We start from the raw sequence: 144,179 nt of genomic DNA on the forward strand, positions 1-144,179 counted from the left end.
GGTTAGTGTTACAAGGCAGATCAGTCAATCACCCATACTGTTACCCCTGCAACTACTGAAAAGGTTGCTGCCCTTCTTCAGGAACAATACGTTTGTCTGGCCTCTCAACAGATACCCATCCGTTGTAGTTGCACCTACAGTACGGCTATCTGTATCGCTGAGGCACGCAAGCCTCCCCACCAATGGCAAGGTCCATGGTTCACAGAGGAGGGGGGGGGGGGGGGAGGGGGGGGCGGGAGACACAGTTATGTAAGAACATTTATACCACCCTTCAAACTTTTTTCTAGATAGGGGCGTTACATTTATACTCCACACGGCAGACATGATTCCAAAACGAAACTCAGCAACAGTGTAACTTACAAAACCTTATAAGAACTCGAACTTCCAAAATAACTGCAGAAAGACTTCTATAAAACAGCGGCTAGTAGTACCGCATGGCACCACGGAGAGTGCTGAATAACTTGCCACTGCCTCTTGATTTAAGGGGTGATCCACCAGTTTACTATGCTAATGCAAATAGCTCTGATATTGTTGTCACTACGTCTCTGAAAGGCAGATGAATATCAGAAACTGGATGTGTTTCTAAAATAGCAAGTTCAGGTATAAATATTTTTACCAATAACCTCACATTAACAAAAAAATTAATACAAGCTTAATTTCGAGACATGTGTACATACAGTGTAAAATTACATCAATAACAGCAAATGGAAGGATATCATCGTAAATACTTCCATTTTTATCTTCTTAGCGCCCATCGTCTATGGCAAAGCAGTAGCTAGGTTCAAATGGCTCTGAGCACTATAGGACTTAACTTCTGAGGTCATCAGTCCCCTAGGACTTAGAACTACTTAAACCTAACTAACCTAACGACATCACAAACATCCATGCCCGAGGCAGGATTCGAACCTGCGACCGTAGCGGTCGCCCGGTTCCAGACTGTAGCGCCTAGAACCGCTCAGTAGCTAGGACTATGACTTCTGGACAAATTGAAGAGGCTCCTCCAATATTGTTGCCCACACTGCAACAATTCATTATTTTGAACCCTCGTGGGTTATCGGATCACGTGCACAGACTTCATCTATGAGCTTACTGCAGGCGTACATGTAGGGCAACTACACTGAAGCGCCAGAGAAACTGGTATAGGCATACGTATTCAAATGCAGAGATATGTAAACAGGCAGAACATGGCGCTGCGGTCAGAACGGCTATGTAAGACAACGAGTGTCTGGCACAGTTGTTAGAACGGTTACTGCTGCTACAATGGCAGGTTATGAAGACTGAACAGAGTTTGAACATGGTTTTTATAGTCGGCGCACGGGAGATAGGACACGGCATGTACGGGGTAGCAACGAAGTGGTGATTTTCCCGTATGACCATTTCACGAGTGTATCGTGAATATCAGGGATCTGGTAAAACATCAAATCTCCGACTTCGCTGCGGCCGAAAAAAGATCTTGCAAGAACGGGCAAACGATGACTAAAGAGATTCGTTCACAGTGACAGAAGCCCAACCCTTCTGCAAATCACTGCAGATTTCAGTGCTGGGCCATCAGCAAGTGTCAGCATGTGAACCATTCAACAAAACATCGTCGACATGGGCTTTCAGAGCCGAAGGCCTACTCATATACACTTCATGATGGCACGACACAAAGCTTTACCCCTCGCCTGGGCCCGTCAACACCAACATTGGACTGTTGATGACTAGAAACATGTTACCTGGCCAAATGAGTCTCGTTTCAAATTTTATCGAGCGGATGGACGTGTACGGATATGGAGACATCCTCATGAAACCATGGACCATGTATGCCAGCTGTTCGAGCTGGTGGAAGCTCTGTAACGGTAAGGGACGTTTGCAGTTAGAGTGATACTGGAGCCCTGACACGTCTAGATACGACTGTGACAGGTGACACGTATGTAAGCATCCTGTCTCATCACCTGTATCCATTCATGTCCATGGCGAATTCCGATGGCCTTAGGCAATTCCAGGAGGACAATGCGAAAGCTCACGCGTCCAGAATTGCTACAGACTGGCTCCAGAACACTCTTCTGAGTTTAAACACTTCCACTGGCCACCTAGGTAGCATATCATATTATATTATTGAGCCTTTGCAACGTGCTGTTCAGAAGAGATCTCCACCTTTCGTACTCTTAGGATTTATGGACAGCCCTGCAGGATTCGTGACGTCAGTATCCCCCAGCACTACTTCAAACATTATTTGAGTCCAAACCACATCATGCTGCGGCACTTCTGTGTGTTCACGGTGGCCCTATGTGATATTAGACAGGTGTACCAGTTTCTTTGGTTCTTCAATGTATAAGGAGAAGTCAAATGAAAATGAGACAGATGGAGAATAGTAGGCAAACTATTTATTTCAGAAACAGTCACCATAACTGTTAATACATTTATCCCACAGTGAGCCCAGAGCCTTCATAACAACACATTTGGTGTTTTGTACTGTTCTGGTATAACCACAAGCGCCGGAACGAAGATGCGGAACGCAAAACCACAGTAGGCGCTGAGGAAACGTCAGCCAATTGTGCGCGGAACTGGACCGCGCCGCGCCAAGAGCGACACCTGGAAGAAGTGAATACAAGCACCGTTCCTGCTAGCCTCAGATCAGCCCAGTCTTCAACGGACATTTGTGCTACGCTATCAGATTGTCGTGATCCGTATCAAGTGCTTACTTGGACTTTGTGTATAGCAAGAACTTTACTGTTTTCATGTCGCATCTCGCTAGCGACATTTGCTGTAATTAAAGTTAAGTTTTGTCAATTTGCTTTCTAGAAATAAAACTACTAATGTTATTTGTTTGAATTGTTGTATAGCATTCCGGGAACGCAGCATCCTTTAGGCACCCTATAAGCGACGAGTGGGCAAGATCTCCCATGTACGGAACCACGAGTGTACCCATATTTCTTCATGACTGCAAAAATATGGAAATCACATGGGGAGAGGCATTGGGATTGTACGGACAATGTATAAGGAAGGACTTCCCTGTAAAACTTCTGCAGCATAGTTGAAACAGCCTTGGCAGCAAGTGGGCGGCCATTATCCTGCAACAGAATGATGTCGTCCATCAACTTTCCTCAGGTGTGTTTGGACTTCACAGTACCCTTCAGTTTTTGCAAGTGTCCATGAATATAGGACTCTGTGAACAGCTTTAATTCTTTCATTATTACTCTGTCAACCACGAAGCATTCCTGTGATCGACCTAGATATGGTGATGAGGGCTGCAGACACACTTGCTGGTATATGACATTGCAAGTTTGTATTTAAATAGTGTGTGTGTGTACACTCACATTCGGGAGTCCGCGTGCGGCTATCCTGATTTAGGTTTTCCGTGATTATTTCCCTAAATCGCTTCAGGCAAATGCTTGGATGGTTCCTGTGAAAGGGCCAATTTCCTTGCCTTCCTTCCCTAATGCTCCGTCTCTAATGACCTCGTTGTTGACAGGACGTTAAATACTAATATACTCCTCATACGAGGGTTGGAACTTAAATAGTGGCAACTATTTATTCACAACCAATGCGAAAGAGTTACATGTTTGCACCTGTTACTGTCCTTCAAAGTAGTCACCAGCATTGTGTAGTACCTGTTGCCAGCGATGTGGAATGCGTAGTATACTGTTACCAGACCTTGTTCTGTTGATGGTGCGAATGGAGCGGTCTAAAGTTATGGTGATTCTCGCATATGACTGTAATGGGGTTATCCTAACGCATTACATTCCTCCACGGCAGACCGTCAATGCACAGTATTACTGTTCATTTTTGGAGCATCACCTGCCACCAGCTTTGCGAAAGAAGCGGCGACATTTTCTGCGCAACCCACCCACCATTTTGCACCAAAATGCGCAGGCACATACAGCACAAGCTGTGGCTGCTCTGTTTGGTCGATGGGACTGGGAAGTACTGTACTATCCACCATACTCCCCGTACTTATATCCTTGTGACTTTGATTTGATTCCGAAGTTGAAGGAACCACTTCGTGGCATTCGTTTCAGAACTGTTCCAGAGATTCGACAGGAAGTAGACTGCTCCATTCACACCATCAGCAGAAGAGGCACTGCTAACAGTATTCTACGCCTTCCAGATCGCTGGCAACGGGATCTACACAATATTGGTGACTACTTTGAAAGACAGTAAGAAATGCAAACATGTAACTCTTTTGTATTGGTTGTGTGTAAATAGTTGCCACTATTTAAGTTACAACCCTCATATATTGGTATAATATAATGAATTCCTTTTATATTACAGGTGACAGTAAGGGCTGACGAGACTTTAAACCTCCTCACAGATATAATAGGTTTCCTGTAGGCAGGTTGCTGGTCTAGGATGGCAATGAAGATTGCGCTCACATGTACCACTGTTCATACTGGAAAACGTAATTTTATTATTGTGACAAAATAAAAAACCTATAGCCTTATGGATGGCTGCAGGTGTTTTATTTTTTCACAATCATAAACAGCTTTCCTCCCAGAGACCTCCTGCCAAAAGGATGGACATATAAAAACTAAATATTACTATGGTTATCTAATGTTTTTCTGGTTTTCCCAGAATTTTTGAATAATGTTGGTCTTCACTTATTATGACCAAACCAAGTCAGTTGGAGGCAGGTGACTAAGCCAAATATTTCGATGTCAGGCTCAGATATTGCTATTACATTCCAACAGCAATACAGCAATCGCTGACGTGAATTTCAACATTCTTTTATAAATATCAGAGGCATGATTTGCCTCCTATCTTTTGTAACCACTTCTCCATTAGCCTTCCAGCTTGCAGCACTGTAGCGTATGAGCACCTGTGCATGTATATTTAAGCAGTTGCAAATAATAATTGTTATGTATGTCTTTGATATGTTTCATTTTAAAAGCACTTCTGGAAAACCTTCTCACTAGTGATAACAAATTTTCTATTTTTCAGTGTAAATGAAGTTTGATAGATATCAGTTTGCTGATAGGTCAATTTACTTGTGAACCACGCACATTTGCACACCTCAGAAAAGTCTAACCTTTGGAACTTTGGAACAAAGTCTGATCTAAACTATTCTATGTAATGCAAGAATATTTGTTGCACCATGTTTAATACAAACATGGACCAAAATAATCAAACGTATCCACTCACCAACAACAATTTGGTCGCCAGTTACCAGCACACCAGGTAACAAAAGCAATCACAATAGACCATTCATAGTAAAAACTGTAAATCATCATCACTACTTGAGTCAGTTCTGATTTTCATACTTGACCCCTGTTATGGTCACTGTGACTCAACTGATATATGAATAATTAAGTTGAGGAAGAATGACACATCAGCAAATTTTTCTCAGGTTTAACTCTCCTCTTTTTATGGAGTGAATTACACTGGTCATACCCCAGAAAGACCTTTTTTAATAGAACCATCATTATCTGTAAAAACTGATTGTGTATGTCCTATTGTTATAACTATTCTTTATTTCTTTTCACGGAAACAATGCATGGAATAGCCTATGATAAGCATACAAGTATATAATATACATCAAAGAAGAAAATAAAAATACTAATTGTGTGACAATGAAAAAGGAAAAATTTTGATATTGAAACACAAATACAACAGCAGAAAAATTTTTGATGTCTACATGTCATCATAAAATGACATGTAAGGAAGGCATCATCTATTAATTTGCTTAAGCATAGTGTGTTCCTCCTCCTCTTTTCTGAGTGGAGAGTACTCCTATAGAATTTAGCTTTTGCCTTACATTTTTATAGTATTTTCGACTTCACAATATTCAATTGAAAGAAAAAGAAAAATGAATAAGTTGAGCCAGCAGAACTGGGATATTCAGAAATTTAATGAAATATATTTGCACCGAGTCAATTACGACAACAATCAAATAACGTTATCAAACAGTCAATTGATGAATCCAGACTAAAAATGAAGTGAATTAAAAAGCTATGACATGACATCTAAAAAATTTGGAAGAAGAAGTAAAAACATATTTCATGGTGTAGTGTATACTATTGTAAATTTATTAATAATTAAAGTCTTTGCAGTAGAATCAAGAATATGAAAGGTAGAAACTAATCATAGTGAAATCAAACCAGCTCAAAGATGAAATCAGCAATGATAGAAAACAGAACAAAATTCCTTTAAAAAATATTCAGACAGAAATTCAAACTGTTGACAAGAATTAAAATTTAAAGATTTCTGATACTGGAACAAATGTTAATACAGAACTGGCAGATTAGAAAGCAATTTATAAGAGTAGGTAAAAGTTGTCAATTAAAAAGTAGATGCAAATGAAATGGTCAGTAGAAGTAATGTGTCAAACTAAGAAAGTACTATTTTTTATTTACTAAGAAATTTGATGACCTTAATAATGATGCAGTAATTAGAACCTTGCTAATAACATTAGCACTATGTGGTGCAACTTCCCAGCAAAAAAACTTTTCAGGTGAGAGTTGTTTGTATCCAGTTGACTTTTTACAACAATGTGAACACAATTTTGTAGCTAATATGAGTGATGGCATGAAAATAAAATTTGTTAAAAAATTTGAAAAGATGGGCTAATAAAAAATTTTCTGTGGACACATCCAATTCAAAATCTGAAAAAAATCTTAAACGAGTTTTGCCCAGAAACTGAGCAGGCCAGAATAAAAAGTGAATTTTTGAAGTACCACATTACAAGGACACAGCAGCATGAAACAATTTTGCAACAATGAAATTAAAAAGTTACACTCTTAAACAAACTGTTTGACAAGATACAAATGCTTCTAAAAGGAGGTTACCAGCTCAAATACAATTGGGCTTAGTGTATGGGCCAAATGAAACTGTAGATCAATTTTTAAAATGTGCAGACAAACTAGATAGAATTATGTCAAGATGCGAGGACACCACAACAACAATCACAGTTATGTACAAAGGGAAAGTGATCAAAACTGGGGAAATACTAAGTGTCAAAAAGGGGGTGGGGGGGAGGGTATAATGATTACAACAGTAGCAATTTTCACTCACAGAAGAACAAAACACCAACATAATCATTATATCATCATAGTAGTAGTAGTATGTGCAGTAATTTTCATCCAAGGGGAGACTACAGTAATTGGAATAGAGGCTCTGACAACTGAAATAGAAGCTGGTATGGACACAACAAGGCAACTGTTCAGGAACTAAAAAACTAGCTTGCTTCCATTCTTGGTAGACAAAGTAGTGACCAATGAATTGTATAATAAATGGATCAACGATAGCAACAATGCAGAGCACAAATATTCATGTGAGGTAATTATTTTAAAGATGTGTACTAACCTGCCTGTTGGGGAAGAATGATATCTATCAGTCAAACTGAAGGATGCAGGTAAGATGAATGAATACACATATGTTAGTGAAGAAGTAGTTAACTTAGTAGAATTTTATGTTGGGTCAAAACTTGGCTCTTGTTAGAAGATGAGCAGTTGACTGATTTGTATGATGATTTAGTAACTGAAAAGCTGATTAAGGAACCAGGTAAGCAAGATGTGAACACTGTCTTAACTGAAAATTATTTGAATGTAATTGGGAGTACAATCACTGTTGAATAGTAGGAAAAGGAGATTTTGATGATTTTTGTGATAGTAAGAAGATTAATGATTATGGTGAATGTTGAAGAGATGTATATCATATCTTTTAAGGAGGAATTAGACAAACTGGGTCTTTTTGTACTGGTATGTCTTCCGATAGTACCTGTGGAGAGCAAATGATCTTTGTTTCCTGCTTTCGACCATCATTAAAACTGGACAAGGAAAGTTAAGAAATGTTTATATGTTCACATAATCGGAAATTAAATAGCATTATAATTTGACAGATTAGCATAGTGTATTTTGCTATAATATATGTTATACACATGACAATACTTTAATATGGAGAGTCTAAAAAATGGAGAATTTTCTTTATGTACATTTTGCAGCCATATCAAACTGTGTCTGGGAATACGATCTTTATTGCATTATGCTACCTGCTGATTTAACTTCATATTGTTTTCAAGTGAGCACCTTGTAATGCTTTGTTCATGGAAGTGCTGGACAGCATTGTTTGCCAATTCTGTCATCCTTCAGTGCAGAGGACTCAGATTTCTAATGACTGAGTTGGGAAAATCATGCACAAAAGGTGGAGTGGGAGGGATGGGGGTGCCTTCTATAATTTCCCTCTAGTCACTAGCTCCCTGTCCTATAATATGGCAGTGGAATTAGTTATAGTTCTACGAAACTTAGCATGGTTAAATTAAAAAGCAGAGTACCTCATCGTAATGCCTGGCGATGTTTAATGCACCAGGTACCTGTAGCACTGTTATCATGACAAAGCAACTGTTTCAGCCACTACATATGGTCATGTTCAGACCACAAAATAGTTCCTGGAGTGACTCTTCACACTTGCCTAATCACAACTTTCCACACTGCATTTAGTTTTCTTTTTTTCTCTTTTTTTACATTTGTTCATTCTCAGCAATAATTCTGAGCTTAGTAGCCATTACATTCTATCTAAAACTAACTATATGAGTTAGCTGGAAACAGTCAGGAAAAGAAATAATTAAATAATTGTGTGTCAGCTACCGTCAGTTACTGTGCAGACAGCTTAATGTGTGAGTTTCAGAATACTTCTAACTTTAGAAAGGGATAAGTGGGATATGCACTTTGTATAGACCTGCCAATTAAAATCAAAGTATCAGACGTATATCATCATCTAATTATAGAATTCCATAAACTATCTTTATGTAGGACAGACGGCATTACACCTTACAAACTCAGGCACAAAATGACTTGTGAGCAGTAATAATAACAGAAACAACATTTTATGAAGAAAGTAACATATGGTATGATGTGGACACATGAGAGGATTAAGACATCAGCACTTCAGGTATCAATGCAGTGTGTCACACAGAGGGTTCAGTCACTTTTAATTTGGAAGAGCAGAGGAAAAATATAAAATATTTTGAGGATATCAGAAAGAATAGAAGTGTTACTTGTGGTGTCACCGCCAGACACCACTCTTGCTAGGTGGTAGCTTTAAATCGGCCGCGGTCCATTAGTACATGTCAGACCCGTGTCGCCACTGTCAGGGATCGCAGACCGAGCACCACCACAAGGCAGCTCTCGAGAGACTGACTAGCACTCGCCCCAATTGTACGGATGACGTAGCTAGCGATGCACACTGACGAAGCCTCGCTCATTTGCAGAGCAGATAGTTAGAATAGCCTTCAGCTGAGTCAATGGCTACGACCTAGCAAGGCGCCATTAGTAACATTGCATGTATCTAAAGAGTCTCACTTGTATCGCCACAATCTCCAGATGTACCAAAAGGATGGATTAAAGTTAAGTATTCCAGAAGCTACATACTTTTCTTTATAGCATTCATTACGTATCCTGTTCCAGACCTCACGCCATCCTGCTTTAGCTTAGCGCGTGCCTTTCGGCTTCCTCTCATTGCGTCTAGGCTGTCTTGTCTAGACACAACATTTTTGGCGACGAGTCCAAAAAGGGTCTTGTTCTTTCTACTTGCTTCCATTTACTTGTGTCATGGCTTCGCCAGATGTACTGTCCGAATTTTATCGCTTGCAGAATCAGCAGACGCAGGCGTTATTGGATGCCCTTGGACAGCTCGTCCAGGGTCAACGTGCACTGCAACATGATGCGGCCGCCGCCGCTTCATCGCTACCGCAGCCACAACATGCAGTTGCACCACCATTCCGTAATTTTCAAGCAGACGTGGAAACATGGACGGAGTGGTCACGCCAGTTTGGATTTCATCTCGCCGCCTACAGAATTCAAGGTAACGAGCGGCAGCCTCATTTATTGGCATGTGTAGGGGTGCAAACGTACCGTGTGATAGTGAAATTATTTCCGCGACGCGACGTAGCAACTCTGTCCTACGAAGAAATTTTGTCTGCTTTAGACGCCTATTTCAAGGAAACAGTTAATGTAGTTGCAAAAAGGTATACTTTCTTTCGTACAAAACGTATGGCCCGTCAAACTAATAGGGAGTGGGTTGCAACATTGCAAGGCCTTACAAGGGATTGTGCTTTTGAGTGTGAATGTGGACTCCCTTATTCAGATACTATGGTACGTGATGCAATTGCACAGAACGTTTCTGATGTTTGCATACGGGAACAGATTTTGAAACCAGTTAATCCCTCCCTTCAGCAAGTGATAGACATATTAGATAGACAAGACACACTTGACTTTGCTCACGAATCATTTGCAACTTCGCCAGCCGTGTGTAACATTAACCGGCCCGCCGGGCGCGCTGCACGGCCCGGTAAACTGCCCTCGCACACGTCCGCGCAGCTGCCGCCACGCTCTAACCCAGGTGTGCCGTGCCAGCACACAAATGCAGTGAAATCATGCCCGCGGTGTGCTACTAGACATTCGCGTGAAAATTGCCCATCATGCCAAGCTATTTGTTTTTACTGTAATAAGAAAGGACATGTTCAAAGTGTTTGTCAGAAAAAGCTCAGGTCAGACACTCACAACCATTCCAGGCCCTTTGCTTCGCGCCGGAATCGAACCAAGGACACTCAGGCTCGTGGACCTTCACCCATGGACATTCATGTAGTTAATTCCACTTCATCCAGTGCCACTGTCTCTAACAGTGACTGTGTTCATCCCGCACAAAGTGTGCGTCGACGTCGCCGGAAACCACATCAATTAGCAAGTGATGCTGTACCTGTCTCAGTTCAAATTGCACGTGACAGTCGCTCTTTTCGTCAGCAGGACAATAAACTTTTTGTAGATTTGGACTTTAATGGCAAGGTCATACCATTCCAGCTCGATACCGGAGCTGCAGTTTCATTGCTCAATCACGACACGTACAAACAACTGGACAAACCTCCGTTGCATGCCGCAAATGTTCAGTTAAATTGTTATTCAGGTCAGAATATCCCTGTGTTAGGACAGTGCACTCTTCTTGCAACATACAAGGGACAAACAAAACTTGTGTCATTTTACGTTCTTCGTTCTTCTTCTGCAGTGAAGTTGTTTGGTTTAGATTTATTTCAATTGTTTAACATGTCTATAGTAAATCAGGTCCTATCAGTGAATCGGACTGTGCCTTCAGACAGTGTTTCTCGTCTGTGTGAAGAATTTGCCGACATTTTTGCACCGGGCTTAGGTTGCGCTCAGAACTATGAAGCACGTTTGGAACTGAAAGTTAACGCGCAACCGAAATTTTTCAGAGCGCGCAATGTTCCTCACGCATTGCGTGATGAGGTCGCAAGAACATTACACGATTTAGAATCACAAGGTGTAATTGAACGTGTGCAAGCTTCTCTCTGGGCCTCACCCTTAGTAATTTTCCCAAAACCTTCCGGAGAACTGAGACTTTGTGTGGACTTGAAGGCAACAGTGAATCCACAACTCGTGATTGCAACTTATCCCTTACCCCGCCCGGAAGATCTTTTTGATAAACTGTGCCCGGGTAAATACTTTCCGAAGTTGGACCTAGCAGATGCGTACTTGCAAATCCCAGTGGACGCCGAATCCCAGCACGTCTTGGTGGTTAACACGCATCTTGGTTTGTACCGATTCAAAAGACTGCCATTCGGGTGTGCATCCGCCCCTGCATTGTTTCAGCAATATTTACAAACTGTTTGTGCGTCGGTCCCTACTGCTGCGAACTATCTGGACGATATTGTGATCTCCGGAAAGACGGCAGACGAGCATTTAGCACACCTACGAACATTATTTCAGGTATTGCGACAAAATGGTCTTCGCTTGCGGAAGGACAAATGTGTGTTTTTTGCTCGTGACTTACCATACCTGGGAAATGTAATCAATGCCCAAGGCATACATCCGAGTCCAGAGCACCTCCGTGCCATACAAGACTTGCCTTTGCCGCAGAATTTGAAGCAGCTACAGAGTGTGTTGGGTAAAATTAACTATTATCATCGCTTTCTGCGCAATGCCTCTTCCATTTCAGCTCCGCTTCATAGCTTACGCCGTAAGGGTGTTCCGTTCGTCTGGACGACGGAATGCGAACGAGCCTTTCGCCAGTTGAAATCGGCGTTGCTCTCAAATACTTGCCTTACGCCGTTCGATCCCCAGAAACCCCTTTTGTTGATGGTAGATGCATCGGATTTCGGGATCAGTGCTGTGCTTGCGCACAAAGTTGGGTCGCATGATCGCCCTATTGCCTTTGCGTCCAAATTGCTCTCGTCTGTGCAAAGAAATTATTCACAGATAGAGAAAGAAGCTTTGGCTCTCGTGTTTGGTGTTACTAAGTTCCATGATTTCTTGTATGGTCGTCACTTTACCATCATCACAGACCACAAACCTTTGGCGTCGCTTTTTCATCCAAACAAGCCTGTACCTCCGCGTACAGCGCAGAAATTCATTCGCTGATCTATTTTCCTCTCGCAGTACCGCTACGATATCTTGTATCGGTCCACTGCTAAGCACGGAAACGCCGATGCGTTGTCCCGTTTGCCTGTTGCTGAGGATAGAGCATTCGATTCTTCCGAACTTGCTTGCACATTCATTGATTCGGAAACCGATGAAGTGGTCGAATCGTTTCCAATTGATTTTCGTCGTGTAGCTACAGCCACAGCTGCTGACCCGGTCCTTGCTACCGTTTTGCGTTTTGTTGCTATGCAATGGCCTTTGTCAAAGTCTCAGATCGAGGATCCGTTGGTTCGCCGATTTTTTGCTCACAAGGAGAGACTTTTTGTTCGACGTGGTGTTTTGTTGTTGTGTTCTGATAATGATCAGTCCAGAGTCGTGGTCCCACGTTCGTTACAGTCCACTGTTTTACGGCTTCTTCACTAAGGACATTGGGGTATAGTGCGAACGAAACAACTTTCTCGTCAGCACTGTACTTGGTTCGGAATCGATGCTGCGATTACGAATATGTGTTCTTCTTGCATGGCGTGTGCCGAACAACAATCCACACTGCCGCGGAAAGTCTTTGCATGGCCAAAAGCCACTTCCCCTTGGCAACGCTTGCACATTGATTTTGCTGGTCCATTCTGGAATGCTCGATGGTTGGTTCTGGTAGATGCGTTCAGTAATTTTCCTTTTGTTGTCCGGATGTCTTCCACGACGTCAACTGCCACCATCCAAGCGTTGTCTGCTATCTTTTGCATTGAAGATCTTCCGCAGACTATTGTTTCCGACAATGGCCCACAATTCATGTCTGCAGAATTTCAGTCTTTCTGCAAGGCCAATGGTATTCAACATCTGACATCCGCGCCGTTTTCGCCTCAGTCAAACGGTGCCGCTGAACGATTGGTCGCTCGCCGGCTGAGTTGCTCCACGGTCGTCCTCACTGAACCTTGATGTCTTTGCTGCATCCGCCGCATCAGGTTCCTGTGCAGCGGCAGACTTCTGCATTTGCTCAAGGCGACGTTGTATTCTATCGCAACTATCGAGGTTCACGGCGTTGGCTCGCAGGGCGCATTCTTCGCTGCCTCGGCCGCGCGATGTATTTGGTTTTGGGGGCCTCTGGTGAGGTGCGTCGGCATCTCAATCAGCTGTGCCTCTGTCGTCGCACGGGTTCTGCCGCTCCCCGTCTGCTTTCAGCGATGGTGCCGTCCGGTCAGCGCCCTGGAGACCCATCTACTGGCTCGCCTCATCCCCAGGTGTTTCCGACGATGCCTTCCATTTTGCCCCATGGCGACGCGACGCCTCCGCCTCCGCCTCCACCGCTGCCGCCTGTCCTCCCGCCGGCGCCGCCCACAGTGGACGCTTCGCTGCAGCCACCACGCGCCTCCCTGGGTCACGCGCCACCGATCGCTTCCCGTGACCAGCCGTCCTCCGCCATGGAACTCTTGCCCGCTCCGGACCATATGGCGTCTTCGCGCGTCGGGTACCCCGACGCAATGGACGTCGACCCTTCGGCCCCTCCTGTCTCTTTACGGGCGCATACACCACATGTTGACGTGAACCCTGGACTAGGTTTTCAGGCGTTTCCTAGCTCCCCTCGGACCGAATGGCCGGGTGCGGGTGGCACAGCCTCACCTGTTGTTAGGCTCCCCACCTCATCGCATACGTCAACATGGGGTCCTCCCCACGGCGGGCAGAAGCCTTATAACACGACAGTTTGCTGATTTGCGGGGGAGGAATGTGGTGTCACCGCCAGACACCACTCTTGCTAGGTGGTAGTACTTAAATCGGCCGCGGTCCATTAGTGCATGTCGGACCTGTGTCGCCACTGTCATGGATCGCAGACCGAGCGCCACCACAAGGCAGGTCTCGAGAGACTGACTAGCACTCGCCCCAGTTGTACGGACGACGTAGCTAGCGATGCACACTGACGAAGCCTCGCTCATTTGCAGAGCAGATAGTTAGAATAGCCTTCAGATGAGTCAATGGCTACGACCTAGCAAGGCGCCATTAGTAACATTGCATGTATCTAAGGAGTCTCACTTGTATCGCCACAATCTCCAGATGTACCAAAAGGATGGATTAAAGTTAAGTATTCCAGAAGCTACATTACGTATCCTGTTCCAGACCTCACGCCATCCTGCTTTAGCTTAGCGCGTGCCTTTTGGCTTCCTCTCATTGTGTCTAGGCTGTCTTGTCTAGACACAACATTACTCAAGTTCCCAGATACCATTTATTGCTATTAACATGAACCTATTTTCAGTAATTAAACAAGAACAGGATGTCAAAGAAAAAGAAAATAACACCAGTAGAGACAGATGGACCACATATTACAATAAAGGTAAGTGACTAAATTTTTAACTTAAAAGATGATTCCAAGAAGACATAAGCACACTTTGTGCTTCATAAAACAAAACTTTTTCCAATTATTGAGTCTTTTTACAGAACTGTTTTTCCAGTTTTGGCATTCTCTTCTGGTAGCTTGTTTTCACACTTTATTCTCACTTTTATTTCTTTCATTCTTCTTCAGTATTCTTATTATGTTGGAAAAGTAAATTCACCAATCATTTATGATAGTGTGGCTAAAAACATGAATGAATCGGTCATAGAAACACCAATACATCATAACACTACCATTGCCATCAAAATATTCTCACTAAGAAATATGCTTGGCTGACATTGCCTTTCTCTGATGCCACATGTCATGGAAAATGTTTAATGGTGTTTTCTATTCTGCTTAAGTTTCATCACTTGTTGACTTCACTCTTCTCATTTGATCATAATCTGAGACTCTGTGTGGTCTATTTGCAGCATTTGACTAACCATGTTTGATTCTAAATAAAATATTTTAACTGCAAACAACTAAAAAACCTAATGTAAATCACTAAAAGGTACCTGAAGATGAGCCTCCAGGGCTCGAAATGCATAGTGCAGTAAATAAACGCAACTTGTGACTGAAGGCAGTTCGTTCTTCATTTTACGAAAGTAAAACAGTCGCGGACGAAACACTGAAAAACAATGGATAAAATTAATGTAAAATATTTTAGGTGTTTGAGTTATTTTCAAACAATAGATTAGGTTGTAGACATACTGTAGCTAAGCTTGTTTTCTCTCATATAATATTGTTAGCAATCTCTAATTCAGGTACCAAACAAATGTAATACATTCAATGATGTATCATTAAAACCAATGATTGTCACATGGTTAAGAGCATAAAATAAATTCAGATCACTGCTGTCCTGAGTTTCATTTCATTCTTACAGAAGAACATGGGAGACATGCAAAGTCAAAAAACCACTGTTTTAGCATTGTGTCATTAGTAACTGCACTTTGCAAATAACTTGTCATAGTGAGTGAATGGAATTTTCCTGTCCTTACATATATGGTACAATGATAAGTAACAACAGGCAACATTTTAAAACCCAGGATTGATTATATGCTTCTAACATTCCCATATTCTTCAACCAGTAGGTTAAGCAAAATCTATGATGACCACACCTTCGTAAAGAAATAGAATGAGAAAAAGTGAAAGAAAGGGGGGGGGGGGGGGGGGGGGGGGTACGGTTAGGAGCTGTGAATATCCTAAGAATCACTGCAACACAGGTGAAGAAATTACCAAAAGTCATTCTATGGGAACAAAAGTCAGGAGCTATGTTTATCTCATTACTGAAATACAAAGGAGTGAAGAAAATATCCAAAGAGAAATTATCAGATTCTGAAGAAACATGGTTTTTGAAAGAATTACTGCAGAGAACAAAATTAAAGCTCTGTGCACAGGTAATTTTAAATATACATTTTCAGTAGATATATATTTTCAGTTTTAGGTGTTTCTGAATGCAGATAGCATCTTATAAAATTCTGAAAGTTACTTAAGAGTGGAAGTAAGTCTTGTGCAACAATTGGCTATTTTGGTGAGCTCAAAATTGCTTCAGTGGCCGACTGTTGTCATAGTTTGGTTACTGCCCTGGCACTAAGTGCTAAGGAATGTGCTAAGAATGGTTTTGCATTACACTCAAATGGAATTTTATACTGCAAAAATAAGCTATGATTCAGGCAATAATGACATTATGATGTTTAACTTTATACCATCATGTGCTACGACATTTTCATTCATTTGATATATTAACACTTCAGCTTCCCTAAAAAGCATATCCATGTACAGTTGAAAGCTACATTGAAGGTGGGATAAAACTGAGCAATGTGTAATATTAACCAATTCATTATTATTATTAGTTCTTTTGTTTATAAACATTACAAACATATTATACACTGATTATAGGCTTTGAAGAAAAAAATTTTCCTATTTTAGTGTCTACTGAAGAAAAATTGAATGGAAGGCATCCACTTAAGAAATAATAGAGGTTGCAGAAGGGGGAGGCCTAAACAACAGGAATCAAGGGAGTTTCAGATTTATTTAATATTTACTTACTTTTTGTTTGTTCTGTCTGGTTTGCAAGCCTCACAGTTGTTCAGCAACTCAAAGTTAGCAGTAACAGTGACTGTTACATCCTGAGATATATAATATATTAGACAAATGAGCTTTTTCCTGTGGATTCACCCGTGTATTCACTCAGCTCACACTGAGCACACCTCCTCCTTCCTCTCAGCATCCACCCCATCCACCCACCTATATCTCCTCCTCCCCATCCTCTCTCTCCCTTCGTCTCCTGCTCCCCATATCTTTGCCCATTTCTTTCATACTCCACCTGTGACCATATGCTTCTCCCCCTAAGTCTCCAACCCCTCTTTGTTTTCCAACTGTTCGCCACTCCTCTTCATCTTACACCTACCTCATCCATCTCTCCTTCCTCCTCCACCCTGTCTGTCCATTTCCTCCTCCCCCTGTGTCCATCCCTCCTCTATCCATCTCAACCTGTCCTTAGCCATGCTCATTGGCACATATAGTGCCTGCAATACTGTTCAGCACAGCAGGCCGACACTATTCCCTCAGGGGCCCATAATGCGGGGCACCCATCAAACCAAGAAGTCAAAAACCGCTTCTGACACCTGACATGTAGGCTGCCCTACAAAGCAGGTAAGTTTGGTAGGCCGATACTGTTCCCACGAAACTTTCCTTTTATCTCTCTCTCTCTCTCTCTCTCTCTCTCTCTCTCTCTCTCTCTCTCACTCACACACACACACACACACACACACACACACACACACACACACTTTTCGACAAATGTTAGAACATCAAGGGGCACATACGTTTTTGTTTGGTTAATGTTTTCAGCAATGGTATCAACTGAGATATTGAGGTAAGTACGGTTTTCTTAATAGAACCATATACTTTTATAACTGTATTCAAAATCTCTTGAGAAGACAATTACAGTGATACAGCATTTGTTAATGTTGATGTTGAAGCCTGTCGTGAAAAAATTTCGGAAATGTTCTAGAATGTGAAAGCATGATGGCCAGAAATGACATTTGCAGTGTGAACACTGCCAAGTAGGCATCTTTGACCAAGCTGCATACTTGGATACTGTAAAGTAGGTCTACATTATGAGAACAAAAGCTTTATTTCCCCTTGAACCTACTTATGACGTAGATGCAGGTTCACTAATGAATACTATATGTGGAAATATGAGATACGCTAGACTCCAGCATATCACAAAGGGCTTAGGAAAACTGTTTCACATTTGAGTATCCTCCCAGATTTACATGATCTGAAACAGAGAAATCAACTGTTCATTCTTCAAAAATAAAGATGTCTTATATGCTGCAAAAAGCAACTACTGTATTAAATATCTAACTGTTAGAAGGAAGACATGACTTTATTTTCCTGTATGTTGCTGTGTGCTTCTTAACAGTAAAATAAATGCTGTCAAATAATTGTCTATACCTACACTGCTCTATATTATATCATATGGTATACATTCATTGAAATAAATATGTTATTAAAAATAATTTGATGACCACCTGTATTCTGCAAAATAAATAACTGTTTAACAAAACATGATTTCATGCTGAATGTAAGCACATAATGACAGTGTTACCAGCTATGTGCAATATACACTGTTGACTTATTTGACACTGCAGTTTTGTACATATGTAAGTAAAATGAACAATTTACTAACAATGATTTGGTAACAATAAATTTCTTCTTCCAAAAAAATCATTTTGTCCTTTAGGCATGTGTTCAAACTGTTGACCATGGACTGAAAGGCACATTTGCAATCACCGTTCAAAACAATTATGAACAGATGTAATTACAGTGGATAGTATGGTAGAGCATGCAATAGTGATTGAATGACATATCATCTGGAGTAATTAGGGCTTCATCATAGACTGCATCTTTCAGTGCTTCCCCATGAGAGAAATCGAGAGCAGTCAAATTGTGGGGCCTCACAGGTATTTTAACAACAGAATTTTGTCCTGTTCAACATCCAGGAAATTTCTCATTCAGTATTTGTGTTGCAACATACAGCGAATAAGCTGGAAAACTATCATGTTTTAACCACATACACTGTCTAATATCCAGTGGTATCTCTTCTATAAGAACCAGCAGAATGTTTATCAAAAATGTGTGTACAAATGTCCATTTCGAACTCCTGAGATGACATAAGGTCGCACAATGTAATTTTCTATTATGTCACACCATACGTTTATGCTCCAAGGCCATTTATGATGCAGCTGATGAGGCCAATGTGGATTTTTGGCTGCCCAGTAGTGCACATTATGCAATTTTACATTAGTGGTGATATTAAACATTGCTTCATCGGTAAAGAACACATGTTTCAAAAATGTAGGTTCATCTCTCAGCTGCTGAAGGGCAAACCAACAAAATTCTGTACAATATTCAAAATCACAGTCGTTGAGTGCCGGATGTAGTGGCAGATGATAGGGAAGGAAATTCTGTCACTGAAGGATGAAAATGACACTAGTATGTCTAATTCCACATTTGTTGGTCAATTCTCATACCACTATGTGGATTCATCAGTGCCATAGCTAGAACAGCTTCTTTGTGCTCTTTGGCAGTTGCAGTCTTTGTTCTTGTCCTCTTTTGATGTTCAAGCAGCCTGACCACACTAGCATCTTAATGTGTGCCATTGCCTGACAAGTTGGACACTGGAGATCCAAATAGATAGTACCATACTGCTGTGCTGTTTGCATGGCATTCCTTTAACATTCATCAAATAAAAGTAGCATACCAAACTTTTCTTCATTGGTGTACATGTCAGCACACGATGAATGTTGAAGCAGAAATGAGTGGCCTCCAGTCCAGACAAGTAAGTAGGCAAATGTTTTGACATTCTGACACAGCATAGCATGAGAGTTCCGCTTGGTGGTGTTTGCATCACTAACGCCAATTCCAATTACCATGCTCTCCAATTTTAGGACATTTCCTGGTGGTTGTTCTTTTTTCTGGCAGGTTTCAACATCAACAAATGCTGTGTAAATGTATTTGTCTTCAAGAGCTATCAAATGCTGTTATAAAAATGTATGGTTCCATTTTTAAAAAAAAATGTGCTTACTTTAATATCTCAGTTGATAACAGTGCTAAAAACACTAACCAAACAAAAACACACATGTCCCTCAGCGTTCTAACATTTGCTGAAAACAGTGTTTTGATGTGTGTAACTGTTCACGAAATAAACATGACTCTCACTGTTTATCTATATAAAATCTAAATTAAAAGGAAGGAATAAAATGTATATTTGTTTGTCATTTTAGTTATAATGCACCAATTTAGGCCATTAAAAAGTCCATTGTTACCCCACAATACTTTTTTTTACTAAGTGTGGATGAAGGTGTAAATTTACTTATCCTTATTTAGCAGCCAAATATTTTGTAAAATTCCATATTATACATTTTAATTTGTGAAGTTACCTCCACTACATAATTACCATATTTAAACCTGCAATGTGCAATCCACTTTACCTATTGTGTTTGTTCCAAACAACTATTACTTAGATTGATAGAAACTTCCACAATAACACACCATTTTTAATTGCACTGTTGATCCATGCATGTACGAGTCTCAGCTAATCACTGTCACCATATCTCATTTGCAGAGCATGTATTGAATTGTTCCTTGAAGGTTGATTGTTATTTTAAGTCTCCTATAAATTAGTGCCATGGTGAAACTTCTGCAAAGAGAATTGCATTCATTTCATGCAGCACTTAGGTTCATCAATGTCATCTTTTAGTGTGTATTAACAGCCTTCCAATAGTCCAAAGTAATATCCTTTCATTACTTTCTACGTGCTGTAGCGTATATTACCCCTGAAAACACGTCACTGGTTTACACAAGCAAAAATATGTAATTCAGTGTGTAATATTTATCATTTTTGTTTTTATTTTTAGAGCAAATTTGTAAACAGCATCTAGTAGACAACCACTGCCTTTCAGTATCAAATCTGATGACCGTAGAGTTCAGTTTTTTCATGTGAATGGAGTGTAATGATAATATTCCAGAACTTCAACAAAACTAAGCATTGTATTAGCACAGGTGATTAGTATAGAAATAAAACATCAAATAAGATGATATTTGTCATTTCACTGTCTCTGAAGAAGCTTTGATCAACTGTTTACTTCACTTCAGTAATACTCCTCTGTCCAACAGGCTTTATTACAAGTAGAGGAACCTGGGAAGTAAGGAATTTTAGTAAGATTACTGTGAACTATGCATTTCTCTATAGATTTTTAAATTAAAAAAAGAAAAGGTGAGAAATAATAAATAAATACATATGTACATGAGAGAACCCACCTCGACAATTGGCGGCTGTGATAAAACAAACACAACAGCATTAGCAACATGTTCTGGTTGCAGATGTGGTAGCTGTGAGTAGACCTTTTCTTTATCTACATGCTTCATGTTATCCATGATCTCAGTTTTTACTAACCCAGGGCATATTGACTGCAATGAATGAGAAGTATTCAATAAAACTGTTATTGAAAATTGCTTAACAGATGACAGGAAAACTAGCATCCACATCACCCATTCAGTCACACTCATGGACTGACTTTGAAACACTGAGCAGATAGACATTACTCTACAAGCATTACATTTTAATAAAGATCTTTAATGCCACTGAAATAAATATAATCCCAGCTAATCTCTGACAAGTTATTTGAGGATTATGTGAGGATGAGGGGTAAGAAAGTGTGGGGGGTGTGATTGGGTGGGGGTCAGACACACACACACACACACACACACACACACACACACATACACACACACACTGTTTGCTAGATTTGCCTCTGATAGATGGTTAGGTCATCAAATGAACACTTAATGTTCATTTGATTACCCAGACTAATCTATGGGATTGCAATACATTAGAGTTGCTTTTCGCTAATGAATAGGATAGACCCTGTTGAAAACCACGGCCTGCCTATGATGGGGCCTCTGAAAGCAAAAGGTTGACAACTATGTACAGATTGTTTTATGAAGCTGTCTTATGGGCCCAGCTCACCACACAGACCAATAGAGGCCTGACTTCATTCCATAATTCCACTTTGCCGTGCCAAGTGACAACATCACTATGTGCCACATACAGTCATTGTGATTACCAGACTGATATGTAGATCTTTTGTTCCAAGTCCACTTACATTTCTACACTCTACTAAAACAGCAGGAAAAGCCGTTCTGAAAACCAACCAGCATTTTGTTAGTACTTTCTTTTTGCAAATATGTGAAGCTACTTTTGAATACATTACATTTTCAAGAATTTTGGATGATGATGATGATGATTAGAGTTTTAGGGCGCACAACAACAAGGTTATCAGCGCCCAAGAATTTTGGAGAAAGCTGTCAGAAGTGAGACTGGGCAGCAGTTGTTGGCATCAGACCTATACTCCTTTTTATGCAATGGTGTATCAATGGCACACTTCATTCTATTGGGAAAAATGCCCTGTTCCAGTGAGGTGTTACATATATGTCTGAGAATCCTACTTATCTCTTGGAAACAAGCTTTTAGTACTTAGTTGGAGATTCCATCAGTTCCACATGAGCCTTTCCATTTGAGTGAGTTTATTATTTTCTCAACTCCAGGAGATGAAGAACTTCAATTTTATCAAATTGCATAGATATTCCCTCTTCAATACATAGCTTTGCCTTTCACATCTTGATCCTATTTTCTCCACAACATTTAAAAAATGATTATTTAAAATATTTTCAAGCTCTGACTTTTTGTTAATAAACTTTTCATTCAGCTGATTGTCATAAAATCTTCCTGTGTTCTTGGTTGCCCTGTTTAAACAATATTTCAAGTTGGTTTAATTTTATAATCAGAGCTTCTAATCTCAGACATAATATTCGTGCTTCTAAATTTTTAATAACATTCTTTAATACAGTACAGTAGTTTTCATTATATTTGACTATTTCTGGGTCATTACTCTTTCTTGCTGTTATGCCCTTTTCCCTTTACCAGTTACTGGAATACTCACAAACGTATGATGAAATAAGTCATATTTTAAATTAGCATCAGGTTTCTGGTACACATCTCATCTCATCTCATCTCTCCTTAATCTACATACTACAACAGTAAATTGTTTTTATGCATAGTCCCTATATAGAACATTGTTCTCCAAACTAAATTTAGAAAAAGTTGTGTAGATAATAATGCCAGACAATAATATGTAACTCTAGTTAGTAAGGCTCTGACTTATCCACAGGACTGGAACAAAAATAACTTTTTTTGTGATAAGTTAATGTTTGATCAAAATAAATAAATAAATAACTGCTGCAAGCTTTTCCTAAAATACGCAATCATTAAATCGTTAACTGAACATACCATTCGGTAGAACTGTTTTGCATTACTGTATGGAGCTATGTCATGTACTGTAACTAGCTGTGCATCATGATCAGAATGACCTTTCATAAGTGGATGAATGTTTATTTGACTAAATATTTTCTCAGACCAAGGTAAATTATCTATCAGTATGCTGCTCTCCTGTACTGTCTGAGTAGGAAAATCATTAACAAATATCAATTTTTGTTTGCTATGGTTTTAGGGCACAAAACTGCTATGGTCATCAGCGCCCAGTCTGTGACTTAGGAAAAGCTAAAAAAACGAAACCGGAAACCAGCAGCAATGGGAGCACAACTCAAAAAGTGGGGAAACCAAAAACAGAAAGAAAACCCAAAAAACCACTATAGAAGGGCGGTTGTTTGCCCCCAAAAAGAGCTTCAGATTACTGACATCATCTCACTGGCACTAATGAACTCAAGAACGTGATCAGCTGATCGTGTGTCATCTGCTAAAATGGAAGATATATCAGGTGACGGCTGTAGACGGGCGCGTAATGGAGTAAAATAGGAGCACTCAAGTAAAAGGTGTCTCACCATCCACAGTTGAGAACAGTGGGAACAGAGTGGGGGAGGATCGCCGCTTAAAAGATGCCCATGGCTAAAAAGACAGTGCCCTATCCGGAGTCTAGTTAAAATTACCTCCTCCCGACGATGAGTTCAGGAGGAAGAGGTCCAAGCACAGGGAAGAGCTTTCACGTCCCACAATTTATTATTGGGAAGTGTCGACCAATGTGCATGCCATAGAAGAGCAACATGATGACATAAAACACTCTGTAGATCGGTGATGGGAATCATGCGAATAGCTGGCCGAAGAAGAGAGACTGCAGCCTTGGCTGCTATATCGGCCACCTCATTTCCACAGATACCAACATTCCTGGGATCCAGAGGAACACCACAGAGACACCCCCCAAGTGGAGCAAGTGGAGGCAGTCCTGAATCCGGTGGACCAGAGGGTGGACAGGGTAGAGAGCTTGAAGACTGAGGAGAGAGCTGAGAGAGTCTGAGCAGATAACATACTGTATCCACTGATGGCGACGGATGTATTGGACAGCCTGGAGAACAGCGTAAAGCTCCGCAGTATAAACGGAACACTGGTCGGGAAGCCGAAATCGATTTGGGGTGTCGCCAACAATATAGGCACTCCCAACACCAAATGATGTTGTTGAGCCATCAGTGTAAATAAATGTGGTGGCCTTCATTTGTGCACAGAGAGCAGCAAATGCCCAACAATAAACAAGAGAAGGGGTACCATCCTTGGGAAACTGAGAAAGGTTATGGAGCAGGCAGGTCCAGGGCTGGAGCTAAGGTGGTGCTGTACCCCAAGTTGTCAAGAAAGTTTTAGGAAAGTGGAAGGAAAGAGAATAGAGCAGTTGACAGAAGCGGACTCCTGGTGGTAGTAGGGAGGAAGGGCGACCAGCATACCCTAAATCCAAGGAGGCGTCGAAAAAAATGTCATGGGCCGGATTTGCAGGCATGGAAGACAGATGGCTAGCATAACAACTCAGGACAGATCGCCAGTTGGACAGCGGAGGTTCAGCAGTCTCAGCATAAAGGCTTTCCAGAGGGCTGGTGTAAAAAGCTCCAGACACTAAACATAATCCACAGTGGTGGATAAAGTCGAGACGCCAAAGAATAGACGGCCGAACAGAGGAGTAAACTATGCTTCCATAGTCCAATTTCGAGTGCACTAAGGCATGATAGAGACGGAGAAGGACTACTCAGTCCACATCTCAGGAGGTGCCATTCAGGACATGGAGGATGTTGAGGGATCGCAGACAGCGACCCAGAAGATAAGAAATGTGGTAGGACCAGCACAGCTTTCTGTCAAACATAAGACCCAAGAATTTAGCGACGTCTGTGAACAGAAGGTTGACAGGGCTTAGATGTACGGAAGGTGGAAGAAACTCCGTACGACGCCAAAAATTAACACAAATGGTCTTACCGGGAGAAAAGCGGAAGCCGGTTTCGATGCTCCAAGAGTGGAGGCGATAGAGACATCCTTGAAGACATCATTCAAGAAGGCTGGTCCATTGAGAGCTGTAGTAGATCGCAAAATCGTCCACAAAGAGGGAACCCGAGACATCAGGAAGGAGACAATCCATAATTGGATTTATTCAGATTCAGATTCAGATTCTTTATTAGTCATTCAGCATTGTTACATGCAATAGACTTCGTCAGTTCACTTAACCTATTAATTTTACAAAATAAATTTTTACATATTTAAGTTGATATTGCGCATATCTAAAAATTCTTCTAATGAATAGAATGGATTAGTTAACAAGAAGTTATGAACATTATCTTTAAATAATTTGTCAGGCTTGATTGACCCATTTTTAGACAATTTGTTATATATTTTAATTGCCATATACTTATGACTATTGTTAGTTTTAGCTAATCTATTTTGTGGCAACAGCAGAGAAGTACACGTTCTTGTATAGTAGCCATGCCTTTCATTTGTTACACTTAAGTTAGGTAGTTCAGCAAGTATGTAGTTAACACTGTCAAGAATATATAAGTTAATTACTGTTAAAATTCTATATTTAATGAACAATGGTTTACAATGTGTTCTATTATCTACCTTAGCCATTACTCTGATTGCTTTCTTCTGGATCACCATAATTTCATTTATTTTTCTGCTGTTTCCCCAGAGTATTAACCCATACCTTAAAACAGATTGAAAAAAGGCGAAGTACGCTGTCCTTACGTACTCAAATGTCACACAACACATCAGTCTCTTCAACAAATATATAACTCTTGACAACCTAACCACTATGTGATCAACATGAGAGTTCCATGTTAGACTGTTGTCAAGTACAATACCTAAAAACTTTGCCTTTTGTTTTTCTATTTTTGTAGTCTTTGATAGACTGAACCACATATTCTGGGTCTTTTCCTCATTTAATAGCAGACCATTGGCATTAAACCATGATGTTGCGTTTTCTTTTGCCAATTTCATATCACTTACAAGGTTATCAAGTACATGGTTTACAGATAGAAAAGTTGTGTCATCTGCATACATATATGTCTTTACATCTATATTTCCTGGTAAGTCATTTATGTGTACAAGGAAAAGAAGTGGTCCCAATTTAGATCCCTGTGGCACTCCATGTTGAACCTCGAGTATGTTTGACAGATGACTTCCTGAACTCACCACCTGGTTCCTTTTATTGAGGTATGATTTGATGAGTTTTAAACTTTTATCACATATTCCATAGTACTCAAGTTTAGAGAGCAGAAGTGAGTGGTCAACACAGTCAAAAGCTTTGCTCAGATCACATAAGGTTACCTGTGCGTGCGCATGGTCCTCAAATGCTGCTAGAATGTCTCTGACTAAGAGCTCTATGGCATGTATAGCTGAACTTCCTTTTCTGTAACCAAACTGTGATGCACTTAACATACCATTTAGTTCTAGGTACTCATACATCTGCTTATATATTATGCCTTCAAACACTTTTCCTAGTACTGGAATTAGTGAAATTGGTCTGTAGTTTGCAGGATCTGATTTGACACCCTTCTTAAAGACTGGAGTTACCTTGGATAGCTTGAGAGGATCAGGAAAAAACCCTTCTATGAGACCCAGGTTTATAGCATATGTTAATGGTGCTGCAATGTAATGTATGATTTCTTTCAATAGATTGTTTGACATATTAAAAATATCTGTACTGTATGAATTTTTCATTTCTTTGACTATTTTAAGAACTTCATGTTGGCATACCTCTTTGAAGTGTTTCAATGATGATCTGGCCCTATTATGATTTAGGTTTGCTCTCTTCAGATAATCTATACATGTTACATTGGGTTTACTGATCAGCTTTTTGATATCATCAGCACAGCTTACAAAATATTTATTGAATGTATCTGCTGGTATTGGGACTGTCTTGTCGAAGTTTCTGACTTCACCTTTAATAGTATTAATTACTGACCAGGCTGTTTTGCATTGGTTTTTACTATTTCTTATGAAATTTGTGTTGTATCTTAGTTTCGCCAATTGCAACTCTTTCTTATACTGTTTCTTAGTGATTTTTTCGAGGTCCTTAATTTCATTAAAATTGTTTACTTTGGCAAGGCGCTTCAACAGCAGTAGCTTATTTTTTAGATTCTCCAGTTCTTTGGTGTACCAAAATTTACCCTTTCTTGTTTTATGGTATTTCTTTTGAACAAGATGGGCTTTTAAAATATCTGTTAAGTAATTGTGGAATGTTTCATAAACTGTTTGGGCACTGGAATCACAGTTTTGAAATAATTTGTCCCAGTTTGTTATGTTCAGCTGGTGTGTTAGTTTTATGAGATTGTGTTTTGTTAATATTAAGGTATTAGATTTTGTTAACTTTTGTGCAGCCTTGCTCTCATCCCCTTTTATAAAATGTCTTAACTCTACCGTTAACATGGAGTGGTCTGAGAAAACAAATTCATTTACCTTGGTGGAGTACATATCACGAGCACAGTTGACAAAAGCATTATCCAAGCACGCTTGTAGTCTTGTTGGTTCTGAATTTACATGATGGAAGTTGTGCTGCCTTAGCATATTCAGTAACTTATTTACACTGGGTTTGTTACATGTTACATCAAAGCTTGAATTAAAGTCTCCCCCAATTACAGTTACATACTGTTTCCATTTCGTTATGTAGCAGAGTACACTGTCTAAATTATCTAAAAAAGTTTTATCATCTGAGTCAGGGGAATGGTAGATACATACTATGATAATTTTCATCATATCACATATGATCCCAGTAATTTCAAAGTGTTTCTCTACACATGCCCAACTAAGATCTAGTTCTCTACACTCTATTTCATTTGAAACATAGATAACAGTACCACCATTGCGGTACTGACATCTGCAAAAACTGTTTCCATATTTATAACCTTCTGGTACATAGTATTGTATTTGTTCCGGTTTAAGCCAATGTTCTGATAGACATAAGAAAGAATACTTATTCTGTGGCAATGACTCCTCCAGAATTTCAACTTTATTTTCAAGACCCTGAATGTTTAAAAATAGGATGTTGTTGTGACTTATCTGTGAATTAGCAGGCTGGTTTTTCACATTTTTATTTTCTTCTTGGCTTGAAACCATAAAAAATTATCACTGAATGACACAGATGTATTTTTCCTTTGGCTCCTCCTTAAGCATTGCTGTGTTGCTGCTCCAGTCGTTGTTGGTTCTGCTGCTGCTGCTGCTTCTGCTGATAATGATGGTGCTCCTGCTGTTTCACTTATTTCTGGTGTTTGTTGTTCTATAACTGCTGTGCCTTTCTGTGAATTGTTAACATTTGGAGTGTTCACTTGCATTAATAAAATTTCACATTTGTCTTGGAGGGGTGTAGCTTCACTGACATCAGATTTCACATTGGATTCTACAGGATACACACACTTCCTGTCCATGAGAGGTATGACTTTTCTATCATCACACTGCACATTTGAGATTTTATTTACAAGTTCTAAAATTTTTGTTACTATTACGTTTTTTCCAAGTACATTTAGATGGGAACCATGTGCTGTGTGAAATCTTTTCCCTAAATTGCTGATGTTCACAAATGTTACATTTTCAAACCGCTTGCAAATATTTTGCATCTCTTTATTTGCAGTTTCAATTTCTTTGTTTACACAGGACCATTCCATCAAGTCGTAACGGTGTGGCACTGAAAAAACAATAACATTTGTTCCTCTCAGCTCATACAGTTTTCTTTTTAGCGAGATTAAGAGATCGTTTTTTTCGTTCCTAGCTATATCATTTGATCCCGCCAGGAAGATGGAAAAGTCCTTTTTGCTCAATGAGGAAATTTTTTCTTGACTCATTGACGTAGCAGCACTGAATTTTGCTCCTGGTTTTATTGTACAGTTAAAACTAAAATTCTGACTACTTGTACGCCGAAATTCAGCGGCTGTATTTCGTCCTTGGCTGTCAGCATACAGTTCAATTTTACCGGTACTTACTGTTCCGAGATTGCCTGTTTCCTGCCTACCTTTGCAGTAAGCGAAGTCTTGTTTGGTACTATTTATTGTGTCTTGTTTGCTAACACATGTCGATATTGTCTCAGTAGAGCAGCTTAGCGGTAGAAGATTTTTCGTGAGCACTTTTGCATATGATCTTTTACTTAACTGCTGCTGAAATATTCCATGTTTTACCTTATTCACAAAGTCGTTTGGTTTTCCACATGGTACACTCGCACTGTTAACTTCACTTTCACAATCCGTAGTCGAAAGTGCTTGAAAGTAATTTTCGTTCACTATATTTATGTTTCTTTCGCCGTTTTCTGTATCTTGTATTATCTGTTTGCGTCTTTTGTACTTCACTTCCGTCCAATTCTCCGACATATTCGTACTTTCATGGCGCGAGTTTTTCATGTTCCGTTCACTTTTTTCTTCTTTAAGTTTCTTGATATCCATCTTCAAGGAACTGATAATAAATTGTAAACTAGCCACCCGTTCGCTAAGCTTTGTAATTTCATCCTTACAACTGTCACAATTTTTCTTTTTCACGGCAAAATTCACACTTTTTCTCGGACAAGCACAACGAATTTTTACACTAGCCGCCATGTTGACAATATGGCAATGGTAAACAGTACAACACTTAGCATGGAGCCCTTGGGAGAAGGTACGGGAGAGAGTAGTGTTGTTCACCCACACTTTAAATGTGCACTCTTCCATAAATTCATGAAGAAAAAGGGGCAGCCGACCTCGAAACCCCCAAAAGAACAGTGTGCGGAAGATGACTGTCCTCCAACAGGTATCGTATGCTCTCTCCAGATCGAAAAATATCGCTACTGTTTAGCGTTTATGGAGGAAATTGTTCATGACATAAGTGGAGAGAGCAACAAGATGGTCAACTGCAGAAAGATGCTTTCGGAAACCACACTGGGCAGGTGTTAAAAGACTGCGGGACTCCAGCCACCAGGCTAAACGGCAGTTCACCATACGCTCCAAAACCTTACATACACTACTGGTGAGAGAAATGGGGCAATAGCTAGAGGGGAGATGTTTGTCCTTTCCAGGTTTTGGAACGGGAACAATGATAGCTTCCCACCATCGAGTGGGAAATGTACTGTTGGTCCAAATTCGATTATAAAGGCGAAGGAGGTAACGCAGACTATGGTATGATAAATGCAGCAACATTTGTATGTGTATACCATCCGGTCCTGGGGCAGAAGAGCGAGAAGAAGAGAGTGCATGTTGGAGTTCCCACATGGAGAAAACAGTATTGTAGCTTTCGCGATTTTGAGAGGAGATGGCAAGAGGTTGCACTTCCGCTGCACGTTTCTTTGGGAGAAACATTGGCGGGTAATTTGAGAGCTCGAAATATCAGCAAAGTGTTGACCCAATGAGTTAGAAATCGCGACGGGGTCCACTAATGTATCATGCGCGATGGTGAGCACAGAGATCGGGGAGAAACTAGGCGCTCCACATAACCGCCGAATCCGACTCCAAACTTCTGAGGAGGAAGTAAAGGTGTTAAATGAGCTAGTAAAGAAGTCCCAGCTTGCCTTCTTGCTATTGCGGATGACATGACGGCATCACGCATGGAACTGCTTATAGCGGATACAGTTGGCCAAAGTTTGATGGTGTCGTAAAACGTGAAGAGCACATTGCTGCTCACGTATTGCATCGCAGCATGCCTCGTTCCACCAAGTAACTGGGGGGCACTGGGGCAATTCGGAGGTGCAAGGTATTGAACGTTCTGCAGCTGTAAGAATAACTTCTGTAATATGAGTGACCTCATCATCAACACTAGGAAAGTGGCGGCCATCGAATGTCGCGAGAGACGAAAAAAGTGTCCAATCGACTTGGGCAAACTTCCAGCATCTTGGGCACATATATGGCAGTTGTGGCTGCAATCAAAGGACACTCGAGTATATATCAGCAAGAGCAAACCATTCAAAGCGCCAAGCTAGCGGAAAAGTACTGACCAAAAGGTCCAAAAGAGAGAAATTTGTCGTGGAGGCAGACAAAAATGTAGGATCCCCAGTGTTGAGGCAAACAAGATCTGCTTGGGGGAAGTCGTCTATCAATAGTGAGCTGCTCGGACAAGGATGCGCAGATCCTCAAAGCTGGTGGTGGGCATTGATGTCCCCAACCGGCAAATAGGGGGGGTGGAAGCTGACCAAGAAGATGAAGGAGATCAGCTCGTGCCATTGGTGTGGACGATGGAATGTAGACAGCGCAAAGAGAGAAGGTGTATCCAGAAAGGGAAAGACGGACAGCGACAGCTTGGAAGGAAGTGTTTAAGGGGATCGGGTGATAATGGAGAGTATCATGGAGAAGAATCACGAGTCCTCCATGTGCTGGAGTGCCTTCAACAGAGGGGAGATCAAATCGGACTGACTGAAAATGGGGGGGAAAACAAAGCGATCATGGGGATGCAGCTTTGTTTCCTGAAGGCAGAAGATGACCGGCACGTAGGATCATAACAGGATCGACAATTCATCCTGATTGGCTCGAATTCCACGGATATTCCAATGGATAATGGACATAGGGTGGACAGAAAATGAAAGAATCTCAACAAGGTTGCCCTCAACTCAATGACTACCCAGAGCTTGCGACCGACAGTGTGGAATGGCATTCAGTCGAAGGCAGAAGATCCTGATCCATAGGTTGTTCGGGAGCAGCTCCTGCCACCAGCAATCAGCCGGTTGATCGGCTGCCAGCAGTGCGCCTCAGCGACACAGAAGACGGCTGAGGGCGGTTACAACCTGGCGGTGCTGTACATGAGACACGCCGTGGCAGAAAAGGAGAGGAACTGGGTTGCTTATTAGCCTTTTTGAAAACAGAATGTTGAGGTGAAGGAGGAACCGATGGTTGTGAAGTTGGGGTACGTAAAAAATCTTCACGAGTAGGCTCTTTTTTGGAAGTCTGGGTGTGAGATTTTGGGGCTCAAGATTTAGGAGAACCCGATGAAGGGTGAGCCATAGAGCGAGCAGGTGAGAGTGGGTAGGTTGAACGGGCGATCTTTGCACTGGCCAATCTGATGACTGTGGCACTAAAGGTGAGATCACAAGTCTGACTGGCTGCCTCCTTTGTTGGCCGAGGAGAGGCAAGGACAGTGCTGTATTTACCTATGTGAGGCACAGTGGGCTTTCGACTGACGAATAACTTTCAAGCAAAGGTCGAGACCTTTTCCTTCACTCTGATTTCCTCAATGAGCCGTTCATCTTTAAAAATGGGGCAATCTCTAGAGGAAGCAGCATGGTCACCCATACAGTTAATGCAACGAGGGGATGGAGGTGGACAAGCACCCTCATGGGCATCCTTGCCACATGTAACGCATTTGGCCGGATTGGAACAGGACTGGCTGGTATGATTGAACCGCTGACACCAATAGCAACCCGTAGGATTTGCGACATAAGGGTGAACGGAAATTATCTACTAGCTGCTTTTATGTTCGATGGGAGTTGAACTCTGTCAAATGTCAAGAAGACAGTGTGGGCTGGAACGACGTTCATGTCAACCCTTTTCATGATTCGAACAGCCTTGACGCCCTGGTCAAACAAGTAGTTTTCAATTTCCTGGTCGGACAATCTGTTGAGGGAGCGTGTATAAATTACCCCACGTAATGAACTTAAATTGCGGTGCGCTTCCACCCAGACAGGGAAGGTGTGTAGCAGTGAAGTACGCACGAATTTTTGTGCCTGGAAGGCACTGACTGTTTCTAACAACAAGATGCCATTTCATATTCTGGAACAAGACTTTACAGGACCTGCAATTGCAGCGACACCTTTCTGAATAATGAAAGGGTTCACCATGGAGAAGTCGTGACCTTTGTCAGACTGAGAAACAACAAGGAACTGTGGCAACGATGGAAGAACTGTCTGTGGCTGAGACTCATTGAACTTATGCTTGTGAGCAGACATAGTAGATGATGAGGAAACCATTGCGGAAGTATCCCCCATGATTACCAGCGTCTCCGATGGTGCACTCCTTCCTTGTGGGGGCCCTCTCTGAGGCCACTCTCACCTTAGGTGATTGTTCACACCTCAGGCCACACCTCCCAAGAAACCAATCAGCACTTTCAGAAGGTATCAGCTCGGGTAATCACCCCTCCCTTCCCCTGGCCATTACCAGGGGGTACGTACGTGTCCTACCTGTCTACCCGGGGCGGGGAATTACGCGTTACCCCGTCACCGGCTATGCATGGGAGTGCATGGGTCGGCCTTCAGAGGTCTCAAACACCGCAGCGGAGAAAAGGGTAAAGAGAAGAGGAAAGGAAAAGAGAAGGACAAAGGAAGGACAAAGACTTGCCAGCAGAGAAAGCGAAGAATGTGTTACATTTTCAAGCGTCCATCTCCAGACGTAGTCACAAAACATACTCCCAGAGGGGGAGAAAGGGAAGGAAAGAGGTGGAGGGAGGGGGGCGAAGATGGGGGATGGGGAAGGATGTGGAAAAGGAAGCTATGCAGCATGGGAAGGAAGGAGGGCCACATTAGCTCGGCATCCTGTGCTCGCTACGCATGTATTCACAAAAGAGTTGTGGACCCCCTGGGGGGAAATATCATATTGAATGAATAGAGCAATACTTCAAGATCATTGACGCCAACAGTAGCTTTCAGGAAATCTACACTGAAAAGACCACAAATAATAATTTGCTACCCTCTGCCTGACAGAGAGCACAACAGCAAGGAATCCAAGTAATTGAGAAATAGTTGAAAATTTCACAATTGGGATCTAGACACAGTTACAATTATAAAATTATCATTATTTAGTTTAAGCTCAGAGGCACGTGCTTCTATATGTTGCTCTACACAATTTTTCAGTTTCGAAATTTTTCACCTTATCACAACTTTTAACATACTTGGCAACTTGCACAAATAGGTTACCGGTATAAATTTAAAACAATTCACTAACATTTTTATAACTAAATGTGTAGCATGCAAATGGCATTTTTCTTTTGAACTATGGTAATTTATATACAGCTGCTGTGAAAATGATGAGCACAAAACTTTGTTACAGTTATGTTTTGTGTACTATGCAAGGTAAAATTTTAACATTTAAATATTATGTTTTATTCTGTGTGTGATTTTTCAGTGTCCAAAATTTAATACTCAATGTTTTTCTATAATGGTTGACCATTTAACTATAAAAGAAAGTTTGGAACTGAATACTGTACCGTAACTCTGATTCCAGAGTTTCTTTCAACTAAATCCTTTAATAAGCCCTCTGTCAGTACCTGAACTGCATGTTTGCTTGCACCATACATGCTAAAATTTGAGGCTCTTGGGGGATAAATGCCAGAAATACTGAAAAAAAGAAACAGGAATCACAGCAACTTAAGAAACTGGTAATGTATTTAAAATTCATGGCAGTCATGTATTAATTATTTCACACTCAATTTAATCAATTTAATGAAGGGTCCGAATTTCAATAAAATTTTCACAGTCTGAGTAGACTTTACTTGGTATCAAATTGAAGCAATTTTTTAACAAAATCCAGTGAACAGCAATTTTTGCTCATTCTTGCAGACTAGGAAGTCACAGGATTGTATATTTAACCATATTCTTTCTGATAATTGTTTTTAAATAATGCTGCTACCATATGACTGCATTAATTTTTATTTTATTGTTATACGCTCCAGATTTCAGCCTTAGGCCATTTTCTAATACAAAAGCTGGAATAAACAATAGAAGCATAAATCACTAAAGCAAGAAACAGCACAAACATGAACTTATTTACATGTCAAAAGACATCAGACTGGTATGAAATACAAGTCCTAGTAGAAAAAGCATATCTAGTCATGCAGACCAGTGAGAACATCTGTAAAGGACCTAAATATATTACAGACTTTCATTTCTAGACTGTACAGCACAGGTCTTATATGAAACTGCTAACCAATATACAAGCAGTCGCCACACTATTGTGTCTGAATAACAGCTGACATGGAAAATCCAGGGTGAAATGTAACAATATTATGAAAAGGAAAGTTGCTGCTCTCCATATAATGGAGATTCTGAGGTGCAGATAGGCACAACAAAAAGACTGTTCCAAATAAAGCTTTCAGCCCATAAGGCCTCCATCAAAAGTAGCTGTGTGTGTGTGTGTGTGTGTGTGTGTGTGTGGTCAATTTTTGATGAAGGCCTTAAGGGCCGAAAGCTTTATTTAGAACTGTCTTTTGTTGTGACTCAGCAGCTCCATTATAAGGTGAGTGTCAACTTTCCTTTTCATAATATTGCAACACCTGACATGGACCCACAAAAAATTCTTCCAAAGATCACCTGAGACATATCACAGTCCGCATAATGCAATCTGTGGTGTGTTAGGGGACAAGGTAGCTGAACTGTTCATTTTGCTTACATTGGTACATAACGTAATTTACATTTTGTGACATGGAGGTTATGGTGTCCCATAACATTTCCATGGGAAGGGCCATGGCACATCGTTACACTCTTAAAAGCATGAAGGACTGCTGCATGAAGGCATTATAAAAATAGTACAATGATCAGAGATAAGGCACTACCTGGATGTGCAGCCTGAACAGCGAGCGGGCATGTACAGTTGCTTCTGGAGTGCACTATTTTATGCTACATCTAGCTCAAGTTGCTCTGGAGGGGCCACCATAAAATATACAAGCAGACCTCTTCAAGAATGTCAATAACAGTAAAAACATGAAAGATACCAGTTGATTTTGGCAGAAAGTTATTGTTACGTGATTGTGAACTGTAATCATTGAAGCACTTTGGAAAAGGAGCTATAGAACTTGACAAGAAGTCAAGCTGAATGTGTTTAGCTGGCCAGCAAATCACCACCACCACCACTATTATTGGAAACTGTTAATCCAGTGTTAACATATTGTACATTCAACCAGCTAAGAGTAAGCAGTGTTACATCTGGTGTCAAGTACAGTGAAGCATAGCAGCACCAGGGAGCATGACAAATGCTGCATATGACGACCGTTATAATGAATGATAGCAGAAGAAGGGAATTTTCAAGAATTTGAACAGTTTCAAGTGGGGAGATGGTAAGAGAATGTACCATAGTGAAGTTTAGGAGACATTGATAATCAAAAGGAAGACACAAACAAAGTGTACAGTGAAGAGAGCTGGAATTCAAAAGGTCTGGTATAGGAAGGCACCTGGAGATGTGACAAAAATGTTGAAAAGCAATACCTTAGGGTGGAAAAGAACAGATAGATGCCCAAACCATATTTTTCAGTGTGATGGGAAAAGGAGCTGAAGGGTGTATGTCCCATCAAGTTTGTATACAAGGGGGAAAGAGTAACAATCCCTGAAAATACTGTACAGTGGAGAATGCTTAGTGGTGGGCAAATGTTTGATTTGAAATGAGTTTTCCTTCAGACTGAAGAAAGTATGATGTAACAGTAGTAAGGGAATTATGACACCTTTTTTTGAGATTCACTGTGTCAACTGTACTGTGTTCTGAGGTTTGGTCCTAAAAAGTAAGGTTTCAGTTCTGGAACATTTCTAAATCTGCCTTATTCGAGGTACAATGTGACATTTATTGAAACATAGTATTCTTATATGAGAAGTATAAATACCATTTTGAATCTTATTGGTTTTGGAACCCAGAGTTCCCTTTGACCAACAGATTGTAATTAAAAAGAAAAAAGTGGGTATGATGAATTTTCAACTTAAATAAATTTGAGAATGTTAAGGAGATACTTAAAACAAATGCAGAGTATTATTAAGGATTAGAGAGAAGTTCAATAGTGAATTCATAGTAGTATAGTATCTAAGACAAATGTATGATTGACTGATGTAAAGAAGTATAAGGGTTGTTAATGCAATATCCTCTATTTGCAATTGGTGAGTGTGTGATGACCCATAACGTTTCCATGGGAAAGGCCACGGCACACCATTATGTTTTTCAAACTATGAAGCATAGCCACATGAACAAAATACAGAAAGAAAATACTATAATAGCTTTGATTGATGTTGGAAAAATGGTACACTGACAAGATGTGTCTCTTTGTAGAGAGTCAAGTGAGATAAGGTGAAACCTGGGCGTCCAGTCAGAGCAGTGGGCAAGCATTTGCTTTTGCTGAAGGAGTGCACTATTCCATGCTGCCATAGCTGAAGGAGGTGTGGAAGGGCCACCACAGAATACACAAGCAGACCTTTCCAATAATGTCAATAATAGTAAAGACACGAAAGAGACTGGGTGAATTTGGGAGAAGGTCCAGACTAGAAGCTTTTGTTATATGCTTGTGAACTGCAATTGTTGTTGCACTCGCACTTAGGAAAAAAGTTACTGAGCACAGCAAGAAGTCAAGTTGGAACTGACTAGCAGGTCCAGCTCATAACTATTATTACAGGTAACCATTACTAACATACCTCACATTCAACTAGCTAAAGTGAAGGTGGCACTACACCTTGTGTCAAGTATGGTGAAACACACCAGCACTAGAGAACATAATAAATGCCACAAGATCCACTATTAAAATTCACATGTAAACATTGCGAAGTGTCTTATCATAATATTCTCATATTTTTAACAACATAGAATTTTTTGAAACTTCCTGGCAGATTAAAACTGTGTGCCCGACCAAGACTCGAACTCGGAACCTTTGCCTTTCGCGGGCAAGTGCTCTAACAGCTGAGCTACCGAAGCACGACTCTTTGTAATAAGTTCTTTATGTAAAATAGGGCAGGCTATGTAGGTGAGTAGTAATATGTATTGTTACAAACTGCAACAGCAGTATGCAAATGCTCCCCAAATTCCCTCACACCAGCACAATTAGCCAAGGAAACCACAATGCAAGGGTGATAAAATGGTGGGGAGTGGGAAGGAACATGGATGCAGCTGAGGAGCCAACAGAATATGAGACATTATTCAAAGTCAATAGGGGCAGTGTGGTGTGGGTGGCAAGGGAGGGGGAAATTGAGAGGAGGGGTAGTTTGAAGAAGTGGGTGCCCAAAAGAGGGTGGGGTGGCAAAATTCATAAGGTTACTGGACTCAGATCCATACTATCTGACAAATACAAATAAAACTTCTGTAAAGTCCATGTTATGGAACTTAATGAAGTATTAATAAAATATGTGTAACCCTTTCTATAACATGCATTTAAAACTGCTTGAGAATGTGCTTAACACATCCACCACAGTTCACACGCCCATTAAGAAAATGTTACAATTCCGGAAGAAAAATGTACAACAAAGTATTTTCTGAAGAGTAAAACAATATCTCTCCAGTTATTCCAAAAACAATTCTTAGAAGTTCAGTGGTTAAATCAGTAGGTCAAATTTTTTTTAATGGTGACATATGAGACTAGCTGTAGGACAGAATAATACTAGATAATTTTTGTGGAAGTTGCATCTATAATTTCAGAGCATATATATACAGGGTGTCTCATTTAGCTTGACCACCCTAAATAACTATTTGTCCAGTTGCAAATTACAAAATGTTTCAATCAGTTCTTCTTTAGCCATCACGGCGACATCAATCAGCACTATTGCCTTCGCTGTAGCTTTGTATTTTCCAAAGATATGAACAGCGGTATGACTTTTTTAAATAGCACCCTGCATTTTTTATTCGGTAATTCATTTCCTCTCCTAAAGACCTATTCAAAAATGTATCAAAGTGTACCATTCACTGAAACACAACATTATTAATTACATAACACAACATTGACTTTGAGCCCAGTATTACAAACTCTTCCACTTGCTGGAGTTGTCAGAAAACAAATGAAAACCAAGTAAAAACATTACCAAAATTGACTTTTACTCTCCTGTTCCATTGCCCAGGAGAAGAACATTCAAAGATGCTCAAAGTGGTGACCCTGGACACCAATACACTGGTGCACTCGTTGAATGAAAGAATTATTTACTGTTTCCATTGTTGCCTGCTGAAGAGAATTACAAGCAAGCACAATATGATCCTGCATGTCCTCTGGAGTTGTTGGAATATCGCAATAGACAACGTCTTTAATGCATCCCCAAAGAAAAAAGTCCAGAGGATTTAAATCAGGAGACCTAGCAGGCCAAGTAACTGTTCCTCCTTGATCAATCCATCTGGCAGGATACCTTTAGTTCAGTACACATCATGCATGCAAGGTATTATGTGCTGGACATCCATCGTGTTGATACCATACAAGCATTCTCATTCGTGGTGGCACTTCATCCAGAAAAGGAGGAAGAATTCATCCGAGGAAGTTGGCATACGCTGTGCCATATAGACTACCATTGATGAAATAAGGGCCGATAATTTTAGTACCAAGCATCCCACACCACATGTTAACTCTCCATTGATGCTGATGTTCCACCTGTCTAAGCCATTATGGGTTGTCGCTGGAGCAATAATGCATGTTCCGTGTATTTACCTGTCCTTTTTTTGATAAGGAACATTCATCATTAAATTGAACATTGGAGAAGAAGTTTGGATTGGCGAGGATTTGCTGCTGTGCTCACTGACAGAACTGTACACGATTCTGGAAATCATTCCCATGCAACTCTTGACGTAGATGTACATGGTAAGGATGGAACCGATGACATGTAAGAATACGATGTACACTGGTTTTAGAAATGCAAATCTCGTGTTTAAGCTGTCATGTGCTCACACGTGGATTCATAGCAACAGAAGAGAGAACAGTAACTTCGGCAGCTTCGTCTGTGCGAGTGCTATGACGATTGCATTGTCGTGGGTTGAAATTTTCCATTTCCTGAAGCATCGCAACAAGATGAGAAAACATCCATTGGGAAGGTGGGTTCTTGTCAGGATATTGCTCTTTGTACAGTTCCACTGCCTGTGTAGCATTTTGCTAACCTTCAACAACAACAACAACAACAATAAAAGAAACATTATGTCGATGCAGTTTGTAGGAAGGACAGCCTTTACTGTATGCCTACTCTAGACAATAGTATTTAAAAGGACTAAACTACTCTTCTAAATGTACCTGTACATAAGGAAACGGAATTGAAATTACTGTTCTGCTAACTTACATTCCCTATAGATGAGTAGTATTTCTACCTTCTCTTTGTTGGTGTACATTCTACTCGCACAACTATTCAATTGATGATGGTTGATGGAATGACGGGTGTGCATTCTACTTATGTTTACATTTGTCCTCTCAATGTCGGCACCTGGATGTGTTCCATTACCCCGAGTACCTGCACTAAGCACTGTGAGTGTCAACGTCAATGTTGTGTTATGTAATTAATAATGTTGTGTTTCAATGAATGGTACACTGTGATACATTTTTGAATAGGTGTTTAGGAGAGGAAGTGAATTACTTAAAGACTTTTGATTGGTGAATGGTGGAGGGGAGGATTTGAATGAGAAAGGTGTAGGTGGGAAAGAAATGGATAGTTTGAGTAGTTTGGTAATTGGGGAGAGGGAGGGTGCAGGGGTAATCAATTATCAAATATTTATAAATATTTGAAACACATTTACATGTATTCCAGACACTTTTACATAACTGCTATAAATACATGGGATAATCAAGAGTTTGTAAAAGGACTGGAGAACATAGTCACACTTTGAAGACATATACATTTAAGTAACCATTAGAAGTATATGCACCCATGTCTACATCTGCAGCTATTTAACATATCAGGTAACAACAATACCAGAGAAGGAAAGTTGCTACTCGCCATATAACAGAGATGCTGAGTTGTGATATGCACAACAAAAAGATTCACACACAGAGAATCTCTGCTCTCTTAGACCAACAACTTCAACCTATTTCCTGGAACTTACCCTCCTATATAAAAGATACCAACCATTTCCTCGACCGACTCTCCACAGTTTCTGTCCCTTTACCACACGGTGCCCTGCTCGTCACTATTGATTCCACCTCCCTGTACACTAACATTCCTAATGCCCATGACCTTACTACTATCGAACACTACCTTTCCAGGCACCCTATGGATTCCAGACCAACAACCTTCTTTCTAGTCTCCATGACCAACTATATCCCCACCCACAATTACTTCTCCTTTGAAGGCATTACCTACAAACAAACCCGCGGTAAGGCTATGGGCACCTGCATGGCACCATCCTATGCTGACCTATTCATGGGCCATCTAGAGGAAGCCTTCCTAAAAACCCAGAATCCTAAAACCCTCACCTGGTTCAGATTCATTGAGGACTTCTTTGCTATCTGAATTGAAGGTGAGGACACCTTATTCACATTCCTCCAGAAACTCAACAACTTCTCCCCCATTTGCTTCACCTGGGCCTACTCAACCCAACAAGCCACCTTCCTAGATGTTGACCTTCACCTCAGAGATGGCTACATCAGTACCTCCATCTATATCAAACCTACTAACCACCAGCAATACCTCCATTTCGACAGCTGCCACCCAATCCATACCAAGAAGTCCCTTCCATACAGCCTAGCCATTCATGGTCGTCGCATCCACAGTGATGAGCAGTCCCTCTCAAAATATACCTGACCTAATTATCCTCCCATCCTTGTACAAAAACAAATCTCCCGTACCTTATCTTTCCAGTCTCCCACCACCTCCCAATTTCCCACATTCCAGCTACAGAGGAGCATTCCCCTATAATTCAGCACCATCCAGGACTGGAGCAACTGAATTACATTCTCCACCAGGGTTTCAAATACCTCTCGCCATGCCCTGAAATGAGAAATGCCCTGCCCACTATCCTTCCCACCCCTCCTACCGTGGTATTCTGCCGTCAACCAAACCCACACAATATACTCATCCATCCTTACACAACCCCTGCTCCCAATCCCTTACCTCATGGCTCATACTACTGTAATAAACCTAGATGCAAGACCTGTCCCATACATCCTCCTACCACCCCCTACTCCAGTCCGGTCACTAACATCATCTATCCCATCAAAGGCAGGGCTACCTGTCAAACCATTCATGTGATTTACAAGCTAAGCTGCAACCACTGTGCTGCATTCTATGTAGGCATGACAACCAACAAGCTGTCTGTCCACATGAATGGCCACTGACAAACTGTGGCCAAAAAACAAGTGGGCCACCCTGTTGCTGAACACGCTGCCAAACATGATATCCCTCATCTCAATGACCGCTTCACAGCCTGTACCATATGGATCATTCCCACCAACACCAGCTTTTCTGAATTGTGCAGATGGGAATTTTCCCTCCAATACATCCTATGTTCCCATAATCACCCTGGCCTCAACCTTCGTCAGTCACTGTCCTCACCCATCCAACCCCCTCCCTGTTCCCATTCCAGCACTACACAGCTGTCATTTCACCGCCACACCCAGTCTTAATTTCTTTCTTTTTATTTCTTTCTTTTCCATTACCCCCTCCCCCTCCACAATTTCTCTACTGTCCTCTGTCTAAGCTGCAACACTTCACTATCGGCCACTCCCACCATACTATCCCTCCCCTTCCGGGCCCCAGCCTCCTCCTTACCTCCACCCTGTTGCCACTCCCATCATGCACTGGTGCTGCTGTTTGCAGTGTGGTTTCAGTGCTCTGAGACTGCATATGTGTGTGCAAGTTGTGTTTATGTTAGTGTGTGTCAGCAGAAGACACACAAACACATGCACACACTAAGGCCTTAATGGCCAAACGCTTTAATTGTGTGAATCTTTTTGTTGTGCCTATCATGACTCAGCATCTCCACTATAAGGTGAGTAGCAACTTTCCTTCTCTGGTATTGTTATATTCTATCCCGGATTTTCCATTGTTTGATATCAGGCAATAAAACACATAAGATGTAAAAGATATTAGGTAAAAGCCACTGATGCAAGCTTCAGACGTAAAAGAATATTTTGGGGTGGGGGTGGGCACAAAGATAACCAATGCTATTAAGAATAACAGAAAGTAATTTAACATTTTGTATAAAACTACTATATCTACATTTGTGATGGTTATATTTATTCACATGTAAAAATAAAAATAAAGAAAGATTAGTGTAAAACAGTAGTTGTTATTCTAAAAACAATATATAAACAGTTCATTGGCTGAAACAAAAGGATATACTTTAAACTGGTAACATATGAAATATGCTGTGTAATGGAACAATTACGGATTAATTCCGATGGCTGTTACATGATGTCTACAAAAACAGAGCTTAATTGTGTACAATAATTTTAAATTTTTTTAAAGTTTAAAGAATATTTTTAAAAAGTGTGAATTTGCAGGGGTGGGGAGGATGAGGATTAATAGAAATTTACAGAAACAAAACGAAGCAGTAAAAAACGGAAGGGGATGGCAGAAGCTGTATAGTGGGAAAAGGAGGTGGTTAGTTTCAGGAAGCAGATGATCTGGGGAGGGGTGGGAGGGGGACTGGAGGGGGTAATGAAACATTCACCAAATATTTGGAAACACATTTACATTTTCCAAGCAGCTTTGAGAAACCACTAGAAATATATGGGGGTCATCTGATGTCTGTACAACTACTGGTGAGTGTAATTATATTTTTGATAACACATTTAAGTAATCATGAGAATTACGTTCACCATATCTACATCTGCAACTCTTGAACGTGTTGGGAAATAAGCCTCTGTGAAGTGGTTGAGGAAAATAATAAGTGTAATTGAATGACACGAAAGAGGAAGGGCGGGGGGGGGGGGGGGGGGGGGAGAAGGGGAAGGGCCAATATGACCAATGCTAATACAAATACTGGAAGGCAGTTATTCTTAGTAGCACTGGTTATATTGCTTCCCTCCCCCCTCCCTCCTCCCCCCCCCCCCCCCCCCCAATTCCTACACAACACTTCATGATGTTTACACGTGAACTGTAACAGCGGAATTCCATGTCATGTACTGCAAACAAGTATTTATCAATGTATGCAAAAATAATGGAATTATCACGCAAAAGAAGTAGTTCATCTACCTCGTTTCCTAACACACCACACATTGCTTGTGCAGAGTGTGATGTGCCTCAGATGATATTTGGAAGATCATATCAATTGTGTCCATGTCAGTTGTTGTTCAGATACAATATTGTAGCACATACCTGTTTATTGGTCATCAGTTCACATAATAGCTGTGCTACAGGGTCCACAAACGAAAGACTGTCACATATTTAGGGATTTTAGAGATGTTCTCACTTTTACTAATGGCAGGCTTGGCCTATATGTCCAGATATACTTTCTTGACAAGGGCTTTTATCTCATACCCATCTGAAGTCTTTTGACATATAAATAAGGCAAAGAATCATGGTATTTGTACACCATTTTTCATGTTTGCCTATTTCTTGCTTTTGTGATTTATGCTTCTATTGTTTATTCCAGATTTTGTACTTGAAAATGGTCTAAGGCTAAAATCTGGATTGTATAAAAATAAAATAAAAATTATTACAGTCAAATGGTGGCAGCATTATTCAATAAACTTACCAGGACTGTGGCTCCAGCCAAAATAAAAATTGTCAATGTATGTACTTTGTTTCAACTGAAGTTTTACAAACATAGGGGACATGAATTTCTGGTGCAAGATCAAATTTATTGCTTGCTCTCCTACTGTATCCTGCATACATCACTATGTCTAACTGAATGACAGAACAGTGGCTTCATTATTACATTTTGTTTACAGTTCTGAAGCAAGAACAATGATTACAGTAACTTAAGCCACTATAATCCCACATGCTCAATTAAGAAAAAAAAATCCTCATCCTGTCACAAGTGATACAGCTTCTTTATCACCCTCTGCCATTAATATGTCATTGTATACCAGCCATTTGTCCTGCAATTTTTGTAAGTTCTCATCACACCATTGTTTTTAAGGCCAAATTTACTCAGGAACTAAGCTTATGGAGTACAATAAACTCAAATATAATAGTAAGGAATCATGTAGATCTGACATTAATGACTAAAGTTTTTACAGGGTAGATGTATGGCCATAATATATTATCTTGTGCGCATGTATTGCTATTGCATCATGAAATTTCATTTATAAATATGTTTGGGGCCATAAAGGACACCTATTTACCTGCTAATATGGATAATAAAACCATCATTAACTCCTCTCTGTAACATGCCTTGTACAGCCTCTCTTGTGCAGATGCTAAGTCCAAGAACATTAATTTCTAGAATTTTCCTCCATTCCTCTGTTGGTGCCTCTGAAAATAAACAGTATTTTAAAAGATGACTTACCTTACTTTAGAGATAACTTTAAATTTTTGTTTCACTAAAATATAAACTTATCTTTTAGTATTTATGTGCTCTTGTAAAGAAACAAGGTCCTGACTCATGAATTTGTTGCAGGTTATTAAAGAGTGTCACAGGTTACTAAGAGATTATGGGCTGAGGAACAAACATTCCACTGTGGTAGTAATTTTTTGTGTTTCTGAAGCCTGTAATATGTATATATTCCGCTGGTGAGGTTATATAAGTGGGAGAAGAGATTTTATTAAGAGCTTCAGTATTCAGAAATTTGGAAATTCATTTTTAATCATGTCAACATGAAATTCAAATTACCTTTCACAATGAAAGACCAAATTTATAATGCAGACAAAGTGTCAAGAGACCAATACAATTCAGGGTTAATAGAGATTAAAGATAGGGGGATGTCTTCAGCTATTCGTTTGTTCATTCAGAAGGTAGCCATGTGAAGAGACGACACACACATTGTCAGATAGTGAGTCATGAGATGTTCACCAAAAGTCAATGCATTAGTAGAAAAATCACTGCAAAAGAGATTTTCCCAGTAGACTGCAGAGCTTGGCCCACACCTGGGCAAAAGAGGCACATGTTCCCAAGGAGAGAATGTAGACTCATAGCACCCTCTCTTACTGTGTTTTATGTTTTATTAAGTAACGAGCCTTTGCACAGAGCAGCTTCAAAGTGTTGAGTGCAGTCTTTGAAGGATTTCACTTGGGATGTTGTAACACCCTTCAACAGATCTGAATAGCTGTTGAATGGTGCATCCCACAGTGTAGAAGCCCCACAGGGAGAACAATAGCAGTTCCAGCACTGCAGATGATTGTGTCATAGAGACATCTCCAGCAATTTCACAGATGCAATTTAACAACAGAGATGACAGCAGAGGTATATCAGTGCTAGTTGGCACTTTGGAGAGCCTAATATGGCAACTGGATTGTTATGAGGTGATGAAGTGACACCACCACAGGAAAGTGAGACAGACCGAGATAGTAAGCAGTACTTTAAACAGTATGCCCCCTTCCTGGTGATGTACTGTCCCCCTCCCCAATAGGTCGGTGGTGTGCATTGATATCCCTACACAGGACACATTGGAGGGGGGGGGGGGGGGGAGAGGACTCAGACTAAGGTGGCTGGGGGACATTTGCACTCACACTGCTATTGTTTCTCAAATGGTAGTGAGGGAAATCCACTCACTGATGAAACCGGTGTGACCCAATATACAGATCCATCCAACTTACAGAGCCCCCCTGATACTCTCTCAGGACCAGTAGAATTCCAACAGTATGCATAATAACCACACATGCTTGGAGAGTAATTATCAGTAAAATACATTTCTTGGAAAGGTACAAAGATCACATAACATGATGACATCAGTTATTGCAGTCCTGGTAGGAGATAGTAATATCCACAGTAGTTCCAGTGAATTATCACATTAAGAGCGTACTGGTTAGGCATGAAAGGACCAAGAGGATAGGTCACAAATGTGGATTACTGTGTATCGGTGGGTTTGGAACCTCTAATACAATGGGTTGAAACCCAAATGATTGAGTTAAATAATGTTAAGAGAGAAGCAAAAAGAAAAAGATTCTTCCTGGAATAACTGATTGTAAAGAGGAAGGGTTATCACAAGAAATGGAGGAGTATGTTTGGGTGTACACAATACCATAAAGAAACACGAAGGACAGTTCCAAACATTCAAGCAGATGACAGTAATATCAAGGGATGCAAAGAAAGCAAACATACAGTACAGTAGAATAATGGTTACAGTTGGGGTGGAGGGCAGGGGGCAGGGATGTGAAGGTCACAAAAGAGGGAAGTTGTCAAAAGGTTCATCTTTAATATCAGAGACATTTATATTGCTGTGAAAATTATATGAGTGATGAAATTTGAAAGGGTTGACAGAATAAGTAAAAATTCTAAAAATCATGGTGGGAGCCTTGAGATTTAATAAGGATTCCTTTTAAACTTCTGTATAAGTAGTTGTATGCCCCCACATGAATGGACAGCAGCAGCAGTAATATCTGTGTGCAAGGGAGAAGGATTAAGAGGCAATAGCAAAAACTGCTGACCATTTAGTTTTACATGTATTTTAAGTAAAATATCTGAAGGGATCATTCATACATATATGAAAAACATATAAAAAAACAAAATGCTGTGACTTACCAACCGAGAAAGCGCTGGAAGACAGACAATAAAAAACACACAAACACACACATAGATTTCAAGCTTTTGCCACCCAAGGTTGCTTCATCAGGAAAGAGTGAAGGAGAGGGAAAGACGAAAGGATGTGGGTTTTAAGGGAGAGGGTAAGGAGTCATTCCAGTCCTGGAAGCAGAAAGACTTACCTTAGGGGGAAAAGGGACAGGTATACACGAGAGTGAGCATCCCCCCCCCCCCCCCCACACACACACACACACAGACATGTGTAAATTCAAAGAGGTTGGGCAGAGATGTCAGTTGAGGCAGAAGTACAGAGGCAAAGATGTTGTTATGTTGTTGAATGACTGGTGATGTACAAGGGGCGGCAACTTGAAATTAGCGGAGGTTGAGGCTTGGTGGGTAATGGGAAGAGAGGATATATTGAAGGGCAAGTTCCCATCTCTGGAGTTCTGATAGGTCGGTGTCAGTGGGAAGTATCCAGATAACCCGGACAGTGCAACACTGTGCCAAGATGTGCTGGCTGTGCACCAAGGCAGGTTTGGCCACAGGGTGAGCCTCATTACCAACAAACACTGTCTGCCTGTGTCCGTTCATGCGAATAGACAGTTTGTTGCTGGTCATTCCCACATAGAAGGCTTCACAGTGTAGGCATGTCAGTTGGTAAATCACGTGAGTGCTTTCACATGTGGCTCTGCCTTTGATCGTGTACAACTTCCGGGTTACAGGACTGGAGTAGGTGGTGGTGGGAGGGTTCATGGGACAGGTTTTACACCGGGGGTGGTTACAAGGGTAGGAGTGTAGGGCAGGTGGTTTTCCCCCTAAGGTAAGTCTTTCCAGTCCCGGGATTGGAATGACTCCTTACCCTCTCCCTTAAAACCCATATCCTTTTGTCTTTCCCTCTCCTGCCCTCTTTCCTGATGAAGCAACCTTGGGTTGCGAAAGCTTGAAATCTGTGTGTGTGTGTGTGTGTGTGTGTGTGTGTGTGTGTGTGTGTTTTTTTATTGCGTGTATCTACCAATGCTTTCTCGGTTGGTAAGCCACAGCATCTTTGTTTTTTATATATTTTCCCCAAATGGAATGTTTCCCTCTATTATATATATGAAAGGCATTTTTACATGAAGTAGGATGGTAGTGTAGGGGCCAGCTTGGGTTCAGAGCAGGGTTTCCTTGCAAGTCACATCTAAATGGTTTTTCAACTGGATACATCTGAAGCGATTGACAGAAGATGAGAACTTGACTGCATAGCAACACATTTCTCTTAAGCTTTTGATAGGGTGAATTGTGAGGAAATAAGTGTACTTTCAATGTGCCAGCAATATGATGATTTATTGTGTATGCTGAAAAAGAACAGATACATCTTCCTTCTCCCAGTTGCTGAAGTCTGCATGTGAATGTAGCAGGAGTGGCAGTTAGATACTGCACAATGCCTTGTCATTAAAATTACCATTTCTCAACATATATCAAAAAGTAGTGTAAATGATCAGATATATAGAAAAGTAAAGGATCTTGAGTTTGAAACCTATAAGATTTTTAGTTTGCCTACAACGAAATAGAGTTTTTCCAGAATTCTGATGTCCACCAAAATACAAGAACTACAAACCCAAAATTTTAATACATGAGTATTTAACAAGGAAACAGCATGCTGACAAATTTATTTAATGATATTCAATATTTTCCCTGTCATTAAAGTGATACAAAACCAGTAAAACAGTGCAGATTATTAGCTCTTTTGGATTATCTAATAGGTTGGAAATAATAGCATTGTATTTATTACATCATACAGTGCTGAGTCAATTTTCATGTTCATAATTATAATCATTTATGGTAGCTAGAATTTTGAATTGGCACTTTCAGAGGTCTACAACAGTTCCTTTTGAAAATCTTTACCTTTTATGTCTACGAAGGTATAGAATTCAAATCAACTTCATAGTACTCAAAATAAATTTCTTCTACTAAAGAAAAATTTTAGAATAAAGATTTCCCACCGTGAGGGTTATTTAAAGTTTTGTATGACACAAAAGGCTTTTCTTCGTCTCAAGCAAAAGAACTGCTGCAAAAAAGTTGAGCACTTTCTTGGGCGTCTTCACATATGAACAATATTCAGATAAATTGTGAAGCACAATCAGCTGATGCCAGCAGTTGGTTCAGTCAGTCAATGTCAAGGTGACTACATGTTTAGCCCAAGCTAATATGCACAAAGCTATCATCACAAAAGTTATGAACACATGCCTCAGATGGCAGCTTTTGTTAAATACCATTGTTGAGAGGGCAACACTTATGTTTTGTAGCTGTTTACGGAAGTGACTTACGAGTGAACTTTTATAACTGGATGCAGTGATGTATGAATTAATACCTCTCAGATTTTGTCTAAGTCTCTGTGTGCTACTTGCATAAAATTCCATGTGGCATACAGAGTATTTGAAATTTCCACTTTTCTGCTGAGCAGATTTACTACCCAACACCACGAAGAGGGAAACAGAAAATGTGTTTCACATGAAAGAAGATGAAACACCTACAACATGAGACATGACAATACTAAGAAATGGAAACAAATGTAAATGAAGAACACTGGACTGAAGTTAGCCATAGAAGAAAGAGATGACCAACTGAGCAACATGAGACACTGAATAGTGCTGGATCAAGAGATGCAAATCTACAAGCTGCAGATAAGACACCCTGGCTCTATGTAGGACAGCTCAAACATGAGACAACACCAGACTCAATAAAGCAATTCCTTAATAAGAAAGGGATCAAAGAGAATGTGAAATGTGAAGAACTGGCAAACAACAATAACACAGTCCTTTACAGTAAGCATCCCCTTTCACAACTTAGGGTTGGCGAATACAGCTGAAATATGACCAGCAGGAATCACTGTCAGACACTTGTTTTCCCCATCCCCCCCTCCCTGAGAAAGCGGAGGGGTGTCTCTTCTATAAGACACAAGAAAACCACAAAAAAAAACGTAAAGAGATAGGAGCAATAGGAACCTTGAAGAGCCTGCTGTGGAATATAGAAGGTCTAAAAATAGCACTGAGCTCCAAGAGACTTTCTGTATAGATATGGCATAGCTGTCCTAACAAACATTTTTAATCAAAACCTGGCAACACCCAGAATTTTACTGCACTCATATCCATACAAAACAAGGCAACAGAGGAAGACCCAGTGGATGAGTAAGTGTCCTCATAAAAATGGAATTAATGCCAATAACTGCAACTATCAAAAAGGAACATACACTCCTGACAGAAACGAAACACATTACAATAATATCATCCATTGATATAATAGATGAAATAGGCCAGCTGATAACTCAGAGTAAACATAATAAACCACTAAATATTGCTGGAGAGTTAAACTGCAGAATGAATATACAAAACAACAAAGCAAAAGTAATAGTGGAAAAGTTGCAGGAAGAAGACTTTATCCTATTAAACAATCCCAACATACCTACATATACTTTCCACAATGTCACAAGCACAATAGACTTCATAAAGGGACTAACTAGGGGTAATATATCACCTCTCTGGACTGCAGACCACACACCACTTCAGAAACATATCCCTCTGGAAATAAACATCTAAGGAGCATGGCAAACCGCACAAGAAACAGAGGAAGAAACACTTTTGAGAACAATAGAGGCCAGGAAAGTGAAAGCAAAATCAGACGATATAAAACAAATCAAAATGCCAACAGACAATTTGCAGCTAGAGGAACCAACAGAAGTGATAGGAGAACTAAGACAAGCTGCCAATACCAGGTACATAAAAAAGAGCAAAAAAATGGTTCAACATGGAGTGTTACAGTCTAAGAAAAGACATACTAGAAAGTCTACCTCAAATTAAACACTGTGCAGAGAGCCCTATACTCCTCAGCCAAAAAACAAAATATTTATAAGAAAAATCTGAAAGAAGAGAAGAGAACATTCTGGTCAAAAGAAGGAAAGAAACTAGTGGAGGAGCCTCAAAAGACCCATATATTGTGCTACGCCCAGAAAATGAACTGAAACACATTGCATCGATATGAAAATATGGGAGATGCACTTCAACAACATAATGATCAAGAAAGGACTAAGAGGGAGACCAGAGGGCAAAGAGGACACAATGCCACAGACAGCCATGGAATGGGTCCCATTGGCCACAGAAGAGATCAAAGGTGCCATTAACAGCACCAAGAACAAAAAAGCTGCAGGCCCTGACAGACTTTATAGCGAATATTTAAAGACACTGCCCAAATGCTAACACTAATGTGGAAAAAATTCTACAATTAAAACATAGAAACAGTCTCCATTTCAGATTAGTGGAGATAGTCAGTTGTAAGAGTGCTACATAAAGGGAAAGGAGGCCCCAAGGACCTTAGCAAATACAGAGGCATAGACCTACAAAACTTACCTTTCAAACTGTTCACAAAAATAATAACAGAGAGAATAAAGAAAACAATCTATGAACACCTCCCCAAATGCCAAATAGGACTCAAGAAGGGAAGATCAACTCTTACTGCAATATAACTCCTGCTAAAGAGTGTGTGGGAAGCCCTTGAAGACAGAAATGTTTTATGTGGTATTTATAGACATCACAAGAGCCTTTGAATTTAAAAACAGAAAATTAATGACCAAAAAAACTAGAGGAAATACTAGGAGAAAACAATATATAGACATGAATCATAAACGCAATAATGTGATGGGATGAAATAAGGGTCTCGACAAACTCTCCCTGTCAGAGCCGATACTCCAATTAAACAGCTTACTACAGAGAGACCCACTGAGTCCTCCATTATTTAGTCTTGCAGCAAAAGAAATTGTAAGAATACCCCCATAGGGAGGGTGTAATCTCACATGCATATGCAGACGATATTGTAATAGCCACAAAGGACATTGCAAAGTTATAAGAAGTGATACACGATATGGAAGATTGGTGTGTTGAACATGGCTTCAAAATAAATGTGGAAACAGAAATGATTGTACTAAGAAATGGAGGAAGAGTACCTGCATCAGCTGAGATCTTCATATGGAAGAGGAAACTGAAGCTTCTACCAGACTTCAAGTACCTAGGGGCCACCATACGAACAACTGCTAAATGTTTCACAAAACATTTAACAGAGAAAGTAGTGCAAGCAATAATGGCAATCCATGAAATACAATACATCAGATTCCTTAGCCTAGAGACAGCAGTGGCATTATCCAGAGTCAAAATCTTCCCAATAATGACATATGGCATAGAAATTATTGGAGCACATTTTACAGTGAAAAACCTAACGACACTACAAACAGTGAATGTGCTCATATAAAGAAAGCAATAGGAGTGTCCAAAACAACACAATCCATACTTTTATACCTGCTGGTGTGGGAGCCCTTCCTTACTGAAGACCTATAGACAAACCTGATGCTACCCAATAGCAGTGCTTTGGAAAATCTACTCAAAACATTGAAGGAAAAAAGGGAAGACATTTTACAGCATGGGCACCATGATTGAACATGGACAAAGGAAAACTTAAAAATGAGACACGTGATCACCAAAATGGCAGTCCATGGTTTCCACCACATTATTTGCAACAACACATCATATCGTGAACCAAACACAATATGTGAGTGTAAACCGTGTCATCAAATACACAAACATTACCATATAGGACTCTGTACCAAAAGGACACAGTCAATAAGTGACAGTGCAAATCACAATATATAAGATTTCTAATTTTGTTTATTATTATCATTGTACTTTGAATTTGTATGGCTATTTGGCTACAATAAGCTTATATTTACTGTTGAACTAGTAGAGTCCAAGCGGCCTTTTGATGGGAATTTTTGAGATTGTATAGGAATATTTTACCAGATTTGGTTGTACCTCATTTTTCTGAAAGCATACCAGTTATTTGCCAATAGCCACTCCTCAGAAGCATATGGTACGGCTAACAAAACTGTAAGGGCTGGGTCTTCATGAAATAGTAGTGTTTGGATGACAGCACATGTACAACACAGAAACAGAAGATAACAGTAATAAAGGAGTACCACAAGGCAGTAAATTAGGGCCATTGCTGTTTCTGATTTATGTCAATGACACTGGGAGTGGGTGAAATTGAGATTAAGATGATGACAGTGTACAAGGAAGTAAGCAACTTAGAAGAATGAGAAGGACTTAGACATCATTAGAAACTGGATCCAGAGAAATGGAATGTTAGCACATGCAGAGAGAGACTACTGGCCACATTCTCAAATAGCAGAAGTGCTGTAAAACACGAGTACAAGCTAGGAGCCGACAACATCATAGTACGACAATGTCGATACCTAGGGGGGTATACTGAGTGCTGCAAAACTATACTGGGGACTATATATAGGTGAGGCAGTAAACAAGGCATGTAGGTAAATATCAGCACATGTTAAATGAGAATTATGAAGGCTGCAAGCAAGGGTACAAAGCAGAAAGTCAGTCTGTCTCTTGTAAGACCCCAGTAGGTGTATGTTTCAGGGATATGGGATCACTAGCAAACATATGTTTGAAATCATATGGAGTGAAATGGAGGGCAGCCTTGTACATGAACTGGATAAGTCTTGTCACTGAAATGATTAAAAAACTGAAAGAGGTATACATGGAGGTATTAACCAAGCATACGTGGGTGAGGTCTAACAGTGACTAGACACAAAAGATTATGGTTAATAGGATAAGGGTAAATTTAGCTTTATAGTAAGTATTGTATAATACTTAGTATATAATGCAATTATTGGATGTAAAAATGTCACTTTGGCAACAGCCACATTTGTGGGCAAATAATTATCCATCCATCTAACCCTATATTGCCTTGGTCCTGCCTGTATATGCAACACTCAAACATCAGCCCAAAATTTGTTTGCAAGCCATTTCTTTCAGGGTAGAATTAAGTTTCCTTGAGATTTCTTCAATGAACCTCAGCCTGTCAACGAAAGTTGACACTGACAGTAAATGGATTTCAGCTAATTAATTGCCTTTAGAGCTCAAACACTATGTATTCTATGTATTCAGATCAGAATTTTTACGATGCTGCCACTCACTACATAAATAAATCATGAAGAAATTTTTACCTTGTTAAATACTTGGGAGTACAATTTCATTACAAAAACTGTTTCAAGAGCCATACCACAAAATTACTGTAAGATTTAAATTAAACTATTGGTAACATCATTGTCAGCCATTATCAACATAACCAGAACCTGACATTTACTTTACCTCCATTCCACAATGTCACATTGTATACTTTACAATTACTTGCAAAGTTCTACTGGTTGTGTAGATGCATGGTACCAAGTTGTACATTACTCCCTTGCCACCCACAGCTCAGTTTCAAGGGAGATGAAACTGTATGGTCTAAAGCCACTCAGAAAAGAAAACAGGAATGGAAATTCATAGAAACTCTGCTCTCATCATGGTTTAAATATGTAAACATTTAGCATTAAATATAGACAAGTTCGGCTCTCCTCTGACAACACCCTTATTTATCTACTTTTGTTAGTTCGATAATATGAAAATGGCAAAGTTACAGTTATAAATAACCAAAAAAATTCCTTTCTTAGCTCCACATGTAGCCATACTGTATTGTAGTGGAATGGGCATAACTCAAGATTTTTCTTTTCCCTCACAAATGCTGCATAGCAAGCTGATAGCAGAGGGCATAAAATGCAGGCGAGTGTAGGAAGTATAGTTTTAAGAAGGCCAAAGGTTATTTATGTATTATTTGAAGTCTCCTGAGTGAGTGCACCAAGTTTCTGTCACTTCCAACAGATAGCGTAGCTGCCGGACAGTATCAAAATGGCGTCTGTAGGTGATGTATGTTACAAGCAATGTGCTGTTATTGAATTTCTCACTGCAGAGAAGGAAACTGAGGGGAATATTCCAACACTTGTGAAAATTTTATGGAGCATCTGCTGTCAACAGAAGTACAGACAGTTGCTGGGCACAGAGGGTGAGGTCATCAGAAGGCAATTTGGCAGTGCTCCACAATTTGCAGTGGTCGGGGAGACCATCCACACACCTGATATGTTGCAGCGAGCGGATGTTGTCATTCATGAGGACAGATGCATTACACCGAGCGAGATGGCACAGTGGTTAGACACTGGACTCACATTCGGGAGGACGATGGTTCAATCCCGCGTCCGGCCATCCTGATTTAGGTTTTCCGTGATTTCCCTAAATCGCTCCAGGCACATGCCGGGATGGTTCCTCTGAAAGGGCACGGCCGACTTCCTTCCCCATCCTTCCCCAATCCGATGAGACCGATGACCACGCTGTCTGGCGTACTTCCCCAAAACCAACCAACCAACCAGATGCATAACAACTCAGCAGCTGGTGCTGCATCTGTCAGTCAGCAAAGTAAGTTCACACAGTGAAGCACTGGCTCGCCACCAGGGTAACGACTGGTACCAACAGGACATACATGCTCTTGTTTCGCAGTGGAGGAAGACTGTAGAAGAGGATGGAGATTACATGGAAAAATAGGGTATGTAGATGAAACCCTATTCTTGTCCAATTCTCATTATGTTCAGTAAAGAATTGTTGAAGAAAAAAATGCAGTGCATTACTTTCTGAGCAACTCTCGTATATATGCAAACAGCAGAGTTAAGTGCCTGGCCCTTCTGGTTAATGAACATGTGTTTACCAGCTTTCTGAATGCTCTGTCAAAATAGTGAACCAGCAAACACACAAGCTTTTAGTACTGAATGTTTATATACCACTAGCTGAAGTATTTGAATCTTCATAAAGTAACTAGAAACTGTTTTAGTAAGATTCAACTGGAGAATCATTGTGGATAATTTAATGCTGATTTTCTGTCAGATAGTACAGGGTGAGAGCACTTAGAGTTGTTGATACCCAGCTTTGGATTAGTTTCCACAGTAAAATTCCATACAAGGCTTGAAGGAAATTGACAGTTTGCTTTTAGACCTAACAACTCTTAATGATTTCACTGTAACACCAACAGCCAATGGTTTATCTGACCATGATGGTCAAATGTTGACAATTACTGAACAGTTAGGTACAGACTATAGGAAAGCACTGTATTGCAGAATCATAAATAATGACTGTCACACTTTACAAAGAAATTAAAGGAAGAATGTTTGGTGAAATTTACAAAGGAAACAGTTTTGATGGAAAACTTAACTCTTTCTTATATTCCATAGCACTGAGTCTTGCTTTCTACTAAAATGAATTAGGACAAAGTTGAACACAAGCAACGAGAATTGGGTAACTCCTGGGATTGAAGTATCTTGTGCTAGGAAGAGGAAGCTCCACTTAATTCAGAGAACAAGCAAGTCAAGATTTGTATCTCTGTTGCCACCACTATTGTCATATCTTCCATTCATTAAAAAAAAGCAAAACTCATGTACTACACCCAAAAAATAAAGTACCCTCAGCTTCAAGAATAAAGCACAAATTATTTGGATCATTAATAAACAAGGGAAAAAAAGAAACCTAGTCATCAAAATGAAATTGAGCTGCCAGAAAATAGCTCTGGCAGAAATAGACATTTAAATCACTGGAAACCCAATTCAATTATTGATTCCTCATAGTGGCTAAGAAAACTGCACCCAGAAATAAGGAACCAAATGCATATGATTTAGATTTACATGTGCAGGCACTGCTTGCATCACTGACATGCACTAGTTGCAAATTACAATTTATAATGAGATTACAGAAGTCATTAGGTCACTAAAAGGTAGTAATTTTGCTGACTATGGCAGCATTTCTAGCAGGATATTAATATCTTGTGCCTATTTCATAGGATTACCCTCAGGCTATCTTTGTATTCAGTCAGTGACTTCATGCACATTTCTTGAAACACTTCAATATTCCATAGTGATACTCATCTACAAGACTGGCAAATCACCACTCACTACAGATTCCTTCCAGTCTTTACAGAAGGGTTTAACAAAGTGGGATATGATAGGATACCAACTTATTTAACTGAGCAGAATGTGTTAACTGGCTCTCAGTTTGCTTTTCTTAAAGGACTCCCTACACAGAAAGCAATTCAAGATCTCTCAAAAGTACTCGCAGAAAACAGGAAAAATTATCCTGTTGGTTATTCTGTGACCTTGCCAAAGCCTTTGTGTGGATCACAAAATTCTACTCAGAAAACTGAAGTCTTATGGCATTAATAGTATCCCAATTGCATGGATGGTATCATACCTCCGTAACAGAAAGCAGAGGATGTCATTCACAGACTATTTTGGGAAAGAAAATAACCTCTCAGAAGGGAGGAACATAACATGAGGAGTGCCTCAGGACTTGGTGCTGGGCTCACTAATTCTAACCTAAATAATTGACATTCCAGTGACTTTAAAGGGCCGTTCAAAAACTGTAATATTTTATAACAACACAAGCATACTAATGAAGGTTCCAAACTCAACCCTGGTGACAGTTCATATAAAGTAATGACCTTTTAGCAAAAGAAGCAGACATTAATGATCGTATGCCAAACGACACACAATGTGTAAAATTCCTTGGAGGCCTGTTGAATAAGAACAGAAAATTGAGTCATTACATAGACAAACTAATCAAGAAGCTCAGTTTTGCATGTTTATTCCCTTAAAAACGCCCCTCATTGTGTTGACCTAAAGACTGGAGTGTTGGCTTAGTGCCGGCCGCGGTGGTCTAGCGGTTCGAGGTGCTCAGTCCGGAACTGCGCGATTGCTACGGTCGCAGGTTTGAATCCTGCCTCGGGCATGGATGTGTGTGATGCCCTTAGGTTAGTTAGGTTTAAGTAGTTCTAAGTTCTAGGGGACTGATGACCACAGATGTTAAGTCCCATAGTGCTCAGAGCCATTTGAACCATTTTTTTGTTGGCTTAGTTTTTGTATTTTCACTCCTTGTTTCATGTAATTATCTTCTGGGGCAGTGCACCTAAGTGCAAAGTAGACAACCATAGATCTTGCACATGCCTTTTTAAGAATCTTTGAATTGCTACATTCACTTCCCAATACATGTAGTCCTTAATGGCTTTGGCTCCTGATAACAATGTGTTTCAACTGAACTATGATAGACACAGTCACAATACAAAACACAAACAGTTTTCCTGTAGAGTGTCTCTTAGTCCAGGGTTCAGAATGGAGTTATCTACCCTGGTGGTCAACTGTTTAATAAGTTTCTGTCTAACAAAGTAAGGAACTGAGAATCCCTTAGAAAATTAAAAAGAAGTACCTCATTAGCTACTCTTTCTAAAATTATCTGACTAACTAGATTCATGGACCGAAAGGTTCCACTAGCCACAGGACAAGTAGCAAAGTTTGTTATAAAGCCATTTGACAAGTAATAAGGTACTATATAGGGGACTCAGTATTTACAGAAATGTCAAACATAGTACTTTTTTGAAAAGCCCCGGTAAATCTAATAAAGTAAGTACTAAGCTACTAACAGCAGATAAAAAGCAACTATTTAGTAAAACTGAGGAAGCAGCATCTTTTTTTCAAACTGTCAGCGTTTGTACTAATTTACTTGATGAAATTTAAGTGTTTTTGTTTTGTTTTAGGGTGTGAAAACAACCTTAGAACATCAAGAGGTAAGGTAAGTTAAAAGCAACTATATGTTTGGCCCAATCAATGGAATAAAAGAGAGTTAAAAACAAGAACTTCCCTTTGAGAAAGGTCCATGAAATATGCCAGAGACAGCAGAGTTCCTGAACCAATGTCCTTTCCTGTATTGTTACAATGTATAAAAAGTAAAATGCAGTTGAAAGCCCATGTGTCATTCGCTAAAATGGCCGACAGCTCAGATGGCAAACACACAATGGAACACAACCATTACAAAAAGGGTATTGGATCAGGACATGGCAACCTACCAGAGGTTGATGACAATGAGCACAAAGTAGTGAGGGATCACCACAGAACAAATGGTCATGACTAAAACGACTGTGCCCAATATGCAACACAAAGGTGTTATCATTAAGATGTTTGTGAGGGTCAAGAAATTTACAGATTTGGAGTAGTGACCTTTGGAAGCGAGTGAAGTTCAAAATGAAGACAGGCCTTTACATGAAGCCAAGGTGGAACCCATTGGGAATGTGGTAGGTAGCGTGAAGTTCAGCTGCAGGAGCAGTAGCTGAAAGCAAACTCTGGGAGGAAACAGAAAAGAAGAGTGCACCCCATACTGGCAGTAAAGGGAGTCATTGAAAAAGATGGCATAAGATGGGTGTTCGGTCATGGCAGACAAACGGCATGCATATCCACTGGGGATAGTGGTAGTACAACATCATCTGCACAGAGATTCTCAACTCTGCTACTGTAGAAGGTGCCAGTCACCAAATTTATTCCACAATGGTGGATTGTGTTACGGTGGCACAAGATGGACAGACATGCACAGGAATAAACAAAACACTGGTAGTCTAATTTCAAACAGACGAAGTATCAGTACAAATGGAGGAGGATGGTCCCATCCATTCTCCGTGAAGTATCGCTTACGACACATAGGACACTGAGGGACCAGGTACAGCATGTGGCCTAGTAAGACACGTAGGATGACCAAGATAGTTTCCTATTAATTGTGAGCCCCAGGAATTTTGTAGTTTCAGTGAACAGAAGAGCAACAATCCCAAGATGTAAAGATGATGGAAGAATCCTATTGCACCTCCAGAAATTCATACAAACAGTTTTGTCAGCGCAAAAGAGAAAGGTATTGTTGATTCTCCACAAGTAAAGATGATTGAGACATCACTGAAGATGCTGTTCAAGGAGATAAGTCCATGGGGAACTGCAATAGGGCACAAAGTTGTCAATAAAAAGGGAGCTGGAGATGACTGGCAGGAAACAGTCTGTAATAGGGTTAATGTCTTAAGCAAATAGTACGACACTCAGGATGGAGCCTTTAAGCATGTCTGTTCTACTGTATAAACATGTCCAACAATGCTGAACCCACACGTACCTTGAAAACTCTTGTCTTTTAAAATTCCTGAATGAAATGTGACAGGTAGCCTCAGAATCTCCATATGTGTATAGTACAGAGGGTACCAGTCCTCCAGCAGTGTCATGGGCTTTCTCCTCATCAACAATCACAGCCATAGTGCAGTATTTCTGAAGAAAATCATTCATAATATGAGTTGACAAACTGATGAGATGGTCAACTGCCAAACGTTGTGCTTGAAATTCATACTGTGCAGTGGCTAGTAGAGTGCAAGGCTCTAGCCACCATACCAGCTGGCCATGGACCATATGTTCCATCATCTTACAAACACAGCTCATGAGAGAAACTGAGCAGTAGCAAGAAGGGAGGACTTAGGTATAGGTATGACAGTGACTTCATGCCAACATCTGAGAAATGTGCCAGCTCCCCAAATGCAATTGTACATATGAAGAAGAATTGTACATATGAAGAGAAAGGTGCTGCAACATCTTAATGTGAGCATTGTCTGGCCCAGGGTGGAAGACTGAGATGAAGTGAGAGCATGGCCAAGCTCCCCCAAAGTAAAGGTGGCACATGATTCTGAGAGAAGGATGTCACTTGAGCCTCCTCTACTCATTTTCGAGGGAGGAAGGTGGAGTGATAGTGGGTGGAGCTCAAAATCTCCACAAAATAGTTGCCCAAGGTGTTGGAGATAGCAATAATCTCCACAGTGACATCATCTGTTATGGTCAGGCCAGATATCATTCCATGGACCCTCATCCCAGAAGGTGACGGAGGTTGCCCCAAAAGATGGAAGAGGGAGTGAACCTGTTCAAAGAACTAGTAATTGAAATCCACCAAGCTTTTTTGCTATCCGAAGAATGTGACAACCTGCACATGCAACTGTTTATAATGAACACAGTTCATCACGACAGGATGGTGGTTAAAAATGGGGAGAGTACATCTCTGTGCATGAATCTTGTTGTAGTGTGCCTCAGTCCAGTTATTATTGTCCCCTGGGACACAGACTGATAAATAAACAGTGTGAGGTATGGAACATTCTGCAGTGGTAAGGTACTCTACCTGGTCATTACAACTGGGGAAACATTGTTTGTCAAAGGTCACCAAGGAAGAGAAAGCCTCCAGTTAGTCTTAGAAATCTGCCAATTGAGTTTACATGCAGGTAGGTTAGGAGTTAGCAAATTGATAGCACATGGGAAACGGTTGCTCGAGTATGTGTCAGAGAGAACAGACAACTTAAGATGATGAGCAAGCTAAACAGGGCAGAATGAGAGGGAATGGAAGTAGGTGTGGGTAAGGTCTGAAAGGAACATGGGTGCCCCAGTGTTAAGACAGATGAGGTTGAATTGATTGACGGAACCTCTCTAACAGGTTCTGGAGGAGACCCAAATGGGATGGTGGGTGTTAAAGTCTCCAAGTAGCAGAAAGGGGTGTGGAATCTGACCAATAAGCCAGAATAAGTAACTCGTAGTGACAACAAATGTCAGAGGGAGGTGGCTGCTACAAAGAGAAAAAGTGAAACAAGGAAGAAAAATGTGGACTCAACAGCTTTCAGCTGTGGATTCAATGAGATGATTTGGCTATGGACATCATCCCAGATGAACAAGACCTGACTTTCCCATGACTTTCCCATGAGATGGAATGCTGTCCTCTATGATGGGGGAGGGGGGGGGGGGGCACGGAAGTCAAAGCAGGCTGGAAGGAAATCCGTGAGAGGTCAATGCGGTCATGAGGACACAATTTTTATTTCTTGAAGGCAGAAAACAAAGAAGACACTGCAATTCCAAGAGCAGTCGTAATTCCTCCTTGTTGGCTCTAATTCCATGAACATTCCATTGGAGAAGAGTCATAATTTGGAATGGGGAGGAAAAAACAATTTAAGGACAGTCACGTCAGAGGCTGCTAAGTGCCAGCCTTCAAAGTCTCACTGCTACAGGTTGCAAAGGCTGGAGGATCCTGTTTCACTAAATCTACAGAGATGTCATTATTCTCCCTGGGTTGGCCTGTGGATTCCAGGGCAGAAAAATGGCAGGCAGTGCACACAAGTGAAATAGAGTTCAGCTAGATGAGGGTATTATGTGGTGACACTGTTGAGGAGGACCTCTGAGTCAGGAAGGAGAAGACCATTTGCCTTTGTTCAATTTCTTAGAGACTTTAAGGTTGGCAAAAGAAGATTTAACATTTATTGGCTGGAGGGATGTAAAAAGTCTTCATGGGGGTATTCCTTTCATTCCTTTCAGCCTGCTGGTTGTGTAGAAGGTGATGTCATGGTTGGGGGGGGGGGGGGGGGCAAAGATTTGGTAGCTTGTTGTGCAGCTGTAGGAGGAGACAGGGATGCTACCATGATACTGGACAAATTCACAACTGCAGTACTGAATCAGAGGTCACAAGTCTGCCTGACCATATCCTTCATGGAGCGAGGCTTAGCAAGAATGGAACTGTAAGTGTCAGATGGTAAAAAACAGGGCATTTGATTATGAAACAACTTGTGAGTGACAGGGGGTAGGGTACTTTTCCCTTCACCCAGATCTCCTGGATGGTCCACTCATCAAGATGCATGGGATACTCATAGGATGAGGCAGTATGGTCATCATTACAATTGATACAGTGGGGAGGGGGAGGCAGGCAGTTTCCCTTGTGAGCATCTCTGCCACAAGTAACACATTTGGCCATGTTTTGACATGACATGTGAGTGTGGTTACAACGTTGACATTGGTAGTAGTGCATTGGGTTTTCAATGTATAGTCAAACTGTGATGACTTCTAGCCTCCCTTAAACTTCAATGGAAGAAATACTTTATCAAATATGAGAAAAAGAGTGTGTGCAGGCACTATGTTTGGATCAACCTTTTTCACTACTGAACAGGCCACAGTGACACCCTGATCAGAGAGATAATTTTCGATTTCTCCCTCAGTCAGACTGTCAAGCAGCTGAGTGTAAATAACACCATATGAAGAATTCAGTGTATGATGAACCTTGACATAAACAGAATAGCTGTGGAGGAGCAAAGCTGTAAGCAGTTGTTGGGCTTCAAAATCACAATTGGTCTCCAGAAGCAAAGTCCCATTTTGTAACTGAAAGCAGGATTTCACAGGGCCTGTAATTGCATCAATAACTTTCTGAATAATAAACAGATTAACCATACCAAAGGACTGACCTCCTTTGGTACTTGATACTACAAGAAACAGATATGCAGCTGAGAGAGTCTTTGAACCCTTAGCCTAATTCTGTTTACATTTAGTAGACATAGACTGAGATGATGATTAGCTCATTCTGAAAAAAAATCCCCTTCACCCATCTTGGGTGATTGTCCACACCTCCCGAACTCCGGACAGAGTGGCCAATCAGCAATTGGGAAGGTAACATGCAACCACTCCTTCCTGAGCCTGGCCTGTACCAGTAGATATGTGCGAACCCTACCTGTTGGCCAGGGGCTCGAAATTATACGTTACCCAGTCACCTGCTACAAATGAAACACATGAGCCAACCTTCAGGAGGGCACAGGGAGGAAGAAGAAAAATAAAGAGACCTCAAATGCCAAAGCAGAGGAAGGAGAGGAGATGAAGAATGAATAAGGAGAAAAATGCAGACAAGGGACGGTTCCAATGCCATACTATCCAATTTTCAGAATTCATTCCCAAAGAAACCCAAGACATGGAGTGCAAAAACAATAGCAGGAGAATAGACATGCAGCATGGACAGGGAAGAGACACCGCAAAGGCTGGGAGCCCATCTTAGCCAAGCACAAACTCACTAAAGATTGGTGAGCTCCTGACAGGCATAAGTGTGAATAGCATTAAGCAGTATAGTGAGAGTTTATTATTAATATAATATACAGGTTAGCTTCTACCATGTCTTTGTCTTATTTTAATGTATAACTTAACTTGGACCACAACCTTGAATATTCTTGCTTATAAGATCTATGGAACATGATGGATAAATGAATTAATGAATGAAATAGTCCTTACTGGTTCACTTGTGTATGTAACACAATTAGTGCCAGACAGTAAAAAAAGTCTATGCCTTCAAAGAACAACTAAAGAGCGAAAGGTTGCATTTGTCATTACCAAGCAAGGCAACAGTTTCTTTCACAAATATCTGCGTTACCTCCAACACATTAAAACAGATGTCACAAACCAGAAGTGAAGATAGCTTACCTAAGATATGGCTAGTAAAAGTATACTGAACTATGTGTTTCATAATTACTATCTTAATATAAAGCTAGCTAACATTTAAGACATTCATAGTTATTACAGCCAAGATCAATATCTTTATACACATTCTCCCCACATCAACAAAATTAAAATTTAAAAATGCTTAAAACCTGTAGATCAAATATTGTTAGATGTAGATGTAAGTTTATGCACTGATGAACAGTATTACCAGTAATGTCTGAATGACCTGCTACACCAGCATTATTAATCAGAACATCAACACCTCCAACATTTTCATTTATCCATTTGAATGCATTGACAATTTGCTCTTCATTCCTCACATCGCATTGTACAGCATGCAGTTTGCCTGGAGCATCCTTCATTTCCAGTGCCTAAAAGCAATAAATAAATAAAAAATAAAAATCAGATGCTTGGCCAGTCATAAAGTCTACAAGCTTCACATTTACAGTGCAAGTATAGCGTCAGATATTTTATTGTAGAACAGAAAGAACTGCATCTTTTGATACTCAATGTCAATAAAATCTGTATATATTTAGATCATCCAAATTTTTGGAGATGTATAAACATTGTGGAAATTTACCAAATTGCATCACAATGGTCCAAAATACAGCTGTATCCACTCACACTGGGAATAGAAATTTAGTGAAAAGATAATTTCTTTAACTTTGAATAGGGATTGTGTGTGTATTAATATTTACTTGTTATATCTTGAACAATAACATTAAGTTATTATATAGTTCTGTTTATTAGGCCTTTCTTATTTATCATGAAATATGTCTGGGACTGTTTGTAGACAATGAAGCAACTTTAGTTAAATTGTCTTCAGTTTCAGCAACTAAGAAACTGAATACTTGAACTTATCTGAGTTAATATTTCTCTTTTGATGCACATAAATAAGCTATAAACTGCAACTTGAAATGAATATATTGAGGATATGCCACAGATATTTTATGGGCAAACACTGCACACAAAACTACCTTATACCATTGCCACTGCCCTATCACAAGACCATTTGCATACATTTTACATGAAGAATCAATTATTCTGAATCACTGTGTGAGGGGGGAGGGAGGAGAGTGCATTTTTTGAATACCAAGTAAAAGTAATTTTAGAAACTAATTTCTCAGATATGCTCTGACTATTTCAAAAAGAATGCTGCTCATTCAGCGAACAATGAATGGTATGTGCTTCCCCACATCACAAAAAAATGAATGTACATTATAAGCTCTAGCTGGAACCCAGTGGCCCTGTACAAAAAAGAAATGAAGGCTCAAGATTACGTCTAGAGCTTGCTGGGATACAACATTAATTATTCTCATCAGTGATTAAACAATTGGTAAAATGGAACTGACAAATACCTCTGTACAGACTGCCTGAAATTATGAAGTACAGGACATGTTAGGATCGCAAAAATCCTATGTCAAGACACTACAACCAGTAACACTGATGAGCCAATACCTTATGACCAATTGTTTAATAACATGTTTGAAAGGCAATACAGCATGGATTCTGAATTATGTTGATTCAGCAAGTCCTTGGAAGGCTTCTGGAGGTAAGTGGCATCAGATGTCAATACAGAGGTAATGAACTCCCTGTAAATTATGTGGATGTGGTTTGTAGGCATCTGAGATGCATTCCATTGGCTTCAGGTCAAGTAAATGTGGTTGCCAAGACATCAACATGAGTTCACTGTTATGCTTCCTAAACCAATTTACACAAGATTCTTGCCTTCTGACACTAACAATTATCCTGCTGGAAGAGATTATCACCATCAGGGATGAGATCAAGCATGAAGGGATACACGTGATCCACAATAATGTTCACAAGTCCACAGCTGTTTTGATGCCTTTGCTTACTATCCCAGATCCCATGGAAGTCAAGGTTAACGCTCTCCCAAAGCATGATACCACCCCCACAGCAGCCCACATCCATGCCACAGTGCCCATTCTCAGCAACAGTATTCTTGGATGACAGAAATTACCATCAACATGAGTCATCTGACCAGGCAACACATTCCCATTGATCAATGGCACAATATCAGACAGCATGCCTCTGCAACTATGATTAATGATGATGTTGGATCAGTGTGGGAACAAACAAGTTTCTGTTGCTGAGCCCTGTGTGGGACAATGTGCACTGAATGGTGTGTTCTAACACTAACACCCGTACAATCGATGTAATCTGTCACCAGATCTACCACAGATGGCCACCTAATCTGCTTTATAGGGTGGGCAAGGTTTCCATCTTGCCATTTCTGACACACTTGTTCCCAAGTGCCAGGCAATAACCATCTGTCCTTTGGCAGTATCATGTCAGTGTATATTCCGATTTGTGGCCCATATCAGCCACTAACCTGACTCACCATTTTTCTCTGCTCCATTTCTATACTTTCCTTACTGTGTCACATGCTCACACAGGTGTCATTCAGTCTTGAACCGGACAGTGGTCGTAATGCTTTGGCTCCCCAGTGTTCTTTCACCATCCGGTTCAAGAACCTTTTTCCACCTGAGCAGCATATTTGGTGCCCCACTTTTCCCTCTTAAACTTTGACCCATGTCAGTTTTTGCTACTAATTGTGATATGCACAGTGTACAGTTCTTGCACTTGGGTTCCCTTGATGCCCCTAGTGGCCACTGCTAATTGTGATATGTCCCATACAGAAATCATGTAGTTGTGGCACCTCTGCCCCAAGTGGCAGCGTGGGTTCCTTAGGCTTGAACTCACCCTGGGGATAGCATGTAAAGTGTTAATTTTAACATCTACAGTCTTCAACAGATTTGTCAGCCCTTGGATTCAGCCCATTCCCACATATGAAGTACGTTGTGGCCTTGAACCATTAGGTCCATTGATACATTTTTGCAAATGTTTCAAAAAGGCAGTCCTGGAATCTAATCTAGTCATACAGCGGGAGAGCAAACAAGACTCTTAATGTGCCTTTGTCAGAATCTGCATTTTTCCCCACAGGTAGACATCTGTTAATATGGAATGATTTAATCATCTGCATACTTTTCTTATAAATTTTTAACACAGTAGGGCTCGCACACTCGGGCATGCCGTGGAGGTTTATATTTATGTTCCTGCAGAAAATCTATTTTTCTACTGTGTTCTGATATTCATTAACATTTTGAAAGACATTAAGGCCCAAAAGATAAGGCCCAAAAGCTCACTTTCTCATAGGCCTCATACTTTTAGCATGAAAATTAATGTTTTGCTGACCTCATGATGACATAGACACTGTAGGGGTTATGTAGTGTTGGAAGTAGTTGCCTCCTACTCATTTGGGCTTAGCCAACATGGTAAACTTTTTAGAAGGTCCTCATGAGTAGTATCAGAAGCTGCCTCAGAAATTGCGCAATGTTTCAATGGACAGGTGCTTGTAATCTCCAGGTCAGACAGTTAGGAGTTGCAGTGACTGCCAGACTCCCAACACCATCCATAAAGGTAAATAACACCTGCCTCACTGAAATATTGTGCAGCTTCCATAACAGTACCTGTCATTAAGCCCAGGGACCCTTCATGCAACAGTTGTCTCCTTAATAGTGCCACATGTCAGAATTGTCAGATTTTATACTTCACTATCTGCTTGTATACTGCAAACAATGGAGACTTCATGCTGGAATATCAACAATGTAAGGAAAAGATAGATTGCTACTGACTGTAAAGATGACATGTTGAGTTATGGATGCGTGTGTGTTTCCTTTGCTGATTAAGGTTTTAGCCAAATCCTAATTTATTTATTTATTTATTTTATTTTTTTCCATAGAGTCAACAAAAACGATGACTATTGCAAACATCGGTGTTGTTTACATAATTATGAAGATGTTCTTAAAATACAGACAAGACAAATAGTTGATATAAATTAGCAAGACTATAATACAAATACACTAAGGGAATGTAATGTCACAGAAGTAGGTACACAATTAAAATATTTCTAACTTCTAATACAAACTATAAGATCATGTGTTTTCAGCTTATAATTCAGACAGAAAGTACAAACATTTCTTTGGCAGGAATAATTTGAGTTTTGTTTTAAAGATATTTCCATCATATGCACACAAGTCTTTTGGCAAAGTGTTGTTTCATTGTACCTGTCTGCAACTCAACATGCCATCTTTACAGTGGATAGCAATCTCCACATATCAAAAAAATTTTTGCCTCAAACTGGTTCCTAGAACTCCTGAAGACAGACATTGGCTGTGCATATTGTATCACAGACACAGTCCCTTCGACTGTTCAGAGATGTCACTAAACCCACCCAAAGATGTAAACAACCATGCATGAGCAGTGCCTATTAGACGGAGGGTCCGACAGCCGATCAGTTCCAGTCATTCCACCAGGAAGGAGGTACACTGCTCGTGTTGTCTGTAGTTCAACCATGCCTAACGATCAATACTGAGGTTCAATCATGTCCACATTGTTACTTTGTGCAAGGAAGGGCTCTCAGCATGGGGAGTGTCCAGGCGTTTCGCAGTGAACCAAAACGATGTTAGTCGGACATGGAGGAGTTACAGAGAAACAGGAACTGTCAATGACATGCCTCGTTCAGGCCGCCCAAGGGCTACTACTGTAGTGGATGACCACTAGCTATGGATTATGGCTCGGAGGAACCCTGACAGCAATGCCACCATGTTGAATAATGCTTTGCGTGCAGCCACAGGACGTCGTGTTATGACTTAAACTGTGCGCAATAGGTTGCATGATGAGCAACTTCACTCCCGACATCCACGGTGAGGTCCATCTTTGAAACCACAACACCATGCAGCGCGATACAGATGGGCCCAACAACAAACCGAATGGACCGCTCAGGATTGGCATCATGTTCTCTTCACTGATGAGTGTCACATACAGCTTTAACCAAGCAATCATCAGAGACGTGTTTGGAAGCAACCCGGTCAGGCTGAACGCCTTAGACACGCTGTCCAGTGAGTGCAGCAAGGTGGAAGTTCCCCGCTGTTTTGGAGTGGCATTATGTGGCGCCAACGTACACCGCTGGTGTTCATGGAATGCGCCGTAATGGCTGTATGATACATGAATGCCATCTTCAGACCGATAGCGCAACCATAACAGCAGCATATTGGTGAGGCATTCATGTTCATGGAAGACAATTCACGCCCCCATCTAGCACATCTTGTGAATGATATACTTCAGAATAATGACATCGCTTCACTAGAGTGGCCTGAATGTTCTCCAAACATGAACCCTATTGAACATGCCTGGTATATCTTCTGGTAATCATACTATGATGCCTGGTATAGATTGGAAAGGGCTGTTTATGGATGACTTAACCCACCAACCACTCTGAGGGATCTGTGCCGAATCGCCGTTGAGGAGTGGAACACTCTGGACCAACAGGGCCTTGATGAACTTGTGGGTAGTATGCCATGACAAATACAGACATGTATCAATGCAAGAGGATGTGCTGCTGGGTATTAAAGGTACCATTGTGTACAGCAATCTGGACCACCACCTCTGAAGGTCTCGCTGTATGATGGAGCAACATGCAATTTTCGCTTTTCATGAGCAATAAAAAGGGTGTAAATGATGTTTATGTTCCAATTTTCTGTACAGGTTCTGAAACTTTCGGAACCAAGGTGATCCAAAAACACTTTTTATGTGTGTATTTATTCTTTACCTTGTTCATTGTATACTTCAATACTTTTGCTTTAATTATTGACGGAATAGTCAATACTGCCTTACAGGTTGTAGGGCATTACTGCACAAAAATAGCTTCAAACATGGGTTTTGCGTTAATTTCTGTTCTCCAGTAATTGGTACCTTGCCGCAGATATGTTATTTGAGAACTTAATTATCACTGCAGACCATAAGAGAGATTATTATAGCGATGGAGACTATGACATGCTGTATACATCAACCAAACACTTAAGTTACTTACCTCATTGTTTATTTCTCCCCATCAAATTAAACTGTCACTTAAGGAAAAACTACCCCATAAATTTTAAAAGTTAAGACAACTGTTATAGTATGCGGAGCTGACAAGACCTTCATGGCTGCTTCTGATAATGCCAACAGCACTCCATGGGATTTGAGAACACTAAAATAAACTGTATTATTATTATTATTGTTATTTTACTGGTGTTTGGGCCTACTTCCAAAGCTGAAATCACAAATGCATCTCTGTGCGGTGGCACTACATTTTTATGTTGTTGTGGTCTTCAGTCCAGAGACTGGTTTGATGCAGCTCTCCATATGGAAAGCTACATTTTTATGTATGTGATTTGAATACTAGTAGGAAGAAATTTTGATCACTAGTATTTGGCTGGCAACAAAAGGAGAGATTGATTTCAGTTCCTAACCACCAGAATTTGCACAAATGTTCTGTGATAAATTCCAAACCTTTCACAAAGTGAATGCATCTGATCCTGTTTATAGCATAGTTATACATTTCTGTAATGCTGTTTAGTGAACAAAATAAGAGGTTACTGGAACAGATTTTTTTGACTGGATTTGGGACTTCCTGGCACAAAGAACTCAATTCATCAGTCTCAATGGATCAGGTTCAACAGATTTAAATTCATATTAATGAGGTAGTGGATAACATTGAAGGCCTCATGAGACTACTCATGGATTCTGTTATCTGCAGGAAGGTTGTAACGCCAGAAGATAATAGTGAGGTGTACAAAGACCTGTAGAGTATCAACAATTCGTGCAGGATACTGGTAGATGGCCCTTTGACATAAATGTAACATACTGCACATAAATAGGTGAAGAGATCCATTATTTTTCTATGACATTATTGGCAATCATCATAAACGTACAGTACCTAAGAGTAATCATCCAGAGTGACCTACCGCGCAAGGTGGTACAGTGGCTAGCACACTGGATTCACATTTGGGAGGACGACGGTTCAATCCCAGGTCCGGCCATCCATGATTTCCCTAAATCGCTCCAGGCAAATGCCAGGATGGTTCCTTCAAAAGGGCACGGCCGACTTCCTTTCCTAATCCGGTGAGACCGATGACCTCACTGTCTGGTCTCCTACCCCAAAACAACCCCCCCCCCCCCCCCCAAAGTGACCTAAGTCAGAATGGCCACATAAAACGAATAGCAGGAAAAGCAGGTGCCATGGTAATATTCACTTTAAGACCCTTAAGGCCATTTAATTCATCCATGAAAGAAGTGGCTTACAAGACTCGTTTGTCCAGTTCTTGAGCATTGTTCATGGGTCTGGAATTCTTATGAAGTAGGATTAATATGAGATTCAGAAAGAAGATCCAAGTACTATCATGTTTCTGAGATGCTCAACACAGTCCAGTGGCAGACACTGCAAGTGAGGCAATGTGTACCACAGAGAGGTTTAATGCTTGAATTTCTAGAGTGTATGTTCCATGTGAAATCTGACAAAATGTTACTTCCTACCATGTACATCTCACAACATGACCAAGCAAAGCAGTGGTGGGAGGGCTGGAACAGTGTGATCTCCACCTTACCACGAAAACTGAGGAGCTATTTGAGACTAGCAGCTCTGAGGTCTAAAAACTGACAACATCAGAGAGATTGGTGTGCTGACCAAAGGCCCGTCCATACCGCATCTGAATCACACCACTGGCAGACAAAGCCGCAGCAGCTGGTTGGTACTGAATGACTCATTAAGACCAGTTATGTGGAGATGGTAGTAGGAAAACAGCAGTTACGAAATGTACAATGAAATTAAAAACTGTCATGACACATTACTTTGTTGGCCTCTCGCCCTCAAGTAACCATGTCATGATGTTGCAACCACATCTAAACCTAAGGTTCAGCTACAGTTTGGTGTTACACCATAATCTTCATTTAAAAATTAAGATTGGTGATGGATGACAACATTACTGCTCAAACAAAATTGCAGTATCGAAATCTTTGCCAAATACATCTAAAAATTACATGGCCATAACACTATCACCTAACAGTCTATTTTGGTGGAGGAGGAGGAGGAGGCGGTGGAGAAAGAGATTAATGCAATGTCCCATCGACATTGAGGTCACCGGAGATGGAGCACAAGCTCGGATTTGGGAAGGATGGGGACTGAAATCTGCCGTGTATTTTCAAAGGAACCACGTCGGTATTTGCCTGAAATGATTTCGGGAAATCACGGAAAACCTCAGTCAGGATGGCTGGACACGGGTTTGAACCATCGTCCTCACGAATGCGAGTCCTGTGTGCTAACCACTGTGCCACCTCACTCGATGGTCTATTGTGCAGGGCACAAGCTCTCCACAGGGACACAATTGCATATTCAGTATAATGCTCTACTGACCATGTCAGCCTCAGCCTCACCTAGGGTATAGCGCATGCAGGATACCGGGACCGATGCGCAGTGACCAGTTTTCGTCCAGTTCGCAGGGCGAGTTCATTCGTTTGTTACGAAGGGGAGGCCGAGTGCTTTCCAGCTTTCGGCCGGTCAGTGATGGAAGAATCGAGACGGGCAGCGCGCACCTTGCAGTCTTTCTCAAACGATTTCACAGAAACTATTCAGCAAAAGAATTTCATTTTTGCTTTACTTATAGCTGTATATGTCAGGTTCATAATGGTGCGACTATCATTTCGTTAATGGTCAATATTAGTGTGACATTTGCGTGGAAGTAAGACACTACGCTAAATTCGGAAAAGTGTGCAATGAAAAATAGAGGTCGCTATGATTTTGAGTTTGGTGCATATTACATGATATACTGTTGTGTATGAAATAGAGGTAACGCACTGAATTTTTCGTTAGACATGGGTAGAGGTATCTATCTGTCAACAAACTCGAGAAAACTGATCTGATGTAGCACACTCACTTGCGATCGCGCCGCGCCAGCGATAAGGCCAGAGCGAAATATCCGTAACATTCCTCATATTTCATAAACAGTTTCAGATACCGAAAAGATATTTCGGCAAATGATAGCACGCAAATAGGAGGGTATTTTACCATATCGTCATTATGTAAAGCTTCATTATTCCAGTAGCTACTGACTTTTTCGGTGAAAGAATGTCATTTTTAATGGCCATCAAAAAATGGTTCAAATGTCTCGAAGCACTGTGGGACTTAACATCTGAGGTCATCAGTCCCCTAGACTTAGAACTACCTAAACCTAACTAAACTAAGGACATCACACACATCCATGCCCGAGGCAGGATTCGAACCTGCGACCGTAGCAGCAGCGCAGTTCCGGACTGAAGCGCCTAGAACCGCTTTCGCCTGGATAAAGAAGATCTTCTTGTCAGCTTTGACGTCACCTCACTCTTCACACGAGTACCGCTGGAAGACTCCCTAGCGCTGCTCGAAACACGCTTTAGTGAGGACACAATAAAGCTGTTCCGGCATGTGTTAACAAACACCTACTTCAAGTGTGGAGGCAAATTTTATGAACAAGTGGATGGTGTAGCCATGGGGTCCCCCTTAGCTCCAGGCATCGCTAATCTTTACATGGAGCACTTTGAAGACATAGCCCTGGACACCGCCCCATTGAAACCTAAAGCCTTTTACAGATATGTGGATGACACTTTTGTCGTGTGGCCACATGGCAGAGAGAACCTGCAAGACTTCCTGCGACATCTCAACAGCATACACAGCAACATACAATTCACCATGGAGGTGGAAGAAAACGGAAGCTTGCCCTTCCTTGACATTCTAATCAAGAGGCACCCTGATGGCACCTTGGGTCACGCTGTGTATAGGAAGAAGACACATACGGATTTATACCTTCATGCACAGAGTTGCCACCACCCAGCACAACGCAACTCAGTGCTTAACACACTTGTGCACAGGGCCAAGTCTATCTGTGATGATGACAGCCTACCTGCAGAGTTACAACACCTAAGGAAGACCTTCCGCAGCAACGGTTATAATGAGACGCAAATCTCGCGCGCCCTACACAAGAGCAGGAAGGTAGACACACCAGAAGAAGAAGATGAGACCAGATGCCTGGCATTTCTACCATACGCGGGACCGCCAACAGCCAAGATTGCCCGCATTCTGGAGAAACACAACATCAAGACAATTTTTCATGCCCCAAGTAAAATTAAGGACATACTTGGCTCAGTCAAAGACCACCTAGGACTGCAGACTCCGGGCGTATACACTATTGAATGTGAATGTGGTACGAAATACATCGGACAAACGCAGCGCTGCATCACGCAGAGGCGCTCGGAACACATTAGAAATGTACGCCTTGGTCAGACAGAAAAATCGGCGGTAGCAGAACATAGCATTAACGAAGGACACACCTTCCTCTTTGAGGGTACGAAGAAGCTGTGTGACGCTAAAGGATTTTGGGATTCAGTTTTCAAAGAGGCTGTAGAAATTCGGTTGAACAGCAACCTGATCAATCGAGACACTGGTTTCCAACTTAGTACAGCTTGGAATCCCGCAATAACTAAAATTAGAAGAGAACGCTCCGGCACGAAGACGGTAGCGGCCACAGACGTATTAGGAACCGGCAGGGACTCGACGCCCGGTCCGCGCCGCGAACCCTCCACCACTGGCGCGGCGGCCGATTCCGCAGGTACCTGATTGGTCGGCGCCCGGAATCAGTCACTGGTCCAGGAGCCTTTATAGGACCGCGCAACACAGCATCTCGACAAGGAATTCAGGGAAGCCCAGAAGCAGAACACGCAGATCCTCGCTGTCCTTCAGGCAACAGTCCAGCAGTCGCTCCCCTCTGCGACTTCCTCAGTAGCATCAAAACCCCATCATGGATAGACGACCAAACATCCAAGGCCTGACAATGTGCGTCTTTAACGCAGACGGCATTGTCAATCAAGAGGTCGAGTTCAGAGAACTCATGAAGGAGTTCTCCATCGACATATGCATGATGGGGGAAACCCACCTAAAACCGGGAGTAAAAGCGACAGTTCCCAACTACATTAGCTACCGTAAAGACAGGCCAACCCAAGGCGGAGGAGTGGCCATATATGTAAAAAGAGGGATCCCCCACCACCAGGTATTCTTACCAGCTACCAACAAAATCGAAGCAGTGGCGGTGGAAGTAACCACTGCCACTGGACCCCTAACAATTGTTGCAGTCTACCGACCCCCACATGACCAGATAGATGAGGGAGACATAGCTGCTCTAGGGCAAATTGAAGGCAAACTCGTAATAGGGGGAGACTTCAATGCCAAACACCCTGACTGGAATTCTAGAGTAACCTCCAGAGCAGGCGCCAAGCTGCAACAACTAGCGCGCGCCCACCACTTCGAAACATGGGGTCCAGTCGAGCCCACACATTTTCCGAAAAACGGAAGCAGGCCCGATGTGTTAGACATAGCTCTCACTAGGAGGATCGCAGGATTTGTGACCGCAAGGACAATCAACAGAATGTCCTCCGACCACAACCCAGTGATTCTAGAAGTCGATGTGGGAGAATGGGTAGCACTCCCACGGTACCAGACGTCTTACAAACGAACAGACTGGGAGCGATACCAAGAAACTGTCGCCTCTGATATCGCTCGCGCTCCGCCACCTACTGCCGAAACAGTAGATCAAGCGCTACTAGACTTGACAGGCACCATCTTGCAGGCAGCGGAAGAGGCCACCCCACCACAAAGGGATGGCCCTCCACCGCAAATACAGCTCCCGGAACACTTACTAGCTCAAATCCGTCACAAGAACAGAGTGGCAAAAGAGTGGAAGATCACCAGAAATCAGGCCACCAGGAGGCTGCTCAATCGTCTACAGAGAGAACTGAAGGTAGCGCTCAATGAGCACAGAAACCAGCAATGGCAAAACCGCCTCACAGCTCTCAAAGTAGACGATCATACACTTTGGCAAGCAACCAAACAATTCACAAAAAGACGCGCCAGGATGCCGCCACTGCACGGCGAGCGGGGATTGGTCTACAGCAATGCTGAGAAGGCCAACGCCCTCGCCGACTCCTTCGAGAAGCAGTTCCAAACGGCAGAACCCGAGGATGAAGAGCATGAAGAGGTAGTCAGTCGTCAACTGGCTGTCTTCCTCAATGCTGAGGAGGACCCAGAGGACGAACCCATACTTTTTGCCCCCGAGGACGTGGCAAGAGTAATCAGGTCCCTCCCTACAAAAAAGGCGCCAGGGCACGACAGTGTCACAAACCAGTTAGTCAAAAAACTCCCACCCACAGCGATCACACACCTCGCGAACGTCCTCAACGAGATTACTCGTTCCCGTGAGTTCCCAGCTTGCTGGAAACATGCGGAAGTGGTCGCGATACACAAACCAGGAAAAGACCCTCTATTCCCGCAGCACTACAGGCCGATTAGCCTCTTGCCAACTCTCAGCAAGATCTATGAGCGCCTCCTGCTAAAACCCATGCAAGAACATATTACCAGAGAGCAAATTCTGCCGGATTTCCAATTTGGATTCCGGCAGAACCACTCTGCCCCACAACAGGTCATGAGAATGGTTGAAGCAGCCACAGAGGGCTTCAACCACAGAGGCTACTGCGGGATAGTGCTACTAGACGTAGCCAAAGCCTTTGATTCAGTATGGCATAGAGGGCTACTCTACAAGTTGTACTCACAAGGGTTTCCAGGGAGCATAGTTCAGCTAATCAAGAGCTACCTCACGAATAGGACTTTCTCCGTCAAGGTGGAAACTGCCACCTCCACCAGAAGGCGCATTCGTGCCGGGGTGCCACAGGGATCGGTCCTGGGGCCCGTATTGTACAGCTTGTACACTGCGGACACTCCAACGGCCCCCCTGGTGCACACCGCGCAGTACGCCGATGACACAGCCTTTTACACGAGAAATGCGAACAAGGACCTGGTCATTCGTAGGCTACAAAGGGTTTTAGATGACACAGAAACCTGGGCCCGTCGCTGGCGCATCACCATCAACTCGGAGAAGACGCAGGCAATGCTGATTACCCGCAGGCTCGGAAGGCGCGAACCTCCTCAACGTCCCCCCCTCCACCTCCACCTAAATGGAACCCAACTCCCCTGGCGCAGAACCGCCAAGTACCTTGGCGTAACCTTGGACTCTCGTCTTACGTGGAAACCCCACATAGACGAGGTCCACAGGAAGGTCTGCGCCAGAATGTCCATCCTATACCCTATCCTGAACACAAACAGCTCCCTTCCCTGCCCAGTAGCAGTAAACGTTTATCAGGCCCTGATCCGGCCAGTAATGGAGTTTGCGTGCCCTGTCTGGGGATACGCGGCGAAGGAGCACCTGGACAAACTCCAGAGGCTGCAAAACCGCGCCCTCAGAAGGGCACTGCATCTACCTCTCGGATTCCCCACAGACGACCTGCACGCCGCAGCCGATATCCCACTCCTGAGAGAGCGTTTCCAGGATCTGGCAAGGGCCTTCTATGAAGGTACTTCCAGATCCGGAAATGCACTCATCCACTCCCTTGGTCGGTATGACATGTCCCGCGATAAACACAAGCGCCCTATGACGATCTTCGACGATTAAGTCGAAGAGAAAAATCCCAATACCCAATCCCTAATCCAGTTCCTTCCCATATATCACCAATCATCTTGCCTACCTCAGGCAAGTCCCAGATACACACACAACAATTCATCACATATCACAGACACCAAAAATATATAGAAAAATCACACACACATGTACACAGGGGAGTAAAAGCCAAAAGGCTATAAACTCCCCCTCACACTTCCCCAAAGAGGGGAAAGTATAAGATGAGTGCAGGAGGGCAGCATCTCGACACTTCGCTTGAAGATGATGGGTACGAAACCCTTCGAAACGTTGCGAGAAGACGACGCCTTTACTCGGCTGATCACCCGAGAAGATTTCACGAAAATGTGTAAGTCTTACTCAAAATTCGCCACTCACGACACTTCTCTGAAAGTTACAAATGGTTAATAAGACAGGCGAAAATAAACCGCTGCATTTTCGGCGGAATTTTTTTTTAGATACTAACGAAAGCAGAGGCCACGGCATTTTGCGCGCACTGGTGTTGACAGATGTGAAAATTACCGAACTATCAGTTTAATAAGTCACAGCTGCAAAATACTAACACGAATTCTTTACAGACGAATGGAAAAACTAGTAGAAGCCAACCTCGGGGAAGATCGGTTTGGATTCCGTAGAAACACTGGAACACGTGAGGCAATACTGACCTTACGACTTATCTTTGAAGAAAGATTAAGGAAAGGCAAACCTACGTTTCTAGCATTTGTAAACTTAGAGAAAGCTTTTGACAATGTTGACTGGAATACTCTCTTTCAAATTCTAAAGGTGGCAGGGGTAAAATACAGGGAGCGAAAGGCTATTTACAATTTGTACAGAAACCAGATGGCAGTTATAAGAGTCGAGGGGTATGAAAGGGAAGCAGTGGTTGGGAAGGGAGTAAGACAGGGTTGTAGCCTCTCCCCGATGTTGTTCAATCTGTATATTGAGCAAGCAGTAAAGGAAACAAAAGAAAAATTCGGAGTAGGTATTAAAATCCATGGAGAAGAAATAAAAACTTTGATGTTCGCCGATGGCATTGAAATTCTGTCAGAGACAGCAAAGGACTTGGAAGAGCAGTTGAATGGAATGGACAGTGTCTTGAAAGGAGGGTATAAGATGAACATCAACAAAAGCAAAACGAGGATAATGGAATGTAGTCGAATTAAGTCGGGTGATGCTGAGGGAATTAGATTAGGAAATGAGACACTTAAAGTAGTAAAGGAGTTTTGCTATTTGGGGAGCAAAATAACTGATGATGGTCGAAGTAGAAAGGATATAAAATGTAGAGTGGCAATGGCAAGGAAAGCGTTTCTGAAGAAAAGAAATTTGTTAACATCGAGTATAGATTTAAGTGTGAGGAAGTCATTTCTGAAAGTATTTGTATGGAGTGTAGCCATGTATGGAAGTGAAACATGGACGATAAATAGTTTGGACAAGAAAAGAATAGAAGCTTTCGTAATGTGGTGCTACAGAAGAATGCTGAAGATTAGATGGGTAGATCACATAACTAATGAGGAAGTATTGAATAGGATTGGGGAGAAGAGAAGTTTGTGGCACAACTTGACCATAAAAAGGGATCGGTTGGTAGGACATGTTCTGAGGCATCAAGGGATCACCAATTTAGTATTGGAGGGCAGCGTGGAGGGTAAAAATCGTAGAGGGAGACGAAGAGATGAATACACTAAGCAGATTCAGAAGGATGTAGGTTGCAGTAGGTACTGGGAGATGGAAAAATAATATCGCAGAGAAATGGGTTAGTGAAAGCCTTGAGGTTCGAATCCAGACAATCAGTCACACTTCAGAGAAGTGTGCAATCTTGACATTAAAACTGTGTGCCAGACCGGAAGTGGAGCCTGGAACATTACTTCTCATGGGTAATGCTCTACTGACTGTATCATCCAACCCTCAGCTTTGTTGACTGACATTAAGTTGACCAAAACCGCAACACTTTCATCGTCTGAAGAAGACTTGATGCCGCATTACACCTGCCAGATCATTTTTACTCACATCAAGTCAGATGCATGCCAAATCACTGCCATGTACCTGCGACGTCACTTGTTGGATCAATTGGCACGCCACAGCAATGGGTGCCCTGACAACAACATGTCCTGTTATGTACACGGACTTCAGAAACTAGATTAATTTTTGCAAATAAAAGCTACTGATGAGGCCGAGGCGCTCAATTTCAGTTTTTCCACGCGAATCCCCTGGTGAGACCATGGTTCAAGCCCAGGCCTGTGAGAGACCTGCAATCTAACCTAACCTAACTGCTCAGGTAAAAAAAAGTTTATTGAATTAAATGCTGAAGGCTTGGGCATTTCTACCAGTACATAATAGATTATTAGAATTTCTGAAATTTATAAAATAGGATAAGTGAGAATGATTACTGAAGTCAGATTCTCAAATGAGCTGCTATTTGGTAGCTTAGTGCTGACATAATAAATGAACGCCAGATATTCCTGATTGGGAACACACACACACACACACACACACACACACACACACAGAGCCCTATCCTCATAAAACATACTTGTTTATTCTGCTCGTGTTTATATTATCAAATTAAGTCAGTCAAATCAAACTGCTGAGAGGAGTGTTGATAGCAGACTTCGCATACATTCATCGAGTAGCCTGCTGACCTATACAAAATTCGTGTTTGGAAATAAACGAATTTTACATAATCATATCATATAAAAGTTGACAATCAATCGCTTTAGATATGATTCCTTGAAGACCTTTACTTTGCTCTACTGCACGCCATTTATTCCATGTGGCATTTGTTGTTAACAATAAACATGTATAAATCACCTGTAACTCACAGCCACAACACTACAAGCAAAAATAACCTACTTGCAAACTGTGTGCTCCTCTCTAGGTTTTGGGATATTGCACAAATTGTGACAGGTTGGCAGCAGACACGTAGAAAATTTCAAAGCCCTAGTTATTCAAAAAACCTAGTAAAATGGCACATACAACAGCGTATCAACCGGAGATGGTCGCCGCCGCCCAATTCAAACTCTGGGGAGGGGGGAGGGCGAGATACGGTTTCTGCCCCCCACCCCCCTCTCAATCCCCCTCATCCGCAAATTCACTTGAAGTTTTATTTGATCAACAGGCAGAGCCAGCGAATAAACCATGCTGCCGTTAGGTGATATGGGATCAGTATTTTTGTTGGCAGCGATTTTTGGTTTTGATTGAAGCATCTAGCACTTAACTGCATTCTGCCCTCTCCCTTCGTCCCATTTTTCAGTCTATGACTCCTAATGGGGGCCAGCCTCTGTGTGCGTAAATTCTGCATAGCACTTTCGAACAGTAGTTGAGGCTGAACGGGGCCTCAGTGCCGACTATGTCGTAAAGGCGAACTACGGAGTGGGCAGTGGGCCGACTCTGAGGGAGCTCCAGACCTAAGGCAGAAATCTTGACTGAAAAATTGGTTTTACTGTCCCTTTACGTTGTTAACAGTTATCCCCTGGACCTGCGTATATTATTATATAGGCCCTGCTGTTCAAAACAAGTATTGGCACCACCCTCATTACTTACTGTTCGGTTCCCCTAGAATCTAAGTCCACATACGTTCGCAGGTGGAGCAAAACTAGTTTAGTCTAGCGGTCACGCAGCACAACCCACGTGCTGTCCTAACGAAAATGGCAACACCGGCCAACAATGCCCGAATGGTAAATGTAATTATATTCCCTCAGTTCTCAGCGAGACTTTTTGGGGAAGGGGGAGGGGGGAGCTACGGCGCACCCGAAAGTATTTGCAATAAGATGTCAGTTATTTTCGATACAGTGGAAATGCTTTTAAGTTAACGGGGGCATCAAATCTCAGTGCAAAAGCAAGAAAACAGTGCTTGACTCTACAATGGAATACTCACAACTCGCTTGGCTATCCGTGTCAATGGCAAACCGGTCAACCCCAACGATTCAACCAAGAAAAGGCGAAATAATTAACAACGGTCGGTTAATAAGCATTCGCTACCACTACAACAAGGCAATTAGAGGTTCAATCAACAAAGATGTCGATAATCAGTATGTAACAATATAAGTCAAACTCGTGCAGAAAGGCGCAAACTACGTACATATAACATCGTATCGAGAACTAAGACTGAGTAATTCTTGTACATGGCAATAAAACTAGTATTTGGATGAATGCGTTTGAGCTAGATGCAATGTTGCAAGAAAATCTCTCCCATTGCAGTATGGCCTGAAATTAGGCATCAAGACAGTGTTCTCAGATCATCCTTTTACTCCATAGCAACAGAAAGTCCACTACTGTTGCTGGATCAGAAATGTCAGACGTATGTTCCTGTGGTGTCACCGCCAGACACCACACTTGCTAGGTGGTAGTTTTAAATCGGCCGCGGTCCATTAGTACATGTCGGACCCGCGTGTCGCCACTGTGTGATCGCAGACCGAGCGCCACCACAAGGCAGGTCTCGAGATACGGACTAGCACTCGCCCCAGTTGTACGGACGACGTAGCTAGCGACTACATGGACGAAGCATTGCTCATTAGCCGAGCCGATAGTTAGAATAGCCTTCAACTAAGTCAATGGCTACGACCTAGCAAGGCGCCATTAGTAACATTGCATGTATCTAAAAAGTCTCACTTGTATCGCCACAATCTCCAGATGTACCAAAAGGATGGATTAAAGTTAAGTATTCCAGAAGCTACGTACTTTTCTTTATAGCATTCATTACGTATCCTGTTTCAGACCTCACGCACCCTGCTTTAACTTGGTGCGTGCCTTTTCAGCTTCCTCTCATTGTGTCTAGGCTGTCTTGTGTAGACACAACAGTTCCGAAACATTACTATACAGGGTGAGTCACCTAACGTTACCGCTGGATATATTTCGTAAACCACATGAAATACTGACGAACCGATTCCATAGACCGAACGTGAGGAGAGGGGCTAGTGTAATTGTTTAATACAAACCATACAAAAATGCACGGAAGTATGTTTTTTAACACAAACCTACGTTTTTTTAAATGGAACCCCGTTACTTTTGTTAGCACATCTGAACATATAAACAAGTACGTAATCAGTGCCGTTTGTTGCATTGTAAAATGTTAATTACATCCGGAGATGTAACCTAAAGTTGACGCTTGAGTACCACTCCTCCGCTGTTCGATCGTGTGTATCAGAGAGCACCGAATTACGTAGGGATCCAAAGGGAACGATGGTGGACCTTAGGTACAGAAGAGACTGGAACAGCACATTACATCCACATGCTAACACCTTTTTATTGGTCTTTTTCACTGACGCACATGTACATTACCATGAGGGGTGAGGTACACGTACACACGTGGTTTCCGTTTTCAATTACGGAGTGGAATAGAGTGTGTCCCGACATGTCAGGCCAATAGATGTTCAATGTGTTGGCCATCATTTGCTGCACACAATTGCAATCTCTGGAGTAATGAATGTCGTACACGCCGCAGTACATCTGGTGTAATGTCGCCGCAGGCTGCCACAATACGTTGTTTCATATCCTCTGAGGTTGTAGGCACATCACGGTACACATTCTCCTTAACGTACCCCACAGAAAGATGTCCAGAGATGTAAGATCAGGAGAACGGGCTGGCCAATTTATGCGTCCTCCACGTCCTATGAAACGCCCGTCGAACATCCTGTCAAGGGTCAGCCTAGTGTTAATTGCGGAATGTGCAGGTGCACCATCATGCTGATACCACATACGTCGACGTGTTTCCAGTGGGACATTTTCGAACAACGTTGGCAGATCATTCTGTAGAAACGCGATGTATGTTGCAGTGCTCTCCGATACACACGATCGAACAGCGGAGGAGTGGTACTCAAGCGTCAACTTTAGGTTACAATATCTCCGGATGTAATTAACATTTTACAATGCAACAAACGGCACTGATTACGTACTTGTTTATATGTTCAGATGTGCTAACCAAATTAACGTGGTTCCATTTAAAAAAACGTAGGTTTGTGTTAAAAAACATATTTCCGTGCATTTTTGTATGGTTTGTATTAAACAATTACACTAGCCCCTCTCCTCACGTTCGGTCTGTGGAATCGGTTCGTCAGTATTTGATGTGGTTTACGAAATATATCCAGCGGTAACGTTAGGTGACTCACCCTGTAAAGCAAGTTCTTATGAAGTTCATAGTTCATGTACACGCACCCCTACGTTCACATTTCAGTAAGAAAATTTTAATTAATTTGACTAGTTACAAATATGCCCTACTTATGCATTATAGGAATACATAACAAATTTATGACTTGACACACGCAGCTTTGTTTAGGGGCCACATTTCTCATAAAAGACCCTGCGGTTGTAGTTAAGCAATGCACTCAAACAGTCATGGAGTTATTGCTTAGATCATGTCTTCCATGCTAAAAACAGCCCTCAGATTATTATGCCATTACAGATAATTTTATCCTGAAGTCTAATTCGCACCGATTTATCATCCAGACTCATTATCGCAATTCGTTACCCCTGGCTCATAGAAGCGGTATTATTGTTGCGGACTGTTTGTGGAAAACTCTTTCTCGCCCTGAAACACAAAAGATCTGAACCGGAATCCGAATTTTCAGCTACATGGATCATTGCTTTATATAAATGAGGCACAGCTAATCCTTTTCTGAAATTAGTTTGTTCGGAAAACGTTTCACTATTTGCACACAGAAATAAACAAAACACTGTTTTTGGATTTGCGTGGGGTTTTTCTTTTCGCTATGCAACGTTTCTCATGTGATTTCATCAAAAAATTTATACATTATTGTCGAACATTCGTGTGTGGCAGTGAAGTGGCTGCCTTTTCGTTATTAGTCATAATTTTTGTGATGTTTATAAATGAAGTAGCACAACTCATTGAACATAAGCTGAAAAATTTGCAGTGAAGAATGACCCTACTGGCTATTTCACGTTTTGTACACTTTCGGTCACGTATTGCAGCGTACCAACTGAGGCCAACGCACCAAATTAATTTTCTGTCGTAGTAGGAAAGCTGCATCTTTCCAGTTTGTATGAGTTTATGATATGCCGCACTTGATAAGTTTCTGCATACCATGCAGAGTGCAGCGTGACAAGTCACTACACATAAACAATTCCAGATACTGAAACAAGAGTTTCAGCAATTGGTCAGTTTACTTACACTGATTTAACAAGTGAAAGTTGAAAGTCAAATAAACAGAAAACCACAGTGCTTTACACGGCAGTTCATCACTGAACAAAAATGGTAGTATCATTATCTTTACAGCTGAAAATATTGTACTTACCATGTGAGTTTCCTTCTAATAAACGATAAGTCGCAATGGATTTGGTACGAATTGTGCAAGTTAGTACGTCTGATGTTAATGTTCTTCCATTTACATTGCTGTATTGCTTTAGGGTCTGATTTGCACACTCATTCGTAATCCACTACATAGATGTTCAATAATGTTTACAGTCATTCCTTTTACTTACGACACATACAGTTAGTGAGTTACAGCGTCATTTTTAAATTTCAGTGTCCAACTTCTCATTCCCTTTTTATGTGTACAATGGGTCATGACTGATATTTATATACGATTATTACTATTTTGCTATTTTAGGTGTGATACTGCACAATGTCACAAAAATATATCAAGGATTTTTTTGGAGGTGGTAGCAGCACTAAAAAATCTCAGATAGTTCGTATTAGCGTTGCCCATGACAGTGGCCAGTCTCAGTCTGATGGTAGAAATCTCTCTCTCTCTCTATTCGTTTAGTCGGTTCCGACTCTTCGTGACCCCATGAACCAAATCACGCCACTTTTTCCTGTCTTGAACTTTCTTCCGTAGACTTTTCAGGTTGGAACACATTGCTTCTGTGATGCCATCGATCCATTTCATCCTCTGACGTCCTCTTCTTCTAGTTCTTTCAATCTTCCCCAGCATTAATGTTTTTTCCAGCGAGGCATGCCTTCGCATTGTGCGTCCAAAGTAGGTCAGCTTTTGTTTTAACATTAGACCTTCCAGGGAGAAATCTGGTTTAATTTGCTCCAATATTGATCTGTTGGTTCTCTTTGCAGTCCATGGAACTCTAAGAAGTTTCCTCCAACACCACAATTCGAAGGAGTCAATTCTTCGCCGTTCAGCCTTTCTAATGGTCCAGGTCTCACATCCATACATCGCAACTGGAAAGACCATAGCCCTCACAATACGGATCTTTGTCGCTAGTGTTATATCTCTGGACCTTATAACCTTGTCAAGGTTTGACATCGCCTGTCTACCGAACAACAGGCGTCTCCGGATTTCATGGCTGCAGTCGCCGTCAGCAGAGATCTGGGAACCGAGATAACTGAATGTGGTCACTACCTCCATGGTTTCTCCTGCTATATGCCACGAATTGGTAGGTGTAGTTGCCATAATTTTCGTTTTCTTCACATTCAGCATAAGACCGACCTTTTCACTTTCGTCTTTCACCTTCAGTAAGAGTGTTCTCAATTCTTCTTCACTTTCTGCCAACAGGATCGTATCATCCGCGTACCTGAGGTTGTTTACATTTATTCCAGCTATTTTAATTCCTGTTTCGCCTTCATCTAGCCTCGCATTCCTCATAACATGTTCTGCATACAGATTGAATAAGTACGGTGACAGTATGCAGCCTTGACGGACCCCTTTTTGAATCTTTATCCATTTCGTTGTTCCATACATAGTTCTCACCGTGGCTTCTTGGTCAAGGTATAAACTCCGTATCAGATGAATGAAGTGATCTGGTACACCCATGTTTTTCAGTACGTTCCATAATTTGTTGTGATCGACGCAGTCAAAGGCTTTGACGTAGTCAATAAAGCAGAGGTACACATATTTCTGGAATTCTCTCGCTTTTTCCATAATCCACCGAATGTTAGCAATTTGATCTCTAGTTCCTCTTCCTTTCCTAAATCCAGCTTGTTCTTCTGGTAGTTCTCGATCTAGATATTGCCGAAGACTATTTTGTAAGATTTTCAACATAACTTTGCTAGCATGTGAAATAAGTGCGATTGTTCGGTAATCTGAGCATTCTTTAGAAATTTTCTTCTTTGGAATGGGGATGAATACTGATCTTTTCCAGTCTTCTGGCCACGGCTGCGTGATCCATATTTTTTGACATATTGAGTGCAGCACTTTCACTGCATCCTTTCCAGTGACTTTAAACAATTCTGCTGGTATTTCATCATGTCCACAAGTTTTGTTATCAGCCATATTTTCAAGGGCCCACTGGATTTCGCTCTCCAAAATATCTGGCTCTAGTTCTAAATTAACATTAACATCAGCAGTAGGAGCCCTGTCATGATGCAGTTCTTTCTTGTATGGGTCTTCTACATATCCTGCCCATGTTTTCTTAACATCCTCTGCTTCACTCAGATCTTTCCCATTTCTATCTTTTATCATTCCAATTTTTGCCTGGAATTTTCCTTTAATTTCTCTAATTTTCTTATAGAGATCTCTTGTCTTCCCCATTCCATTACTATCTTCAACTTCCTTGCACTGTTCATTAAAGAATATATTTTTATCTCTTCTAGCTAATTTCTGAAAATCTTTATTTAATTCAAACATCGCTGATCTATCTCCCTTGATTTTTGCTTTCCTTCGTTCTTCTGCAACTTGCAGTGCCTCAACTGATAGCCATCTAGCCTTCTTACTGTTCCGTTTCTTGGGAATGTGTTTCTCTGCGGCCTCCTTGACAGTATTAGCTACTTCTGTCCACATCTCTTGCGAGCTTTTGTCCTCCAGCTGTAATACATTAAATCTGTTTTGTACCTCTACAGCATAGTCGGAGGGTATAGAGTTAAGGTCGTATCTGCAAGTTGGGATACTTTTTGCTACATTCTGAAGTTTCAGCCGAAATTTTGCAATCAGGAGCTCATGATCTGATCCGCAGTCAGCCCCAGGTCTTGTTGTAGCTGTCTGAACCGCGCTCTTCCACCTCTGATTACAAAGTATGTAATCAATTTGGTTACGGTGTTGGCGATCTGGCGAAGTCCAGGTATATAGGCGTCGTTTTGGTAGTTGAAACAGTGTATTAGTAATTATCAATGAATCTTTTTGGCAGAATTCTAGGAGTCTCTGTCCAGTTTCATTTGTTGTACCAAGACCATATTTCCCTGTTATACCTTCTACAACTTCATTTCCCACTTTTGTATTCCAATCTCCAACTATGAAGACGATATACTTTTTTGGTGTTGACAGTAGTAATTCTTGTAAATCTCCATAGAACTGCTCAATAATTTCCTTTTCAGCATCGGTTGTTGGTGCATAAACTTGAATCACTGTGATGTTGAAGGGCTGACCTTGAAGTCTGATGGACATCATTCTATCATTTTTATATTTGCATCCCATTACAGCTTTTCTCACTTTGTCACTAACTATGAAGGCTACTCCATTACTTCTGTTGTTATCGTGCCCAGAATAATACACCATATGGCCATCCGAAGCAAATTCTCCCATGCCAGTCCACCTCATTTCTCTCATTTCATGTTAGAAATACTAGTCTAAAATACTTACAAGGAGGCACAAGCACTGATACTGCTAAATATTTTATGGTCAGCTATGAGTATCTCTTCCTATGCTAGTGCTATTATACTTTGTGCTCACCATTAACATCCAGTACTTTGCTTGTTGAAAGCTATTTTTATGTTAATGTGATATGTGGGAGATACGTCACGTTTCACGTTTTCAACCTTACCGATTTTAGTTAGAGGCGATGGACATAAAAGTTGTGGCATAGGACTGTTAAAGCATGCAACACCCCAGTCTCACATGAAAATATAATGGGCTCTACTTCAAGTATATCTGTTTTTAAAGCAAAATTTCACCCACCGGAGAAGCAGAGAAGCATACTTTTTCACGAAGTAATGGAAGATCTTGTAAATCGGAATGGTTTGTGGCTTATGCGTGGCTACATTACGAAGAAAAGAGTGGCAGTGTTTTCTGCTATAACTTCATTCAGTTCATCCACTTAATTAACAATAGAAGGCAACAAAAAGAGACGGATTTTCTTTAAAAAAAAAAAGGTTTCTGTAACTGGTAAAAAACTACAGAAAAGTTCAAGATACACGAGAAGAGTCTCTTTCGTCGAGAGTTTCTTGCAATTATTCAGCAACGTGAAAATAGCGCACCTGTGGTTGCCTAAGACACGTGACATCTGCTGACCGATCAGGAGAAAGCTAGAACCGCATTACTAGTAATTATCAGTTCACTAGGTACCTGGCTCGAACAGGAAACGCACTGAGAGGTCATGAAACGGTTTCGGGGAACCTCATGACACTTCTCGGTGAGAGGAAGAATGATGTGCCAGAACTAAAGATACGGCAGAAATATCGTGACACTTGGTCGGCGCCAGCGATACGAAACGAAGTACTGGAAATGGCTCACAGGATCCAACGAGAAATTGTGCAGCAAATAAAAAAATCCCCATTTCACGGAATTATGGCAGATTCAACAGCGCACTTGGCTGGCCAGGAGCAGTTCACTCTGTGTGCATTGTGTTGACCCCGAGACGCTCGAATAAAAGAACTTTTTCGGAGTTTATATAATCCATCGGACTCAAAGGCGCAAACGCTGGCAACTACCATTACAGACATGCTTCGAAGACTGACACAAGAAATTGAGTTTCTAGCCACCCACTATTTCGATGGTGCAGCTAAAATGTCTGGGCGGAAAAAAGGTGTTAAGGAAATCCTTCTTCAAGACCAGCCAAAGAGTTGTTACATCCACTGCAGCAATCATTGTTTGTATCTGGCACTACAGGAAGTTTCAAGAAACTGATCCATTGTGCGATATACTGGTAACTGTGAATGACGTCTCAAATATAATTCTAGAATCTGCAAAAAGGAGAAACGTGTATGCAGATGATGTGCTACTATGAGGCGAATCCAAACCCAAAATGATTCCAATGTGTCCTAACCGATGGGCTGTAAGAGTAAAATATTTGATACGTTTCAGGGAAAACTATGAGCGGGTCCAGAAAACGTTGACCGAAATGTTGAATGTACCGAGCTCAGTTAGAGACGAAAGGTCAGTCCTGCGGGGCTCTGCGAAGCGACTCGAAAAGTTTGAAACTATTTTTTTATATGACACTAACAACTGAAGTGTTTGGACTGTGTGAGGAACTGGCCAGATCCCTTCAGAATCCAAATTTTAATGCAGCTGGAGTGAAACATTCTGTAGAGGTTCTGAAAGTTGCTCTTGCAAATCTTAGGACTACAGAAGCATTTGATATGATGTTAGCGAAATCCAAAAATTATTCTAAAAAACTAAATATGAAAGACCCAAATATCTCACAGCCAAGAAAAATACCAGAGAAATTGCAACGCACAGAAACACCGTCTGTTCCCAAAGAATTGTCTTAAGAATGAAAATTTAGGAAAGATTTGTTTGAAATTCTTGATCTCCTTCTGAATGAGACTCATCGAAGGTTCAGCCAAGAGGATCTAAAGCGACTATCCCATCTTGAAGAGATACTTATTATGTCCTCCCAAACATATACTCCACCTACATGACGTTTGGAAGAATTGCTTGGAGTACATACAACAGACTTTAACCTGGACAGGCTTATGCACAGCTCGAAATGCTGTGAACCATTACGACTGATATACAACCACGTAATGTATCCTCTATTGGAAGAAAACTTATTGCTGAACCTGTTAGGGTTAAAGCACTCTTTCAGGAAGTTATTCGCCTCATCATTCTGATTTTTAGTGTTCCAATATCGTCAACATACTCTGAGAGGTCATTCAGCGCCTTGCATCAGATCAACAATGACTCAGTCGAGACTCATCCATCTACTCCTCCTCCATGTTCATCAAGACAGAGCTGCAAAAATTAATCTAATGGATGTTATGAAAGAACTTGCAGCTCAGACTGTCGAAAGGAAAACTACATTTGGAAATTGTATTTAAAAATTTTTAGTCTAAATAAAAACAAAATAAATGCCTTCTTCTTTTTCAAACAAATTACGTTTTTATTTTTTTCACTAACATGTGAAGCATAGTGTTTGTAAAACAGTACTAGTAACAAAGGGTTTCTCTCTAGCCAGTTGCTTTTGCAGTCTACAGTAAATATGAACTCCTTTTCGTAAATAGCCTCAAAACAAAGTAAGACCAGTGTCTTCAAAGATAAGTGATGTCTTTTTAAAAATTAAAGCAACGAAATCGTTTTCAATGTTTCTCTCTGTAAAACAACATAGCTCTGGGTACCTAACACACATTCCCTTACTATCGGTATGCACGTATTCTTAACGGTTTTGCTGAAAGACGAAATCAGTAAATGGGTTTGCTTGATCCCCCCCTCTCTAAAGAGGTATTTGATACCCCACTGAGCACATCATACATTTATCGAAATATCTGGAGACAGGGCTGTAAGTATAGGTTAAGAATAATATCCATGTTAGCTAGGTTGCAACTTTTCCAACATAGAGACAGCTGACAACACAGCTAATAGGGCTTTCTTTCACCCAGTATACTTACAATGAAGGAAAGGAGATAAGGGTGTAACATCCTGTCGACGACGAGATCATGAGAGACGGAACACAAACTCTTGGGGAAGGAAAGGGTCTTGCCCTTTGAAAGGAACCGTCCCAGAATTGATCTTAACCGATTTTGAAAAACAGCGGAAAACCTAAATCTGAATGGCCGAACAGTGATTTGAACAGCTCTCTCGAATGAGAATCCTGTGTCTTAAGACTTTGCCACCTGGCACAGTTGATGGGAGAAAAATTGCGGGGAGTGAGGTGGGGATCACTGTTGTAGCAAAGTGTTTGCAATCTGACAAAATCTATTTTTTCGGTATTCCATAAATGATTATCATAATGTGTTGGTAGTGTACTTCGTAGAAGTCGTCTGCAGTCTGTCACAGAGAATTATTTTGTCTATAAATGACAAAATCATTATGGGAGTCCGCAGTCATTATAACTAGTGAACATAACTGTCCATCTCGTCGTTATTTTAAGTTCTTAATTATGAGAACTGACTTACATATACCGGTAGAATATCGAGAATTTAAATACTTTCGTTTTATCCTACCTAAGCATTACCGCAATACTTGTAGAAATACTACTTCTCATTTGTTATATTCCTAATCTTACAGACTCTGATGGTGGCTGTGGCCGAAACACTTTACGGTAGCTTACGCATGCATTCCGCACGCATACACAAATTCCTCGCCCCTCCACCTCACTCACAAGTGCCTGTACGAGAGAAACGGTTTACCAGAAATTGTCGAGCTCACACACCGATGCACTCGCTGTGGCAGCCGGTTTGCTTGCGTTACGAAAACAAAAGAGGTTAGTGATACATGTAGTAAAGAGTGGATAAAGAAATCAAAATATTATTTCCTTATTAACTATTCGCAAGAGAGACCCTACAGAAATTGTTTTTCCTTCTCTTTCCATCCATGTGATGTTGCATTCTTCGATTTGTCCAAAGGTACAGTACAACCTTTCTACAGAATGTAACTTAACAGGACCACTGATAAATTAAGTCCAAGTACGGACACATGCTTGCACAAACTTCCCTACTGTTGGTGCACACGCTCAACCATGCACACGATTTAACGCTTGCACAAGCACGCATAATCTAAATTCCATCAAGCATCAAGCTGCTCGTACAATTCTCAAGCTTTCTTTTTGAAAAAAGAATCAAACAGATATTTGTATGGGCTAGCGTTTCATTGTTCTTGATCCACATCCCTTAGGATCTCCGTCATGGTGGCATTGCGTGGACGAATGATGAAAGTTTCTGAGAAGACCCACAAAACATCCGATTGAAGCATGTTCTCGTTATGAATTTGCTAAGTACGGAAACAGTGCCATCGAATTTTCCTGTGCTATTACTTAATGAACGCAAAAATTTTGACGTTATCCCGAATTAATAATAGAAGTACCGCAAACAAATATTGTGTCGTAGTTACACACACACACGCAGACACTCACACAGTGAGAGAGAGAGAGAGGTCTAGCAGCCGAAAAAACGCAGAAAAACAGGACGAGAGTTAACTGCCTACTCTAAACGCAAGTGGCTTACCTTGACCCTGTCCACCCTCCTAGCGAGTCCTACAACAGTCAGGCCATGCCGAAGCAGCGTCTGTGTTATGGCTGCTCCTATTCCCGCACTAGCACCAGTGACCACAGCAACGCGTCCTATGTATTTATCCATCCGCCCGACAGATGCAGTTGCTACTTCGATAGTGGTACTGCACCAACGCTTCAAAGCAGTTAAAACTTAAACGTCTTCCCCCACCAACCTACCGCCTTCAGTGCTGCCAACATCGGAACAGTGAGAAGGATGACCTTGTCAGCTGTGGACAGCTTCATCCTAAAACTTTTGCGCATGAACGTACACTCGAAGGCGAAGGCTTTTTCACACGCTACGATTTGTCTAGGCACATCATGTCTGCGCGCACTCGTCATAGAGTTGTATACCACAAAGCTAAGCGAATATTAGACGGACACAAACCTTGAAACTAGTCTTAAGTCTGAGCAAAGTTCCTCTCTTCTGTGAATGCAGATCGCATCCACGCAGACAAATCTGCCTGTGAACAAGAGATCGTTCCAAAAATGATTCACGAAAGATGACCGAATCATCTGTTTGCTCAGTTTAGTGTTTCTGGCCTTTACGTGCACACCGAATTCTAAAACGGACAATGTGCATCAGTGTCCTATAGAGCTCACTGCATGATTAATTGAAATGTATAGGTCTCACAAATGTTTGTACGAAAAATTAAATAATATGAAATACCGAGATCGGAATAAAAAGGCAGTTGCTTATGATTCTTTGCTAGAGGAAACGAGATTAGTTGACCCACCGGCAGACAGATAATCGGTAATAAAAAAATAAATTCGATGCAGACTGTTTACCGTTAACTATTCAATTTGATTTACTTGCCCTCACGAAATACTTCGTCAGAACAGCGTATATAGCTTTGCAAGTGTTCGGTGTAATTTTTCTCAGTGCTTGCTTGGATAATTCAATCGAAAACTCCAAATCTTTACACTTTCTTCCTGCCCCTAGAAATCGTGACACCACTCTCTCTTGAGGTGAGTTAGTTTTCCTCATACATTTTTTTCGTCCTATCGAGCGAATACTTTACGAACTCAAGTAAATAATTGTGTGCTTATATTTCGATTCTAAAATTAATTCTCCAGTCTCCCTCGCATTCGGGAGGACGACGGTTCAATCCCGCGTCCAGCCATCCTAATTTAGGTTTTCCGTGATTTCCCTAAATTGCCTCAAGCAAATGCCGGGATGGTTCCTTTAAAAAGGCACGGCCGACCTCCTTCCTCCATCCTTTCCTAATCCTATGAGACCGATGATCCCGCAGTTTGGTCTCCTCCCCCCAAAATCAACCCAACCCAACCCATCTCCAGTCTTCAGGATCGCTATATAACTTTCGAAATAAAGTTGTGTGCGACAACTGCCTCATCATTTAGGCGGTTCTTTGAGCCTCTGAAAATGCGTTTGCAGTTGTGAACACTCACCGCTGAAGAAACTTCCTTCAGTATGAACAGTAGCCGTTTTTGCCATAACCAGATACCGGTACATCCACTTTTGGCCGAAAATGAGGTTTTATCACCATTGCACCGTTCGAAAATAGCTCTGTCGTGTGGCCCAAGAATGAGACCTATCCTTGGGACCAGTTCAGAATAATATAGGTTATGGAGTTGTGGACGTTGAGTATTCGGGAGAGAACCAGACATGTCCAGGGCTTGGTTTATCATTGTAGTCAGACTCTGAACCTGTAAAATACATCTAAGAAGGTGGTTGATGTTACGGAATATCTATTTATCAACTTCTTATTCCAGAAAAAAAATTCTTTCGGTCTAACATCAACAGTGTTTGTAATGAGAAATTCACTGTTTTCAAATCACGTATTCTTTGAGTACGCCACTGCACATAAGCATGTCGTTTGCTGTAGTGAACCACTGTCAGAGCTTGACTATCTTTATTTCGTCACTGAGAAAGTTTAAGTCACACAGATTTTTCCTGAGGAAAAACTTTATAAGGGTGACTCTGCCAGTTAAGTCTGAGAAATATAAAGATGTCATGAAGCTTTCCAGCAAGTATATGCCAACCTCAGACGTGGAATTTTATAATGAGGTGGTCTGTGGAGAACTGCTACATATAGTTCATGTGAAGGAGAAGCACAACGAACTTCTTACTAACATTCCATACGTATGAATCTTATTAGGGTATTCTCTTTCTTTTTTTCATCACATTCAAAATACAAAGCTGTTTGGAGCAAGAGCGAGATGAATCTACTTTAATTCAATAAACATCATAATCAATCTTTGTTTGGTTACGTAATAAGTTGTTACAGTGTGTTGCTGGCCTCATAATGGTTGGAAAAAGACAGGGCTGGTTAATAAAGTTTTCCAATTTCTGGTGAGTTTTACTCTAAATTATGTAAACGTCACTTACCTGGATACTGCAACAATGCCTTGAATCGGTGTGCTAAATTGTTTGCTAGTATAAAATAGAATTTGCGAGAGCGTTGCCGCTTGACGCTGAAAGTTCTCTCGTGTGACTGACACATGGCGGTGTAATATTAGTAATTTTCGCCTCACAAACATTAATATACGCTCAATAGTAAACGCCTGATGGCCTAAAGTTATCGAACAGCTGTAAAGTAAAAGAAATGAACCATCGCATAGCAGCGAGCGACAGAACTTATTATTCTTTATCTTTGCCGTTCTTGCGCGGTGTCTGTAAATCTCTATGTACATGTATCGATGAATGATGTAAAAAAGAATTCTGTTGTTTCAAGACAAATGAGGCATTGGGCACCTCACCTTTTACTGTTTGTATTCCATGAAAGGCAGACGCGGACTTGCTGCGTTCCGCAACGGTATTTTATAATTTATGTGAAAAATATTGAGTGAATATGCTAATTGTTATTTTTCCAATCTTGTAATTGATTACGAACAGACAGCATCAAGAGGACATTTTGACTGTTAGGTATAAAGTATTTAACCTCAATGGTCATCTATTGTAATTTAATAATGAAAAGGTACGTAGCTTTGAAAAACGTGTGTTAAAGATAAGTGTGCTTATTTTAGTAAATTGACCTTTATGATTTCCATCTCCTTATTTACTTGAATGAAAATTATTTTGTGTTAATTCATCACCAGAAATTACGATCACGCTGATGGGCCGAACGCAGCATGAGGCAGAAGGAACATTATCGTTTTTCTATTATTTCTGAATCAACTCTTTTTTAATTGTGCAGTGTTGCATTTCTTTTAAAGCCTGTAAATCTTCTTGTCCCTTAGTTTTGTTCCGGGTATGAATACATCGCGACTATAAAAATGCATAGAAATGATAATGTTTCTTCCGAACGATCTCAAATATATCAATATGCTGGTCTTATTCAGGTGTTTAATGCTCAACGTATGTTATTATAGTAGTGTAATCAATCCCTGATTCTGTTGCCAAGTGGCCCACCAAAGTATTAACTTTTTCGACATTTAAAAAAAAATAATCAATTGTTTTTCTTTTCGCCCCCCCCCCCCCCCCAAGAGTAACGCAATAGACGGCAACAGCGTCGTGGGGTCACTCGAGATATGTAATTATGCAGTGATATTTGCACAGATATCAGCACAGAGAAATTGTAGTGAGTGGATCGGCCTGTAGTTGATTATCTTAAATCTCACTGTTCTGTTCATTTATGTAGCTTCACAAAACTCTCGCTTCTACAATCAAGTGGAAATCATCCATCTGCGAAACACAATTTCGCATACTCGTGTCTTGTAGGTAAGTTTTTATATGATCACTAAATTCTAAGAAACATTTCCAAACGGATAGACACTTAGTAATATCCTGCCCCCCCCCCCCCCCCCTCTATGAACCACGGACCTTGCCGAGATGGGATGGCCTTAATCAATACAGACAGCCGTTCCGTGATGCAACCACAACGAAGGCATATCTGTGGAGAAGTCAGACTTACCTATGGTTTCTGGAGAGGAGCAGCGGCCTTTTCAGTAGTTGCAGATTGGCTGATTTGGCCTGATTACATTAGACAACGTCGCAGTTGATGAAAGAAATGGAACGTGAAACCACTTGGTAAAATCTTGCGCAGAGCGCATGTTAATTACTGCTAACACTTGGCTTAAGAATCTTGAAAGTAAGGGAAACCACGGTTGTTATCTTTCCCCAGGGCATGCCATTGTATGGCTTAATGGCGACGGAAACCTCTTATCGTCGAACGGCATAGTAAGTTCCCTGGCAGCTAACAGCGTTGTTGCCAGCTTTCAACTGAAAACAGTGGCTATCTACAGTTGTGACAACAATGGGGCGTTGACACAGAAACGTGTACAGTATCGAGTCACGTGTCGTGTTATCGGCTGAGGCAGGCGCGTGGAACAGCTCCGCTCAGCCCAGTGCAACCGACAGGAGTAAGTTTACGTCGACTCACATACAGGTAAAATACGTCGAAAGAAAAATAGATCCACGTGTGGATCTCCAGGCGGGAGCCACTCAGGAGGATGTTGTCAACAGAAGAAACTTAACTAGCATTCTATGAGTTGGAGTGTGGAATATTAGATATTTCAGTGGAATAGGTAGGTTAGGGAATTTAAAAACGGAAATGGACATTTTGAAGTTGGATACAGTGAGAATTAGTGAAGTGTGGTGGCAGAAAGAACAGGGCCTCTGGTCAGTGTTATAAAAACAAAATGAAACAGGAGTAATGCAGGAGTGGGTCTAATAATGGATAAGTAAATAGGAACTTGGGTAAGCTGCTATGAACAGTCATTATAGTAACCAAACTGTATGCCGATGACAGGATCCACCATTACAGCGCTATGTTGTTTTACAGAGAGAAACATTGAAAACGACTAATAAACGGTCACAACGCCCATATAGTACTAGGGACAGAAAGTTGGCTGAAACCAGACGTAAACAGTAATGAAATCCTGAAATCAGATTGGAATGTATACCGCAGAGACAGGCTGGACAGTGAAGGGGGAGCCGTGTTTATAGCGATAAGAAGTGCAATAGTAACGAAGGAAATTGACGGAGATCCGAAATGTGAAATAATTTGGGTGAAGGTCACGGTTAAAGCAGGCTGAAACATGGTCATTGGATGTCTCTATAGGCCCCTGGCTCAGCAGCTGTTGTGGCTGAGCACCTGAAGGATAATTTGGAAAATATTTCGAGTAGATTTCCCCAACATGTTATAGTTCTGGGTGGATATTTTAATTTGCCGGATATAGACTGGAAGACTCAAACGTTCATAATGGGTGGCAGAGACAAAGAATCCAGTGAAATTTTTTTAAGTGCTTTATCTGAAAACTACCTTGAGCCGTTAAACAGAGACCCGACTCGTGGCGATAACATATTAGACCTTCTGGTGACAAACATACCCGAACTATTTGAAACAGTTAAGGCAGAACAGGGAATCAACGATCATAAAGCGGTTACTGCATCGATGATTTCAGTCGTAAATAGAAATATTAAAAAAGGTAGGAAGATTTTTCTGTTTAGAAAAAGTGACAAAAAGCAGATTGCAGAGTACCTGACGGCTCAACGCAAAAGTTTTGTCTCAAGTACAGACAGTGTTGAGGATCAGTGGGCAAAGTTCAAAACCATCGTACAATATGCGTTAGATGAGTATGTGCCAAACAAGATCGTAGGAGATGGAAAAGAGCCACCGTGATACAACAACCGAGTTAGGAAACTGCTGCGGAAGCAAAGGGAACTTCACAGTAAACATAAACATAGCCAAAGCCTTGTAGACAAACAAAAATTACGCGAAGCGAAATGTAGTGTGAGGAGGGCTATGCGAGAGGCGTTCAATGAATTCGAAAGTAAAGTTCTAAGTACTGACTTGGCAGAAAATCCTAAGAAAATTTTGGTCTTATGTCAAGCGGTAGGTGGATCAAAACAAAATGTCCAGACACTCTGTGACCAAAATGGTACTGAAACAGAGTATGACAGACTAAAGGCCGAAATACTAAATGTCTTTTTCCAAAGCTGTTTCACTGAGGAAGACTGCACTGTAGTTCCTTCTCTAGATTGTCGCGCAGATGACAAAATGGTAGATATCGAAATAGACGACAGAGGAGTAGAGAAACAATTAAAATCGCTCAAAAGAGGAAAGGTCGCTGGACCTGATGGGATACCAGTTCGATTTTACACAGAGTACGCGAAGGAACTTGCCCCCCTTCTTGCAGCGGTGTACCGTAGGTCTCTAGAAGAGCGTAGCGTTCCAAAGGATTGGAAAGGGGCACAGGTCTTCCCCGTTTTCAAGAAGGGACGTCGAACAGATGTGCAGAACTATAGACCTATATCTCTAACGTCGATCAGTTGTAGAATTTTGGAACACGTATTATGTTCGAATATAATGACTTTTCTGTAGGAATCAGCATGGGTTTCGAAAAAGACGGTCGTGTGAAACCCAGCTCGCGCTATTCGTCCACGCGACTCAGAGGGCCATAGATACGGGTTCACAGGTAGATGCCGCGTTTCTTGACTTCCGCAAGGCGTTCGATACAGTTCCCCACAGTCGTTTAATGAACAAAGTAAGAGCATATGTACTATCATACCAATTGTGTGATTGGATTGAAGAGTTCCTAGACAACAGAACGCAGCATGTCATTCTCAATGGAGAGAAGTCTTTCGAAGAAAGAGTGATTTCAGGTGTGCCGCAGGGGAGTGTCATAGGACCGTTGCTATTCACAATATACATAAATGACCTTGTGGATGACATCTGAAGTTCACTGAGGCTTTTTGCAGATGATGCTGTGGTGTATCGAGAGGTTGTAACAATGGAAAATTGTATTGAAATGCAGGAGGATCTGCAGCGAATTGACGCATGGTGCAGGGAATGGCAATGGAATCTCAATGTAAACAAGTGTAATGTGCTGCGAATACATAGAAAGATAGTTCCCTTATCATTTAGCTACAAAATAGCAGGTCAGCAACTGGAAGCAGTTAATTCCATAAATTATCTGGAAGTACGCATTAGTAGTGATTTAAAATGGAATGATCATATAAAGTTGATCGTCGGTAAAGCAGATGCCAGACTGAGATTCATTGGAAGAATCCTAAGGAAATGCAATCCGAAAACAAAGGAAGTAGGTTACAGTACGCTTGTTCGCCCACTGCTTGAATACTGCTCAGCAGTGTGGGATCCGTACCAGATAGGGTTGATAGAAGAGATAGAGAAGATCCAACGGAGAGCAGCGCGCTTCGTTACAGAATCATTTAGTAATCGCGAAAGCGTTACGGAGATGATAGATAAACTCCAGTGGAAGACTCTGCAGGAGAGACGCTCAGTAGCTCGGTACTGGCTTTTGTTAAAGTTTCGAGAACATACCTTCACCGAAGAGTCAAGCAGTATATGCTCCCTCCTGCGTATATCTCGCGAAGAGACCATGAGGATAAAATCAGAGAGATTAGAGCCCACACAGAAGCATACCGACAATCCTTCTTTCCACGAACAATACGAGACTGGAAGAGAAGGGAGAACCGATAGAGATTCTCAGGGTACCCTCCGCCACACACCGGCAGGTGGCTTGCGGAGTATGGATGTACATGTAGATGTAGATGTAGATGTAGACAAGTTTATATGCCTACCAACTCCACAAATGATGAAGAGACTGAAAAAAACTTATGACAAAATAAATTATTCAGATAGCTGAGGCAGACGAAAATTCAGTTGTGACAGGAGAATGGAATTTGGGAAAAGAAGGAGATGACATTGTAGCAGCAAAAAATGGACTGGATGAAAGGAAGAAAAGGGTAAGCCGCTTGATAAAATGTTGCACGGAGCACAATTTAATCATTGCTGACACTCGGTTTAAGAATATCGAAAGAATGTTGTATGTACGAGGGCAAGAGACAATGGGAGTGTTCAGGTAGATTATATAAAGGAAAGATAAAGATTTCTGTTTTGTCCTTTAAACTGCAAAACTTTCCCAGGGACAGATGTGGACTGTGGCCATAATTAATTGGTTATGAACTCCAAATTAAAAGTGAGGAAACTGCAGAAAGATGGGAAATTAAGGAGATGGAACCTGGGTAGACAGAAAGAAACGGAAGGAAAGAGTTTCAGAGGGAGCATTAGGTAAAGATTGACTCAAACAGAGATGAGGAACACAACATAAGAAAAATGAATACGCTTGAGAAATGAAATAGTAAAGGCACCAGAGGATCAACTAGGCAAAAAGACAAGGACAAGTAGAAATCTTTGGATAACACAGGAGATAATGAATACAGTTCACGAAAGGAGAAAACATAAATGTGAAACAGTTGAAAGAGAATATAGAGGTCTAACAAATGAGATTGACAGAAAGTGCACATTTCCAGTAGGATAGGTTACAGAATAAATGCAAGAATGTAAAAGCAAGTATGACTAGGGAAAAGATGGATGTCGCCTATGGGAAAACTAAAAAACTTTCGGAGAAGAGAGAAGCAACTTTATGTATATCAAGAGCTCAGATGATAAGCCATTACGAAGCAAAGAAGAGGAAGCTGGACTGTGAAAGGAATATACAGAAGGCGTATACAAGCGAAATGAACTTGAAGGCAATATTATAGAGAGGGATGAGGAAGTAGACGAAAAGCGAGACACGATACTGCGAGAGTAATTTGACGGAACACTGGAAGACCTCAGTTGGAACAAGTCCCCTGGAGTAGACGACATTGTCTCAAAATAGTTAAGATCCTTGGGAGTGCCATTAGCCAGGTGTGGAAGATATAGACCTACGAGACAGGCGAAATACCCTCACATTTCAAGAAGAATGTAATAATTTCCATTCCAAAGAAGACGGTTGCTGACAGTTGTGAATATAACTCATCCATCAATTTAATATGTCCTGTTTGCAAAATAGTAACGTGAATTTTTACAGGAGAATGGAAAAACTGGCAGGCCGACCTCAGAGAAGATCGGTATGGGTTCCAGAAAAAAGTAGGAACACTTGAAGCAATACTGATCTTACGAATCGTAGAAGATGGGCTAAAGGAAAACAAACCTAAGTTTATAGCAGGGTTGTATATTTAAAGAAATCCTTAGATACTATCTGAAATACTGGAGGTAGCAGGAGTAAAACACAGCGAGCCAATTGCTATTGAAAACCTGTACGGATATCAGATTGCAGTTATATCAGTGAAACGGTAGGACTAGCTGAGAAAGCAGTGAGACAAGATTGTATCCTATCCCTCATGTTATTCAGTCTACATCTACATCTACACTCTGTAAACCATTGTGGAGTAAAAGGCGGAGAGTACTTAGCTTGATGGTGCTACTTCTAGTTCCATTCTTGTAGTAATAGTAGTAGTAGTATCTAATTCATTTGTAGATCTCTTTTAAAAGAATATTTGACATGTCTTGGTATTACAGTTAATGAGCAAAAAACAAATACAGTAATTCACATGTACATAAGTTTGCGTAAGTACAGGCCTAGTATGACGAGGATTGGACAGGTAGTCGGGCGTGGCCTTATAGTAGGAATCATCCCGCCATTTGCTTGGAGTAATTTAGGGAAACCACGAAAATTCTAAATCAGGATGGCTGCATGAAGACTGGAGCCTCCACCCTCCCGAATAAAAGACCGGCCCGCCTAGAACAGTGCTGCCTCATTTGGTTTATCCGTAGAATACATTAAAGTTTCATAAATAAATTATTTAATTATTTAAAAGGCTGTGATACACTGTTTATTCATTTCTCACTCCCAGTCGCTGCACACACTATACATGAAATGTTTAATAACTCTACACACACCTCAGCTGAAGTCAGGACCATTTTGTGGACCAACCCTTCCCATTTTTTAGCGAGAAAAACTGAGTCAGCATCCCTCTATATACAGTGAGGTGTTGAGCTCAGAAAGAGATCTTAGTATTACACATTGCATAGAGTTTGGAGTAAGCTGTTCCAGAAAAGAAAAAAAAAAGGAATCAAAATATAATTTGAAACTGTTCTGCGGAATGCTGGATGTTTTATTGTCGTTATTATTATTTAATTGTCTTACATTTTTTTTATAAAAACCCATACTCTGTGTTATCTAAGTAATGCTTCAACTTATAGAATGTATAACACAAGAGGCACTTTTTAAACGAATTTTTAAATAAGTTCGTAATTATAATTCCTTGCTCTCCTAAGGAACTTTGTTATACCGTCTTACTCCTTGATAGAAAATGCTATTTTGGATCTTACGTTTATTCTTTCTTGGTAAATGTAAGTTGAGTCTAAATTTTTTTCCATGGTCTTGGAGCGTGGAAAGAATAAATGCTTTAATGCCTCTTTGCGCGCTGTAATCAGTCTTTGCCCTGAAAATATCTCTAAATTCTTCACTTAATACCAATTCTTGAAATTTTTAGGCAAGCTTACGTGGAATAATTTGCCTCTTTCTTCAAGAGTTGTCCAGTTCAGATTTTTGCACATTTCCATGAAGCTCTCCTGTGAGCCAGACAAACCTGTGACCATTCGTCACCCTTCTTTGTACATGTTCAGTATCCCCTGTTAGCCCTATGTGATATGATTCCCACAAACATGAGCTATATTCTAAGATGGGACGTACAAGTGATCTGTAATCAGTCGCCTTTGTAGAGTGACTGTATTTTTCCAGTATCGTGCCTTACCTATAATTGGGCTACATGACAGTTCCATTTCACATCCCTACAAATTGTTACGCTCAAGTTTTCTTCTGAGCTGATATTCTAATTGTGAATCACTTACATTCTAGTCTTAGGATACTATTTTTTTAATTCTGAAAGTGAATAATAATATAAAACAAGATACCAACCTTTCCTTCTCTTTTAAATGATATCAAGACCTGACTGAATATTTGCGAAGCTTTCTCCAGAGAGCAGTACTTCATAGATAACTGTACCATGTGCGAAAATTCAAAGTTTGCTGTTAATATTGTGTGCCAGGTCATTAATATAAAACGTGAACAACAGTGGTTCCAACACACTTGCGTGGAGAACACCTGAGGTTACTTCTACTTCTGTTGATGACTCTCCATTCAAGACAATATGCTGCGTCTTGCCTACCACTAAATCCTCGACACAGTAATAAAATTTTATCTGACACCCCACACATGGTGTAAGGGGTGTGAGTGCAGATATTTTTGTATATAATACCTTAATATGTAAACACATTAGTGTTTTGGTTGTTTTTTCTCTGCGTCGAGCTGTCTTCCCAAAAACAAGTCACATAATTTAGTGCCTGTTGTTTCTTGCTGTGTCGTAACTGCATCACTAAATAGACTATGCCAGGCAGTGTAGGCTAACGGTTTCGCTTACTACTAATAGCTACAATCATGAGTCGGCAAATGAAGTAAATACTGATGTAATGTTGTTCAGTAAAATATACTCAGTCACCAATAAAAAAATCTGCACTTATATCCATTACAGGCTGTACAATCTTCCTTTTGTTAATACACTCATAAAAAAATTTTTGTATCACCTCGGTTCCCAGATTATCGGAACCTGTACAGAGAATTGGAACAGAGATCAACATAAACATCATTTCCGCCCTTTTTATTGCTCATGAAAACGACACATTGCATGATGTACCACCATACAGCGAGACCTTCAGAGGTGGTGGTACAGATTGCTGTGCGCACCGGTATCTATAATACCCAGTAGCACGTCCTCTTGCACTTATGCATGCCTGTATTCGTCGTGGCATACTACCCACAAGTTCATCAACGCACTGTTGGTCCAAGTTGCCCCACTCCTCAATAGCGATACGGTGTAGATCCCCCAGAGTGCTCGGTGGGTCACGTTATCCATAAACAGCCCTTTTCAATCTATCCCAGGCATGTTCGATAGGGTTCATGTCTGGAGATCATGCTGGCCACTCTAGTCAAGCTATGTCATGCTGAAGGAAGTCATTCACAAGATGGGCACGATGGGGGCGCGAATTGTCGTCCATGAAGACGAATGCCTCGTCAATACGCTGCCGATATGGTTGCACTGTCGTTCTGATGATGGCATTCACGTATCGTACAGCCGTTACGGCGCCCTCCATGACCATCAGCGGCGTACGTCGGCCCCACATAATGCCACCCGAAAAAAGCAGGGAACCTCCACCTTGGCCGGCCGATGTGGCCGAGCAGTTCTAAGCATTTCAGTCTGGAACCGCGCGACCGCTACGGTGGCAGGTTCGAATCCTGCCTCGGGCATGGATATGTGTCCCATAGTAGTCAGAGCCAGCCTCCACCTTGCTGGACAGTGTGTCTAAGGCGTTCAGCCTGACCGGGTTGCTTCCAAACACGTCTCCGACGATTGTCTGGTTGAAGGCATACGTGACATTCACCGGTGAAGAGAACGTTATGCCAATCCTGAGCGGTCCATTCGGCATGTTCTTGGGCCCATCTGTATCGCGCTGCATGGTGTCGTAGTTGCAAAGATGGACCTCTCCATGGACGTCGGAAGTGAAGTTGCGCACCATGCAGCCTATTGCGCACAGTTTGAGTCGTAACACGACGTCCTGTGGTTGCATCAAAAGCATTACTGAACATGATGGCCTTGCTGTCAGGATTCCTCCGAGCCATAATCCGTAGGTAGCGGTCATCCACTGCGTTAGTAGCCCTTGGGCGGCCTGAGCGAGGCATGTCATCGACAGTTGCTGTCTCTCTGTAACTCCTCCGTGTCCGAACAACATTGCTTTGGTTCACTCCGAGACTCCTGGACACTTCACTCGTTGAGAGCCTTTCCTGGCACAAAGTAACAATGCGAATGCGATCGAACCGCGACCGTATAGGCGTTGTTGAACTACAGACAACACGAGACGTGTACCTCCTTCCTGGTGGAATGACTGGCACTGATCGCCTGTCGGACCCCCTCCGTCTAATAGGCGCTGCTCATGCATGGTTGTTTACATCTTTGGGTGGGTTTAGTGACATCTCTGAACAGTCAAAGGGACTATATCTGTGATACAATATCCACAGTCAACGTCTATCTTCATGAGTTCTGGGAGCTGGGGTGATGCAAAACTTTTTTTGATGTGTGTATATGCTCGGGTCGTACTGAGCAAAATGCTTCCATAAATCAAGATATGCTATGTCTACCTGATTTCCTCGAGTCATGGCTTTTAGGAGGTCGTTTGAGAAAAGGGTAAGCTGGGTTTCGTAAGATCAGTGTTTTCGGAATCCATGCTGATTAGAAAGGTGGAGATGAATCTGTTAGAGATATAACTCATTATATCCGAGCTCGAAATATTTTCCTGGATTCTACAACAGATACACGTCAATGAGATTGAACTTTAGCTTTGTGGGTCACTTCTGTTACCTTTGTTGTAGACATATATAGACTGTGCTTTTTTCCATCACTGGGAACAGTTTTTTTTTACTTTATTTTGTTTCATTTCCATGGGATCTACAGTGTATTATGTGATCTAGCTCAGTTCGAAATTCTGTTTAGAGTCTGACAGTAATCCCCTCGGCCTTGTTTAACTTTTGCTGTTTCTCCGTGCCATTGACACTAATATCTATATCGCTCATCTTTTAAGTGGTCGGAGAGTAAATGGGAGCAGAATGAGACGTTGCAGTGTTACACTATTCCTCCAGACACTCACTGCACTCCTCGTTAATAAGTACATTAAAATAATGAAGCAGAGAAATAATCAGGTGAAATCATATGTAGATGTATGTAAAATTTTACTAAAGAGAGTTTGGTGATAACTACATCATGATTCAAGCGAAGAATCAGGTGATATTTTAATTTAGCTTAATGATCCGAATCCACGCAAGCTAGGAACGGACGCGGACCATCATTGTCGTGGAATAGGGAGGAGATGCCCACAAAAACGAAAGTGAACGCTACAGGATCTCAGAGTATGTTGTCGTGAAGTTTTGAAGGCTAGCGGAGTTATACAAATCGTGGTCTAACCAAGAATACTTTGCAGTTTGCAGAAACAGACTCCCATTTGGTACGACGTGGTGGAAGCCTCAGGGAGAGCAGAAGGGAAGAGGAATAACAGTTCATGATCAACTTATGCATTGTCATAGTGAGGACGCAGGAGAAATTTTATCAGGTATTGTCCTGAGAGTGTCTCCAGTGGAGTAATCGATGTAAGTTATCATAATATTATAACCTATAATAATTCTTAAATTGGATAGTGTGACATTACTGACTTCCAGGACAGATAGCAATCGTGGCAACATTCCGTTGTTAGAGGAGAACACAGTTGGTCTTGGAAGAGCTCGGATATGCGGGAGTGTCATCTCCACAGTTCTGGCCTAATAAGCTTTGTTTTTCCTCATATTAATTTGACAATGTTTAATCGAGTAGAGGTGTGTAGGCAGTGAATTTATTTGGTGTTGACAAAGAATATGTTGATTCGTGACAGCATACTCAGATGATGATAGATAATGCACAAAGCTTGTGCCAGGCGAGATGCCATCACTCCAACTCATTTCAGTAAGTAGATAGCTTTGACGATTTCAGTGCTTACATATCAGTGTTGTGATTTTACCATCGCTGCTGAAGGTTTTCTCATCGCTGATGACCACTTGCTTGCGACAGTGAGATTAGTTTACACTTTTTCTCTCTTGGAGAATATCGGGTTATTAATTATCCCGGAAAGCGTAGCAGGTTTGTGCCAGCGTAGTAGCGAAAGTTCGTGCGCGAGTAACTTTTTCTTGAGCATCGGCAGTGTCGGTGCACAAGGGAGCTTCGTGAATATTAATAAAATCATTTGTAACTTTGTGCAACTGATGTAACTAATGTACATCTACAAAACTGGAGGATACTCGCATAAAGATTTTACCGGATTTGTCTGTTATTCGTTTACCCGCGTACAAAACTGTCCGCCCGAGCGTTGTTACAGTAGGACAGTTCGTTACCAAATTTCATATGGTCGAACACAACGTGCCAGAAGCAGGTATGTTTAACAGATCGAGCATGTGCGGCTGGACTTCGAAGACGCAGAGCCGACTGGTGAATCTACTACTCGATAGAGCCAGGCCCCCTTCCCTCCCCCCCCCCCCCCCCTCTCCCTCCGATTACACTCCTGCTCCCTGAAAGAGGCAGTTGGTTTATGGTACGTTGTTGCGGTTGGCGCTAAAATATCGCAGATCAAATTAACGTAAAGTACGAGAGGAAGTAGCGGAGAATGCTTCAGGTTCATCTGTATCGTCCTTAGTAAAAGAACATTTAAAAACGGAATTGAGTATTTCAGCTTTTGCTTTGCTAACCTCACTTTCAGTTCCTGTGTCGTCCATGACATTACCTTTAGTGCCACTGACAGCTTTTATAACTGACGGTAAAAAAATCCAACACCCAAAAATAATTAATCTAGAGCAACGAAATTTCGCAACTACGTTTGTCTAGGTAACATAAGCAAGTAATTAACATTACAGGATCTCAGGTTAATGTAAGCGCGAGATAAGTCATTGCAAATGTGAAATGCTGATAGATTAAGGACCGGTGTAACCGCCAAATGTTGAATGCAAGCCTACAAACGCGCATGCATTGTGTTGCACAGATGCCCTATGGCAGTTTGTGGGATGAAATTCCATGCCTGTTGCACTTGGTCGGTCAATAAAAGGACGGTTAATGCTGGTTATGGATAACGCTGGAGTTGTAGTCCGATGATGTTCCATATGTGCTCCATTTGAGACAAATCAGATGATCGAGCACGCTAAGGAAATATGTCGACTCCCTGTAGAGTATGCTGGGTTACAACAGCAGTATGACGAGTGTCATCCAATTGGAAAACACTCCCTGGAATGCTGTTCATGAATGGCAACACAACAGATCGAATCATCAGACTGATGTACAAATTTGCAGTCGGGGTCCGTGGGTTAAGCATGAGAGTGTCCTGCTGTAGTGGCATTCCAGACCATAACTCCAGGTGTAGGTCCAGTGTGTCTAGCACTTAGACATGTTAGCTGCAAGCCCTCAATTGGCCTCCTTCTAACCAATACACAGTCACCAAGGCACAACCAGCTTTCATCATAAAACACAGTAGACCTCTATCCTGCCCTCCAAGAGCTCTCGCTCGAGACCACTATGTCGCCAATGGTGGTGGTTTGCGGTCAATGGAATGCACGCTGTAGGGCATCTGGTTGGGAGCTGCACTTGAAGTAATCGATTTTTAACGGTTCGTTGTGTCACTACGGTGCCAACTGCTGCTCATATTGCTGCTGCAGATGCAATATATGCGCCAGAGTTCCACGTCGAACACGAAGGTCGTCCCTAGGCTAGGCGCAAATTTGAGACGCGAATAGCACGTGTGGCGCGCCGCACCCCAGCATGCGTTTTTGTAACTTCACAGGTTCAAATGGGTCCGCGCAAATTGCGACGCGACGCGACTGGGACGCGACACGCGCCTGCGCCAGGTCGCGCGGCGTTGTGGTTGCCACGTGGTCGTCCGGAACCCAGTGTTCTTGCGACCGTAGATTCTCGTGTCCTCCGCTGCCAGCAGTCGTGTATCGTGGCTACATTCCTGCCAAGTCTTTCTGAAATGTCGCAGAAGGAACATGTAGCCCCACTTAGTCCCATTAAACGACCTCGTTCGAACTCAGTGAGGACTTGATAATGGCGTTTTTGTCGCGTTAAGGGCATTCTTGTAATAATCCCGATCCCAAAGAAAGCAGGTGTTGACAGATGTGAAAATTACCGAACTCTCTGTTTAATAAGTCACAGCTGCAAAATACTAACGCGAATTCTTTACAGACGAATGGAAAAACTGATAGAAGCCGACCTCGGGGAAGATCAGTATGGATTCCGTAGAAATGTTGGAACACGTGAGGCAATATTGACCCTACGACTTATCTTAGAAGAAAGATTAAGGAAAGGCAAACCTACGTTTCTAGCATTTGTAGACTTAGAGAAAGCTTTTGACAATGTTGATTGGAATACTCTCTTTCAAATTCTGAAGGAGGCAGGGATAAAATACAGAGAGCGAAAGGCTATTTACAATTTGTACAGAAAGCAGATGGCAGTTATAAGAGTCGAGGGGTATGAAAGGGAAGCAGTGGTTGGGAAGGGAGTGAGACAGGGTTGTAGCCTATCCCCGATGTTATTCAAAAAATGGTTCAAATGGCTCTGAGCACTATGGGACTCAACTGCTGAGGTCATTAGTCCCCTAGAACTTAGAACTAGTTAAACCTAACTAACCTAAGGACATCACAAACATCCATGCCCGAGGCAGGATTCGAACCTGCGACCGTAGCGGTCTTGCGGTTCCAGACTGCAGCGCCTTTAACCGCACGGCCACTTCGGCCGGCCCCGATGTTATTAAATCTGTATATTGAGCAAGCAATAAAGGAAACAAAAGAAAAGTTCGGAGTAGGTATTAAAATCCATGGAGAAGAAATAAAAACTTTGATGTTCGCCGATGGCATTGAAATTCTGTCAGAGACAGCAAAGGGCTTGGAAGAGCAGTTGAACGGAATGGACAGTGTCTTGAAAGGAGGGTATAAGATAAACATCAACAAAAGCAAAACGAGGATAATGGAATGTAGTCGAATTAAGTCGGGTGATGCTGAGGGAATTGGATAAGGAAATGACACACTTAAAGTAGTAAAGGAGTTTTGCTATTTGGGGAGCAAAATAACTGATGATGGTCGAAGTAAAGAGGATATAAAATGTAGACTGGCAACGGCAAGGAAAGCGTTTCTTAAGAAGAGCAATTTGTTAACATCAAGTATAGATTTAAGTGTCAGGAAGTCGTTTCTGAAAGTATTTGTATGGAGTATGGCCATGTATGGAAGTCAAACGTGGACGATAAGTAGCTTAGACAAGAAGAGAATAGAAGCTTTCTAAATGTGGTGCTACAGAAAAATGCTGAAGATTAGATGGGTTGATCACATAACTAATGAGGAGGTATTGAATAGAATTGGTGAGAAGAGATGTTTGTGGCACAACTTGACTAGAAGAAGGGATCGGTTGGTAGAACATGTTTTGAGGCATCAAGGGGTCACCAATTTAGTATTGGAGGGCAGCGTGGAGGGTAAAAATTGTAGAGGGAGACCAAGAGATGAATACACCAAGCAGATTCAGGAGGATGTAGGTTGCAGTAGGTGATGAAGTAGGTGATGAAGAAGCTTGCACAGGATAGAGTAGCATGGGGAGCTGCATCAAACCAGTCTCAGGACTGAAGACCAAACAACAACAACAAGGGCATTCTTGACTAACATCAACTCACCGCTCCAGTCTCAAAGGTAACTAATACTTACGACCGTTAGAGCATGTATTTAAAGCAAGCCTGACTTGCCTCCTCATAGTGGTGCAACTAGCGCCACTCTTATTCTACTGGCGCAAATTTGAATACAAATAACCTTTCTCATGTAGAAACACGCGTACCAACTTTCGTATATGTCGCACAACTCCTCGGTTTTGCGACTTTTTTTCGTCGGCGTATATGACCCGAATTCCTGTGGGTTTTGTGAGAGATCTTTACATAAGATTTTTCTACGGTAGTCATTGAGGGCTTCACTCGTTGCCCTCTTTGCAACCAATCGCGTTTAATTCAGCATCTCTCCTTCCATGGACCTATGTTCTCTTCTACACCTATTATGCAGAAGCCTGTTTCTTTAGCAGTTTCTTTACAGTGACTGTATAGCACGGAAGGTCACTCCCTTAGTGAACTTTTCTACTAGGTAAATATCTATACAGTGTGTCGTCAAATATTCTTTTCAGCTTGGTTCAAAATGGTTCAAATGGCTCTGAGCACTATGGGACTCAACTGCTGAGGTCATTAGTCCCCTAGAACTTAGAACTAGTTAAACCTAACTAACCTAAGGACATCACACACATCCATGCCCGAGGCAGGATTCGAACCTGCGACCGTAGCGGTCTCGCGGTTCTAGACTGCAGCGCCAGAACGCGCGGCCACTTCGGCCGGCTTTTCAGCTTGAGCCAAAGGTCTAATACATGTTCTACCCATAGGTACATGTTTTGAGTTCCTCTTCGACATGTGACAGGAGTGCCACTTTTTCCAAATTGCCAACTATATAAATCTTCGTCCTTGTTGTGCTGCCGTTTGTATTTTATTAACCATTGTTGCCACAACTGCTCAATGATCACTTATACCGGTTTCAATATGGATGTCTTCGAAGGTCAGCTCTATGCTGCCATTAGGTGTAATGTATTACTATAACGAGTGGGCTCTCAAACTACCTGTCCGAAGTAGTTTTCAGATAAGGCGTTTAGTAACGTTTCGCAGGATGTCTTTTCAAAAAATGATTCAAATGGCTCTGAGCACTATGGGACTTAACTTCTAAGGTCATCAGTCTCCTAGAACTTAGAACTACTTAAACCTAACTAACCTAAGGACATCACACACATACAAGCCCGAGGCAGGATTCGAACCTGCGACCGTAGCGGTCGCGCGGTTCCTGACTGTAGCGCCTAGAACCTCTCGGCCATCCCGGCCGGCGATGTCTTTTCACTCCCGCCTTTTACAAAACTATAATTTTCCCAGATGACTGTTGATTAAGGACTCCTGTAACGATGATAGTATGATATGGAAATATTCCTTCTAGCGAACTGAGGTTTCCCCAAAGTTTTCGGTTACACCTAGGGGTGAGTCCGATAAAATCTTCCTCGATTGATTTTGCTTTCTTATCCACTGCAACAAATGCATCACCTTCATTTCCCATTAACCTATCCTTCCGATACACATTTAAATCGAACCCAAAAATGTCGCTGCTGTCTATTTTGGGTTGCAGACAACTTTCTGTACCTGGTATTACATGAGCTCCACTACTCTTTAGGACTGCTATAAACAGTAGGCGATTTTTGTTAATGCTTCAGGATTTTAATAATTTCATTCGTGGAGAGGCCATTTCTTTCAATCTGACCTTAATACTTTGAGGTCCCCTATAGCTATCATGATCTGGAATGTACAGAGTGTCACTTAAGCTAAAAAGCCCTTGTGTGCACCCAACGCACAGTCAACCACCTGGATAGCAATCTCTGACGTGCGGTGCGTCTTGGTCATTTAGTGAGACGCATCGCTACGGCGCAAGTCCAGAAAGTCACAGCATAGCTTGTCACAGAATTTTCGAAATATCTGATTTAAGCCTCCTACTCGTCTTGATCTAGAGGTTCCCAATAAGTTCTGGAGACAATGCTGCAAACTGCGAACTTCGTCCGTGAGCAACGCTGGTCTGCTCAACCCTCCCTGCCAGTCGCTAGAATGATCCAAATACGACGTCAGTCATCAGACGACAGGCATCGTCCGTTCCAACGTGCTCCGAAATCTGGGGACGATTTCACCGTGTTCACTCAATGGCTGCAGGAATAGTCTCCAGGCATATACACAATAGAGTGCACAGGGTGCTCCTTACTATCCCTTACTGTCATTTCCGGAAAGAGATACCATCATTCGTCATACATTTGAACTGCCAACGATGAAACCCCTATCCTCCTGTGTTTGCCTCCATTTGATACAGTTTGTTTCACTTTCAGCTGCAGACAACACGTCGAGCTTGTTGCTTAGGGGGATGGGTATAATACCCTGCATTCTCCCTGGTCCATGCCTCACCTCTAGAGTGCCTCGAGGCCTACGACTGAGACCCCACTCCCAGTCAAGTTGAGGAGCGGTGGTAGATTCTGCAGAGAAGACAGTATCAGTTGGAAATTATAGTACGTGGTGTACCTTTGGTACCTCTCGGCACTTTGCCCAACACACCGTTTCCAAGCACACTATGCGACCAAAAGTATCTGGACACACCAAAAACATACCTTTTTCATATCTGGTGCATTGTGCTGCCACCTACCGCCAGGTACTCAATATCAGCGATCTCAGTAGTCATTAGACATCGTGAGAGAGTAGAATGGGGCGCCTCGCAGAACTCACGGACTTCGAACGTGGTCAGATGATTGGGTGTTAATTGTGTCATACGTCTGTACGCGAGATTTCCACACTACTAAACAGCACTTGGTCCACTGTTCCCGATGTGATAGTGAAGTGGACACGTGAAGGGACACGTACAGCACAAAAGCGTAAAGGCCGGCCTCGTCTGTTCACTGACAGAGACCGCCAGCAGTTGAAGAGGGTCGTAATGTGTAATAGGCAGACATCTATCCAGACCATCACACAGGAATTCCAAACTGCGTCAGGATCCGCTGCAAGTACGATGACAGTTAGGCGGGAGGTAAGAACTTGGATTTCGTGGGCGGGCGGCTGCTCTTAAGCCACACATCACGCCGGTAAATGCCAAACGACGCCTCACTTGGTGTAAAGAGCGTAAACATTGGACGACTGAACAGTGGAAAAACGTAGTATGGAGTGACGAATCGCGGTACACAATGTGGCGATCCGATGGCAGGGTGTGGGTATGGCGAATGCCTGGTGAACGTCATCTGCCAGCGTGAGTAGTGCCAACAGTAAAATTCGGAGGCGGTGGTGTTATGATATGGTCGTGTTTTTGCACATCTTATTCTTTTGCGTGGCACTATCACAGCACAGGCCTACATTGATGTTTTAAGCACATTCTTGCTTCCCACTGTTGAACAGCAATTCGGAGATGGCGATTGCACTTTTCAAGACGATCGAGCAACTGTTCATAATGCACGGCCTGTGGCGGAGTGGTTACACGGCAATAACATCCCTGTAACGGACTGGCTGCACAGATTCCTTACGTGAATCCTATAGAACACCTTTGCGATGTTTTGGATCGCCGACTTCGTGTCATGCCTCACCGACCGACCGACATTGACCGACATTGACCTTTCCTCAGTGCAGCACTCCATGAAGAATTAGCTACCATTCCCCAAGAAACCTTCCAGCACCGGATTGAACGTATGCCTGCGAGAGTGGAAGCTGTCATCAAGGCTAAGGATGGACCAATACCATATTGAATTCCAGCATTACCGATGGTGGGTGCCACGAACTTATAAGTCATTTTCAGCCAGGTGTCCGGGTACTCAGCATTCACGGTGGGGCCCCACTCTGACGGGTGCAATATCTGGACACTAAGCAACTAATTTTAAATTGCCCTCGTTGATATTGTTGTAATTGCAGTGTATAGTAAGCTACAAATATTGCTAGTTCTCTTTAAGATAGAAGCTACAATGTAAAAGAAACTAGTTTGTGTAAATAACGGATGAAAAACCTCGCATAAAAATTAGAGATTTCTCAAAGGTAGCATCTTTCGCGAACTTTTTTTCAAGATTATGCTCACTAACAATGTCTTAAACAGTGTTAACATCAGAGAAATATCGACAATATTAACTACTGTTGAAATGGGAAACTGAATTGATGACTATACGATAGCTATCATAGGCGTTTGACAGAATGTTGTAACTCAGAGGTTGAGTTCGTAACCGTTAAATTTATGCCACGATCGTAAGACTGTACATACCGACATAGAAGAGACAGGTCGATGAGCAGAAAAATTTGAAATGTTGCATAAATCACACAAATACGTACGCTGTAATAAGGAATAAATGATTTTCTGAGAAAACGTTGCTGCCAGAATTTGCGGAATACACCGGTGTAGCTCACAGATTACTACGAAATGCGTTGCGCATAACACCTGTGAGCGTCAGAAAATTCTCAGGAATGTTCCTTGCTTGGTGTGATTACACAATGAAAGTAGGGAAATTAGGATACTGTTGTGAAAAGTTTTTAAAAAGCAGAAATTAAGTTTACGATTCACGATACAGGGAATTTTGTGTGGCACTCGCAAATGTTCTAAAATACGCTATATATCACGTCACACACACAAGTCTTGATACAATAAATGAAAGAGCGACTCAGAACTACATTGACAGTCAAATATTGGAATCTACGATTCTGAATCAGACGTGTCTGGCACACGAAGTCTCACACAACGAAAAATCCGGAAGATAGCTTATGTAATTGCGAAATGCACGGATGTTCTGTTTAACTGAACTTAGGAAACCTTCTACACATGTTTACAATGAGCAAACAGTGAAGGAAACCAAAGAGAAATTTGGAAAGAGAATTAAGGTTCAGAGAGAAGAAACAAAAATTTTGAGGTTTTCTGACAACACTGTAATCCTGTCAGAGGCAGCAAAGGACTTAGAAGAGTCACTGAACGGAATTGATAGCGTCTTGTAAAGAGGTTGTAAGATGAACCTTAAGAAAAGTAAAATAAGGGTAATGCTATTTGACCAACATAGAGAAGTAGCAAGAATTTACAATGCAGACTAACAGCAGGAGGAAAAGCATTTCTGAAGAAGATAAATTTGTTAATATCGAATACAAATTTAAGTTCTAGGAAGTATTTTCTGAAGGGATTTTCTGACGTGTAGCCTTATCGGGGAAGTGAAAGGTGGGCGATAAACAGTACAGACAAGAAGATTAGGTGGTAGGAATAACTAATGAGAAGGTACTGAATCGAATTGGGGAAAAAAGACAGTTATGACACAACTTCACTAAAAGAAGGGATCTATTGATACGATATTTACTGAGACATAAAGGAACCATCAATTTTGAAATGGAGGGAAGTGCGGAGAATAAAATCTGTAAAGACAGATTAAAGCTTGAATACAGTAAGAAGATTGAAATGGAAGTCGGTTGCAGTGGTAGTATAGCAATGGAGAAGCTTGCACATGGTAGATTAGCGTAGGGAGCTGCATCAAACAGGTCTGCAGACTAAAGTCCACTACAACAACATTATCCCAGTAGTAACCTTGATTCGTAGAGTGCGTGCCTGTTTTCCTTTATGATAATTTATTCATATGCTTTGGACCGTCTTTTCATGTTTTCGCCGTTCGTTATGCAATCAGAACGCAATCATGTACTTAATTTCATTTTTCCTCACCTCCGGAGCAGAAGCAGCCAGAAGAGGTTATCTGCAGGCAGATGGGCTGTTTGTCTTGACTTGATCTATTCGATACCCGATAATTCATGAGAATTCTATGCCTCTGAGACAGCACGCACTGAGAAGGCGTTTTCGTTGTTACAAGATGAGGCTACGCTTTGGAGGAAGAAAGAAAATTATCTTATGAAGGACCTATAGGACCTATATGAAAGACGAATAAAGCATTCTTCCTTCCTGGAACAATGTAGGTCGCTTCCTGTGTAAAACAATTATTTATTTTATAAGAGAATAAAATCTTATTTTACGAAAAAATAACTTCATGTAGGAAGAAGCTTACATTATTTCAGAAAGGAAGAAGTCTCCATTCTTCAGTTTTCTTTCTTATGGAAAAGCTTCTGACAGAGAACCCAGAGCGAGAAGGCAAAGCTATAAAGACAGGTTAAAGCGAGAACTGGAGGCATGGCTTGCAGATCTCTGAAATACTCTATGGAAAGTAGAATGTGTTACCCCATTAGGCGCCGTCTGATACTTATCAAACTTTGTGCAGCCACATTATGGATATTAAACGATTAAACTTTTACTCCTTTCGGAACTTAGGTCCGTTATCAACTTCAGCATGAAATGTTATTTGCAAGGGTACGATTATACTTATGTATTCGTTGTAACGGGGAAATAAACAGCCTCCAAATATAATATTGAAAGATTTCTTGCCATGCCTGCAAAATATGCTCTGTCAATTCTTGAAGACACTGGCTCCAGACTGGTACGAAGATACAATCACTTTAATAACTTTTCTTCTGTCTTAACGACACTTTTTTCATTTCCAAAAACATCTTACGCGTTTCGACTTTCCGTCACTTTCAAAGGCTTCAAAATACAACACAAAACTGGTATCACAAGATATGGAAATATGTTACGTTTCATCATTGGTAAGAGACATAGTACAACGACTAGAATATGGCTTTCTAGTTCACCAGTGTTATTTCACTCATATAAAATTGCTCATTATATACATTGTATCACGTCAACATTCTCAATCACTACTACCCAGGGAAAATTTAGAAAACAAGTGGACTAAACCGCTAGATGGCGGCAGATATGTGGTATACGCTGCATTTTGTTTTGTTTACAGCCACAATTTTATCTTACATCGTATGAAACAGTTTCGTCAGTAAACATGAAAATCATTATCAGTGTTTTGCAAAAGATATTTCTTCACAAAACATTGTGCAACAGATCTTTTTTAGTGATCGAAATTAATATATTGGAAGAACGCTCTGATTGGCGCTGGGGCCAACTGCCTGTTAACAAACATTTCTTTTTCGTTTGTCTTGCTACAATCACAGCTTGTGGTTGTGATGGTTGCCGTATATTAGTAGTGACGGTTGCCGTATATTATTGATGGAATTAATGTATAAGGTTCCAAGACAGCACCTCTCAAATTGTTTGATTTTCCTGTATAGAGATGCATTTGCACTCATTCGTGGAAATACCAGCGCAAGGGCGTCATCTGTTCCTCGTAAGTGAAAGCTACATGCCTCAACTGGTATTTTAGACTTTGTTGATTATTATAAAAATGATATTTGTGAACTTTTACTCATGCTGGTAATTTATATGCTGTAAGATGCAACAAAAATTGTTTGTTAATACACAGTCTACCCCAGCGCCAAACAGCACGTTCTTCCAATATATTAATTCCGACCACTAAAAAGATCTGCCACACATTGTTTTGTAAAGAAATAGCTTTTGTAAAACATTGTAAAGTGATTGTCATGTTTACTGATGAAACTTTTTTATACGACGTAACGATGAAAATTGTAGTTGTAAACAAAACAAAATGCAACGTGTGCCACATATCCACCGCCACCGAACGGGTGAGTCCACTTGGTTTCCAAACTTTTCCCATGGCAGTGATTGAGAATGATGATGTGATACAATGTAGCTAATGATTAATTTTATATGGCTGACATAACATTGGTAGCTAGAAAGCCATTTCCTAGTCATTGCATTAGGTCTCATACCAATGGTGAAATGTAACATATTTCCATTTCTTCTGATACCAGTTTTGGCGAGTTGCTGCGTAGGTGGTTCCAGTCCCGTACTGCTCGGGAGGTCTGATATTTTATCGAGTGATGGCGCTGGATCAGTAAATCTGCTTGCACCGTCGTGATGCCATAGATTATGCGTGGTGTGGATGTCGAATTTTGTAGCCTTTGAAAGTGATGGAAAGTCTAAATGCGTTGGAAATAAAAAAGTTATTGAAGTGCATCCAACTGTCTGCTTCGTCTCACAGCACTTTCATGCAAATTGCAGAAGGTACAGTCCACGCAGGATACTGTGGCTGATGCGTAGTGACCAGTTTTCGTCCAATGCGTTGGGCGAGTTCATTCGTTTGTTCAGAAGGGGAGGCCGACAACGTTTGCTACTTTTCCGCCGATCGGTGATGACAAAATCGAGGCGCACGCTGTGCAATCTTTCTCAAACGATTTTACGGAAACTATTCAGTAAAAAAAAATTCGGTTTTACGTTACTTACAGCTTTATATGTCAGGTTCATGATGATGTGACCATCATTTCGTTAATGGTCATAGTTATTACAGGCATTACGAGAAATTCGAAAAAGTTTGCATTGAAAAATATGGGTCACTATGATTTTGTGTTTGGTGCATATTACATATGTTGCTGCAAAACTTCAGTGTCTCTCATGTTATTCCACGAACTTCAGAGTTTTTTAATGAAAAAAAATTAGTTTTTAAGGGTCTTTGACAGCTGGTGAAATAAGAAATTCTATGGGTTTGGGAACAGCGTAATTTATTTTTTACCAAGGATGTGCTTTTTTGTAAATTACTGGCATTATCTTTCTTCAGTTCCCCACTTAGTAAACTTAATAAACCATTGTTCCAGAATTTTCTCGCAATTCTGTCTGCACGATATGTTAGTGAGGTGACATTTTGTAAACTCCGTAGTGTTTTGACAAAAGAAGCAAATTTTAACATGACAAAAAGAGGAATGTGTAGATTTTTCTCAAAACCCGCCACTCATGACGCTTCTCTGACAGTTACAAACAGTTAACAACCCAAGCGAAAATAAATCGCTGCGTTTTCAGCGGAATTCCTTTTTCATACCAACCAAAGCAGAGGTGACAATTGTCACCGTGCAAGTGTGGGTGTGGCTTTCACCCTCATCTAATACTTTCCCCTCTTTGAGGAAGTGTGTGGGGGAGTTTGTAGCATTGCGGCTTTTACTCCACTTTGTACTTGTGTGTGTGTTTATTTCAGTGATTTTTGGGTGTCTGCATGATGTGATGATTGTTCTGTGTGTGTCTGGTACTTGCCTGGGGTTGATATTATGGGGGAGGGAGGAGGATCAGGAATTGGATAGAGGGATTTTCTCTTGGACTTAGTCGTCGAAGATCGTCATTGGGCCTTTGTGCTTGTCACGTGACATGTCATACCGACCTGGGGAGTGGATTAGGACGTTTCCTGGCTTGGAAGAACTTTCTTAGAAGGCCCATGCCAGATCTTGGAAACGCTTTTTTAGGAGTGGGATTTCAGCTGCAGCGTGCAGATCATTATGAGGTGCATTCAAGTTCTAAGGCCTCTGATTTTTTTTCTCCGGACTGGAAAGAGATAGAAACATGCGCATTGTTTTAAAATGAGGCCGCGTTCATTGTCAATACGTCCCAGAGATGGCAGCGCCATATGGCAGATGGAATTTTACCGCCAGCGGCGAGAATGAGAACTGTTTTAAATACTTAAAATGGCGACGTTTTCCTTACTTGAACAGCGTGCAATCATTCATTTTCTGATTTTGCATGGTGTGGAACCAATTGCAATTCACCGACAGTGATGGTGGCGATGGAGTTATGGATGTGTCGAAAGTGTGTTCGTGGGTGCGACAGTTTAACGAAGGCAGAACATCATGTGACAACAAACGGAAACAACCTCGGGCTTGCACAAGCCGGGCTGACGACATGATCGAGAAAGTGGAGAGAATTGTTTTAGGGGATCGCCGAATGACGGTTGAACAGATCGCCTCCAGAGTTGGCATTTCTGTGGGTTCTGTGCACACAATCCTGCATGACGACCTGAAAATGCGAGAAGTGTCATCCAGGTGGGTGCCATGAATGCTGACGGACGACCACATGGCTGCCCGTGTGGCATGTTGCCAAGCAATGTTGACGCGCAACGACAGCATGAATGAGACTTTCTTTTCGTCGGTTGTGACAATGGATGAGACGTGGATGCCATTTTTCAATCCAGAAACAAAGCGCCAGTCAGCTCAATGGAAGCATTCAGATTCACGGCCACCAAAAAAGTTCCGGGTAACCGCCAGTGCTGAAAAAATGATGGTGTCCATGTTCTGGGACAGCGAGGGCGTAATCCTTACACATTGCGTTCCAAAGGGCACTACAGTAACAAGTGCATCCTACGAAAATGTTTTGAAGAACAAATTCCTTCCTGCACTGCAACAAAAACGTCCGGGAAGGGCTACGCGTGTGCTGTTTCACCAAGACAACGCACCCGCACATCGAGCTAATGTTACGCAACAGTTTCTTCGTGATAACAACTTTGAAGTGATTCCTCATGCTCCCTACTCACCTGACCTGGCTCCTAGTGACTTTTGGCTTTTTCCAACAATGAAAGACACTCTCCGTGGCCACACATTCACCAGCTGTGCTGCTATTGCCTCAGCGATTTTCCAGTGGTCAAAACAGACTCCTAAAGAAGCCTTCGCCGCTGCCATGGAATCATGGCGTCAGCGTTGTGAAAAATATGTATGTCTGCAGGGCGATTACGTCAAGAAGTAACGCCAGTTTCATCGATTTCGGGTGAGTAGTTAATTAGAAAAAAAAAATCGGAGGCCTTAGAACTTGAATGCACCTTGTAGTAGGGAATCCGAGGGGTTGACGTAGTGCCCTACTGAGGGTGCGGTTCTGCAGCCTCTGGAGTTCGTCCAGGTGCTGCTTCGCAGCATATCCCCAGACAGGGCATGCATACACCATTACTGACCGTATCAGGGCCTGATATACATTCACACCCACAGAGCAGGGAAGGGAGCTGGTTGAGTTGAGGACTGGGTATAGGATGGACATTCTGGCACAGACCTCCCTGTGGACCTCATCTATGTGGGTTTCCACATAAGACGAGGGTCCAAGGTTATGCCAAGGTACAGTTCTGCGCCAGGGGAGTTGGGTTCCGGTTAGGTGAAGGTGGAAAGGAGACCATTGAGGAAGTCCACGCCTTCTGAGCCTTCGGGTGATCAGCGTAGCCTGCGTCTTTTCAGAGTTGATGATAATGCGTCAACGACAAGTCCATTTTTCTGCGTCATTTAAAACCATTTGTAGCCTATGGATGACGAGGTGATTGTTTGAATTTCGTGTGTAAAAGGCTGTGTCATCTGCGGGCTGTGCTGTGTGCACCAGGGGGGCCACTCGTGTGTCCGCAGTGTACAGATTGTACAAAACAGGCCCTAGGACCGATCCCTGTGGCACTCCAGCACGAATATGGCTTTTGGTGAGGTGGCGGTTTCTACTTTGACAGAGAAAGTTCTATTCGTGAGATAGCTTTTGATCTGCTTAACTTGTGGGTGTGTGTGGAGGGCCCCCACTTAATATTTGCAAGAAACGTGAGCTTCCGTCTAGACTGGCACTTCCCCTCTAGTACCAAGCACTAACCCTACAACGTGTGCCCGTAACCCCCACCATTACCGCTCTCCCTACGCCTACCATGCCGACAGCGCGTCTACCGTCCATGGTATTTTGCACGGATTCTAATAGAGTGTGGTTTATCCAAACGTCGCTCAACCGAACGGCCACTTAACCGAACTGTTGTCATTCGTTCGCGCATGTCGCCCGCAACTCCCCCCCCCCCCCCCCACACACACACACCACACCCCGCCCGCCCCTCCCCCCGCCGCTAAAGTCTTGAATAAAATTTTGGGTATGGCGAAAACTTCTCAAAGTCTAATTGCAAGTGACCAACAGAATGATACGTCTGAAATTCTCAATATGCTGAACGAACTCAACTGCCATGAATGTGACGAAGAACACGACGAAGAATGTTTAGTATCGACGATGCAAATCCAGGGCATAAAATCATGCAAGACAGCAAAATTGTAAACCTCGTCAGTAGTAAAGCTGGCACCACTAGCGTCTCATTAACTAATTGTCCAGAAAATGAAGATAAAAATTTACCAGCTTCTTCTGAAGCATTTACAAGTTTAGGTATTGCCTTGCAATGAAGCTCAAGATGAAAGCGACCAGTATCAGTATGTGTCGTGGTAAAAGTGCATGACTTCGCTGCTCATAAATGGGTAGGTTAGTTCAGACAGATGTAAATTAAGGGTTTCTTAAGCATTAATTCTATATATATGTACTGTGCATGAAAAGTCAATATGTACTACATATTTTTTGTTTATTAGGCTGTACTACATAAATTCCTACTGCACTTGTCTTTGTAACAATAAAAGAAATTTATATTATTGTAAACATACGAGGGTGTAATGGGTATAATTGCAGATAGTTCTATTGCCGACTGAGGATTGTACTGAGCAGTGTTTATGTCATTTGCAGATTAATAATTGGAGCTGTTACAAGCTGTATGTTTTTAGCTTTAGTTGCACCTCCAAGTAAGTAAGGCAAGAGCAAGTCATTAATACTTATTTTCTCCTGGGCAGCAGGTCAGGTATTGAACTGAAGACCTGTGGTCGCAAACTTGTTAGTCTATATTGACAGGGTTGCCCACTTAGTGATGCACTTATGACCCTGCGGAAAAATCAGGTAGTAAATTATGTGACGTTTATGCTGTAAGACTGTTCTATGCATAGAAAAACAACCAGCACACTGACTTATGTACATATTAAGGTTCCATACATAAAAATATATGCACTACCAGTTACACCCTGTACATAGTTTTTATTGGTAACTTGGTAAATAAAAGTATACAGTTCGATTATCAGAATAAATCTCTTTTCTGAACAGCCACGTCGCCCAATTGTCTCCCTACTGTACATGTCTTGCCATCGCATGCTCTGTAGGAGACGAATCAGGCGGCTGGGCAGGCAGATCAGGGATCCATACATGCCTCAAGACGTCTGATGTGTTAACTACAATGTTTATCTGCTGGAATACACCATTGCGTACTCTGGTCATTAAGGGCCTGAAAGTGGGGGTTATTAGTCTTTCCACATACTAATGAGTGTTCACCCTTCTTTTAACAGTTACCAAATCAGTCAAGTTGTGATATCCAACAGCACTCTGCACCACAATTCCAAGTATGGTACGGGCCCCGCGAATTACTGCTTCCTGTGACCTTACACCACGTTTTGTACGGATACATTAGTGTCGACCTCATCGCTATAAAGAGAAGTGAACTCGCGGCTGAATACAGAACGCCACTAAATGTACCAGGTAGCTCTGACTAAACCATGCAAGTCTCTATTGTCAGTGGTACGGTATCAGCGGCAAATGAAACTTGGCAGCTCCAAATCGTAGTCCACCTTCTGTTGGCACGTTGGCATGGTTCGTGATGGCACACTGCCTGCAACCTGTGGTGTAACTGCCTTGCTGGGAATAAATTTTGTCAACAGAAAATAGCTCTAAGTAAACGTCCTTGCGAAATATGAATTTTGTCAATGATGGCTGAAATAAATGTTTTCGAAATTTAGTGGAGTAAATCAGTTTCTTCAAAATAATAAATGTTGACCCGAACCTATCTTCACTCCATTGCTTCGCTGCACGTTCTCAGATGACGTGAAAAGTCAGTTGTTGTTTCAGGCGTACAATTTTACTACAGCACAGAACGCTGCTGAAGATCTTACATCACACTGGGTCTCCCACACAATTTCTCACGGGTCTTTTATGCTCTTGCTAACAATTGATGTGTTGTTGCATATAGTAAATTCGCTAACTACAGTTACAGAAGTTGTTGATAATTACGAAAAATGTTACTATGGCTATAACTGAAATGTATGAAATATGATACAAAGACGATTACATATCTCTTGGTTTTATGGAAAAATAAGTGAAATTATACGAATAAACAATGTTGATTACATTTTTGTTAATCACAGTGAAACAACATCATTTCAAGTATTCCTGCCACGTACACTATTTCAAATATGTGTACATTATTCTTTTAGTATGAATAGAATTTCGGTATATAATACAGCAGTGCAAATAAACACTTTGTTTGCATTGTTAATCTGGTTTCGTTTTATGAATTGCAGTAATAACGAGGTAATTAGATATTGTTAAGTTAGCCAATAGCGTAGCAAGCTAACAGTATGATAACATAACCTAACATAACAGAACATAACCTCAACATAACCTCACCTTGCATGCACTGTCGCAGCTAGCAAGCCACTTCTGCCCTTACTACCCATCCTACTGTCGCAGTTTTTTTTTTTTCCTTGTCTCTTGCCTTGGCACTTTTTTTCCTCTGTCCTTACAAACTGTTACCTTTGATCGCTTTCGTCCACTTACTGTCTCCTGATGGACCATGTCAATGGGTAATCGTACCCAGATGCATGGACATCACAGCCTGCATCCTGTGAATCCTGTTCGAAAGCTAAAATACTGAGGTGGAAGTAAAACTTTTGGTCTGGTCACCTCGTTGGTGTGGGCGTGGAGGGGCCCCATCCTACAAAAAGTATGATAATCAAAGTTATTACAAATTTTAAACATTACAATTACAGTATTTTTGGTATCTCTTTTGTTATTCTATTGTTCGCAAATGGAAAGTCCTACCTGCAGTTAAACGAATCAACAATACATGTTCCTATCAGTGTACATAAGATCAGTGAGTTCTTTGACATGAAGTTGTTGATTACAGACCTCAAGAGGTGAAATTACTTATAAGGGTCCTACCTAAAACATAACATGTAATCAAGTAATCCAAGCAAGCTCTGAAATCGTATGAAAAATGAACTGCTACGTCTCGAATCACTGCCCAGTTTTAAAATGCCCTCTGTTCGTCTCAAATAGCCAACAATTCAAGTCTTCTCGTGGTGTAGTCCCGAAAGGATCCATGGCTCCTTCTTTGTCACATTTTTATCTGAATGGGGCGAAAAGTGGCAACTGGTTTAAGTAAGAAAAAGTGTGACATCATCCACAAGAATACAAAAAGAAATCCGTCAAACTTTTGTTCCACTATAAATCACACAAATTTAAAGGTTGTCAATTCAACTAAATATCTAGGAATTACAATTAAGAACAACTTAAGGTGGAATGATCCCAGAGATAATGTTGTGGGGAAGCCAAACGATAGAGTAAGATGGCAAGAACTATGCCCCTTACATGAAGTCATTAAACATCACCTAACTCATGTTGAGCGAACACTAGGGCTGAACAAAAATGACTGACAAGCCACAACGCATCTTGTAGAGGGTATAGTATGGACGTATTGGAATAATTAATGTTGGGTGATGGTTTTAAAGTAATTCACATGACATGAAAACTTTGTGGAAACGCGTCGATTTACTGGAGGCTGGTTTACCCCAGGGAAGTATTCGAGTTGACCACCGTTTCCGGCGGGGGAGCGGCGAAGGAAAGCGACAATAGGCAGCTTAGGGCGGCTCAAACTCTTGAGAAAGCAGTAACGGTGTGCGGCCTCCAGCCGCCTTAAGATGAGTGACAGTGAGGGGGTGGTTGACCCCAACTCCATGCTGGTGTACTGGGAAACAGACAGAGAACTTGTGTGCCTGTTGATAAATGTCCGTACTCCCGTTTCCTGTGAAACCTGCGAGAAAGCCGGGCAAAGCTATGGTGGAGCGGTCAACAGAGGTCAAAATATGCGTGTTCGTGACTATAGCAATTTCACGCTGAATTCACGGTCCACAGAGTCTGAAGTAAATCAGGTGGAGAACGACAGAATGAAATACACCGGCCTCCGATGGGAACGTAGGACCAAGGAATTTGAAGTACTCTCCTGGGAGTCATAATTCTGGAAAACTTGGTGTTTGTGCAGACGCTAACCTTGATGGGTAGCCTGGGGGGAGCTAAATAGAAGAAGTTGAGAGGAAGGGAAATTTTGTGGGAATTTGTTCACTTCCCAGAGCAGGCATTGGTCGGTGCTGGGAAGCGACACATAATTCGGCGATATTGCGCCCGCTCCGGCCACTGATTAATTTGTTGGATCACGTCGGCAAAGTTTCCATAGGGGTTTAATGGGCCGTGTATTGTAGAATTCTTCTCGCACTTCGCATTACGCCTGGGTCAGTCGATAGGAATTACTTTTTATTTATCACGCTTTACTCCACGAAAACGCAATTTATTACCACTGCCTGTTAGGAGAGTCATGTAATGTGATGATTGAAGGTCGTGAGTTAAAATAAATCTGCACTACTCGACTGCATCTGTTTTCAATCAAGTAGTTGAAATCCCAAGTCACTTTCTTAATTAATTTTATGTTCACATTTGCATCTGGTGTTCAATAGCTGAATATAACATCAATGTGCTCCCCTTTTTAATTAAAAAGGGATCAATTCTGAACCAATTAATGTCAACACTGCCACCGCAGTTCAATCAGGAGTCACAGGGCCATATTACTTTTTTGCGTTATCCGATATTGCGGCAGTTTTGCACTCTCTGTTGATCTGTTGTTCAATTAGTTGGGGTGAACACATGCCAAAACCAGCTAAGTGATGGGTGGGGTGTTACAATGTTTTATTGGCAGAACACTTAGAAGACACAACAGGGGCATTAAAGAGATTGCCTACACCGCGCTTGTTTGACCTGTGCTGGAGTACTGCCGTGTTGTGTGGGATCCTTACCAGAGAGGATTTGCAGAGGACATCGAAAAGTTCAAAGACGGGCAGCTCGTTTTATCTTATCGAGAAATAGGTGTCAGAGAGTGACGAATATGATAAAATAATTAGGATAGCAATAATTAAAACAAAGGCGTTTTTCGTCACGGCGACATCTTTCCGCTGGCCGCTGTGGCCGAGTGGATCTAGGCGCTTCCGTTGGAACCACGAGGCTGCTAAGGTCGCAGGTTCGAATCCTGCTGCGGGCATGGATATGTGTTATGTCCTTAGGTTTAAGTAGTTCTAAGTCCAGGGGACTGATGATCTCAGATGTTAAGTCCCATAGTGCTTAGAACCATCTGAACCATTTTTTTATATCTTTTCACAAACTTTCTGTAACCACATTTCTCCTCTGAATGCGAAAATATTTCATTGTGCCATCCTACAAATGGAGAAATGATCAGAATTATAAAATATGAGAAATCAGAGCTATACAAAAAGATTTAAGTGTTAATTTTTCCCAGGCACTGTTAGAGAGGGTAATGGTAGAGAAGTAGTCTGAAGGTGGTTCGATGAACCCCTTGCCAGGCTCTTAAGAGTGAATTCCAGAGTACTCATGTAGATGTAGATGTCACTGAACGTTCTGCAGTGACTGCAATACAGCCCACTGTCTGGGTGACCTGTCGGCAGGCTGCCCTGAGTTCTAATGATTCCAGCTATCTCTTAGTCTGAAAGATAACGCAGACCAAAAAGGAGAGAGGTCATGGGGGTTATGAGCCCTTAAATTTTTGTATGGAAACGACTCTATTCTTACACAGGAGGCGTGTTAAGAAAATAACGGTAATTTTGGTATTTTGGAAAGAATTCTATTTATTTACATACACTAATGTTATCCCTTTTAAAATAGTCCCTGTTAGATATTATATCGTTATAGCAGCGCTTTCTCCAATCCCCGAAACACTTCTGGAACTCGGTCTTTGGGATAACTTTTAGCTCTCTCAGCGATGAGTTTCTAATCTCACCCATTCTTGTAAAACAATTGCCTCTTAAAGTTTCTTTATTCTTGGGAAGAGGAAAAAAGTCACATGGGGCCATGTCTGGCGAATATGGAGGCTGGACCATCCTTAAAGTATTGTCTTTGGCCAAACATTCACGAACAAAGGAATGTGAGCACGTGCATTAATATGTCGTAAAAGCCATAGTTTGCTTCGCAGTTTTTTCGGATTGCTTCTTACAAACAGCGTTGAACTAGTGCATATTACTCCATACTGCTCATTCGCACTTGTGGCAAGAACGGGTGGTGCGCCAAGGTGTTAAAAATGAAGAACATAGTGAACGTAACCTTTACGTTTGACCGTATTTGCCGAGCCTTGATTGGTCTTGGCAATCCCTAATGCTTCCAGTGGAACGACTGTGCCCTAGTTTCGACGTCACTTCCGTAACTCCATGTTTTATCACCTGTTAGGGCACGTTTCCATAGTTTTGCATCGTTGTTGACTTCATCTAACGACTACTGAGCAATTTGAACTCGCCTCCATTTTTACTCGATATCCAACAATTTTGGCACAAATATCTCTGTAACACATTTCATTCATAAAACAGCCAAAAGAAATCATGGCATGAGAGAAATGGAATACCGACATCATCAGCGACTTCTCTGATTATGAGTCGGTTATCGTTCTTCTTCTTCTGCTTTTGCGGCCTTCTTGGACTATTTCAGTCAATAATTTTTTAGCCATCTTTTTTAGTAGGTTTTTTTCCCAGTTACCCAACATCTTTTCATTCGTTCTTATATTTTTTGTCGGTCTTCATCTGTGAATAACCTTTATATTGTTTGTCGTCTGCTATTTTTGGTTTAAATCTTATTTTTATGTTTTTAAATTTCTTTAAATTTTCTGTTTTGTTTTGCAAATCGCCCTGGATTAATTCTAGCTCTTTCAGATCCTCCCTGATTTCCTTTATCCACCACACTTGTTGTTTTCATGTTCTAAAGTTTCTCTATAACTTTTCTTGATAGTCTGATTTCTGATGACCTCGTAATGTGAAAAAAAAGAGATCCTTTTTCCCATATTGGATCTGTTAATGGCTACAGTTTGCTGTACGCCACTTATTTGACAGTATCCACCACCACTGCTCAACTTTTTGATATTTTTTATGTACCCAAGTTCTAGCTATTCTTCTCTCTATTTTTAGGATTTTTATCGATTGTTTTCCTGTGTGACTCTGGAAAGAGATACATTTCTGTATGCAGTTCTGGTTGAACCACCGTCTTGTAAAGTTTTAATTTAGTTTTATTTGATAGAAATTTTTTGTTGTATGTAGACCATATTAATTTGTGAGCTTTTATCATTTTGCTAGTTCTTGCTTGCGATGCTGGTTTCTTGTCGAAGTTGTACGTTAAAATTTCTCCTAGGTAATTAAACTGTTTCACTATTTTCAGTTTGTTATTTACTGTTATTTTGTCGATTACTAGTGGCTATGCTACCATTATCTCAGTCTTCTCAGACGATATTTGGAGTCCTATTTTTTGTGCTGTATGTTGTAGGCTTGTTACTTGATTTGTGGCTTGTTGAATGTTATTGGCAAGTAACGTTTGAATTCCAAGCAATTTAAGTTTATGTGATACTTCTTGAATCCAGTTCTTATGTTCTTCGGATTTTCCTTGTACCATTTCCTTATCACGTACTCGCGTGCACGGTTGAAAAGTAACGGCGATTACCCATCTCTCTATCTTAATCCTGTTTTAATCGTAAATGGCTCAGATATTTTGCGTCTGAACTTTAATTTAGCTTTGGTGCTTGTTAGGCTTAAGTTTATCGTTTTTATTAATTTGGGCTGGACACCAAAATTCCGGAGTACCTTCATCACTGAAGATCTGTGGATACAATCATAACCTTTTGTGAAGTCTACAAAGGTAATAACATGTTTTTTTGTCTTCTTTGTTAGCAAACCGTTACCATTTTCAAAGTAATTATCTGTTCTGGGCAACTTATCTGTTATTGTCCATAATCATTTATTTAATTTTTTCCACGATTCCAGCGCCTTATGCTGTGCTGGGGTATCCAGGGCGTTTGTCATCTTGAACATTTTTATGGCCTTCTTCGAAATGCTTATACCACTAGTAACCCTTGTTTTACTTATAGCAGAATTAACGTTTCGGAAATTTTGCTGCACTTTATTTCTTTCTTCCAGCAAAATTTAATACAAATTCCCTATTCTATTTTTAAATGAAATAAACAACCTCCCATACTACAAAGCAACATTACTGACAGCTGGCAACACAATAAATAAGCCAGTACTTTCCAGACATGTTTACCAACATAACAATGAAAAAATCGCGCGGATCGGACTAATACGCGGAAACACAAAATTACCGTCAGAAACAGTATTTTCCCCCGCCACAGCCACAGTTTGCAGGCCAGTGTTCACACTGTATTGTTTGATGAATACCGGTAGCCGGCCGAGGTGGCCAAGCGGTTCTAGGCGCTTCAGTCCAGAACCGCGCGACTGCTACGGTTGCAGGTTCTAATCCTGCCTAGGGCATGGATGTGTGTGATGTCCTTAGGTTAGTTAGGTTTAAGTAGTTCTAAGTTCTAGGGGACTGATGACCTCAGATGTTAAGTCCCATAGTGCTCAGAGCCATTTGAACAATTCATGAATACCGGTAATTGAATGCACTCATTGTTTTTGTATTGTGTAAATTGTAATATGTTCAATGGTTTGATTGTTTGCTGCTATTATAATTCTTAAATTGACTCAAAATTGTTAAGGCTTTCGTGGCCACTTGACAAATTGTCTTTCGGCTTCTGTCCCGGGTTCTTCGCCCGACATTTGTTTGATGATTTTGCTGACGATTCGCCAGTACGAGCTACTTCAACCATTGTTGGTAGTGAACTGGAGTCGAGCTCAAGGCCGCAGAGTATACATCTATACCCAAGGACTTTTCCGTCGGCATTGAAATGATCGTATGGCATTGTTGGCCGGGAGGCCCCATGCGGGAAAGTTCAGCCGCCTTTTTGCAAGTCCTTTTTTAGCTGACGCCACTTCGGTGACTTGCGAGTCAATGATGATTAAATGAAGATGAACACACAACACCCAGTCATCACGAGGCAGAGAAAATCCCTGACCCCGCCGGTAATCGACCCGGGACCCCGCGCGCGGAAGCGAGAACACTACCGCAAGACCACGAGCTGCGGACTTCCGTGGGCATTAGATCTAATGCCCACGGATAAGTCCTTGGACGTTGGCGCGCCAGGTAAATATTGTAATCCGCGGCCGGGAGCTCGACTCCTGTCCACCACCACCAGTGCACGGTGAAGCTTTGACAAAGCCAGCCACTCGCGCTGACGAAACGTCAGAAAAATCGTCAACCATACATCGGCTGAAGAACCGTAGACGGAAGACAACAGGCAATTTGTCTTAAATTAAGGGGAGGCCCGAAAAAGTATGTTCATTGGGAATTTTTTTCTCGGGATGTGTTATAGATATCAATGTCAAATTTGGTCAAAATGTTTATTGGTATTTCCTCCACAAACTGGAATTTTTTCGACAGGAAATGTTGAAGAGCAAAGGCGGAAGTGCCGTCGGAATGAAACAAAATTTAGATGTAGACCTCCATGCACTGTATGTCACAGGTCAAGGTGGATATGTTGTTATGGGCGCTCAACAGTGTAGTCTTTAGCGCCCGAACGGAAACAATAACGTACGAGTGTCACTAAAATGCAGCAAGTGCAAAAATAAGACTAAAATTAAAGGTGACAGTCTACTTAGGCAGTGTGCACGTCAACAGTAGCAAAGTGGAAAGCAGCATATAAAGAGGAGAACTGCAAGAGAACGTAGGGGAAGGAGTTAAAATGAAACACATAGCACATGTTTGGAGCTGGCCTATTACAAGAATAAAAAGGAGTGGTCAGCCACTCGGCAACACACTAAAAATTCCAACCTAAAATTTTAGGCTGAAGCCATGAAACGTCACTGTACCTTAGAACTTTTTTGATACTCGCCTCGTCATCGGCTAAAATCGAGGGCAGATACCCACTAATATCAACTTCCGCCCTGACGGAACGATGTAAATCACACGCAACTAAAATGTGGCGTACAGTGATTGGTACGCCACAGGCATCACACAGCGGGGGTTCCTCTCGCCGTAGTAAGAAGGCACGCGTAGGAGGACAGTGCCCTATGCGAAGACGTGTAAGGGTCACTTCGTCACGCCTAGGTGACCGGCAGGAGGAACACCACGGCTGGATGGTGGGTTTCACCAACCGCAGCTTATTTTCCCTCACCGCCAGCCATTCCTCCTCCCACAATTGCATATACTTCCGCAGCAGCACAGAAACGACACCTTGCAAAGGAATAGAACATTGTGTCACCTCCGGCAATCTGCAGGGGTCCTTGGCAGCTCGATCAGCTTGTTCATTTCCTCGTATGCCCACATGCCCTGGCACCCAGCAAGAGGACACTTGCTTGCCCTGACGTTGGAGGATGTACAGTTGGTCGTAAATCAGCTGTTCCAACTTCTCCGCTGGGTACAGGTTCTGCAATGACTGTAATGCACTCAGTGAGTCAGAGCAAATTAGAAAGTGTTTGCCCTGAGTACACCGTATCTGCTCCAATGCCTTCAGGATCGCGTGAAGTTCTGCGGAAAAAACTGTGTATTCCTAGGGAAGGCGAATCCTGATGACACATTCGGGGACCCCTACTGAGCAGCCAAGAAAATCCCCCTGTTGGGATCCATCAGTGTAGACTACTGTAAAATCATGATGCCTATCTAAAATATTAAAAAACAAAGATTTGAAAGTAAAATCTGATGTACTGTCTTTCTTAAAATTTGTCAGATCTAAAATCAGTCTGGGCCTCTGGAGGGGCCAAGGTTGATATCTGCTCCAACCTCGACGTGAAACATTAAAACTGACCACACCCATCTCTAAAATGCAATCCTTTGCACGAATCCCATAGGGCCTTGTTGCTCGCTGCCGGTTTCGAAAAAGCCTTTCAGTGGAGGCCGAGCAACAGTGTGGTAAGCAGGTGTGTATGGTGTGGATAATGTTTTATAGGCCTGGCGCACCATTAGTAGACGCCGCTGGAGGTGAAGTGGCGGTCCACCTGCCTCTGCACAGAGGCTCGGTATGGGGCTCGTTCTGAACGCCCCAGTGGCCAACCGAATCCCCTCATGGTGCACCACATCCAACAGCTTTAAATAAGTGGGTCTTGCAGACCCATACACCGTGCATCCATAATCAAGCCGGGACTGCACGAAGGCTCTGTGAAACCGGAGCAGACAAGTCCTGTCTGCTCCCCATGTGTGGTGACTAAGACATTTTAAAATAGACAGCGCCTTAACAGACAGTTCTTTCAGTTCCTTAATGTGTGGCAGCCACGTAAGCTTAGAATCAAAAGTGAGGCCCAGAAACTTCACCGTGTCTTTAAAATTCAGAACGGTGTCCCTCATCCTCAACTCAGGCATGTCAAAAATGGAACGAGAACGGTTAAAAAGAACACACACTGACTTATCAGTTGAAAACTTAAAACCACTATTCTGTGCCCATTCATCCAAACGTCGCAGAGTGAGTTGCAACTGACGGGTCGTCGTTGCAAGGCTTGAAAAAGAGCAAAATACAGAGATATCGTCCACAAACAAGGAACACTGCACAGGACTTTTCACGACAGGCGTAATACTATTAATAGCAATGGCAAAGACCGTCACACTTAAACACTGCCTTGATGGACACCCTTCTCTTGTTCAAAGCGACCAGACAGTACGTCTCCGACTCGGTACCGAAAATAACGTGGTGACAGGAAGGACCGAATAAAATTGGGAAGACATCCACGAAAACCCCATTCGTGGAGCTGCCTGATGATAAGATGCCTCCAAGTAGTGTCGTATGTCGTATTCCCAACAGGTGATGCTGGTGCAGCAAAGCCTGTTGTAGAGCTGCCTCCAGGAGGGCCAGGTTATCAAAGGTGGAGCGATACCTCCTGAACCCACACTGAAAGCGACTAAGGAGTTGTCTGGATTCTAACATCCAGACAAGGCGGCGGTTGACCATCCGCTCCAAGGTCTTTCCCACGCAGCTAGTGAGGGCAACACTATGGTAGCTACCCGGGCACGTGTGCTCTTTCCCAAGTTTTAAAAGAGGAATTAAAATTGCTTCACGCCACGAGTCAGGGAAGTGACCGGACATCCAAACAAGATTAAAAAGTCGGAGGAGGATTTCTTTATTTCTCCCTCTGAGGCGCCGCAGCATGCTATGGTGGATTCTATCCTGACCAGGGGATGTATCACGAGCCCCACACAATGCAGAATCCAGTTTCCACATGGAAAATGGGCAGTTGTGCTCTTCTGTATTTGGTGAGCGGAAGTCAAAACTGCTCCTCTCAGCAGCCACTCTGTGGGGCTGGAAAGCTGGATTTTCACTGGTGGTTGCAGTAATAGCTGAAATGAGCCGCCATAGACTGGGCAACATCTTTTGGGGTCGTTTGGAGAGTACCATTCCACATTATAGCAGCCATAGGGCACCTCCCACCTCTCCCAGAAATCCTCCTGATGGTCTCCCATACAATGGAACTTCGTGTAGAACTGGTGGTTGCAGTAATAGCTGAAATGAGCCGCCATAGACTGGGCAACATCTTTTGGGGTCGTTTGGAGAGTACCATCCCACATTATAGCAGCCATAGGGCACCTCCCACCTCTCCCAGAAATCCTCCTGATGGTCTCCCATACAATGGAACTTCGTGTAGAACGATTAATGGTGTTCAGGAACTGCTGCCACGACCTCTTCTTGCTCTCTCGTGTAATCCGACGACAATTTGCCCTCGCCACCCGAAAGGCTGCAAGGTTCTCTACAGTTGGCCGGCATTTAAACCTACACAGAGCTGCCTGCCTAGCCCTGATTGCAGAGTGGCATTCGTCACTCCACCAAGGGACAGGCTGCCGCTTCAGTTGTCCCGTAGACTGTGGGATGGACGCTTCACTGGCGCGGTGGATCACTTCAGTAATATGATCCACCCATTCCCGGACACTGACCCGATGTTCAAACTGGGCTAGCTGACTATACAGTGCCCAGTTGGCTCTACCGAGCACCCATTGACGCGGTTTCCTTTCCGGTTCCACTGCATGTGGCAGGTGAATCCAGATGGGGAAGTGATTGCTGCCATGTAAGTCATCAACCACTTCCCATTCAGCAGTGTGGGCGATGGCTGGAGAGCAAAGAGACAGATCAATGGCAGAGAACGACCCACTTGCAATGCAAAAATGCGTGCTTTGACCTGTATTTAGCAAATAGGCACTGGAAGACAGAAGAAGCCGCTCAATTGCTCTACCCCCGGAGCAAGTACTCACAGAGCTCCAAAGTATTTTGTGTGCATAAAAATCACCACAGAGGATGAAGGGGTAGGGGAGCTGTGTAAGAAGATCACTGAGAGCCTCTTCGTCGAGCACATCATGTGGGGGAAGGTAAAGCGAACATACTGTTAGTATATGACGCAGATGTACTAATATCGCAACTGCCTGTAAATTCGTCGTGAGGGAGAGAGGCGAGGAGTGGTAGTCGGTGTTGACGAAGATGCCTACTCCTCCTCGAGCTCTCTGTCCACTCAGATCGCCCTTTTTGTGGAGGACATAACCACGTAGCTCAGGGGTGTATGTTTCACTAAAATTTGTCTCTTGCAGACATACACACGTAGGTCTATCCTGAATCAATAGACGTAGTTCCTCCACATGTGTCCTGAACACTTGCAGGTTCCATTGTAATATGGGAGCCATCACGGGGGTTGTATTTTCTGCCTCTCTTTCCGCCGTGGTGGGGAGACCGCAGCGGGTGGAGGCTCAGTCTTGGGGCGAGATGATTGCCCCATATTCTCAGACTCCATCAGCTCTGGGGAAGAGTCTAATGAAGCGTCTGGTGGGACCACATTAACATGATCCGTGGATTTACCAGCCGATTTAATCTGTTGGTGCTGCTTGACGTGTGCTTTCCTTTGTTTAGGGGGCTTTGCTGGAACTGGAGCTGGGGTGCTTATGACCATGCTGGGCTTTGGAACAGCCTCAGCCATCTGAGATGCCTGGGGCTCTTCCATATTAGCTACTGTACCTTTCTCTGCTGTCCGAGGAGGGGCTTCAGGCTCTGATACACTTGCTGCCTTGCATGTGCACTGACATGTGCAGGTGTTCGTGCCAACACTAACAACCTCCGTCTGTGTAGAGCATCAACTTTCGGAGGCGGCTTCTGAATAATGGAGGCAAAAGACATAACGAATGTGGGGGGTGCATGGCCTTAAAGATCTTTTTGGCTTCACTGTAGGGGATACGCTTAGTTGTTTTTATTTCTTGTATTTTACGTTCCTCTAGGAAGATTCTACAATCCTTACTCCAAACAGGCTGGCTTTCAGAACAGTTTATACATCTGACAGGAGACGAACAGTCAACTCCGTCATGGGCAGCCTTACTACAGTTGCCACACATCGCTTCTCCTTTACACCCTAGAGTTGCATGCCCAAAACGCTGGCACTTAAAACAGCGCATTGGGTTTGGGACATACGACTGTACGTTTAGGCGAAGAAATCCTGCGTTGACGTGTTCTGGGAGTTTGGGGGGAATTGAAAGTAAGAATGAAGCAGTCAGATTTCACCAGGTTCCCATCCACCCTTTTCATGATGTTCTAAACGTCAACAATTCCCTCCTGAGCCCACCCACTCTTTAATTCTTCTACAGGAATGTCAACGAGATCCCTACAGGTCACAACACCCTTACTGAAGTTCAGGATGCTGTGAAGTTCTGTATCGATTGTGTATTCCCCCAAGCTTTTAGCTGTTTGAAGGTTAACTGCTTGGTGAGAAGTTGATGTTTCAACAAGCAGTGTCCCATTCCGTAAACGCTTCACTGATTTTGAAGTTCCAGCTATTCCTTCTAGACCGTTTTGGATATAGAATGGCGAAACCTTTTCAAAGGAACCCTCTTTCCTTTTTATTAATAAAAACACATTCTGGTTATCAGTATGTGCTCTGTTACTCTGAACTGCTGTACGTTTGCTGACGCCTGAGTCAGGAGGACTGGCTAACCTAGCCCTCTTGTTTGATTGGGTGGTAGTGCCTACCAGCGGTCCACCTGTCCCACTGGCCAGTGAAAAATTAGAAGGAGAAAAAGAGGAAGAATTCGTGGTATCCATGGTCGTCCCACGAGCAGCTAGGGACTCTTACGTCCATCCAGACAGACCACCACATGCCTAGATAAGCCTTGTACAACTGAGGTGCGGCAGGTTCCCCAGAGGTTGCCCACTAGCGACCGTTCCACCTCAACAGCCATGCATCTTATCGGCGCGCAGCACACCTTAAGATTGAAGGGTTTTTTATAGAGATATGTACTGTCTTCGCAATCCAGGCAATCAAGCCAAGATCCCAGGTCCCTGCGGCACACAACGTTCCACCGTTGCGTCACACGTGTCAGAGGACTGGCGGCGCACACCAGTCCACAGCTCCGGGACCCCGGTTCGCCAAGCCCGTACCCAGCAAATGAATGCAGAGTCCCCTGGGGGGGTCACAGGTCAGCCGGCTCGTCTGAAATAAAAATTGAGTTGACATTAGCGAAGTATATAAGATTCTTTAGGAGTTGTACCTCGCTTAAGTTATTTGGACCATAGGAAACAAAATGGCGGCCATTTGAAAAAAAAATAGGGTTTTTTTCATCGATTTTTCGACTTCGTCGGCCAAGTAAAAATATTTATAGTTGATGGATCGGAATAAAAGAGGTACAATTCCTGGACAGTTTAGTTAGCTTCGTCGGAAACAAAGAAACATGTCAATCGGTTCAGTAGATTTGAAGGTACCACGCCGCGTGACAAATAAACGTCATTTCGAGAAAAACGCGTTTGAAGTTTTGACTACATATAAATGCAATATTATGCAACGTACGTTCAATCTGCTATTCCGGGTCCATAAACTAGTCCTTCCTCTCCCTCACAGAGGGCGTTCTGCTCGATCTGGACCATCCTGCGCTGCTCCAGAGCCTCTCGTATGGCCGGTGACAAGCAGTTTTCGGCCTCTTGAATCCCCAGTGGTCGTCTGAATGCTTGGCGAACTGCGTCGAACAGAGTCCCAGGGTGACGTCCCTCGTTGTCATGGTCTACAGAACTGCTGAATACCCTTCGTCGAAGCTGCTCACTGCCAGGAAAGTTGTAATCTCCACAGTCTTCGCACCAGAATGCAAATGCTGGGGGGCTAACTTCCAAACACGCGCGTTCAAACTTTCATTTGAATTTTGTGTGTTTCTTCCAAAGCACCAGTACAGTAACTCGTCCTCCGAAAGAAAGAAATGGTGCGTGAAAAAGGCCGATTTCAAGCAGGTGCACTTTTTTTTTCAACAGCGAATAACAAACATTTCCGTTCCGTATTCGGAAAAACCGTTTCAGGAATGGATTCTAAACACTTTAATGGACCAATAAATGCAATTTAAAACAGATCGATTTTTTGAACCAAAAAATAGTAAACTTCTCCTTAATTGTATAACACATGTACTTCTCAATTTTTTTGGCTTAAACTTTTCAAAGGCTACACATGTACTTCTCAAATTTTTTGGTTTAAACTTTTCAAAGGCTTTATATTTTTCTGAACTGCAGTTTCTTAGTTGTTATGAAAAAGCAGTGTTCTAATTACTGTCGTAAATAACCTATTGTTACTATTGTTTTATTATTATTTGCATTAAAATTCTATATATACTTTACGGCAATTAAATAATTATTATTACTATTGTGCTGAAACATTTTGTATATTTTAGTATAATTATTATTATAAACATCCAAACTTTGAATCCCTGTCCTGAACCAAATCCCAGAATCCACACCTGCATGGCAACAGGCAGCATGTGCATGTTATCTGGCCATGTTGTGTTATGATTTCCAGCTGTAAAGTTCAAGCAACATATTGTTTTACAGGTCAGGCAACCGCAGCCAGAGTTGCACATGGGGCAAAAATCGTCCACATAGGCTGTTAAAGTACTTTTATAAAAAAAGTCATGACCGGTTTCGCTTCAATGGAAATGCATCTTCAGGTGATGTGTGCAAGAAACTGAAAATTAAAGAATTGTGGTGGTTTCAAAAACAGCTATGCCATACCAGAAAGCGCCATACATCAGTGAGAGCTGAGTACTCAGAAGTTTCCCTGTCTTTTTGAACGGTCATTTCGCGGTAGAATAAATGCTACGAGGCCATTCCCATCATTTATCACCAAGATTCATTTTTTTTCCTTTATTGTTATTTTAACACCTTTACAGAAGGTGGGCTGACAGCAGCATCCTACACCACTCTTCAGCCACAGGTTTGACAATGAAAAAATATGAAGAAGACACAGAAAGGGACTGAGCAAAGTGGCGGGCAATAAACAGTAGACACAGGAAACAAAAAACACGAAGCCATTCACACTCCACGAAAACACTCTAAAAACTGTCGGCACGGCGCACAAACACTGACGACTTAGACAGCACAGGTGAACCACCAATACTCTTTTTTTTTTTCTTTATTGTTATTTTTAAACCCGTACAACAGGCAGGCTGTCAGCAGCATGTTACACTGCCCTTCAGCCATAGAATAAACAAAGAAACAACAGAAAGAATACATATAAGTTACATAACGGTGGGTAATAAAACAGTAGACACATAAAGACAAACACGGAGCCATACACACTCGACGATAATCCACACTACAAACTGTTGACACGACGCACAAACACTGAAGATGTCAATGGCACAGGTGAACAATGGAGTGCGACGGTGAACACTAAACACTAAACACAATGGCACACACGAGATACTGATGGCGATGATCTCCGGCGCGCGAATGTCCACGTAGTGTGTGCGAGTCCGGGGACCTGCCAAGAGGGGAAGAAGGGTGAGGGGGGGGAGGGGAGAACAAAGATGCCAATGGCTGAGGAGATGGGAGGAGGAGTAGAGGGACAGGGGAGGGGAAGCCTGGGGAGGAGTGGGAAGAAATGGAGGAGGAAGGGAAGGGGGAGAGATGGGAGGGAGGGTGCCCAAAGGAGCAAACACAGGAAAAGGGAGGGAGGATCAAAATTGGTAGGAGGGGTAGATGGAGGGGAGGAGGGCATCATCAGGGATGGGGAGCTGGTGGAAACCACCTTGGGAGAGGGTAAGGAGGGTGGAGAGATGGAGAGCAGGTGGGACATGGGAATACAGGCACGGCAGCAGGTGGGGGTGGGAGAGGATGGGGGAGACAAGCGGGTGAGGAGGATCGAGTTTACAGGAGGTGCAGAGGATCTGTATCCATTCAAGGAAAAGGAGGAGGTGGGGGAACGGAATGAGGTCGTACAGGATCTGCGTGGGGGAGAGGAGATGGATGCGATAGGCGAGGCCGAGAGCATGGCGTTCAAGGATCTGAAGGGACTTGTAAAAGGTAGGGGGGGCGAGATCCAGGCAGGATGGGCATAACCGAGGATAGGGTATACAAAAGGTACAGAAGGGGGGAGAGGTGGGAGAGGAAGGAGCCGATCAGACGGACGTAGTCAATGGGAAGGGCGAAGGTTTGGAGCTTGAAGAGGAGACTGGAATGCCATACGTGGTCATAAGCACGTTCGAGGTCCAGGGAGAGGAAGATTGCGGAGTGACGGGAATTAAGCTGTTCGGAAAGGAGATGAGTGAGGTGAAGGAGAAGGTCGTTGGAAGAGAAGGACGGCCGAAAGCCACACTGGGTAACGGGAAGGAGGCGATGCTGGCGGAGATGCTGGTGGATGCGTCAGGTGAGGATAGATTCCAGGACCTTGCTGAAGACTGAGGTAAGGCTGATGGGACGGTAGGAGGAGACAGCAGACGGCGGTTTACCAGGTTCAGGGACATCAGGATACGGGAGGACCAATATTCAACCAAAAGCGCGCTAAAATAGGTTGTCTGCGGTCAAACTAACTGGGATCGCGCCGTACCTATAAGCGAGAGGAATCCAGATAAAACTGTTTAAATTTCTGACTTCAGTGTAATGAAGGAAACAACTAAAAACGCCACATTAGCGCATCTTATTTTCGAGAGAGAAGTGTAAAAGGGCCTTGAATGTCTAGCCATGTGTAGACATGGAAGTGTGCACGACGCCATTGCAAACAGTACTAGCCACCTGCGCAAGGTGGCGCTAGCGCGAGAATCGGTCCGAACTCGCGCATCTATGACAAGAAAGGTGGGGCTTGGCTTACATGTTTATGGTCATTAGGAATTTGTTTTTAAAAAAACATTTATAGTTAAAAACCGTTAAAATACAAGTTAGTACACTACTGAAAAAACCTAGTTAATAACGTGAATCTTTTAAATGCTACATTGCGCCATAAAGAAGTTTTTGAAGCCAATTACGTTAACTGAAAATAAAAATAAACAAAACAATTCTTACGAGAGCAAAGTTACAACAAAGAATAACAGTCTCCTGTATGGATGCAACAGTTAGGTGAGCTATTATCTATCAAAATTGGATAGTAGACGCCTGTGGCGCAGCTCCGTCTGCACGTTAAGAGTAGTTTCGGGGAACGTTTTTAGTGACCGATAAATTTCAGTCTTCTCTAAAACGTTGATATACCCTTATTTTCACAGTGCAGCACCTGCAAATTTGAATAGAGGCTAATAATTGAATGGCCTGTTTCACACAAATGGACTTTGAGCTGACCACATAACACGTAAAGTCAACCCCACCTCTGTTGTCATAAACCGCATCAGTTCGGTCCGTGACTCGAGCCAGCGCCACCTTGTACACGTGGCTCGTAATTCCGACCCTTCTGTACTGTTTACGCTGGCGCCGCGCATTCTCCTACGCAGTCTAGGCAAGGCAAGGCGTTCAAGGCTCTAGTGCACTTCTCTGTCGAAGTTGAGAAATGCTAATGTGGTGTGTTTAGTTCTTCTCATAACTATACGGAAGTCAGAAATTTAAAACGATTTGAATTAACAAGACCACTCCGGACTGTTAAAATTCTTTATTGGAGAACACCACCTGTTTCGTAAATTGAAATTGAATCTTTAGGTGCTTCAAGACGAAAACTTAAAGATTCTATTTAAACTGGATAAAGCCACTCCCAACATTTACAGCCAGGTATTTAAAACTTCTGACACACAAGTCTGCGAGCCCCCCGCAACAGCATCGCTTCCTCCCCAGGCTGTCTACAATATAGGTTAGGGACGGCCTTAACCCTTAACACATTTTATAATAGACGATCGCCCTTTTGTGAGTCAGAAGTATTATATACCTGAGATATAAATCTTGGGAATGGCTTCATCCAGTTTAAACAGAACCTTTAATCTTTTGATTTGAAACACCTCAAGATGGAAATTTAATTGGCGAAACTGGTCGTGTTCTCCAATAAAGAATTCTAACAGTCGCAGCTGTCTTATTTATTCAAATCGTGGTATATTTCGGCTGTGGTTGCCCTTCATATAAAGTAGTGTGTAGAAATTTAGAAGTTTTACCCATCTTTCTCTCCCTTATAGGTGCGCCACGATCCCAGTCAGTCTGATGACAGGCAACAGCTTTTAGCTCACTGTTGGTTTATCATTGACGATAAACGATGGTGGTTGGCTCGTACCACGGCTGTTTAAAAAGCTAAAGAAACTTGTGAGTACTAAGCTGACACTGATAGATGGCGCTTTGTGGTATGACGTATCTATTTCTAAAGCCAAAGTAATTCTTTAACGTTTCAGTTTCTTAAAAAGATCACCCAAAGATGCAACTCCACTGATGCGGAACAAGTCGTGACTTTTTAATGAGAGTATCTTAACAGCCAGAGGGGAAGATTTTTTCACGATGTGCATTTCCAGTAACGTTCTGCACACGTAATAACAGGTATATACTCTGACCATCCGTAGGAATGTTTTTCTCCATATTGAAACTGATTTCACGTAATTTATGTTACTGTGGTCTTCATGCAGAAGACTGTTTTGATGCAGCTCTTTATGCTAGTCTATTGTGTAAAAACCTGTCCCGGCCGGGTTGGGGATTTTCTCTGCCTGGGGCTGGGTGTTTATGTTGTACTCATCATTATCATTTGTGACAGTGACTACATTGGATTGTGAAAAGAAAATTGGACTGTGTAAAGATTGGGACTTTGTATGGGCGCTGATGACCAAGCAGTTGAGGGCCCCAGAAACCAAACATCGTCCAAATCATTGTGTAAAAACCTCTGCATCTCTGAATAACTACTGCTACCGATATGCATTTGGACTTGTTGCAGTATTCAAGCTTGGTCTCCCTCTCCACTTTTTACTCTCCCCCCTCCCCCCACTAATTAACCGCTCCTTCATGTCTCAGGATGTGTCCCGTCAACCAATCTTTTCTTTTAGTCAAGTTGGGCACAATTTTTGCGCAAGTTTCATTCAGTTTCTTCTCGTTAATCATTAGATCGACCCATCTAATCTTCTGAATTCCTCCAAAGCTTTACATTTCCAAAGCTACTATTCTCTTATTGTCCGAACTATTTATCCCCTATGTTTCACTTCCGTACAAGGCAACACCGTCTCTAGGCCCGAAACGGCTGCATGTTATTCTGTTAAGTCGTAGATTTAGCGTTGCTGCGACGGGAAATACTATGACTTCAGCACCGCTACGTGCAATAAGCTAGGTTCATTGGATTAGCATATTGTTGATGGAAAATTACGTCTTTGCTCCGGACCGCGGAGGCGATTTCCTGCAGTCCGGGCAGATGAGAAGCTTTACAGAACATTGCGGTGATAGAGCATACAAGCTATTACTCTGTGGCGCTGGTCAGAGAATTTTGCTATGGATCTACTGCTCCGGAGAGCCTCGTTCCAACTTCTGCTGTGGTTCAGGCGTTGTGAAATAGGATATTGACAACAGCTTTTGAGGTGCCGCTGACGTCAATGTAAATGGTGCACCACTCCAAATTTCACATCATCCAAGCCTTCTAAAACCGTAACTACTGAAACAGTTACAGTGCAAGGTTCCAAAGACACAGTTTTATGAAAAGAACACAAATACTCGTAATCAAAATCAGTGTACAATGCAAGTCTGTATCTGTCCTGCCAGCGACCAAGTCCAATTAGAAAATGCCACCTCTATCATGTTAGAAACATTGTCGTAGAGTATCAGTTCTTTTTCAGTCCAATGTTCGGTATGGCTGTCGCTGTGGCGGCTACTGCTGTGGACACTC

At 41.9% G+C, this 144,179-nt stretch overlaps 1 protein-coding gene across 1 annotated transcript; it reads right to left on the reverse strand.

The window, feature by feature from the left end:
• Positions 1–20,599: 20,599 nt before the first annotated feature.
• LOC124595432 (farnesol dehydrogenase-like) lies at positions 20,600–92,796 on the reverse strand. Its single transcript, XM_047134173.1, has 6 exons — positions 92,630–92,796; positions 64,473–64,635; positions 44,903–45,032; positions 34,178–34,307; positions 21,034–21,183; positions 20,600–20,911 (listed from the first exon to the last, which is right to left on the reverse strand). The coding sequence occupies exons 1-6, from the start codon at positions 92,759–92,761 to the stop codon at positions 20,855–20,857; spliced, it is 762 nt and encodes a 253-aa protein (XP_046990129.1). The 5' UTR covers positions 92,762–92,796; the 3' UTR covers positions 20,600–20,854.
• Positions 92,797–144,179: the final 51,383 nt, after the last annotated feature.

The sequence above is a fragment of the Schistocerca americana genome, chromosome 2 (assembly GCF_021461395.2).
Source record: "Schistocerca americana isolate TAMUIC-IGC-003095 chromosome 2, iqSchAmer2.1, whole genome shotgun sequence".
Classification (NCBI taxonomy): Eukaryota; Metazoa; Arthropoda; class Insecta; order Orthoptera; family Acrididae; genus Schistocerca; species Schistocerca americana.

What these genes read in the sequence shown, in the direction of transcription:
- LOC124595432 (XM_047134173.1), bottom strand. Translation starts at nt 92,761, where the DNA reads ATGGATAAATACATAGGACGCGTTGCTGTGGTCACTGGTGCTAGTGCG. An exon ending in GGAGGGTGGACAGGGTCAAG is followed by an intron (nt 64,636 to 92,629) that starts GTAAGCCACTTG and finishes TATTGCTTTTAG; the next exon opens with GCACTGGAAATGAAGGATGC. An exon ending in ACTCTGGAATCAGAGTTACG is followed by an intron (nt 21,184 to 34,177) that starts GTACAGTATTCA and finishes CATTCATTGCAG; the next exon opens with TCAATATGCCCTGGGTTAGT.